At 37.5% G+C, this 128,796-nt stretch overlaps 1 protein-coding gene across 1 annotated transcript; it reads left to right on the top strand.

The window, feature by feature from the left end:
* Nucleotides 1–7,227: 7,227 nt before the first annotated feature.
* On the top strand, nt 7,228–75,555 carry LOC145984478 (uncharacterized). The gene is made up of 3 exons (XM_083118137.1): nt 7,228–7,391; nt 27,660–27,847; nt 75,261–75,555. Exons 1-3 carry the CDS (start codon nt 7,376–7,378, stop codon nt 75,417–75,419), a joined length of 363 nt encoding a protein of 120 aa, XP_082974263.1. The 5' UTR covers nt 7,228–7,375; the 3' UTR covers nt 75,420–75,555.
* Nucleotides 75,556–128,796: the final 53,241 nt, after the last annotated feature.

Raw genomic sequence — 128,796 nt, 5'->3', positions numbered from 1 at the left:
ATTCATTGCAAATCCACAATGCCAATAATAACACTCTACAGAATAATGCACAAAAAATCCAACAATTCTTTTGCATGTATTGAACATGGATATTTCAAATCTTGTCAGGGATTTCAGGGACAGGTAGTGAAAAGCAAAATCACTTGAAAGCACTCACTGCATCTCAGTTTCATTCTGCACAGAGAACAGGTCATGCTCAGAGAGTCCAGAGAACCTATGCCTGAAATCCCCAACAAGTGATTCTGATTTTATATATTTGTAAATAGATCTTCTGTCAAAAAATTCCATACCTTTGATTCAATTTTTTCTCCCACTGCTCTGCTTTCCCTGCTGTTTCTGCTCTCTCTCTGTTGTTCTGCTCTATCTGAAATTAAATTTTTAATCTAGATAATTGTTTCCCACAATTGCATGTTCCGCTGAGATTGCTCCCACCTAGAATCTTTGCAATGCAATCAGAGTCACAGTGTTTGAATTTTTCTCTTATGAAATACATAATAATCTCATTCAAGTATATATGCTTAGAGTACCACACACAATCAGGATCAAAATCATCCCCACTGTACAAGTGGCCACTGTCTGTTGTAACAAATTCAATATTATGATTTGTAGATATCCTGAATTTGTAATGCATCCAATTCAAGTTTGGGTATGAAACAATATTCATCCTATGCTCTGCAAACAAATTATAGCAATTACTCAACCAATGATTATTGAATATTTTAAGCATGAAATAATAACCATAATTATCTGTGTAAAAATTCACAAAAAATCCAGCAATTCTGCCACACTTGTTGTAAACAATTTTTTCAATCTTGCTTATATGTTTGAGGCACAGGTAGTGAAAGGGCAAGGCACTGTCAAGCACCCATTGCATCTCTGTTTCATTGCAAACTGCAAACAGGTCATACTCAGAGAATCCAGATAATCTGATTCTGATATTTTCCACCATTGTTCCTATATAAACGTTTCAACGTATGTTTCTGAGGCAAAAATTCAGAAATTGCAGCAGTAAGTGCCTTGCACTGTGCCTAGACAAAACCTCTTGGAATGAAACATGCAGGTGCGGGGAAACAATTATCTAAACTCCCAATAATACATACATAGGTTGGTACAGTGGGAATCAATCCCGCAATGCAAACAATCAAACATGTATCCCCGGCAGTGGGATTTGGAAATAAACAGAGATTATCAGCAGCAGAGGAACAATATCCTCAGGCATAGTGTTGAACATGCCCTTAAAAAATTACAGCATTGCATTTTTGAATGTGTGATTGTCCTAGAGGGATAACATACAGCACTGATTGCACTATGTTTTTTGACAGAAGGAACTTGTCACAATATGTAAAATCAGAATCACTTGTAGATAGGTTCAAGCTTGTATTTTCCAATTTATGTGAATATGATGTGTTTGCTGTTAGAAATGAGACAGAATTCAGGTGGGTGCTTGACTGTGGCCGTGAATTTGGATGCATGCATCTGGGATTGTTGGGAAGGAAGGAACAATACATATATCTGCTACACAGGAGAATTGTTGGGCTCTTTGTAGGTTTTTATGATTGTTACAGAAAAAATTACTGGTTCACAACAAAATATTTTGAAGCACTGTATTGTTTTAATATCCCATTTAACATATCTGAGAACTGTAAACATTTAAATTGTGATATTCATTTGAAATCTTATGATGATTTTGAATTTGTAATTACAGATACAGGTTTGGTGTTTTCTGGTGTGGATTTTGTTAGGGGAGGAAAATATATCACAAGTGTTATCAATGCAAATAAGATTATTCTGTATCTGCTGAGCCAGAAGATAAAATTTCATGATTTAAGATATTTTGAACCTTTGAGGTGCAATTTTCTGCAACCTTCAAATCTTAACATATCTATAGAGCAGTTAATGTAGGAATGTTTTTTGACAGGAGGAACCTCTCAAAATACATAAAATCAGATTCACTGCTGTGTGATTTCAGGCTTGTTTTTTTTTCTGACTTGTCGTGAATATGATCTGTTTGCAGTTAGGAATGAAACAGAGTTCAGGTGGTTGCTTGACAGTGGACATGAATTCAACCTACAAGCAACATGCAACAGGGTAGAAGATCCAAAAATCCCGGCCTGTACAATAAGCCCTGCACACCCGGCAGTTTCAATATAGAATTTGTTGAGATTTATCAACCTGCAAGCAACATGCAACATGATATGAAATTAAAGAATCCCGGCCTGTACAATAAGCCCTGCACACCCGGCAGTTTCAATATAGAATTTGTTGAGATCGATCAGCCCCCAAGCAACATGCAACAGGGTAAGAAATTCAAGGATCCAGGCCTTTACAATAAGCCCTGCACACCCGGCAATTTCAACATGGATGAGCAGAGTATATATGTAGATTATGATCAAATTCCAGATGCTATTAAAATTAAGAATATACAGTAGTCATGTTGATAAATCTATGATAATAGATATGCCAGAATTGTATGATTCCTGAATCTGGGATATTTGGGAAAAGTTGAATTCACACATAAGAGAATTGTTGGGTTTCAGGAACAATTACTTGGTTCACAAATGCATATACAATTTATATATGCCCTTTGATCAGACTTCAAACTCAATCATAATATTGTTATATGTTATTTTGACATATTTGAATTTATAACTACAAACACAGGATTCATATATTCTGGGTTGGATTTTGTTGTGAGTACCAATTTCCACAACAGGGATTGTTCAGTTTGGGTCTTGTGCACAGTTTTTTGGGTAGGAGCAATATTCACATATTCTTGGAGTAATAGCTACATGTCATTTTTTGATAGAAGAAATGTTGCAAAATATATTAGGTCTGAATCTCTTATTCCTGATTTCAAAATTAGATTCTCAATATTTTCAATCTGGTCTAGAAAATTACAAAATATGGCCTTGCAATCTAAGTTATACAGGGCAATCACACAAATATTTCCAATCAATTTTGTTTGGAAATGTTGATGACTGTGCAGAACAAGTATAAGAGAAATATTTCATGTTATATTTTCTATGGCATTTTGGGCATATTTTTGTGAGAATTCTGCTTTTATCTGGATTACAATTCTTTTGGTGCTTAACCCAATTGGGGCTGGATATATTCTCATTGCATTGATTACAATATTTTTGATTTGGCATTTTTGTTGTTGGTTTATTATATATATTTCTTGGGATTCAAATCAAAATTCTATGCTTAATAAAAAATATCAGTTGGGTTCAGCAGTGTGTTTTGTATACTTAGTGTGTGTGTGTGTGTATGTGTGTTAATATTTTTGGCTTTGGTATTTATATAAAATTTCTTGGGGTTCAAATCAAAACTCTATACTTAATAAAAAATATCAGTTAGGTTCAGCAGTGTGCTGTGTGTGTGTGTGTGTGTGTGTGTGTTAATACATTTGGCTTAGTTTTAGGTGTGGGCAAAAAAAATATCAAAAAGGGCATATTTTTAACAAATTTATGGACAACAATCTCACAGAAGTGCCTTTTATAAGTGTAGCCAAATCAATCTGAGGGGGGCTCATCATTTCACGGGAACTTCCCAAAAGCATTTTTTTTTACAAAAATCTTGGATTAGACAGAGTACCACACTTGAGCAAAAAAAACTCATATGGGCATGTTGAGCAAGTTTTAAGTGTAGGCAAATCTGCCTGAGGGGGGTTCATCATTTCTCATCCCAGTAATATCATCAATACAACAAATCAGTCAATACATCAAAATAAGTTTTTGAGGTTTTGGTGCTGTTTTCTTCGCTGTGAAACATCATCAGCGCAATAAATAAGATGGGGAACATGGAGAGAAAATATGAACCCCAATTGATGGCTTTGAACTGTCTGACCTGCACTACTCTTATAAACAACAATCTAACAAAAATGCTTTTTGTAAGTGTAAACAAAACAATCTGAGGGGGGTCATACTTTCTCAAGAAATTCCCGAGGGCATTTTTACAAACATCTTGGATTAGACGGAGTACCACACTTGAGCAAAAAGCTCATATGGGCATGTTGAGCAAGTTTTAAGTGTAGCCAAATCTGCCTGAGGGGGGTTCATACTTTCTCGCACTGGTTGTATCATCAATTACACTACTCACACATATATTTTGTGCATGTGGCAACCCTAAAGTTGAGTTTAACTCTTGAAGCACCCCACAAACGCTTAGTGTAAGTTTGGTTGCCTAGTGTAAAATGTTATTGTTCTAAGACTTTTGGTGAACTCCATACATTTTACACATAGCCTTGGAGTTAATCGTCCGAATTTTAAAAAAGGTTATGGATTTCGAAATCGAATGTATCATTGTTAAGAACGATATTGCCACGAGTAATTCAGCAGGAAAAAGCTGTTTATAACCATTTTTATTCACATTTCATCCATAAAATCATAAATAATCACATTGAATTTCCATTCTTCCTGTCACGGATCTGGATTTATTCGTCTCCTCAAATAAGTTACAACCGAGAAATCAACTGTTCCACCTCCAACGCAGTAGAACCAACGCACTGGAAATATCTCCAATTTGGAACATCTTTAAACCATTTAACGATATTACTAAAAGTGAAAACAGAGTGTACAATTTTCCCGACTTCAACGCTGAAAAGGATAATACTAGAACACAATATATTTCAGACTGATATCCAAGTTTGAGACAAAATTCCTTTGAGAAATATCCTTAAATGTTGAAATAAAGCCTTCGAAAATGAGAGCAGTAGAAAATACCTGCTTAAGTCTAGACTAAGGACCGATTTACAACGATACATTTCTTTTATTATTTTCTCCTTAAAGAACGGCCATGTAAATGTTCTAAAAAAATCTTATGACAAATTTTAGAGTATACACTACATTACACAAAAACATTTCATGCAGATTTGGTGATTGTGTAGAACAGGAAGAGAAAATATACATAATTTTTATTAACAAAGAAACAATTTTAAGGGAAGCATGGCGTTACAAGACAAGTGCAATTCTGGATAAGATAGCGGCCTGCGGTTAAACCAGCTAAAAGTGAAAAATATGTCGCTGACTAGGTAAGATATAGCAGTGGCATGGTTTGTTAATGACCGAGAAAAAAAATATCGATGTGATATTAAACCATTTCGGAAGCAGGAAATGAAGAACAACATGCTCATTGACAACTGTTACAAGAAGATATTTCAGAAACACCTCCGTATAAACACAGCATTCCCTGACATTCGCTACGAGACTCTGCGGCAAGCGGCCAGGCATCAGCGCTTGTCTTTCCCGGTAAACGGGGTCCGCGACAGTCGCTAGAGTCTCCTATTAAAATTACAGTTTTCATATTGTGTACTAACCTTGACTACAGAAGGTGTTGAAAATGATGTCCCTCTGCTGCAACACATTCCTGGCATCTCCAAAGGAAATTGGCATTTTGAAAGTCGAGGATTATATTGGGATCATACAATTTCCGATGACAGTTCCAAAGAAGATTTATGCAAGATCTGTCGTTTATTTATTTATTACTTACAATAATATGCATATGGTATTACCAGGAACTAAAATTTCCGTCAACTGGATCTAATATCCTATTTTGATATTTAATATTCAATCCTTTATCTATTTGACATTAATTTCCTTGCCAGGGTGGTTGTTTCTTTTTTACAATTTTTTCCAACCTTAGCTATACGTAAGCTAGGTAATGAATACGACCTGTTACATCAACATCCATAACACGCCTTTTTACCAATATAAATATAATATTAATAAATTTGAATATTTTACAATTGATAATATTATGTTATAATATGATTAGAACAATCACAGGGTTGTTAAAGGTCTAGGAATTGTAAATAAATTTAATCGACGCCCGGGAGAGAAAATCAGCAAGTGTAAAGGACTTCTAGACCGTAAAGAACATTTTTATGTTTAAAGTATTTCAATTTGGTTCAGGAACCTTTTTTCCGGCTGAATTTAAATTCGGTCCAGAAACCTTTTTTCCGGAACATTTTAAATACGATCCCAGAACATTTTTTCCCGGATAAATTTAAATACGGTCCAGGAACCCTTCTTTTCCGGATGAATTTAAATTCGGTCGAGGGACCTTTTTCAATGAAACATTTCGCAACTTTTACCGAATTTAAATTGTGCGAGAAAGAAGGTTCCGGTCCTGTAGCAGAACCCAATAGGACCCATTAGACTTTAAGGGTTCTTGCTTCTTGGACCTTTAACAACCTTGGCTGAAATCCCTAAAAGCTACTATGCGTATAAGTATTCTCGGAAACACACATTGCATACACTAAGAAGCACATGTTTAGGATGCATAGAGATTGTGTAAAATTGATATATGCATATTGATTACATAAATAGCCTCTCCGATGGCGTATTGGTAACGCTAGCCTTGTAACCAACGCGTCTCGGGTTCGATACCCGGTGGAGGCATATAGTGGTTCACATCTCACTTTAAACTATACCTACTCTTCCAATAACACCACTACTTGTTTGACAATAAAATTTATTTTTAAGCCTTCAAATGTACATGGATGGATTCCAAAAACGTGTCGATTAAAAAAAAGTAATTTCTTTTGACTCCTGTAACATAAATTGTCCACCTGTTATGCACTTCTGCTGTATCAAAGTAAGAGAACAAAATATTAAAATGGTGTTTTTTAACTTCAGTCTTGTTTGATGCACCCAAAAAAGCATCAGTTAAACAGATCAGACACGACCATTTCAAAGAAACCAAAATTACAGATTTAACTTTGCCAGTTTATAAAGTCCATCTTTTTCTATTATGAGTTCTGCGTGTAGAACAGCGATTGGATGCCAAAAGTGGGGGTAAGGACAGTATACTGTTTCTTGGTAGACAAGGTTTAGCACACCACAGTCCCAATAGTGTGTGGGATGGACTGGAAAAAAATGGGTGGCAATTGCCTGTCACCCCCTTTAAATCTGCCACTAGGTGTGTGTGTGTAGCTATACTTTCTCCAACATCTCAATTATGCATTGTTTTGACATCATCTAAAATTCGGGCTCCTTAGCACAACCTGCAGCGCAATCCTTGACTGCAACTCAGTTATTTTAAGAAATAAATTAAAACTATACTAATCAACGTAGCTCACATCCCCCTCCTTTTTCAAGACAGCATGAGAAGTGAAACATTTAGGATTTCAGTGAATACGTCAATCGCTACCTTTTGTTCTCCAGCAATCGGAATGGAATGAAAACAAGAGTGATTCATAACAGCAGTCTCTTTGTTCTGCATGGACTGCGTAGAGGTCGACTTAGTCAGTCCTTGAGTGCATGTGGACAGTGTGCAAGAGGTGTCGCTGCACGAAGATTATTTACTCGGTGTAGTTAAGAACTAGTTATAACAGTTTTGGGTGAAGGAAAACGCAATCAGGAAGAAAGCAGTCATAATGAATGGGATTAAAGGTAATTGGATAGTAATGCACCTCTAGTTTTCCTCCTCCTCTTCCTCTTTCTCTTGCTTTCTTTCTCCATACATTTCTTATTCCTTCCCCTGTTCTTCCTTTCATTTACTTAATATTTTCTTCCAGATTCTTATTTTTTCCTTCTATTTTCTTACGTTCGTTTCCCTTCTCCTCTATTTCCGTCTGTTGTCGTATCTTGCATTATTTCTTTTCTCTTCCATGGTTCGTTCCTTCCTTCATATTATCCATTTTCTTCTCTGCCCTTCTGCTCTCATCTCTCTCATTTAATTTTCCATCTTCCCTCTCCTTCTATTCCTTTCCTTTCTTTTCTCTTATCTTATCCTCTTCGCTGATCCTTTCATTCTCTCCTCCCCATTTCCCTTCCATTGTCCACCTGTTCTATTCTCCTGGATTTTCTACTATTATCGTTCTTTCCATAATATTATATTATCTTCCCTTCTCTTCTCTTCTCTTCCATAACGTTTCCTTTATCTGTTCGTATTACTTATTCTCAGCGGTTCTCTTCTCATTTCGTTATTATTTCCTTTCTTCCCTCCATTTTTCGTCATTTCTCGTATTTTGATTTTCTCTCTGCCATAATTTGAGGATATCAATTCACTTTTGATCTTCTCTTGTCTCACATATTCTCCTTCCTCGCTCTTTTTCTCTACTCTTACGAGCCTCCCCGATTGCTTAGTGGCTGCGTCGTCTCCTTGTAATCAAGGGGTCCCGGGTTCGAATCCGGTGGAGGCACATAATGGTTCGGATCCCACTTTAAACTGTAGATCCAATCCCGATTAGCCTTACAGTGCATAAAGTGGACTTAAAACACAAAATCAATCTACTCTTATTATTCAGCATCTAACTCTAATCCTGTTTTTCTTTTATTATAAAATTTTGTTTTGTGCTATTATTTGTACAATTGTTTCCTTTCCATATTCGTTTTCTATAATTCACTTTCATCTCATTTTATTTCTCCATTTTCTGATAATTATATTATCTTATTATTGACAGTAGGGGTGCCCACAGGGGGGATTTATGACGCGTCGGCATCATGTTTTTTTTTGGGGGGGGACCATCCTGATCATGTAAAAGAAATGGAAATTACAAATAAAGAATAAAGAACAAGGATAAAGGGGGGAATCCGGTAAATATTTCGTGCAGTTGACGTTCCGGTATAATTTAATGAACCGGGACAGTAGCGCATATCTCCGAATGTATGCCGTTGAAGGGCATTTTTCTGGGATTCCCCCTTTTGTATTTTTGGGGGGGGGGACGAAATTTTATAGTTTAGCTAATATTCTACATATTTTTACACAAAAACGGGGGTGATCGTGTCGTTTGACTTGTTATTGAAAATGGTTATTATGTACAGTCTTTCTACCTACCTGTGGGTGATCGCTGCGATGGTGTTAAAATGAAACACCACCTCTTATGTCTTTAGAATCGGTTTGAAAAATGGGGGGCGTGCTGTTCGCATTAATACAAGGTTAGTCAAGCAGACAAACTGTTAAGAATAAAGTTCAGTACAATAACAATGACGTGAACCTGAGGAAATTATCAATAAATTTGCTGCAACAACTTGGCAACGTCAGAAGTTATTATGATTTAAGTAAAATGTTATTTCAATCAATGTCAAAGTAATATGCAATATACATGACAATGTCTTTATTGTAAACAATACTTAAAGTAAACATATATTGCTTAATTATGTCTGTATTATATTGTTCAGCAAATTTTGTAGGACCAAAATAATTTGAGTAAATAATTCGTCAAAAAGTGGCATTGGAATAGTCTACCTTGGGGGGGGGGGGGAGTGCGTCATAGGCATTGGGAAGGATGGGCACCCCTGATTGACAGGCAATAATGTGGAGATGGAAAATGCGAATAAGTCGTTCGAAATGTTCTCAGCAACATATCCAACTTTAGCCAAATTAGTAATATGGACTTGAATATAGAATCAGTAATTTAGAATTAATAAATTTAGAGATTTCGAGTTGATGTTTGTAGCCACCTCAGAGCACTGGTTTGCTTCTATATTTTAATATAGTACAGAAAGGGATATAAACGCAAAATATTAGTAACTAATTGAATTTCATATTGTACAAAAGTTCCCACTAGTATTGGGCGATATATCGTCCAGACGATATATCGTGATATTGAAAAATATCGTCCAGGCAATATCAACTAAACAATATGTCGTCATGATATTTTGGCGATATATATCGTGTCGGCAATATATCGTCACGATATTTGGCGATATATATGGTGTCGGCGATATATCGTCACGATATTTGGCGATATATACCGTGTTGGCGATATATACCGTGTTGGCGATATATGTCATGGAGACAATATATCGGTGATATCACGATATCGTATCGTCTGTGACGATATTTTCTTCACGATATATCGCAATATCATTTCCGATATCGTCCATCCCTAGTTCCCGCACATCCCACATCATAATTGCATATCAGAAATTTGCTTAAAACCTCTGAATTAAAAGGTGTTTTGGAACAACCATTATATTTCTTGTGGTCAGTGACGGGGATTGGGTTCCAAAACTGGTGAGGGGGCAAGGGGCCAAAACTGGGTACGTATTTAGAAATATATAATTTGGGGAGCCAGTCCGAGCCAAGTGTCTCAGATATATAATAATATAATTGATTCTATTTAATACGTTCATATAATTATTTGTAATATTATGACAATTAATTAATTAGTACTTAATTTTTCCGATGTGTATGGAGCATTGTTGTATGTAACTACAGACTAAGAAGCGGAGGAAAGACAACGTTAATACTTATTTTGTTCTTTCTATCTTGACTAAATAATATTGTTATTACATAAATAGTTAAAGACGCTATAAAATCAAACATAAAACAGCAAGTATTCATCATCTAGCTTATGTGTAGTTAAGACCCCTAAAATTTGTGTAAAAACAACAGTCATGGCAAGAAGATTTATGTCAAAGAAATTAAAAATTGAATATTTGTTGAATAAGAGTAATAATGATAGTACGTCCATTTGATGAAAAGTATAGTTCCTGATAAATATTTTATGTACACCACTGCACATACATCTTTATAGGGACCTCTCCGATGGTGTCGCCGTCGCCTTGTAATCAATAGATCGATACTCAGTGGAGGCACATAGTGGTTCGGTTCCACTTTAAAATGTATGTCCAGTCCCGATTAACTTATCTTTCTTAGTACTGTCATTCAAAGCCGTATGTTCCCAATCTAATCTCGGCCGAAATTATAGATTGATTGATTGAATGATTGATTTGCTTTACTTTACTTCACTTTTGTGCCACTTTTGGCTAATTTGCGAAGATGGGGATGAGTGATGATGTGATGAAATTGATGAATGGGCATTTCCAAACATCCATGTCCAGACCGAGATTCGAACCCTGGCGTCGTAGCTCTACGGGGGCTGGCTTTAGGCGGAAATAAAGAGCCATCATTGGCCGATACCGGCAGTCACACGAAGGACAGAAGTAAAGATAAGTATAAATTGCTGATTCCCCTTCGCGCTTGAACGTAGATAAAACAAAGTTAATTTCACAGTGACCTTCATCCCTCTTTTCCAAGAACTCCGCAACTACCTGACCCGGCATTAGTGCGGCTGGGGGTTGAAAACTGCCACCTATCTTGCCACCACGATCTTCAAGCAAGAATTGGCAATGAATGGTTATTTCCCACAGAGTTAACTAAGCAGTTACATGCCTTCATGGACACGTTTGGTTTCAGCTTTCACTCACCCATGCATTTGATCTTGCCATCTGCTTCCCAGGAGGGTGAGTTTTTATCCAATATTTCTAGGAAAATCTATGGAACTTCCTGTGCTGATCTCCTAATCTGTCACAAGGAAGGGTGAACGAACTTTTAAAAAGGTCAAATGTTGAGACGGGCTGTTGCCTTTGCCAGCCAGCTCTTCTAGCCACTGAAAATCTTAGGTATCAGTAAAAGAAAATCAACTGATACTCACCGATGCCGATGCCGATACCGATACATCGGTATCGGTATCGGCTCAGCCCTTACTATAAGTGAGTTTGTTTGTTGGAGAGATTCGAAAATGAAATTAGAAAAGAAAGTTTTATAACTCTTTTAAAGAGGGATATTTTTGAATCGTTAGTAATTACAAAGATAAGTAAGTACTGACAAATTACAGTGACAAGATGTTCTCGTTTGATTGCAATGTCGAACAAGGGAATTCCTCATCCAATTTTGACAGTCGGACCTAAATTTACAGGCACTGGAATATGTAGCAGCCTATCATCACACTGTATTCGATTTCGTTCGAAAATTTATGCACTGACAGTCGAAAATGGCTGAACAAACGACATCATGTAAATCAATGTTATATCCCTTATATTGGCGCCGAGCTACTCTTCCGTGTTTCACCAATCATCTCATTGACTCTAAATCCATTGCCGTGCGCTAATTATGTTTGACTTGCTGCGTTGTTTCGGTCACGAAAGTGTACAATAAAAAGTTTATTGACTTAGTTTACGAACGTAATCCATTGTGAAATACATCAATCAAGAAATACCAAACTCTGGAGCCAGGTACCGAAGTCATATAGTTCTAGAGTAATTGCAAAGCACTCACTACGATTTTTTCGTTGTTATAAATACGCACGAATATTAAAAATGTAAGTTTTGGAGATTGCAATAGATACAGTGTGGGACCCATAAGCGTTGGTGCCTTTCAGCAATTCCTTTGTGGAGGGTTAGAGAAAGACATGCTATAGCTATAAAGTTCCAGGTGGTCAACATCGTATGGTGACTATGGAGAGGAGACCATGGGGAAGCGAACACTAACGAAATAAAATAGTTCAAATTTTCCAGGCTTGGGCCCAGCAGCGACACCTAAACTCTGGTGTTAGGTGAATTAGCATACGGCTGTTGAGGAGCCAGACAAGTAGTGTATCGTGGTCAGTGAGCTGCAAACGTTCCTCCAGGAGTCACCATTCTTCGTAAACGTGAAAGGGCGCAATACAGACAAACGGTACCGTTCGTACGGGGACGAATTATCAGCGTGAGTCAGGATGAATTTTTGTACTGCGCCATTGCTGCTTGTACAGGACATAACAGCACCACAGCGATGCGAGTGTGGATGCAGTGGACTGAAGAAACTGGACACATCGGAAATCCTGCAGTGGGCCATAAAATCTGACGACAGTGAGGGATTACAGGCATCTCCTTGGCATGGTAATGACGGATCGTACAGCATCATCACAAGTGTTAGCACAACGGCGAACGGTTCCAAAATTCGACGGCGTCTCCTTCGCAGAGGACTGACTGCACGTATTATTATTTGCGGCAGATTCCCTTGACCCTGAACCACAGGGCCGCCAAAACCGGGGGGTAGGGGGGCCGTGCTCCCACAAATTTCGCATGGGCCCCCTTATAAAGGACCCAATGTTAATTTTCAACATTATTTAATTTTGATGCAAAATATTATTTGTGTGATTAAAATTTCATGAATTCATTGATGATTCTGTGTGAGAATATTTTAGGCCTCTTTTTCCTCAAATTTGTAATTCGATTTATTTCATTTAAGATTACAAAACGTTTACACACAGGAACTTTGCTTACAAAGAGGCGTTAAATTACTCGGGATTCTCTTCTGAAATGGGCATATCAACAATGTGGAGTCCATCAGCTTGCCATAATAGTGTCCAGCACAAAGTCACTTTTGCGCCACCCTCCCCCAATTTCTAAAGAAGTATACACATTATACATAATGACATTATTGTTATCAATCTTGTACCCGCAATATTTGTGTAAAGTTAGCTGCTCTGGTTCAGCATACCTGTGCGTGTACTCATACCAGTATTCCATCTTTCGAACACACAGTTAAATAAGAATAATACATGGTATATTATTCATTAAACTTTCACTAAAAGATATAACATCCTCTTCTTGTAGTGGCCTTCCATCCAATTTAAACTTCTATCTCTTGTAATCAAGAGGTCCCAGGTTCGATACCCTGTGCTGGTACAAAGTGTTTCGGATCCTACTTTAAACTATAGGTCCAGCCCCGATTAGCGTTGCTGTGCATAAAGTGGACTTAAAACACCAAATCAACCAAACAAGACAGCTCGCTCTTGTCTCACTAATTTTGAGGACAATAGAGCCACATGGACTTTTTGCCTCTGCTCTTTCACTTACAAAGAAAAGGGCAACAGAACGGCTTCTGGCCTATGGAAATGTTTCACAAAATGAAACACTGTTCTTTGCCTGCAAAGTAAACAGCAAAGCATTTCAAGTGCACTTTCAGCTATTGAAGCTGTACAGTTATTGTCAAAGAAAATAAGATTTTGATTGATTGATTGAATTGGTGTTTAAGTCCACTTAATGCACTGTAAGGCCAATCGGGACTGGACCTACAGTTTAAAGTGCGATCCGAACCACTATGTGCCTCCACCTTTTATCGAACCCAGGAACTTAAAGAAAAGAAGAAAATGCCATAATATTTATTGATTTATTTATTTACTGCCCTCAACAGAGGTAAACCTCCAATTACAGACGGCAGGAAAAAAAAAACCAAAGAAAACAATACAATTAGCAAATATATAAACATACATCCACTGATAATACAAGTAATCAATAACATAATCAATAATGAAATTAAACAATCTGAGCCTTTCTCTTGTCTTTCACCATACAAGAACAAAGACTTGTGCAATAATTACATACATAAAATACCTATAGATATATAATTGTAGAATACAATGGAAAATAATGGGAAGAGTAGTGATACCGGAATGATTACAGTGTATTTTTGTCATAATTCTAATTCAATCATTTTTTTAATATAGTTTGAATGGCAATGATAAATCTAAGGCCTGGTTATTCATTGAAAGCGTATTATACAAATCGTACATTCTACTTAATGAGCTGCTTTTATATTTCTCAGTTTTGGGAATTTTTGGAATCAGTTAGTTTCGCCCACGTAAATTACTTTTTCTGGCATTGAATTGTAGTTGACTGAGGAAATAACTATTGTCTAATATACCGTTTACAGTTTTATGTAAGTATAAGTGATACAGAATTTTCCGCCTATTACAAAGGCTTTTAAACTTAAATTCATGCAGCAAATTTTGATATGGCACATTATATTGTACTGGCTTTTTATATTTTATATAATATAAATACCTCAAAAATTTCTTCTGTGTTCTCTCCACGGTATTTTCATGCGATTTGTAGATTGGTGACCAGATAATAGAAGCATATTCCAGTCTACTTCTTATAATACTGTTGTATATGGTTGTTATACAGTTTATACTTCTGAAATTCTTAGTATTTCTAATAACAAAGCCTAGTATTTTGTATGCGTTATTAACAGCATGTGAGATATGCTGTTTGAACGTCAAGGAAGAATCAATAAGAACACCAAGGTCTTTTACTACGTACACCTGAGGAAGCAATTGACTATTTACAGAGTATGTATAATGAATAGTATTTCTCTTATTTGTTAACTGCATAAAGCAACACTTCTTTATGTTAAAACTAAGATCATTTATACAACTCCACTCATATAATGCATTTAGATCTTCTTGAAGTTTTAATGTATCTTCTACACTAGTAATCTCTTTATATAATTTTACATCATCAGCGTAAATAAGGCATTTTGAATACTTAACATAAGTTGGCAAATCATTTATAAACAACATAAATAATAGAGGCCCGAGATTTGATCCTTGGAGCACACCAGAGTTCACATAATACTCACGAGATATTGATTGTTTATATGTTACATATTGCTTTCTTCCCTGAAGTTATGATTTGAATAAGTTTATTAAATTGATTGTGAACCCAAAACTTGATAACTTACGTAAAAGAAGATTATGTTTAATTCTATCAAATGCTTTAGCAAAATCAATATAAATTGAATGCACACTTGATCTATTATAAAAGGCATTGTGGACATCTTGGACAAAATTTACTAGGTTAGTTGTAGTGGATCGGCATGGATAAAAGCCATGTTGATTGCTACTTATATAGCTTCTAACATTTTTAAAAATCCTTGAATACAAAATTTGTTCCCACACTTTTGCTGGAGCACACAGAATGGCAATCGGTCTGTAGTTTTCAATTTTTGCATTTTCACCTGATTTAAAGATAGGACATATTCTTGTTAGCTTCCAGATTGTAGGAAAGGTTTGCGTCCTCATAATTAGATTAAATATTAAACACAGAGGCGTTTTAAGCACTTCAGCACACCCTTTAAGTAAATATGGAGAGATTCCATCAGGCCCACTAGATTTTTTGGGTTTTAATTTTTTTATTGCCTCCCAGTATTCCGGTTCAGTAATTTTGTTGTTTGAGAGTGAATTAGATACGCATAATTCCATTTGCTCTGTTACATCATACGTGCTTGGAAACTCAGAATAGACAGATATAAAGTAACAAGCAAAGTTATCCACTATACCTTGATTTGTTTCTATTACATTATCCATATATATCATACTTTGGTTTGAATAAGTATTTCTACCTTTTCTGGTTTTTACGTAACTCCAGAATAATTTACTAATATTCTCAATACTTTCTTCTGTTTCTCTTAGGTACATATTATATGCCTTATCTATGAGTGTTTTTTTTTTACGAGTATATTTATATATAATTCTACTTTCGCTGTCGTATTTCATGCGCCTTCTATGTCGTTCTTTAAGTTTAAGTGTTTCAATGATCTCTCGCGTAAACCAACAAGGATATTTATCATTTGCATAGATTTTCTTTGTTGGTACTGTAAGATTAAGTATTGAATTAATATTGTCATTAAAGAACTTTACAGAATCATCTACATTATCCATGCTAATAATAGGTGCCCAGTTTACATCACGTAACATTTCGTAAATTCCAAGAAAGTTTGCCTTTCTAAAATTCAACGATCTGACTGGGTTATTTTCTATAATATTTGTTGATTTCGCAAAATGTAGAATTATTACTAATGCTGGGTAGTGTGCATCTTCCTTAACAAGAGGGAGTTCTTCTCTGTTAATAGTAACATCATCATACACGTTAGCTAAGATTAAATCCAGGGTTCTATCATTATGATTTTGTATGTTGTTTAATGAGCGTAAGCCATATAGACTCAAAAAGTTATCTAGGGCTCTGTAACATGGTCCACCTAGTTGCAGATTATAACTCGTATCAGAGAATTTTGGCAGATTAAAAATCACCAACAATAATAATGTTGGCATTATGAAATTCATTATAATTCTCAAACAAATTATAAAAATGCATATAATTATCAATCGTTGAGGCAGGAGTAAAATACGCAGCTACTATATAGTATACCTTATTTCTTAAATTCATTCTCACACATAAGACATAGAAATTATCATCTAAAATAACATTCCTAGATGTTGTTTTGCCTCACTGCTATTATTACCCCACCTCCTCTATTTCGATTTTTCTTATCGTGACGATATATTTCATAATTATCACTAAACAACTCACTACTAAAGACACCTTCATGTAACCAGGTTTTTGTAATAATAACTATGTCGTAGCCATTTTCAATATTGTTTACATAGAATTCTTGAGTCTTTGTATTAAGCCCCCTTACATTTTGATAATAAACTGTTATGTTATCAATAGTCGTCATCTAGAAGTAATTAGTGGCAAGGACATCAATTTAAGTTAGATATATCTTCAAGTGTTCTCAATATAAATACAATTTTCTCTCCGTCATTCTTTCGCAGTTTAATAGTGCCTGAATTATCCACCCATAGGTAGGCGGAATTTATATCGCGTTTAAGTTTCCTAACTTCACTATAAATATTCCTTCTATATGGGTTAAGATTCTGATTAACATATACCATCTCATTGCTTTCATAACCTAAATGAATACAATTTAAATTTCTCTTCACCTTTCGCCTTTCCAGAAACCTATCCCTGTCTGCACGCCTTACAAATTTAACAATTATACCTCTGCTTTTTGAGTCGGTAGTTTTCTTAACCTATGACACACATCTATCATATCATTTGTCATCTCAATATCCAATGCCCTTCCCACACATTTTACAATTTCATACGAGTCTTCATTTTTCTTCTCCGGAATACCATAGATTTCAAGCGTGTTTCTTCTTCCATATTGATCGAAATCATCGAGTTGTTGCTGAGTTTCCTTCAGTTGTTTTTTCAAGAGAAGATTCTCCTCCTTCAGTTCCTGAATTTGTGCTAGACAAGCACTGATACTCTCAGATTGTTTCTTCATAAAATTCGCATTCTCGTCCAGTTTCTCATGTGCCAGGTTTAGGGATTTTCCCAGCTCACGCTCAGTTTCCTCATTACCCTTCCTCAAATTCTCTACTTCTGTCTTTAAATCCCGTAACATGTTGTAAACATCTGATATTAATGGAGTTGATGAATGCGAAGGTAGTGGCATGTTATTATCTTGCAAGCTAATCCTCCTCGTATTTGAGCATTTTTTGCACCGCCATGTTTGATTTACGGACTTCATATATTCTACATCAGTTTCCTTTAGACTAACACATTTTATGTGAAACCAATTGTAACAGTCACAACACTGTATTTTTGATGTAATGTCTTGGTACGGCTTTAGAACATTCCACGCACACACTCATACTCATGTCGATACTTATTAGTCTGTGCTCCTAGTACGCTGTATAAAAAGTTGGCTTTACAACACTTTAGACATCGCTTGCTTGTTTACATTTCATTAAACGCAGAAAAGTATCAAATATACCACTTCACTCATGATATTAATTCATGTTTTATACATAAATATATAGTTTAGTACTTACTGAAGCACGCTTGTAACACTGTTCAACACCATAGCCATATAAAACACTTTAAATTTAGTAAAACTAGCGGAGCACAAACTGACCGATCCTACTTCATCATTCTCTTATTGAGCACACCTTCCATGCAACTGATAAATTTGTTGAACAACATGCTCTTCAGCCGATGTCATTTCATAGACAGAAACGATTGCCAAAGTAATATATAGGTAATGGCGAGTTCTTTCAGGGTGCCCCAAAATACTATTTTAGAATTCATTATTTGAAATGTTGTTGGACACAGCAACCAGTGAGATTGAATGTTAATTCCGTAGAAAACAAAGAGGAATAAAGAGATGTTTCGAGATTGAAGCTATACTCCTAACTGGGGAAACAACTGAGACAATAATGGCCTATCCTGAAATGCATCTGCGTATTGAGCTTTCTACGTGCAAATCTCAATATGAATATTCAACACTCGCTCAGCCACTTAGACTAGTAAACAACATGTGCACTGAGGTAAGCTAAAATAATTTATATTTTTTTTTCTGGGATAAATTTCAATGTTATAATTTTATACATAAAATATTTTGAGTTAATGACAGTTTTCATTTATGTAATATTTCCCCACTTGCTGCTTCTTGAAAATTTTGCAATTGACAAAAAACATGTGTGTGAAGTTATTTACTTTTAATTTCTCATTTTATCGCTTTTCAACCTCTTTCGATTAATCAGGACGATGAAATTAAACTGATGCAACGAATACTCATGCCCTTGCAGGGTATGCAACAGAACATTCAGAGGAGAGAAGGTGAGTCGTTCACTCAATGCACTCGGTCATCAAGGTTGCTTTTCGCATATCAGTTTGGTACAAAACTTTATTACAACATAATACTTGTATATAACTTCAAAACTATCATTCTTAACTTTATAGTTTCGTGTAGAACAACTGATGAAAGTTTCAAGAGACTAGGGGAGGGGCAATGCATTTCTTGTTAATTGGTTTGATTTACGAGTATTTTATTTCGCTTTTCTGCAACTTTAGGCTAATTGCAATTTTCTAAGCTGAGGATGAATGTTGATAAGATGAAATGGATGGAAGGACAATCACACACATACTTAGACAACACTACACGAGTCCCAAGGAGGATTATACTAGCCGCGAGTCCTACGCCAGAGCCTTGCTAGGCTGTAAAAATGCATTCTAGGGTGTACCAGGTGGAAGGAAAGTTGACATTTGGGTGCCTCAAGAAAAGGGTCACCCCTTATTCTCTATTTCTTGTTATTAACACCCCCACATATGTTGCCCTTATGTGGCTGCAGAATAAATTGGTCATACATTACAAATGAATACAATATTTTGAGTAAATGAGTATTTAAAACTATACTGAGGAAAATTAAGGAGGCGGTGCCATGGAAACTGGAATTCTTCTGTTACTGCTGGTGGTTTAGCTCTTTTTCTAAACAACTCAGCAAGTGGAGATCGATTTTCTGAGTAAAAGCTCAGGTGCTTGAGTGATTCTGATACTACCTCAACTGCAACATATTCACATTTTTGGCAGTGCTCAATGTGTTTTCTATTTTCCTCTTCTATAAGATGCGATCAACAATATCAGATACCCGTTTAAATTATCAAATGTTGCCTTGTATTGAGCACGTTCTTGCCGCGCAAAGTATGTGTCAGTAACATTTGTTCATCTCAGTGACTGGAGGTGTTTAAATCTCTCGTACCAACTGAAATAAGACTAAAGGCCAATCACACGGACCTGGATTTCCTACTGGAATGTCCTTGTTGGCACTGGATTGGCTGCGAGGCTAGAAATGATAGTTGTCAGACTGGTTTTGGTGACTAGATCGCATTCAATTGAAACTTGCTTCTCTGCTCGATGCCGTGGTAACAACCGACCAGAGCGAACTTTTGGTCATGTGGTGATCACCTGCGAGTTTGACAAAGAAATTCAAGAAAATCAGTTCTTGTCTGTGAGTTTTGTCGCTTGATGAAGAAAGTAGCAGAGATGAGGTGCATTCGCGTTTATTAATATTAAAGAATTTATCCATAGCAATGAGATTTGTACACAACAGATGTGATTAGCTGATAACGAAAATCTTTATTATTAACATTATATTAAATGTTTTGACATATTTTTTGAACAATAGATTTTTTAAATGAATGAATTCTGCGAATCTCATGCACACTTTGATTCTTCTTTCGAGCCCCTACTTTCCTTTTTCTTCTTAAACCTTTTATTTTTGCAAATTGTAAGGTAAATTGTAACTTTTCTCCTACGATGTTCTTCAAGTTGCTCGTCCAGTGTTTTAGATTGTCTGCTCTGTGCAATACGTTGTGGGAACAAAACTCTACCAAGAATTATAAGTCAACAAGTATGGTGTGAGGCAAAGGTGGCAGAGTACTACAGCACTAGCCCAAGCCCATGCAGCAACTCAGCTCTAGCAAGATATGTAGCCTCGTATGATTCAGCTTTTACACTGTAGTAACTTACAGGATGTTTTCGTAAGACTACAGAGTTCATTCTAATGTTGATCGAACAGTGTTTCCCTGTCCAATATTTGTAAATTTATGTGTACATTTAATTTGCAAGCACTTGTATGTGTATATGAAAGTTTTTGTTTAAAAAGAAATGTGAATTTATGTTGGTTAGGCTTTCCTTTAGTTAGCAAGTAAATGTAAGTTTCATTTCTATATTAGGCCTCCCCAATGGCGCAGCGGTAGCGTCATCGCCTTGTAATCAAGGGGTCCCGGGTTCGATACCCGGTGGAGGCACATAGTGGTTCGGATTCCACTTTAAACTGTAGGTCCAGTCCCGATTAGCCTTACTGTGCACAAAGTGGACTTAAAACACCAACTCAAACCATTTCTATATTAGGGGTATGATACATATAAAATTAACGAACGAACTCTCGAGCCTTCTTAAACCCGAAGGATTATGGCTGTAGCAATACAAGTCTTCCATATGCCCCTATCCTGGGCAAGATTAATCCAATCTTTTCCATCCTTACCGATTTCCTTAGATCTATCTCAACGTTATCCCTCCATCTTCGTCTTTGCCTTCCTACTGGTCTCTTACCATCAGGTTTCCCAACAAGAATCCTATAGGGGCTATCTACGAGTAAACAAAAACATATCGAATGGCACAATCGATTGTGGAACTGTAGCACAGCAACTTCCGGTTCCCTGCCGCTCGGTAATTCAAGCGCGTACTTGGGGTGCGTGTTTCTGGCCTTTCTTCTGTTTTGTGTATTACATGAAATGGATCATGTAAAGGCACTTAACGACGAGGAGAAGAAGAGATATCTGGACAAAGCAGAGGGTTTTCCACGTTCATTGGATGAGCAACTAGAAAGTAATATGGGATTATTACAGAATGAGAACAGTTTGCTGACCGTCGTTACATTTGGCGATATTTGTGGCCTACATATAAAGTAATCTTCTTACACAGCGCAAGCGATTAAAGCTTATAAATCTTTATGTTTTAAGTGAAAAAGTACTGGATGTACGGACAAATAAAAAAGCGGATAAATAAGTTTTTCTTCTCCTATCTTCAGTATCGGCGAGTCAGAGGGATGCAGTAATGTACTTACACTTGCTTCTTTGTAGCTAATCAGTGGTGATTTATTCATTCTAGTTTTTGGACTTTTAACCACTGTCATTTTTAAAAAGAGATTTACCTACGTTTTGGAGGCTGAATCTGCCTCCGTCTTCAGGGTAGCGTGTAGTCTGTTAGATCATATAAATGGTCTATAAATGGTTGCCTTAGGGGATTACTCTTGGTGGCCTAGGCTCCACCTCGTCTGTCGGTCACAAGGACCTCTATATACATAAAGTTGCCCAGGCTCCACTCCGTCAGATGACCACGTCAAGGTCACGATCACCACGTCAAGGTCACGATGCTGCTTTCCTTCCCGTTTGAACGCAGGAATACGAAACGCTCATTGTTATTTTGAGTCAGATTTCTACTATTTGTGTTAATCATGATGATGAAGATGATTAATAACTGGAAAAATAAATAATGGTACAAACACAATGATACATCATTGCTGGCCAGTGTTCAAATCTAGGACCCCATCTCTATCAATGCTTGAGCGATTACATATGCAAAAAACAAAAATTAATAATAATATACCCACTTAGTTTTCTGGTTTCATAAAAATATATTTTTTCCGGTTACACATTTTTTTTTCTGGTTACAGAAAATTTAATACAGTTCATGTGCTCTTCAACAACGTAACGTATAGCCTAACTGACTATGACCGAACATCTTTTGAAATGAAGTCGTAAAGTTTTTGCTCATATCACTAAAACAGAAAAAGAAAATCGATATTAGAATGGTTTCACTTTTACCTTTAATGAAGTGGTTACTAGGGGGTGCGGGACGAAAAATTTTTGGTCGGAACGAGAAATTTTGACAATCCTGACATCGAAGACTGGAAAAAAAATTCCTATTAAATTGGGAGATTTTCGGGACGGAAAATATTCAAAATTACCCTAACCAAAGTTAGTAAAGAACACATTATTTAATCCAGGATACAGGAAAAAAGTTGAAACTTTCCCCTAGTGTAATCAAAATGTACCAATCAAAACTGATTTTTTTGTTCCGCTAATAAAGTTCCATGTACCCTGATAAATGGTACGCCCCCCAAACGGAAACAAATGAGTATTTATGTTTTACTTAACTTTGGTAACCCCCAAACATCGGAAGAAATCGGCGCCTATGCTGAACCATCGACGCCTTAAGCTACAATTGGCTCGCGAATACAGACAATAGCATGTGGATTGGCTACATGTTCTGTTCTCGGACGAGTCTCGCTTTAACTTATACTACAATGATGACCGCATACGCATTAGACGATATCGTGGTGAGCGTGCATTGTCCAGCGTCATACGAAAGGTGTGATGGTGTGGGGTGCTTTTGGGTATAATTAGAATTTCTTTAGAATTTCTTTAGAATTTCTTAGAATTAGAATTTCTTTATTCATGGGCGAAGTTCAGCCTGTGGCTGCTCTACCACTTAACCCGCGATCTTGACTGGCACGAATTGAGGGTACTCCGAAAAGCAACCATTTACGTTTGCGTTGAGTTGGTTTTTAAGTCTACTTTATTCACAGACAGGCTAGTCGGGAGTTCACCTACATTTTAAAGTGTGGTCTGAACCAGTATGTAGGCCTCCTCAATGGGGCAGTGGTAACGTAGTCGCCGTGTAATCAAGGGATCCCGGGTTCGATACCCAGTGGAGGCACATGGTGGTTCGGATCCCACTTTAAACTGTAGGCCCAGTCCCAATTAGCCTCCCTGTGCATAAAGTGGACCTAAAACACCGATTCAATCAATGAAATGCATGTGCTTCCAACCGGTATCCAAAACGGGAACCCTCGATTACAATGCAATAATGTTACCACTACACCATGGGAGGCTACTAAACAGCAACCCCTACACTAAGGAATTTGTAGAGGCAGAAGTCATACCCTTCTTCCAACACATTAATGACTACATTTTAGCAGAACAATGCCCTACAAGATATTGCAAGGAATGTTCAAGCCTTTTTTGCAGCACAACGGACCACTTCTTTCCTGGCTTTAACGGTCGCCAGACATGTCGCCTATTGAATAAGCCTGGGACATGGTCGCTAGGCAGCTAGTCACTCAAATCCTCCAACAGCCAGTACCAATGAACTGTGGACTTGTATACAAGCAGCCTAGCAGGCAATTTCCCAGGAATACACCCAAAGACTGTTTGATTCGATGTCATGGAGTATAGTAGCTCTTCATGCAGCTCGTGGAGGCTTCACAAGATACTGATTTTTTGCGCGTAATATCGTTGTATTGGTCTGAAACTTTAATCGCTTTTGAATGTCATTATTAGTAATATGTGGAATAACAAGATGTTGAAAAAATGGCCCAAATCACGCATTTTGCACACACGTAATTTCGGAAATACAAAAGATATGAATCTGTAACTTTGCATATTTTTCTTCTTCAGGTGACCCTTTCAGTATGCCAAATTTCAAATGAATAAAAATATGTGAGGTTTAAAAGTTCATTGGCTGATTTCACATGGAATGACCCAATTATACAGTTCATTGGTGAATTTTATTAATTTTCACAATTAATTGATTGAATTAGGTTCTTTTACGTTGCTTTTATGCCACTTTGATGCTAATCGTGACCATGAAGATGACTATGATGAAAATGATGAAGCAACGCCTACAAGGAACACCTATTCCCAGGCCGGGGTTCGAATTCGGAACCCATGGTGTCGTAGCTCGCTGTGCTATTCACTCCACCTCTGAAGTCGGCCAGCTTCATCAACACAGCGAATCCTGGGTTGAGAGTCATTATTCAGGAATCTCTGAAGACATTCATTCAACTTGTATTTTATTTTGCGAACATTATCATCCAACGTTTGTGTTCAATTTCATGGTAGAAAGCAGTATGCATACGTAAGAAAAGGACACGAATATGATCCACAAGTCACGTCATTGGAATCGTTACAATAAGTGGGATACTCTTCTTGTTTGTACTATTTATTTTCTGCCGTCCAAATCTTGAATTAATATTTTAAAAATACTTTATGTTAGGGGGAGGGGTAATACAACCATCATTGACTCCCTTCTACTTCTAAATAGAGATGAGTGAAGGAATTTAGTTTATTTTTTTGTTACTGTCGTTCTTTTTTTGCTTTAGTTTTTGGATATTGGGGTTTTCAAACAAACTTTTCAGGAATATTTCCATGTCGTTCGAATGTAAAATTGGATACTGTATTGCATTAATAATTACAATGCAAGGCTTTCCTTCACCGTTTTCTTTCATTTGGCAAGTCATAATTTTCACTTCATGTGGTAAAAATCTTTACAAGTAAGCAACACTGTGGGGTGCAGTTGTCCGAACACTTACTCGATCACCACCAAAGATGGACATCAAACTCATACGAGTGTGACACTTTATGTGAACAGAACTGTACATGTGCTAATCATACCTTTCGCATACCGGATCAATCGATTTCATACCATACATTTTCGCTTTTATTGAAGCAAATTATATGATGCGATTCGGTGCTTTGTTCTTATAAATTATCATTTGGTTCTCAGTGCTTCATAATCTATGCTACTGTGGGCATTACTAAAGTAAAAATAATGATTCATAATTTCTAGATAAACATAAAAATTCTTTTTTTTTTTTCTTATAGCCTACAAAGACACAGGATTTCGACTCCATGTATGCAACTTCGATTTACATATTTCACTTTCATTACCCTATAATGAAATTCGTACAGTCGCCTTCAATAAAAAAGTTGCATGCATTCTGACTAAGCCCAACGTCTCTCGTAGTTATGTTGGCAGCTCTGCAAGAAGGAAGTGCTGCGAAAAACTCGATCTACCGATCAGAGTAGTAACATTCGCTTGGTAGGAGGAGGAAGAAGAGTGACTCACATTCTCCTTCACAGGAAGATCGACCAATAAAAACGGATAGTTAAAAGTTTATTTTCTCGCTTTAATTGAGTCAGGTTTTCTTCAGTCCGCAATATATAGTGTCAGTGATCATTTACTAACTTAATATATATATATATATATATATGTCCTCCTCCGTAGTCGAGCGGGTTAAGGCGTTCACTCGTCTTGAGATCGTTCGCTGCGGGACGGCGTAGGTTCGAATCCGGCTCTGGTCGGAATTTATTCGGCCTACGTATAGGGCCGGTGGCAACCCACCATCGTGAGGAAATTGGGAAGCTCCGAGTGAGTGAGCGTAACCCGGTCGAGAAGACCTACAACAACGGCTGGGGGTTCGTCGGGCTGATCACCCGTCACCCCAATACTGGTCTGAGACCTCCACGCTCTAACAGGTGACGGAGGAACAGTGTGGGAGGGAGACCAGCAGTCGGTAGGTAAGCCAAGGCCCGCCATGGTGCTGTAGAGCTGTAGGGTTATGTTATATATATATATGTACCTATATTATGTAAGTGTGTTTGTGTATATATGTATATCATTATTAGAACAGTTTTCACATCATTTCGTCTACGTGAGGATATATTTCATTTATACTTAAGGGTAAATAGTGGTTTGGATGTAATAACAGAAACCGTTTTTCATTATGTTTTTTTACTATTTCTTGAATTAATGATCATACTAAGCCGTAAATTTCGGAAAAAGATATAACCGCAGCTGAAATAATATACAGATATTGCATTTTTACGGTCAGCAGTACGTTTTATTATTAATTTATACCCACATAGGGTAATTGTGACTGAGGATACGTTTACATGAAATTTGATATAATATGCGACCTGACTGCAAATCAGAGGAGGGAACACAACGCGTTGGTATTTTACCCCTGTTTTCTGGAGAACATCTATCATAATATGAGTGATTTTCAATACACCTTTCTCAAACGTTTTCGTTTCACCACTCTCGCATTGTGTTAACTGTAAATTTATATGTTAAATAAAATGAAATTACATGCAATGCCGATGAGGGAGAGAAGGAACGAAAGAAAATAAGTAGGCTAGCATTTTTTGGGTATTGAATTACATATTTTTACATACATAGAGTACTAAAATATTTATTTATGTGCATTTTTGAGAGATGGTTTATGAATGTGTGGGAAAGAGAGAGGAAGAGAGAGATAAGATATCGTAGCGCGAGATGCTAACCACTCCGCCACGAGGGCCGGCTGCTAATATTAAAAATGTGGCATGTGATTTCTTCTCTTGCAGTTTTTCAACGTGCAGTGCTGTCGATAAAATGCTCCAAGTGGCATTGAGTTTTACATGGTCTATACATTAAACGTTGCCTCTGCAAAGTGAAAGTTGCAATGTGGCTGCCAAGCGTAGGGCTACAGCGAGTTGCAGCGTGCATTTGTTGCGCCTTCCACCTCTTCCCTCCACTCCACCTGTGTTGCAGATACGGATGATGGTGGTAGTCGGTTTGCGCCGGTGGAATAGTGCTCTAGGCGACAGACTATTCGGAAGGGAACTTAAAGCTTAAAATTAGTTTTTTAAACGTGATTTGTTTGTACCTGGTACTATGTCATGTGCAGGGAATCAGAAATACACTGTATGTACGGTTCTTCATGAAATATCAACAATAGTCTCAGTTATAAAATAACACGCACGAACTTCATCTTGAAATTCTATTATATTAAAAACAAATGTATTAAAATATGTTACTAACGTTTTCGTGTATGCATTAATCATTAATAATTTTCTTTGTCGAATACACATTTCACACTTCTTGTCGTAGGATAGATTTATCTTGCAGTTAAGATGCGAAAGAGCTGCATAGTAATGCACGAACTTGAGACAAATTGAAATTTCTTTGCTACGAATTTCTATTTCAATCAGCGATACTATACATACATTTTCAAGGGTGCGCCTTATTATTTCCCTCTCTTTCTATATCTCAGGGTAGGAAAAATACTAAAATAAAAAACTGTAGATCTGCCGATACTGTTTCACTTTCACGAAATATTATTAATTCATTTCATTTTGTGGTTTCAGATAAAGGCAATTACGTCGATGGCAAGCCGCTCTTGGAACCAGAAGATGAACTCTTCACGAGTGCAACTGACACTGCTGTAATTTTCATCTTGAGCTTCGTGTTTGTCGTCTCCATGATGCTCCTGGGAGGCTTTTTACGCTCTGTGCGCAACAGGCTCTTTCCCAAGAAGAGAGCCGGTGAATTGCTGGTAAGTATTAGAATAATAAGTTAATATTTTATGATTTGTTTTTCATTGCTTATTCTTACATTCAATAAGTGAACAGTTGTTTAAAAAATAGGTAAAATTAAAGTTGAACGTTGATTAAGGAGATCCTTTGAAGAATTACAAATTTGGATAATCTTAACATCTGGAACCATTTAAATGGAAGTCGAGAGGTTTTTCAGACATGTAGCTACTCGTAAGAGCTTTCATCATCAACCGCTCCATCTTCTGACTCGATCTTCAAATTGTATTACCTTGTGTGTTCCAATCTTAGGCCTTCGTCGACGTTTTGTCACAATGTAGTTAACCTATTCCATTTCCTGTATCCAGTTTCTTCCTGCACATTTTTTTTTGGTTCGTTGTGTTCCGTAACTACTTCGAGGTTGGTGCCGTAAAATTTACACTAATTTAAATTTAATTATTTTTTTCGATAATTTTTCATGGTTATCGTAATTAATTCTTACCTCACAACCTACATAATTTTGTAAATATTCGATGAAAACCGGTAAAATGAACTGAGAACAAGTGTAACTGCCACTCATACACCTGAAACATACAGGGCCCTTTAACAATCTTCCTGAAGAAGAAGGTCATAATAAGTAACTGTTACCTTCGCAGACTGCGATATTCTTTCAGACGACAAGGTGGTGACATAGAGCTACTTCAAGAACTTAAAATGTACATACATAAAGTGGCGCAGGAACGTTTTTCATTTTGGAGGTACAAAATTCAGCCTTCCAAATATATGTACATTCATGCATGCATGCATGTATGTATGTATGTATATATATATGTATGTATGTATGTATTTATACATGTATACTACTTCACATGTATACCTAGGTACAATGTGAAGGCACCGGAAATATTCCATTTTAGAGCAGCACACAATTTTCTGTTGTTTTTTTAATGCAAAGTTTGCATAAAAAATTTTAATTTTCTTATGTTTTTTTTAGAATTCATGATAATTTTAAAAACAGATTTTTGAAAATTGCGAACAAAGATACATCTTTTCACTTTAATGCAGAGTGAAATTCATAGGGGTAAGGAGTAGTGGGAGATGATTATTCCTGGTTGGGATGGTTCAAGTCACCAGTTAAAGATTTTCGCATCTACAAAAAAAAATCAAAATCTACTCCCACCTCGCCGGCTTCCTTGGCGGGCGGAATGGTTAGCATATCTAGCTTCAACGCCAGATGTCCCGTGTTCGAATCCCGGCCTGGGTGTTATTTGTAAGTATCCCTTCATTAATTTCTTCATATCATCACTCATCCTCATCTTCGCGATTAGCCAAAAGTGACCGAAATGCGAAGTAAATTAAACCAAATCAATCAAACAAACATTCCCACCTCACTCAAGGACGTTGTGAATCCAATCCAAGTTTTAACAATATCTACCAATGAATGTGAAAGCGGATTCAATGCCATAAACCTAACGTTAACGGATTAGAAATCATGTAGAAGTTTTAAATCTACTTTCCTTTCAATACATAGAGCCCCAGTGCATTGCTTTGAAACAGAAACATTTGCAACATATTGGATAAAGTCTAAGTATCACAGTGCCCTTGACAAGCCAACTGGCAAACAATAGAACCTGCAGTGATTCTCATTTACCTCGTGCATTCATCTGACTAATGTAATTTTCTTACAGTTTGTTTTTAGGCTTTAACTTAAAATAGCGTTGCGTTTGTGTTGCATTAGATATCAAAATTAGATTTTAAGAAATTAATGTTCAATTCTAAGTGTACCTAATACATAGTTAAAAATAGGTCCTCCCACTGATAAAATCACAAACTGCACTCTGTTTTGATGTCTAGGAACAGTGACGTGCACTGAGGAGTAGCTAGTTTAGCAGAGATAGATCAACCAATCTCACATGTCTAATTATTTTCAAATCACAATATTTATTGTCTTGTTGAAGCCACAGTTCATATACAACACTTATTTTTTAACGCGCTTCTCGTCCCTCAATTGCGATCAGTGGGCAAAACTGGAAGGAGCTACTCTAGCTGGCTTTTCCCCCACCTCACCACTTCCAGGTAGAAACATCCGTCGGAAGGAAAAGAGAAGATTTCTGCCTTTGCCTCCCTTGCCTCCTCACCCTCCGATGCAATGGTTGAAATGTCGTGGTTTATGGTACCCCAGTCTATCTCCTATAGGAACAGATATGGAATTGGATTTCCCTCGATTCCTTTATGAATCCTCTGAAGAACTCAGGGGAGAAATTTCTGCAGTACTTATGTACTCTGTATTTACACTACAACTTTTTACACGTTGTGTAATATGTATGTATAATGTGGGATGTAAAAATATAGTTTTATTGTTTATGAAATGGAATATCTGTCTCTCTCTCTCTCTTTTATATAATAATAATAATCCTTTGCGCAACAGCCACTCTCTCTTTCTCTTATATATATATATATATATATATATATATATATATATATATATATATTTGGGTCTGGCCCCTCCCTCAAAGAAATCCTGCGTATGGGCCTGGTCTACGTCAATGACAGAAGTGCAAGCAATATTATTATTTATTTTTAACCCAATTAAAGGAATGTGGAAGAATTTAAAACATTTATAAGAAAGAGCAGAACGACTGTTACTCTACTTTAAAAATTGTTGATCTTCGAGGAATTAAAATAAGAAGTATTTACTCCAGCACAGTGTCACACGAGTCTCTCTTGACTAATACTGTCAAATGTGAAGTGATTTTATGAATAAAATTTTCCGCCTGTTTACGTCTAACGTTGCACAGATTTGGTAGTTCGCAAACGGTGTAATTATTTTGTGTTGCCTTACGCAACAGCAACTACATTTAATCAGACTGTTCTGAACACGACACTTGCGTCAGTAAACAAGCATTTCGTCTGTTGCAGTATCAAAGGAAAACAATATCGTCCTGCAATGTTCAAGTCTCTAGATATTTTCCATTAATAATGTATAATCACAATAATAAGAAGAAATAACTCGCATTTTCGCAACTACCAATATTCTCGTTTTTCTTCATCACTTCGAAAATTATTTCTCAAAGATATCTGCTATGCTACAAGAAAGCAATTCAAAATTAAAGTAAAAGTTCAACTACATGTACCCAACGACATTTACAATATTGGAGGGACAGAATACTTAAAAATTGTTGTCTCAATCGAAGGTAAGGGCGTGGTGTAGTGGTTAGAGTTCTCGATTGGACTGCTAGCGGTCCCAGGTTCGATCCTCCATACTAGGTGTGGACAGCATGGTAATATTATTTGTAATAGCAGTGTATAGTGGCTACATTGTTCTGCATATGGAATTTATAAAAAAGAATAAACAAATAAATGAATTGACACACATTCAAAGGGATATTTTCATGTATAAGATCGTGAATTATGATACTCTAACGATAATTGTGTACTGCTTCAAAGACATTGACAAATATTAATGAAATAACTATTTATATTTGTGGCAATTCAGGACATACTAATTTTACCCCTTTTCCCACTCGAGTTCAATGCAAGGATACCTCCGCAAATATCGAATGAAAAGTTTTCATCATGTGCAACTCTCCATTAAATGTTTTCGCCGAGTCGTACTACCTTCGTTTTCTTTGTTACAAACAAGTATTGTTTGCACATTATATGTAGGAGGAGAGTTTCATCTACATTTCACATTGGTCAGCTCCTTCTACTTACTTTCTGGAGCGAAATCTTGTAGGGTAGTGTTTACCGTTCAGAACTGCCAATCTGATGGTCGTAGGTTCAAACCCTTCCGGTGGCAGATAGTTTTCGTACGTTTTAGACCTATCCCATTGTGTTCATTGTCCACGCCGTGTTAAACGGAATGATTCAGATTGGAATTAACGATGGGGGGAGGGGAATATTAAATTACAAAATCTCCATTTCAACGAACCGAGAAGTGGACAAAAATTGGATAATTCTTATAAATATTCTAATTACATTCATGTTTTTAGTGTTATAATCGCAGGTAAAATCAAAGATCTTACATGGAAGATTTTACCTTGCTCTGAACTAAGCCAAAAGACATTTCGAACCGATCTAATACATTCTCCAATACATTTCAAAATATTATTGAATGTTTCATGTCGATGATTTGATCAATGCATCAATTCTTGACGTTGAGACGATATTTTCTGCAACTACCTGTTCTCTTCGGTCCCTTCTGTTCTTCTCTTTTCCTTCTCCTTCTTCTCTCCCCTCCTTCTGCTCTGCTTTTATCTCATATCGCCTTCCCTACTTTTCTCGCATCTTATCTCCATCCCACTCATCTCCACTCCTCGTATCACCTCTCCTGTCTTAGATTTCCGACTCCATTGCACTCTTCTCCTCTCCTCTTCTTTTCATTCTTCTCTTTTTCTCTCCTTTACTTTACTCTCCACTCCCCTCTTCTCGTCTCCTTTTCTCTTCTTCTCTCTTCTTTGCTACATTTTCCTCATCTCTCCTAGAATATTTTTCCATTCTCTTCACTACATCTCCTCTCCTCGTCTATCCTCTCTTTCTTCTCTCCTCTATTTTTCCTCTTCTCCTTTCTCTTTCTCTTTCTCCTCTCCTTTGTCACCTTTCGTTTTCTCTCACCTCTTTTCCTTTCTGTAGACTCATCAGCGATGAAATACAAGAAAACCTATTTTTTTCCTTTCAGCAAGGATTTTGTCACTTGAGATATAATAGTGATATTCTTAATAATTTTATACAATATTACTTGTTTTTATTCCTTTCGCGTATTTTATAAATATCTGTTGTGCATGTGGCAACCCTGAAATTGAGCCTAACTCTACACGCAACCCACCAACGCCTTGTGTAAATTGGGTTGCCTAGTTTAAAATGTCGTTGTCCTAAAACGTTTGAGAGACACTGTACCTCCCAAGTGGGTGTGTCGTGTAAGTATTTCGTTTCGGAAAATTCCATTTAAAAAATTCAAAAGAAAATGAGGTCGGTCATATAGGCTACTCTTCTCTTAAGATTTGTATCTTATCTTCGAATCGAGGCGACCACGTCTTCGGAAAAGTGCCCCCCTTATGAAAAGAGCATTCGTCTGGAGCGTGGTTTTCTGAGCGAAAACTTTACCTGATACCATCGTTCCACATGCATTTTAAACAATTTTCATCTCCTTAAAGAAGTTACCAAGAACACAGGTCAATGAACTAACTACTGTCGGATTAAAAATTAATTATAGATACTCGAGTTTGGACTCCAATTAAAAATTAAAAAGTAGACCTACATAAAACGAGTTACATCAAAATCGAGTAGGTCTTTAATATTTTATCGTCGTCAGAACAAAAAAGTGCCGCTTTTTTCGGATTTGTCGCTCTCTTTGAAATTCTATAAATAAAAAACTGGTGGTCCGATCGTGATGAAATATGGTGAACAACAGAAAGGTTTCAAACACAATTCGTAATTTTTTGATTTTTAAGATTTGTCAAGAAAACAGTTACTTTCAATTTTGCAAAACAACTTTTTCTTGGCATTGGGTAGTCCTACAAATACAATATTCGTCTTGTTTTGAAGTTCTTTGCATCTTTTGTTAAAATGCATTATCATTGTCATTTCACATTGCGTAACCGATTTCGTAGATTTTTATTCAACAGTGTGAAGATGTACGTGGAACGGGCAACACCGCGCGCATTGTCTCGCTGGGGCAGCCCGAATTTTCCGCTGTTGACGGACATCGCTGTGTGCAGTGTTGCCACGTTCCGATCTTTATTATCTGTGGTAGTAGCAAGCACAATGTAGTAGAATATGTTTACAATGGTTTGAATTTATGTGATAAGGACGATAATGCTTATAAGTTATAAACAATATAAACTTTTTCATTGAGCGAATGGAAAATAGGTTATTGTAACAGTAGAACCTTCTGTCTGTCAAATTATCTAAGGGAAGTACAAGGGGTACAATTGGATTTACGGATTTAGGGAGATACAGTTCCTCCTTCATAAATTTGGGGGTACAATGTACCCCGTACCCTCCCCCCAACGTTCGTGCGCCACTAAATGCATACAAAACACATTTCCTCCATTCTGCTAATGTAAGATCAAAACTTATATATTTAGATTTAAAATTATTTGAACAACAATCAAATGCTGGTACTGTACCTGATGATGATCAATTTGGGGCACATGCAGAATGTATAAATGTTTTGCTGTGTTGCCTACAGATGTACTTCAACTTCTTTCTATTTTATCAACTTAGGTTAGCTTTTGTTAGTAGTACAATTTGAAAAATTGTGTTTTCTTCCATATATGCAGACGATTACTTATACCGGTAAATACCATAAAGAATTATATCAGAAATGTACCACAGTGTACCACACTCACAAAGTAACTTACCGAAGGGTAAAATAAAGGTGATGTAGTTTGTTTTTGGAAAAGCGTGTTATTGCTCTTTGGGGGTAAAGACCAACGTCAAGATGAGTAGGCAAAGAGTCAATCCTCATAATCTTTCCGGACCCATCGCCGACTTTAGGCAAAATTTTAAACGCTCGCTAGCTGTCCCATTCTTCAACCAGTCCAGGGATCGTGACAACATCAGTGCTCGAAGTGGACATTTTTAGACCGGAGTATGCTTGGTTGGTTGAGCTTTGGTATAGGAGGGATTGGATTGGATTGGTTTGTTGTTTTAAGTCCACTTTATGCACAGTAAGGCTAATCGGGACTGGACCTACAGTTTAAAGTGGGATCCGAAGAACTATGTGCCTCCACCGGGAATCGAACCCGGGACACCTTGATTACAAGGCGACGACTCAACCACTGCGCCATTGGGGAGGCCAGGTATAGGAGGGAGAATGCCTGTATGGCTCAACATGGAGACAATGCAGTAGGTGCGGGAATAATCATGCAAATTATCATTGCTGCGAGCATGCTTTTCTCTACTGGTGATAGCATCTTTCTGCACTCCCTCCCCAACACACACACTTCGAGCACGGATGATAGGGTAAGCCACCAAGTTATTGCCACTTTAATAACACAGTTTACGAAAAATCCCATTTTCTTCCTTTATTTTTATTGAAAAAATATCATACCTTCCTAAAAATATTTCTCATGAAGCGAAGCTCGGAAACACACTTGAGTCCTTAGGAAAAAGAAATAAAAATATTATGAGTAAATCCCAATTATTGGTTCGTTTGCCCAAATTATTGGCATCATAAATTCCAGTTATTGGCAAAGTATAAAATTAAGTGTGTAATGTAGAGTTTGAGATGTATGACTCCTTTTAACTGTCCCCAAAGATAAGCAATAGTGAAATGTCGTTAATTACAAATAATAATAAGAAATAAAGCATTAATAATAATAATAATAATAATAATTACACACTCTCTACTGTGGAACTCAAAATTGGTTTAGTTTCAATAGTTATTGAGTGTTCAAAAACTTACTGCAGCAATTAAATCGTCAATGTCGTCATCAACCGAGAAACATTCATGACACATGATCTGAATCATCTGGAATGTTACTTTGTGTTGTTCCTCATTCATGCATTTTTCGTGGTACAATTTTTATCAGGTACTGCAAACGAATTCTTAATGTTGATATCGCACAATACAAATGCACTTAAAGAAAATTCCGTTGATTGGGTCCTTTCTGCTGGTGGAAGGTTCTGAAATATGAGTTGAGTTCCCTGGTGCAGCACAAAATTATCAGTCAAAGACTTCCTTGATGCCTTTGCGCATTTAGTAACAATTTGTACCCTAGAATTTTTCTGCTCTGATTTCATGATTTTTTCTGTTCTCCTTCTGCCTTCCTTTTCCCTTTCCCTCTGTTAGTATCTTCCTTTAGTTTTTGTCATGAAGCTTTCCTGACAGCTGCGGCGCCAGGATTAATCATCTAGGGGTGCTGAGGGGGTGCCGAAAGAAATTTAGGGGGTGCGATTCTGAAAATAAGGAAAAAATGAAACACGCATACAACCTTTCAAAACTGGGGGAGCAGGCTGCCTAAACTGGGGTGCGGCAAGGACAGTTTACTTTCCCTTGGTAGATAAGGTTTAGCATAGTAGAGGGGCAAAAATAGCAAAAAGTGTGTGGGGGCAACTGCATCCCTAATCGCCGTGACTGATTAACATAAATTACTGACTGAAATTAAAATATATGTGTGAAATATATAACTTTAGATTGACATTAATTTTCCAGGGTTGCTGCCTCCCCCTCTTACCCTTCCCCTCGACATCTATGATGATATGTATTAAGTCTTCTATTCCAAGAAAATGGTCATACAGTAAACATTCAGATACACGTTGCAGTCTTATTGAACTATGTAGTGAAATACAAAATAAAATAATCCTGTCCTTAAAAACACAATTTTAAAACCTTTTCAATGTAACCAATAAAAAAAGGTAAAGTGCTCCCCTGTGCTTAGCACCACGCCATGAAGGCGTATAAGGGGTGTGGGGGTAACGCACACTTTCTTGATCCGGTCATGAGTGGGGGTGATGTGATCAGCATCACGCCCCTGACCGCCTTTACCCCCCAGGGTTTCCCCCAGGTACCCATTTCATTCGACGCTGGGTGGGCGCCGGGGCCGCTTCCAACGTTAGAAAAGTTCCCGAATTTGAACCGGCCGGGGATCGAACCCGGGACCTTGAGCATGGTAGTCAATGGAGACACAAAATACAAAGTACATTATACCTTCCGTCTGCCACAAGACAAATCACAAAGAGCACAGCAACTGTGTCATCTTTAAATTCCATTCTGCCGCACTATCCCCAACAACGAACTGTAAAATTTATTCGTGAACATTGGGCCTTTTACTAACATTGGCACGTTTACTAGCCATGTTACGTGGAACAAATACATAGAACGTATTAAGAAGAACAGTACCCTTCGTGTTACAACTCGCATTAAATAATTTCCCGAGCACGGCCTGGTGATACCTTTAAAGCAGCTGAAATTTTTGCTCCATTGTAAGGAAGAACAAGTAGGCGGAAAATAAACCGTTTATGAACAATGCAAAAAAGAAAATAAAACATTACTCACATTAAGCTATAGGCAATTATCAGAAACCACGAACAGACCGCTTGAAGAAACAACAATGCTGACGAAAGGAAAAAAACGGCCGCTGATCTCTACAGAGGCTGCAGCCAGTAGCCCTACAGAAAAGTATCGGCTCGGCACCTCTTTCAGTGCTTGCCTGTTGCATACAATAATAACGGTCTTACTTCAGTACCTATCATTCGGCACTCAATATGACGACATGACATAATATTACATATTAATGTTAGTGTTTTCAGTTGAACGTAGGGGGTGCTGAAGGGGTGCGGAAGAAAATTAAGGGTCTCGCAAGCACCCCCTCGCGCCCACTGGCGCAGCCACTGTTTCCCGAAGTTAGAACAAATGGAACCCTGCCAATGACTGGTGTAAATTCATTATTCGATTCCAATGATTGCCATCCCTCAAACTACATGCAGGTTGGGGTTATAAACCAGGGGCGTAACTAGGCTGACCGACGTTTTTGTTAGACTGGCCCGCTGCAGGTACATTATAATAACGTTAGGCCCAAAGCTGGTGGTTTCGTATAGTTGCACGTCTACAGTAATTATGCTAAGCAAAGAATGCCAGCAAAATCAAGGAGGTTTGAACAAAATTAAGTTAGGATTGCAACCTGGGGTAGAAATCGGTGTAGGTACAAAAATTAACCAAACAACTTGCACCTCACAATTGCATTAGTCATACTTAATATAAATTTAGTTCTTAATTCTGTAGAAGATAATCAGGAAAGAGCCCGGTTTTCTTGTAACAGTTGTAACTTTTTTGTAACAGTATTCTGGGATGACAATAGTTAAAATCTTGAACAAGCATTTAGCCGAACCAAACTTTTCAAACACTTCATCCAACACGGCGGGTAGGAAGATAAGTTGTGCATGCTCTTAAGAAGAGACCTTTTGAAAGTTTTTTCTTATATAATATTTACAAACAGAAAGCCAAATGAAAGAGTGGGGCTATTGGCCTTAGGGGGAATATTGAATCTTTCAGTTTCATTTCAATATTGACGGTTCAATATACGGTAAAGTCTTGTAGCAGATGAACATCACTTCTAACTCATTACAAACAGACTCTCTCGATATTGTGGCTGCATATGATCTCTTAGGGAGAATTCACACCGAAATAACACGCGACGCGCGACACGAGAGTTTCGCACCGAAGAGACAAGATGCACGCGACACACGCTTCGTGACACACGCTTCGCGACACTTGTTTCTTTGCTCAGTTCGTATGATGGTACGGATATAATTGCATTAATCAGTTTATTTGTACCCAAAGAAACGTAACAAGAGACATTGTTACACGTAAATCGTGTTGTAAAATTTGTGCAAGTTAATGAAACTCGGAAGATGCATGTTGTGCATGAGAAACAGATAAATAATAAGCGTATGTACTGAACTCAAACTGTATACACTAGACTTTCCAGAATGAATATAGCGAATACCTAAATACTAGAGAAATGGTTCTCAACTTCGTGAAACCACGACCCGGTATTTTCTTTAAGTCAATGCCCTGAGCCCAAGAATTTTACTCTTAAATACCTTTACAGTAATAAAGATTTTATTCATGAATTAACATGTACCTATGAAATTAAATATTGATAAATAAATTCAGGTATAATCATAAATAGTAATAATACACTCTGTAAAAAAAAATTAGCATCACTTCATTATTTTTGGTCGTCAGCATTTCTCTCGTGAATTATCAGTTGTTTTATTGATTTAATTCGACTTGTCGATTTGTTTTCCTAACAATTATATAAAACACTATATCTGTACAATATATTTTTATTATTTAAGTCATAGTTACGTACATAATGCACTTTACAGAACTAATATCAAAATTACTGCAAATATAGCTTGTGGAACGTTTTCGCACAAAGACAATTTTTACAAGTAAAAAGATTGAACAAAGGTTTTAAATGCATCATGATATGTCAATTTGAAATGATAGTAAGTAAATACATTGACTAGTACTTAGTGTGGCCACCCCTGGCCTTCCTAAGTGCTTCCAACCTTCGAGGCATGCTATGAATGAGATTTTGACAATATTCAATCTTAATTTCATTCCAAACATGTACAATTGCTGCCATAAGTTCCTCTTTTGACCTGTACGTCTGATTACCAAGTTTTCTGCACATCATAGCCCACAGGTTTTCTATAGGATTCATGTCTGGAGAGTTGGGCGGCCACCAAAGTCTTTCAATATTCATATCATGAAACCAGTTATTCACCACCTGAGCACGGTGACAGGTTGCATTATCGTCTTGAAAAATAAAGTAGTCCAAATTCTGTCCAGAAAAATTATCTCCTGCAGTTTGTAGAACTTTCCGATTCAGGATTTCCAGATATTGATCAGCCTTAACAGTCCATGTGCAAATATGCATCCTGCCAATCAATTTTGCAGAGAAACATGCCCAAATCATAACACTGCCACAAAACGTTTGAGTTTCTAAAATACAAGATTTTGCAAGTTCTTCTCACTTCCGCATCCACAGTTTAACTGAGCTGTCATTCCCCAGCATTTTAAATCGTTTTTCATCAGAAAATATCACATGTTCCCAATCTGTATCGTTCCATGCGCCATAACGTGTGACAAACTCACGTCTAGCTTTTGCATGTGCGTCAGTTAGTCTGTGTTTTTTTTACGTGGGACATGTTTAGAAACACCCTGTTTCTTTAGTCGGGACACTACAGTAGCATGAGTAAGATTAACTTCCACCTTATTTTGAAGTTTATGTGCAATTTGGCGTGAACTCATTCCTCTGTTCTTCAGTGCCATGTCCTTTATCATACGATCCAGTCAAGGTGATGTCTTTTTCTTTCTGCCACAGTGACTTCTCAGTGATGATTTTCCATGTTCTTGTTAGTTTTGCAGGCAGCGGCTAACTGTGGATTGATGCATTTGAAGTTGTCGACCAATTTCTCTCTGAGAATGACCATCCATATGCAAAGCAAGAACCATTCCTTGCTTACGTGGTGAAATGTCACACTTTCTGCCCATTTTTCCGAGAAAACACGCTCAAATACACTAGACACCACCAGAACACTTCACAAATATGATAACGTATCCAAACTGTCAATAATGAACATGTAGTTGCAACATAAAACACGTCACAAGTTGCACTACTAACAATCGTTTTACAGATTCCTGACAATTGATTACAAAGCCTTGCAGCAGTAACTGATTGCAACACCCTCTAGCGGACACTCCAAACACTAAATCAACAAAAGAATAACACCACACTACGTAGTGATACCAGACCAATGCTTCAATCAATTGATTTCAAGTTGTGCAGGAAAGATGCATGCATGCGAAACTCAAAATTGTCAACATCCGTAATAAGAATACAGTGATGCTATTTTTTTTTTACAGAGTGTAGTTTGATTACGTGTATCATTATTGACAAATATATAAATATGGATGACGAAGTGGTAACGTCGTCTCCTTGTAATTGAATGATCCCGGGTTCGATAATCGGTGGAGACACATAGTGGCGAGGGTCCCACTTCAGACTGTAGGCCGAGTCCTTATAAGTATGGACTTAAAAAAAACGAAAACTCACAACTCAAACATGATACTGGGATTATGATAGTTGTCAATCATCATTTTCAGCAGAACCTTTCGCAGCTCAGTATAGTTGATACGAGTGCACGGTATCGGGTCGCGGCCCCGCGGTTGAGAAAAATACACTAGAGTACTTTAGACTATTGACTGATCTATTTTGAACTAAAGCAGGGTTGTTAAAAGTCTAGCAATATTAAATAAATTCAATTCCGGTCGAGACCTTTCTTTTCGGGTCAATTTAAATACTGTCCAGGAACCTTTTCTCAGACTGAATTTTAATTCGGTCACCTAAACTTTTTATCCGGCTCAATTTCAATACGGTCCAGGAACTTTTCTTTCCAAATAAATTTAAATATGGTCCAGGAACTTTTTCCCGGAATAAATTAAATACAGTCCAGAAATATTTTTTCAATGAAACAATACGCAACTTGGGCCGAATTTAAATTGTGCGAGGAAAAAGGTTTCGATCCTGCAGCGTAACCCAATAGAACCCATTAAAATGTATGGGTTCGTGGACCTTTAACAACCCTGCATCTATATGCGGGCTTTTTCAAATAAAAGCAGGCACGTCGTAAATGGCCAAAACACGGCCTCTCTACACGATGTTGAAGCCAAATTACAGCCGATAATTACATCAAAGAACTTAATAAAGCGAAAATAACGTTGTGTCTAAATCTTAAAACATTGTACATATCGATACTTTATTACATCAACAAATTAGAGGTTCAAACATGATATCGGTGGTGCTCTCTTCTAAAATCTAAATATAGCTAGTTGGAATGAAGCATTCGCTGCGCATATGCGAACAACAAACTGACTAGACACGATGCACACATCATATTCCCTAGGAAAAATTGTGATTATCAGTGCATAGTTAGAGATCGGTTTGTTCGTTGAACCCTCCAACCTAACTATTGCCTATTATTGAGGGAGCAGGAAAAGGTTTATAATCCATTTTGCCTTGACTAATCTCACCGAACAGTTTAATAGGTGCTGGGGCTTGCCCCGAGTTGATACTTTCATGCAGATGAGGCCTTGCTCGAAAAGGTTTATTATCCAGACACGATGAACGGAATTGAGAAAATGGCCCAGTTCGAGAGACACGTAAGCAACATGCGACACGTACATCTTGCTGTGTCTCTTCGGTTCGAAAGGATGCATTGATTACAAAGGGTTCGCTCCCAAGCGACACGTGTCGCGTGTCTCTTCGGTGTGAATTCTCCCTTGGGGAACGCTCTATGTTATGTGTTACGTGTATTGCACAATTTCAACAACGATCAGCCGACTTCAATAGATCTTTTGTCAGAACGTTCCGCGCCTAGAGTTATGAAACACACATAATGCATTGCAGGGAAGCCATGATTTAAGGATATATGTGTCCCATTTTTATTGCCGGTGACCAACTTACGATTCCTCTCACAGTAGCAAAGGCAGAGAGATCGTTTTGTATATTTAAAATTATATATATATATATATATGTGTGTGTGTGTGTGTGTGTGTGTGTACTGGGTGGGCCAGACTCAATTAGGAAGTTTTCGAACATTAGTAACCAATCAATCCAACAGCACATGGAAAAATGGGAAAGTACAATTTTTTGTCGATAGATGGCAGCATCATGCGCTATGCTGTGAACGAGGTCAAAACTCTGCCTACTTAGTGCGCAGTGAGGAAACATCATGGCCGGAAGATGGTTGTCTATCGAGCAGCGTATAAAATGGCCAGCCCGATCACCCGACATCACCCCACCAGACATTTTCCTTTGGGGTCACCTCAAACACAAGGTGTACGCTAATCCTATTGACAGTTAGCAACACCTGCGTGAGGTGATTGTTCAGGAGTTCAAGAATGATCCGGTAAACATGTGTAGGAAGGCGTGTGAAAATGTTGCTTTACGTCTACAAGCCTGTGTTGACTTAGATGGTGCCCATATCGACCACTATCTTGAAAGTCAATGACTTATGTGCGTGTGATCCCATTTTTGTAACCATTTTGAGCGAATTGTAGATAGAGACTTAACAGTGTGTACTTTATTTGGTGAAGCATTACGCGGTGATTTGTTTTTGCCAAGCGTGGACTACATAAAAATGGGCGGCTAAGAAAGATAGAGAAGGAAGGCCGCCGCATTCCCCGACGCCTGCAACAATGCACCACCACCATCCAGTGAAGCCAGCCAGCCAGCGCCAAAGCCGACATCGAAGCCAACCATTGCCCGACCCCCAGAAGGACGTTTGCAGGTTGACGTTCCAACCGAAGCCCGTTACCAGAGAGAGAGAGAGGGAGAGCGAGAGAGAGAGAGAGAGAGAGAGAGAAAAGGATGACTCCAGATCGACGTCCAACCGAAGCCCGTTACCAGAGAGAGATGATTCCAGGACGACACTTGATTGATGCCCGACACTAGAGAGATTCCGGACCGACGCGTGACCACGTACAGCCGACGCTAGTGAGGAGAGGAACACGCGGCGTTCTAAGGAAGTGAAAGTGCCCAATATCGCCGCAATCATCCTTCGCCGGGATCGACCTCGAAGAACAATTTCGCCGCAAAGGAACCGTGTGCAAGTCCCGCATCCATAAGAGATGAATGATCACACGATGTAGCAGAGTCCTGTAGAGTATTCTTCAGATGGTCTATGTCCATGTAAAGGTGCATTGTCTGTATCAACGCTGTACCGTTAACGCCGAAGTTTCACTTATTTGCGAAGTGACTCAGGAACCCCGAACCTAACTTCCGTGTCTGATTTTTTTAGTAATGTTATATAAAAGGTCATTTCATGTTCACATGTAATAATTTGATTGTCTGCATTGAGAGTTAGAAGCTCCTTTCCATTACGTCAATTTTTAGTGTAAATTGTCAAAGTGTGCTCCATTTTTGTGTAACCGAACGCCCCGTCGCGTCATTTAGCTTGTCAATAGTTGACTGATTAGTCCTTTTTAATTGTGGAAAGCGTATTTTATATTGCAAGGTCGTGCGAGTGTAGTATTATTTATTGCATAGTGGTTTTTGATGTAATTTTTGCTCGCGCCGACGATTGATTTGTGTATTCCGGCAGCTGGAGCCGATTAAGTTTAGCATCACTATGTAATGGTGTATTTGTTCTCAATGGACGAGAGTGGCTTGTGTGTATTACCCCCGTCCGAGAAACTTGGTAAATGTCGTGCTTACGACTTGATGCGTACGTTCATTCGAACGAAAGGTTTAACCACGCCGACCCAATTGTCTTAGATAACTGCTTTCCGAGGGCTGGCGCATATTTAATTTAAAAGAGTACGGGAGCTGGCAGACTAATGACCTATATTCACGTAAAGGTTCAAACAAGAAGGGAGTGGTATGTTGATCAGATCCATGATTTGTATGTATATTCACATGTAAAATACCTCAGGACTGCGAATGAAAGAGAGAGAGAATGAGTGAGCGATTGAGGAGGCGATGTAAACAGTTTGTTGATTCCAATATTTTTTTGTTGTTACAATATATTCACATTTTTTACCGTTCGTCAGTGTTATTATTTGATGTTTTTCAGGTATCTGATATTATGCTATTAGTGTGTTATTGTTGTTCGAGTCTACAAATCTAAGGAGAACAAAACAGTGTAACATTTCAAGGTATTTATCTCCGCCTCGCATTAGCACGACAATAAACGACCGTCTCAGTACCGAACTAAAAAACAGGTTTCCCGTACCTATAATGACGTCTGACCCCGTGCCGGGGTATGAATGATACGTCATTCCGGGGACCGTGAGTGCACTTATTACACCCTTCTTGACGAACAAATTTCATTCAGATCTTTTTTTTTTTTTGATCAGATGCATACTTTTCGAGATATTTCGTTGTGTCAAGCTAAAAAACTCACCCGGTATATTAGATTTGTTATTTTGTACGTATCCGTCTCTGTAGCATTTATGAAAAACAAACACATATTTAATCATAATAAAGATTTTGCTGATGATAAAATTACTCATTTTTTGAATTCGTAGATCCAGCCAATCATTGGCGAATTGTGATCTTAAGAAGAAACCAAGCAGTACAATACTCCGAAAATGAGGGGAGAAGTAAATTATACAGCCCATTGCCCAAGTTTTCCTAGGAAAGAAAGTACATTTCAAATAATAATAATAATAATAATAATAATAATAACAGTAATAATAATATCCCTAAACTCCTCTCTCAACGGCCATGCATCTTATTTCAAAATTCTTGATAATGTTATTGGTATAATAAAATACTATCCATTACTTACGGCTTCAAATATCGAGATTACTTTTGGCGCACTGATAAAAATAGTACGTCGAATTTGATCGCGTTTAGAACTTAACGTTTTTTGCAAATTTCAGGCCTCAGAAGAGAATTTCATTGCATTCTTCAAATCCAATTTTTATCCATAAACAATCAGTTTATTGAATGTGTTTACATAGAAACTTACGATAAATATCGTGTAAATTGTTTGGTATTTGTCAGCACTGGCATTGTAATTTGAGATGTGTCAGGCGGACAACAGCCAGCTGATCTGGAGTTCTGTAAATTCCAGTGCTCTGCAATTCCGCTGACATTCGTCTTAACCCCCGAACGTCCACAGCATTGACACGTTTTATAAATCGTTAATCTTAAAGGAACTCTTTGATGTTTGTCTACATGGAATTTGGAACAGTTAAAATAATTCATTTCAATAATTCTGTGTTTCTAATTAAGCAAATGTTCATCTTCAAGATCATGTTAACACTTACATGCTTTCTGCTAGTAGTCTTCTTTCGGTTGGGCTCGACAGAGGCCGAAAAGCACCTAAAAGCGGAACTTTTATTTGTGGGATGGGAACCATACCTTCTCCAGCATTCATCCTTCGCCATATGAGCCTTCGGGAGCATTTTTTTTTCTTGTGTAGGCGGTCGCAAGAAGGGGATCTGGATCTAGCGCTTGCCAACGGCTTTCTGAGAGAGTTTGCGGCCGTAAAATATTGCGAAATCGAGTGCAACCAACATTAGGTTCATTAAAAATATTTTAATAATGCAAGCAGTGCTTGCATTGCTTCTACTATATCTTTGCTACTGCAGCCAATAGGAGTAACTTGGGGGCCCCACTAATGTAGTCTGCCCTGCCCCTGGGGTCCACATGAGTCTCGTTACACCATGGTGACGAACTTCACGTTATAATACAGAACTCCAAATAGTGGCGTAGCAGAAGGCCCCGCGATGATCTCGCCCTGTGCTCCTGAAATTTTATATACTCCCAGTAATTGAACAGAGTGTGTCGCTTTGAAAAAAACTATCTATATACGAAACAGAAATCTGGTTCCAAGTCACGTATCACATGACGTCTGCCATAATAAGCAGTTTATTGTCCCACGCAGAGGGGCCCAGTCAACATGACATAGATATGGGTCCCCTCCGAAATGCAAAATTAACTTAGTTCCTCGCAGATGGCCATTGATAGGAAACATCCCTCATTTCATACCTTTATAGCTACGTAACGCTATCGTAAACTAGTGTAGTGTGTCATTTGTCTATGAATCCAGTATAAAGATTCAGTTGCTCAACCAGTCGATGCCTTAATTGCTGTACAGCACAATAACAATAATTTTCTACCACTAATATATTAGTTTTACTTAGTTTTATTTAAAATGTAACTTCGCACCAAATATTTTCAAGAGGGCCCCAATCCTTTTTATATGGAAATAAGTATTGAGAAAAATTTTTCCTCATTGTCCACACTTGTTACGTTTTACTTGAAAGGGGCTCAGAAACTGAGTATAGAAGGTAGAGTCCATGGACAATTATCCCTTTTTCCAAAGGGTTAGTTCACCCTATTCTGTCACGCAGCGTATACAGCGCATGAGATAAATGTCACCATTATTTTGGAGGGTTTTGTGAAGTTCATTTATCTGGACACTTCTTTTCCAATGTGTTACGATTCTGTGATCTGCAGAGTTCGAAGTGACAATTCGAAATTCCTAGATGTGAATTTCCTTGTTCCAATTTGGGATCAACTTGAATACACTGCAGTAGGTGAAGGAGGACGCTTATACAAATTAACCTTGCTGTGTGGGGATGCTTTATGATTTTTTTCTTAGCTGTTGGTGGTAGCATCCCCCTGCGTCCCACCCCTTCACATATACACTTCGGGCACTGAAAATCTATTAATAAAACGGTTATTGTTTCATGAAAACATATTAAAGAAATATTTTGTTCATTGGTCTATAGTAGTACAGTATTTGTACCTTCAAGCACAACCCTGATTTTTTGACCACACGACCGCCAAAACCTCAAAAACTCACTTTCTCTCCAAGTTCAGCGCCTCATTTATTGCGCTGACGATGTTTCACAGCGAAGAAAAGCAGTGATGAGTGAAATGCACTTTCTCATCCTCTCATCCTTGAAGGATGAATGCACCTTATCGTAATTTTCCAAGTCCGGGGTCATGTTTATATATCGTGACCTTTGTAAACCTCTCCGGGGAACGATGTGCCACACACGCGCACACACGCGCGCGCCTCTCATTATTTCTGTATTGTGACGCAAGAAAACAAATAATAATTGTTTTTTTTTAGGGTTCCTGGCCCCTATAACCCCGCCAGGAGTGCGTGGTGCCCAACCCAAAAAAAATTTCTAACGGCTGCGGTTAGATAACCACACCTCTGTAAAGTTTCACGTGTTTTTTTTCTCCATCAAACTCTACAGAGGACCTCCGTAATGCATGCAACGTGTACTAACGACTCTAGTGTTATTTGATGTTGTATTTTTGATATAGAGTTTATTGTGAGATAGATAAAAAAAATATGTTTATTATAATATTTTCTTGATGAAGATGGAGAATATGTGTGTGTGTGTGTTACAAATAAAGTTGCATGCTTTTTTTTCTAGTGTGTGTATGTGTATGTGTGTTTTGATGTTCGACAGCATTTGAAACGATAAAGTTAAAAAAAAGAATTTTATTGTTAATTTTCTCATGTAAAAAAAAACAACAACAAATTTTGTGCAAATTCTGATTGTCTCGTGCTATAGTGCAAAAAAAACTGATGAAAAAAAGACATTGTAACTGATGAAATTGACATTGTAACTGATCGGAACTAGTGAAATTCGTATTATTATTGTGCTAGTACAAAATTCTTATTGTAACTGATTGTGCAAGAAAACAAATGTTAAACCTGTTAAAACTGCTCTGCGACCCTCTCGTTCTTCACGTCGTACGCGAAAGACTTCTCTGCAATCAGGATGACGCTGCACACGGTGTCCTCGGGCAGCGCATCGTGGAACTCGCAGACGACCTTGATGTTGGTGCGATCGTTGACCACGACCTGCTTCCATTTTGTGGTATTGATGACGGACATGGGTCTGTGGGTTTTGAATTCGCTGGACGTGTAGTACATGTCCACGCTTCCTTCGGTCACGCGCTTGTAAGCAGAGAACGCTTCGTAAAGTTTGAGATAATCATCTTTGGTCATGTCGAGGTTGTAATTTTCGCGCGGGAACACTTCGTTCCTACCATTCTTGAGATAAACGTTCTTGATCTTACAGTCGTCGAACTTGCTGGAATCTTTTTCCTGATTCTTGTCCCTCCCGGTCTGAAAGAGCACTACGACGAAATCTGGCATGTCGAACTGTATGTTGTTGAATTGCGTCGTCACGTCGAATTCCATGTGACTTCCCGACGCTATCTTCTGCACGCACTGGTAAACGTGAAAGTGAATCGGCACCTGTGGACTTTTCAAGATCTCCGCTTTGTACTTGAGGGCGTAGTTCGTTTCGTATTCCACCACCGGCATTCTCAACTCCATGCTCCGGATGACGCATTTGGCAGCCTCGGGTAAAGTGTTGGGCAGTGGCGTGGTGCCGTCCGGACCCAAAGTAGCGTATCGCATCAGTGCGTCGTTGTCGTTGGCCGCTCTTCGAAATGTGATCCTCAGTCCTCCCTTCCACATGATCTCCTTGTAGTCCGAGAAGAATCCCGGCAGCAGACGCATGGGAAAGATCACCGTGTGACTTCTCGTCGATATTTTGGTCCCCGCTTCGAATCCTCCCGCCTGATAGTATGCTGCGTCCGTTTTGGATAATTTCAATGTTCCCACTGCCGTCGACGTGATGCCTGGATAATCGATTCTGTCGATGACGGTGTTGTGTTTCCTCACCTCCACCTGTGAGAACAGGTGAGGCACGAAGTTGTCCACGAGTATCAAATTTGCTGCTGCGGGGAACGCGTCTCCGTTTTCCTTATTCACCACGTCAAATTGAAGGTAAAGATCCGCTCTGTGAGGATGAACGAACCCGTCGCCTACGTCCACGTCGTATTCGATCTCCCGGTTCGCTTCGTTCAAATTGGCGAACGTGCGACGGTTGGGAGGAAAAGATTGCAATTCGTAACTTTCGATTTGCTCCATTTTTTTTTTCACTATGTGTGTTATTTATTATACGTTGATCTCCAGGACGGCCGTCGTCGTTGCACCTGCAAAATCCACCACCTCTCCTTTCTCGTTCGTTACCACCAACTCTATGTTGTCTATGCTGTTGCGACATACTGGAAAATAGATCGGCGAAGAGGGTGTGTAGATGATCGGTTCCATGAACTCGGAACTGGGTTTGAACGTGGCTATGATTCCCGCCTGCTTGTGACTTCCCAGCAACCCGTCCGAGGATTTCGTGATCATGCCTTCGGCTACGTTGCAGTGAACGTTCAGAGTCTCTATGGCTAAGAATTTAGGAATATTGGCTGCTACGTGCTTGATGCCAGCTTCGAGTTTTGTGTTGTTCTCGAAACCTAAAAGTTCTCCCATGGTGCCCAGGTCCACGGTCTCCGTCGCCGATACGATTTCCACTCTGTGCGTGACTGAATTTTGAGAAAGGTACGTGCCTTTGGGTAATTGAGCTTGCAAAGTAGAAAGATTGTATTGACCTGGCGTGACGACGACATGTTCGCTTCCTTCGCTAATTTTGTTGTTGTGATGCGTGACGTTAGGTATGAGGTACATGCTGTAGAATGCACGCAGAGCTACGGATTTAGGATAGACGTTGTCGTCGTGCAGCGTGAGTTTCAAGATCGAAGATTCGCTCGCGAGATGGAACACGCCCATCGTGATGCTGTTTCAGGTTCCACAATGCTTTCTGGAAATCTTCCACCTGTGGCAATTTATTTTAGAGAGAAACGCGAGCATGGAGAGGCAGAGATGACCGCAGTTCACGTCTCCGAAATTTTGAATGCGTTCGTCGTTGTAGTATATAGGATTGTTCGTTTTCAGATAACGAGCTAAATTTGTAGGTGGAACACCTCCGAAAGAATCGAAAACGAATGCTTTATCATTTTTGTGGTAACATATCCAATGCGTGCCTGGATTTTCTTGACTGTCCAAGTTGACTACTCCGCATTCTCTTCCTTTAACGGTTGAAGGTAACGAATCGGACATGAAAACGCCTCTGAAGTGTTTGATTTGTAACGGTTTGATCAGAGATTCAATGTCTCGGTTGGTGAGTGCTGTTTCTTTTTTTTAAACTTCCTCATGACCCCCTTCCCCTTCTTCTCCATGGCCAGGTTGTGACGTTTCTGTTCTTCCAATTCCGCCTTGTTCTTCTTCGAGTCGATGACGGTTTTCGCGATGGCGGCGCTACCCCCAGCCAAACTTCCAACGGCCCCCAATGCTGCCAGGATGGCCGGGATGCTGAATATGAAACCTCCGATCTTTTGCTGTTTCCGCGAACGCTGCAAGCGTCTCAATTGAGGTGTGCTGAGAAGTAATTTCATTCCGTGTCCTTTCGTCAATCAAGAACGTTTCTTCTCGCGTTGTTTCTTGGTGAGTAACCCATCCAGGGCACCCAGCGTTTTCAGATTGGAGTATGGTATCTGGTACACGACACCCTTGGGCTTCATTTTTTTTTCACGGTATGTTATTTATATATACTGCTGGACAATGAAAACCGGACACTTTAATATTTGACATCTGAATTGCAATAACAGCTCGCAGGTATATTACAGAATGTTCGGCAGATCATGTAGTACCATATGCACCATTCATAGGCTCGGACTTTGTTTATGCATTCGTACTTAATTCAGTTTCTGCAACATTTAGTTAGCCCTTGTACCAGAGCTTATATCGACCCATTGCGTTATCACAAAAAATGCAAGTGTCCGGTTTTTTTGTCCAGCAGTATATATGTTCTGAGATTTTTTTTTGTTTCCCTCTCTCGTGTAATTATTTTTTTCTTTTCAAGGTATGTTATTTTATATACTAAGCGAAGCCCGTTACACAAATTCTATTACGTGCTTCGTTTTCTTACCAAGAAGTTCCTTTGTCCCCTTGTACACGATTCGAGTTTTGTTCTCGATTACAATAGATAGCTTCTCGTCGGATAACATGTTAGCGTATCGATCTGGTAAAAATAGACTGTATTGTCCGTTGAGCAACAGACGCACCTTGGGACCATACTGGGTAGAAACAATTGAACCGGAAGTTATCGTGTAAGGTTTGTCGACTTCCAATTCCTGAATTTTTACATATTCGACTGACAAATTTAGCATTTGTTTTAATGCTTGGAGGTCACTCATTTTTTTCACTCATATCGAAGAGAAATTTCAGGGTGTTAGAGAAATTTAATTTTTTTTCACAATGTGTGTTATTTATATATACCGAAGATTATTTCTTTTTCACGATGTGTGTTATTTATATATCAAGTTTTGACATGTATATATTATTTTTTTTTCACAGAGGAAGAAAGTTCGTGGTTCCGAAAAAACGATGATGTGCGTGATGATTTCTTCGGTCTCCTGTTTAGACTTGCGCCAATCATCCGTGTATCGTCTTCTCCCCTGCCTCGCCTCGTGCAGTTCATCCATTCTCTCGTTTAATTTTTCCCCTGCGGCCGACAGAAGAGTGTCGAGATCACCGCACCTCATGCCACTGATCTCCCGAAGATAATCCTTGACAACCATTTCACAAGGGATACGAAATTCCGGCGCCGTTTTGCTATGATCAAAAGTTTCCCTACATCTCCGTTTACTGCGTGTTTGAATATTTTACATTGCAGTTCGTGCGGTAAGTCGGTTATACAAGTCATGTTGTTATTATTTTTTTTTACTGTATGTTATTTATACACCCCATCCAAATTCTTGTTTCGTGCTCATGGCTATGGTGGTGCCCAATGCTGCAACTCTTTCACCCAAAGAAGCGTCTCTGCTGACGAATCTTTCGAAAGCGGCATGCTCCAATTTCTTGTCTGCTTCGTGACGTGCATCCAGATCGGTGCGAGTGTTGTTGTAAGCGATGTCGTGATCTTTGCATGCAGCGTTCAACGGATTCACACCCTTGTCTCCTCTCTCCAATCTTTTCTCGAGTTTGGTACCCGGTCCGCAGTACTGGTAGCCAGGTAAATGCATCTCGAAAGGTAACTTGTTGATGATGTCGTTCACGAGTCCCTTTCCTTCGGCCACGTTCCAGAATCTCGGAGGCAGCGTGTTGATAATTTTAATGAAGTAACCTATACCCTTGTCGTCGTTCACGATGAAGTTGGAAAGTTTCGTGCTGATCATGTCCACGATGCCAACCTTCTCGTTGTAAAAATTACGATTGCCTGCATTCTCTTCGCCGGCTATCACCAACAATCGGTCCACGAGCTTCCTCACGTCGTCCACCCAAACGAATTCTTTGGGTAACGTGTTGTAGCGTTTGACGCCGCTTCCACTCTTCACCTCGTTCCAAATCGGTTTGATGAGATTCCTGTACTTCTCGCCGCTACTCGATTTCACCCTATTCTGCGAGGCATCGTTGTTCTGGTACATGGCATCCGTCATGATTAGAATTTCCCTGTAACTCTGGTAATCTTCGTCGGTGTAATCTTTCGGCTGCTTTTTTGCAACGAGTTCCCAAAGTCCCACCGTACCCGGATACCTGGTCCAACTGTTCTTCTCGCCTCAATTAACTTTAATGTCGTTGCCTTCGAAGGTGACTTTCGATTTCCCAATCTTCCGCACCACACCGCCTTCGTTGGTTTCCATGCTCGGATACAATCCGAACACTTCATCCTTGTCGAACTTCCCCGTGCTCATGTAGTCTCTTGCCAAAGGTCCCAACTCGATCTTATCCGAAGACGACGAGGTACTGCTTATGGCTTGACGTCGTGCCGGTACGTCCTTCAGTTCGAACGGTGTCGAAGGAATGCTCGAAATGGGCGTGGGTACAGCGTAACTTTTAGCTGCGAGTGATACGAGTTCGTTGATCAAATTTTTATTTTGTTCCGTGACACTTTTAATTTCTTTACCTAGACCGCTGATGGCGTCGATCACAGGTTGATCTTGACGCTTCTTCTCTTCGTAGGATCCGCGATTCTCGGATTTCCAACCTTTGAAGCGTTTCACGAGGTATTCACGCAACTTGAGATTTTCGTCTTCTTGAAATTGACGTTTTGACATTTTGCTATATACGTCGAAATGTTTCTGAAACGTCGAATTCTCAGCCTATACGTTCGGTTCTCCTAGTTTTCTTGCCGTCACCCTCTTGAAACTATTCACTTTTCTAACACTCACTTTTTGTTTGTAATGGTTATTTATATATGCTTGTCGGACGTTTGAAAAAAAAGAACTTTTTTTTCAAATTTTATTTTTTAGATTCTCACGACCTTTTGATTTTTTTGGGGGGGGATTTTCTTCTTGTTGCAAATCTGAAATTTTCCTCTTGTTAGCCTCTGAGACGTCTAGAAAAACGTTTATTTTATTCCTATATTTTCCATGGTTTGCTTTTCGAGTCATGTCAATGGTCACGAATCCGAAATCGTCACTGTTCCAACAGTGGGAGAAGAATTTAGAAAATAGATTGTAATTCATGTCGGCCCCTACGTAATCATCGTGTGCGTGTTTTAAATTGGTGTAGTCTTGTCGAAACAAACATATGAAATTAGCATTATCGCGTAGCAGTTGTTTCGGAACCTTTGAAAAAGTTTGTGCCACGTAGAAACAATCTAATCCTTTGTGACGACCTCGAGTGAAAAAATTACGAATCTCGTTTTGATTTTCCAGGATCATGTCGTCGAACACCACAACGGAATTCTCGAGACAATCGTCCAGTGGAATGATTTCAGATGCGAAAGTTGCAATGCCCAGTCCCTCGTACAGTTTCATAAGTTGCTGGAAAGTCGGTTGTTCGAGACTTTTCGAAAATACGTAGAGGTGTCTGTTTTCCCAGTCTAACCAATTGGGTGCAAGGATAAAATTATCAATGAGCAGTGTCGTCTTTCCGCACTCCGAAGGTCCTACGATCAGACATCGTATGCTGTCGGGGAGCAATTCGCCGTTTCTTTTTTTCGTTCGATTTTCCGAATCAGGTAAACGTTTCACAACATTCCACGTACTCATAGAATCACTTCGTTCGAATCGATCCAACTTGTTCCCGGAAGCCCCAGCCATTTCACCTAAAGTTTGTCACCTCTCTTACGCAAAACTTTTTCGATAAGGTACGTGTCAGGGTATTTAGTTTTAGAGAGTTCCTCCTCGTAGAAGCACCCCAATAAAATTTCACCGCCACTGTCCTTTATTATATACGTGTGACGGTTCCCGGGTAAAACTCGAACCACGGTAAAAAGTTCCGTGCTCCAGTTTCGTGTGAAACCCCTGTCGAACGTTCGCTTCAATTTACTGATCCTCACCTGGTCTCCAATATTGTATTTAGCTCTTTTTGTCGTGGGTGTGTACTTTGGACAGTAAACGCTAGAAATTAAACGCTGCTCGTCGGACTTGGTAACGTCAGCTGGCTTCATGCCTATCGTTCTGTGCACCGTGTGATTATAGTCGTTAATGAGTTCCGGAAGAATGATGACCCACTTGTAGCTTCCCTGAAGCGTGAAGCGTGACCACATGCGCGATTTCAGAGTCCGATTGAATCTTTCCACGATGCTGGCTTTGATGTGACTGAAAGTCGAATAATGTCGAATGTCGTGTTTCCGAATAAACTTTTGGAATACGGCGTTGTAGAATTCTTTCCCTTTGTCCGTGTGCAGAAACCGAGGTCGTCTGCCGCTTGCGCGAAAAATTAATTTGAATGCTTCCGTTACGCATGTTTCCGTTTTGGCTTTCAAAGGTAGAGCCCATGCGTGTGTCTATGACTGTGAGGAGGTACTTGTTGCCCTTGTTCAATTTATGTACATTTTTTAACTTGCCGCTACTCATCTCCACGAGGTCACTTTCCCAGAGATCATCGATGCCCTTGGTTATCACCGCTAAACGTTCGTAGTTGCGGCGTGCAGGTTTATGCAATTCTTCGACGATGGCTTGCCTAGACATTTTTTTTAGAGATTACGTTTGAAGAGAAGCACGAGCGTGATGGGATTCAAAGAGGGTGGCACCTCGCTCGTGTTTTGAATGATCAGCTTATCACCGGCACTCACGTCGAAAACGGTAAGATCTTCGTCTTCGTGTATTTCATATATGTTGTGCGTTTCGTTCCAACGTGCCAGAGGAATGTTTCCTGCTTTCTGGACACCACGATTCGATTTCAACGTCATGGTGGGGACGCTAGCTTTTCTGCCGTGAGACCAGTACGAAAATTCGTTTATCTGAATCGTGCCATCGAGGAGAAACTTGTAGTACGGATGATAAGGATGTAACATGTACAGTTTGTTACCTTCGACGAACGTGGAGACTCTCTGTTGATTGGGTACGCTGTTGATTTCGATGGCTTGCAAGGTGAACAATTTGGCGATTTTAGTGTCGACGCCGAGCAGATTACTGTGAACGTGTCCGAGTTTTTTTTCAATGGGCAACAAATGCTCGACTATGGTATCCGTTATGGCAGAAAAGGACGGTTTGATTTTCACTTCCACGTTCAACTGCTTGTAGTTTTCGTTCAGTTCTTGCAACTTGGCACCGAAAGAGGCCAGCGTCGATTCCTGCGTGGATTCCAGCACTCCAACTTGATCTCTGATGTTGACGACAATGTTCTGAAGGTTCTCAACTTGATTCAATTTCGAGCTTTTCTCGGTAAGATCGATCACGATGCTTCGCATCTCTGTAAACTGCGTGTGAAGATCCGTGACGCTCTGCGAAGTGGGCAACGTCGACACCAGCGAAGTAATTTCAACTCGAATCTGTTCCACGTTTGCCGTTTCCGTTTCCAGTCGTTTCAGCAATCGCGATATGTTCCTTTTCAAAACGTGTAATTCTTTGGAGGTGGGGAGATTGGCCACCGTACTTTCGAGATCGCTCAATTAACTTTTGATGTCGCTCGATTCGGATAATGCCGTCACCGCCGTTTTCAACTTTTCCAAATCTTCCTTCGAAGGCACGCTCGTTCGTAACGATTCCAAGTCACCCTGTATGTTGTCGAGTACGTGATGAAAATGAACAAGGTTCGATTCGACGTTCAAATTTTCTAAATATTCGATCTTCTGCTGAACCGTGCTTAACGTGTCTTGAATGCTCGTCAACGCGCTTCCTTGAGCGTGAATATTTTTAATTTCTTCTTTGATCAACTCCAAGGACGCCTGAAGCGTAGCGATGGTGGTTTGAATGTGTTCGAAATCTTGATAAGCCTCCAATTGAATTTTTATGTTCGCAACGCTTTTACCGATGACCTGCAGTTCGTCTGACGATGGTAGGTTCGTCATTGTATCTTCCAAAGTCTGTAACTTGGATTTAATTTCTTCCAACGTGCTGGTGAATTCTTTTTGTAATTTAGAAACAACGACATGCAAGCGTTCTACATCCATATCATTCACAACGGTTTGAAGTTCAGAGGAATTATTTTCGATTGCGGAAGTTCGTTCTTCGATTTCGAGTTTCAATTTTTCCAAATCTTCTTTTTTTGAAATTGCTGTAATTTGGCCAAATCATTTTGAAGCGAATCCACGCTCAACTGTATATTGTGAACGTTGTCGTAAGAAGATACGTCAACATAATTTTTTATGAGCGTTTTCAGTTCGGAATCGATTTTCAGAATAGGATCGAGACATTGCGTTTGGAGCGTAGCGATTTCCGACTCTAAACTTTTGTTTAAGGTCTCCTGCAAAGCGATCAAATCGCTCCTCAACTTTTTAATTCGAATATCCTACATGAGAATCTCTTCTGCGTGGTCTACACGCTTGGTGTGACCGAAAATGTCGTTAGGCATTTTGTTAACGGTTATTTATAATAGGATAGACGATTCGTAATTCTACGAAGAGAGGAATGAGTTTGTCGTAATCTCCGAGGAGTTCCACGTATAAACAATCTCCTGCTGAAACATCGTACGCCATGTTAGAAAGCACCTTGTCGTGCTTCATTCGAAAAATGTTCTTGCCGGTAGAAATTTTGAGTTTTCGCGCTTCGTTCTCCGGATTCACGGTGATTTGAAGTTTCCCGTCGATCGGAATTTCGTAAAAATGTAAATTGTTATTGAAGACGTAAAACATCTTGCCCACATCATCATCCAATTTCGTCCAAATACTGTTGAGGTGAACGATCAACAGACCGTTGAGTTTGGATAACATGGAAGGTAAGAGGTTATTGGAATTTGGTGGTGCAGTTTCCATGTTGATCTGTTTTCGGAAACCAAAGAGATTCATTGTCCTTGTTAGTTATTTAAATTAAATTTCTACGTGGTGTGCCCCTTTGTAGATCAAATAAAAAGAAAAGAGAAGAGAAGATTTTCCTCTGCAGCGATGCAATTCAAAAGGCTCGAACATGTAATTATGTCATTAGATCACGATGAAGGAAAAAAAAGTAAGAGTTGAATTTAATGAGCCTGGTTTAGAGCGAGCTTAACGACATAATAACGACTTCCAACTTTTCATCGCCTGAGGGCTTCCCTTTTCCTCTTTTCCTCCGTATGTTTTTGGAGAATGGCAAAAGACACAGCGGACTTCATAGCTATGTGGTTACAGTTAACACACGTGACATTGGTCGCTTCCATTGCAGTGGCCTCACTCTCTCGTGTGGATTTGACAATCAAGAACACGTAACTTGTTGTCTCTGGCATCCAATGCTACCTTGGTTACGCGCGTCGTATATAGTTCGTGTAATTTATTTGCAATGCGATGATCGGTGCTAAGTTTTCTTTTACCTTGAAACAGGCATTCTTTGTAGTCTTTCATGCTAAATTTACTGGTACTTATTTTTCCCACCCCTTTCGCTTTCTTGATCTCTTTTTCTTTTGCAATCTTGACGCAGTACATTTTGGCACGAAGCCCTGCAAATTCGCTGATGTAATTACTAGCCGCTTCGTCTTTGAACTTTCCTATGGTCATTTTATTTTCTGACGAATGCAAGTGATGGCCTGATGGTAAGTTGCTAAAATCAAAAAGATGTTTCATCGAACTCAGATCATGTTCGAGGCTTGGTGTTTGGATTAGAAAAACGAAGCTATCCGTGTCAATGTAACATATTTCAATGTTATCTCCATAAAAGTGTTGAAACTGATCGTAGTAGGATTGGTACATGTGCAATTTAGAGAGTTCAAGGACGGTGGCACCTATGGCAATCGGCTTGTTGAGCATCACTTGCTTCTTGTTCTTCTCGACGAATATCAGATTCTTGTCGAAAATGGTGAAGTTTTTGAAGTAGGGGGACGCGACGATCTTCTCGAATTTCTTTTCGTCCGTGACCAACGTTGCGTCGATGTAATTGCGCACGTTCTCCATCGTCTTGCCGTAGATGGTGTTGTTGAATAGTTTGTACAGATCCTTGTCTGCAGGCAATGTTGATTGCGCTCTGCGTTGCGTGTTCTCGGCTATGTAGGGTTCGAGCCACTTGCTCTGTCGGAACTTTAATCCTCTATGTACTTTCTTCAGCTGCAAGCCGTGACTCACGTAAAATTGGAGGAGTCGGTAGTGTAGAACATAATTCCTCTTGTTCTCCACGCTTAGTATTAGTTTTGGCTCCGATCCTCCTCCAGGTGGCTTCTCTTTGGTGGGGGCCAGGGCCAATCCGTGATGTTTCTCGTAAAGCGTTTCGGGATAATCGAGATCCACTTCCAAGAAACAGCCCCATTCGTTATTTTCGCTCCAGTTGAGAAAATCCTTGCAGGAGGGTTCCTCTTCGGTCATCCACACGTAGTCGCTGATGGGAAGACTCTGGGACATGGAATGGCCATACAAGTTGTTGACATCCCATTAGAAGATGTAGGTGTTGGGCTTCGATGCATCGTAACCAGGCGTATGAGGATTGTTTGCAAGAGCATGGCGTCGGGGACATTGGACGATGCCACCGCGTATCGCACTCTCCATGAAGGCATACTGTTCTTTCTCTGCGATGAGTCCCAGTTCCACGTTGGTGTATTTCATCATAGATTCCCAAGTCAATCCCGGCGTCGTGAAGAAATACGCAGGATCCAATTTGTAGATCGAGATGCATCTCTTGCGAAACGATTCGAAAATGTCCATGAGAAGTGTCACGTCCAATTTAAGATAGAGATCGTGATAATCGCGAAAAGTTTGGCAATTGAAGGCCGTCCACACACTACGAGCGTGTTCGTAGTCCTCTTTGGAACAGACGTCCTCCGTGAGATGAGAATAAAATGCCTCCCGGGGTGGAAGTTCCGTCTCGTCAAATTTGTCGAAATCGTTGATGTACTCGTACGGGTAGACGCCCTTGCGACGCAACAGATTCAAATGCTCATCTCCCGAAAACATTTGCTTGTGGCCACAAGATCTTCGTCGCCAAGTTGACTTGCAAGGGTGGCGAGGCTGGAGGACAGGAAATTGTAAGAGTCCAGGATTCTAACTTCCACACTTCCTCCTTCTTCGAGAGGGATCCACACTCTTACTGCAATATACTTCTCGCTCTTTCTAGGGATGATGCTGATTCGAGTCGTGATATTGTACAACTGTTTGATGAACAGATGCGTATCATATTTTTCCGTGTAATGCAGAAACACGGCAACAAAATGCGACTCCTTAATTTTAAGATTGCAGGAATTACAGATGGTGTTCAGAAATAATCCATTCTGATGGTCATGGTGTACGACCTTGTGATTTTCGGGGGTGAAAGCCTGGTTACACCCCGCGCATCTTGTCGCCGTGTCATGTCTTCGTTGTTGTTCCGTTGTTAGAGCAGGTGGAGAAACGTAAGGACCTTTCAGGCTGGGTGCAAGTTCTCTTGCGCATTCCGCTATCTTCTTAACAAAATGTTTTGCCGCATCAGGTCCACAATACAAGATGACATCATTTAATTTTTCTCCGTAGATGGAGAAACTGCAAGGCTCGTGGTGAAAAATTTGTATTGTGCTTGAGGTAGAGGGATCAGGGTTGCAAGACGTCATGGGAACTTGGAAGCTTTCAAAGTCGGCATAAAGGACAAGGGGATGGTGGAGAAGAGCCTGGTGTTTCTGAAATTTCATCTTGGTTCCGGGTTCCGGCATGACATCTTCGGGTTCTGCATTCACGGAGCCAAAACACTTGTGCTGTTCTTTCATCTTCTTTCCCACGCGAAAAATTCTCAAACATCGATCGCAAATTTCAATCTTATCGTGATGCTTGCTGATCTGTCTTCCGACTAGGCGAGAAAAATTGCGAATCAAACTGTAACGACCATCTACAAACAAGAGTCGAATTACATTATTCTGGCTTCTCGCAGGACTTAACACACGAATGTTGCCGCAATCATCAGCCCCAAAGACAGAAATATCGATATCTTCTCTTTTTTCCTCTCTATAGTTTTTTTAAAAATTGATTGATCTTATTCAGGGGCACAGGATAGGAAATTCCTTTCATCACATTCTCGTATCCCCCCTCGTGTCCTCTGTAATTGGACAGACGTTGGGGGTTATTATTAGCTGGGTGTAATGCGGCGATGACAGACCATAAGAAACTCTTCTGATCTTTACTTTCTATGTTTAACACTGCATTTTCTTTTTAATGTCTGGTGCAGCATTTTTTGTTTTTTGAGCGCTGCGTAATGGTTTGAACTTGCACACTCGAAGCTGTAACATGTGGCTGCGACCGCAAAGACTCCATCCACTTCCGCGACCTTCAAAGTCTTCTTGTTTTTGTCCCAGATGCTCAAATAGCAGTGTCACAATCTCGTCAAGATCGTCGTGATTGCCCTCATGTAAGTCTTCGCACCCTACGTAAAAGCTGAAAGTGCTTGTCTTGGACGAAACAACTTTCTCATACAGCAGAGTCAAGACGAGATGAATTTTAACTGCAACATTAATGAGGCAATCACGTAATTGATCAACTACCAGAGATTTCACATTGTCGAGGAAGGTGCTCGAGTCACATTTTTCGTCACGTTCAGATTTATACGTCATGATGCGTGCACTTTTATTCAAAGCACCGCCTTCATGCGCATCAGTGCGAGATTTCTTTGCCGGGGGGACGACATCATGTTCCGGTAGACGACATTTTTTCAAATGCCTAGCAATATTAGGTTTCGAAATTAATTTTCCACACTTGCGACATGCCACTTTCCCGCAAAGACCGGAGGGACCTGCTTGCGATTCCATATTTCTCTGTTATTTATATATACAGAGAAATTTTTTGGGGGTATGTGGTGGTAGGGGAAAGCGCACTGAAACAGAAGGAAAAAAAAGTTGAAAAATGCTAGACATTTTTTTCCTTCCACAAGTGCATATATATATTAGACGCGAAGAGTGTGTGCACTGTTGTAGGAGGTGAAAAGAAAAAAAATGTGTGTCAATTTTTTTTATGATTCCTCTGAATATGTGTGTGTGTGTCAGACGCAAAACAAAATAAATATATATATATCATGAAAAAGAACTTACCTTTTAAGAGAGAGACAGACTTCAAAAAAACTTGTAGCTCACTAAAACTTCCACGATGATATATATATGTATACTGTCAGACAAAACAATTAAGAATACTGAACTGCCACGATTGACGTTCACTATGATAATGATGTACAAAAGGAGAAACTGTTGTGTTATATAGGAACCCCACCCACGCGACCCCTTGGTTAAAACACAATGTCCTAGCAATGAACCCCCCGTTGACCGATTCACTCATGCATGTGGTACAAACGAACAATGCTATACTTTTTTTTCAACCAAAGACTTTTCGATGCGCACAATATCCTGTGGGGGACAAATAGCAATGAACGGGCGTTGACAGTTCCACCCATGCATGTTGTCGATCATTTCCTCGGCCTCTTCCACGCCCCGTCAGGGTGGTGTGTGAAACGGGCGACCCCGTTCTGCGAGAACCAGCACAAAACTCAACCATGCCTGAAACGAAACGGTGGACGCTTCGTTTCGTGCTTGTGATTCCATAAAAATAATACGCGAAAAGGTTTGAAAATTCCACGTGCAACAATGCAGCTTTTTGTTGGTCGAGCATAATATGGATAGGTACTCTTCCAAAGCGGAAGATGCTGCTGTGCTCGCTTCCGCCGCATCCTCCTCTTCCGATTCTATTGTTATCGGGGATTTGGTGGATTCTTCGTTCATGACCGTGGAGGCGGAAAAAATAGATTCTCTTCCGGTGGAAGAGGATGCGAGCTGAATGGGTTCGGGGAGTTGCCGTTGTTGTAGCGGCGGTGGGGTTGCCGAGGCGGGTCGTTTACCGCGGATGCGGGCGAAACTATTATTTCTTGCGCCCTCGAAAAAATAACATTGTTTCCCAATCGAGCACACACGCTTGCAAGAAAGACAAAAAGCTTGCGAGCGAAATTGCGAATCGTTCCAATATGCAGGCTCGGAGCAGAAAAAGCGAGTGAGGTTTTCGAAGCCACGAACGTTCGATTTCCGCATCACCCGCACATATCGCCTCCAAAATTGCGTCGTTAAACGACGATAGTTTCGGAAACGGTTGCAAGATACTTTGCACGTTGTGCGAAAACAATTCCATCTTGGACGAAATTTTTTGGGTTCTTGCCGTACAAGCTCCGGAATGGTTAATATTTGGGGTGATGCTCTCATCGAATCGAAAATCGATTTCAATTTTTCTCTCTCCCACTCTCGAACGACATTCGATATTTTGGAATTCTTTCTCGAACGTTTTGCAGAAAATTTGGATCATTCGAAAGCGTTTGGTCCGTGATGAAGACGTTGCGTTGAGCGATGGAACACAATTTCTCTATAGGGGTTGAAAGATTCGTTCGATCGAGCGTCGCTATCCACGCAAACATCAAAAACTGCGTGAATGCTTTTGGGGAGCTTCGCACAGGATTATCAGTTTGTTTTTCATGGAATAATCTACGTAAGATTCCAGCATCGAGAACGAACAACGTTGATTAAATTTCCGGCAGCATTCGCAAATGTTTTGGTGGGTTGGGCACCACGCACTCCTGGCGGGGTTATAGGGGCCAGGAATCCTAAAAAAACTATTATTATTTGTTTGCTTGCGTCACAATACAGAAATAATGAGAGGCGCGCGCGTGTGTGCGCGTGTGTGGCACATCGTTCCCCTGAGAGGTTTACAAAGGTCACGATATATAAACATGACCCCGGACTTGGAAAATTACGATAAGGTGCATTCATCCTTCAAGGATGAGAGGATGAGAAAGTGCATTTCACTCATCCCTGCTTTTCTTCGCTGTGAAACATCGTCAGCGCAATAAATGAGGCGCGGAACTTGGAGAGAAAGTGAGTTTTTGAGGTTTTGGCGGTCGTGGGGTCAAAAAATGAGGGTTGTGCTGGAAGGTACAAATACTGTACTACTGTCTATCTAAACGAAATGGCACGAAATGTTGAGGTCCACTAACACCAAAATTAAACACCGTGTCCGCGTGGCCAGTGGCCAGTCCTTCCAATCGGCATTTCATTGACTGAATTTTTTTTAGTGAATAGAACCCCATCGCCACTTTATTATCTATCTCTCAACACTGGATTAGATTTTATTTTTATTTTTATTTTTATTTGGTTCATTTTACTTCGCATTTCTGCACTTTTTGGCTAATTTCGAAGATAAGAGTGATGATAAGATTAAATTGATCAAGGGACACTCACAAATAACACCCATGCCCATGCTGAGGTTCTAACCCGAGACCCCTGGCATCGTGGCGCGCTATGCTAACCACTCCACCACAGAGGCCAACTCTTTCAAGACTGGAGTCTTGCTTTGTAGCAGATTGCAATTCACCTTATGATGTTAGGTCACCATCAACAATCTAGAGGTCCAGTTAAACCCCCATAACTGATATGATAAGTTTGCTTGAGTATATTATGGCGTATTAGTATGATTATTAGAAGGCTAATGTGAGCAACTCTTACTTTGAATTTTGGCCTGGAGCAGTCAGGGGATTGCTTTTGTGGCTGGAAGGTGCATCCACCTGAAAGTCCAAAAGAGGAGTGTTAACTATCCTTTAAACAGTATTATTTTTAATTGAATTGTTCGAATTGTTGTTTTAAGTCCACTTTATGCACAGATAGGCTAATCGGGACTGGACCTATAATTTAAACTGGGATACAAAATACTATGTGCGTCCACCGTCTTTCGAACCTGGGACCCCTTGGTTACAAGATTAAGCGTTATCACTATGCTATCGGGGAGGCCCAGTATTTTTTGAATATCTATGCATTACATCTAACCTATTGTTAAAAAAAAATGTTTCAAGCAAAAAATACAAAGAATCACAAACAAAATATTTGGCTTCGTGAAGCTTCTTCCCTCCTCCAAAAGAGAATCCTGGACGTACCACTGCGTTGAAAATATTTCCAATTTCTTCTTCCAGTTACTCTCAGAGATTCAGCCCATCGTGATTAAGTTTCTAGAAGCTACTACACTGATATATAAGTCGATAACAAGAAATGGGAAGGCAGGGTATTTGGGGTAACAATTAATTTCTTGTACAATCATGGACACTTCTGAGTTGCATTGGATGTTAATGGGATTTTTACAACCCAGAAGTTTCCGTGACTGTACAAGTGACGGGGATTAACTGACTATTGTACGTGGCATCATCGTGATATTTTTTTTTTACTAAAGGGGCCCCTAATATTTTAGTTGCAGAAGGGCATCTGAGAATTGCGGAACGCCACTGACTCCAACTAAGTACGTTGATAATCCGAATACATAGATCAATACTTTATATATATATATATATATCAGAAATTACTACAAAATGAAACAATTATTTGAATTTACTTTTAAGACAAAACCCCAGAATTTAACAACTTGCAAATAACTTCACAGTCTAGGAGCTAGTCATCAAAGTCTTAAGAGGTACCACATAGCACTGAACGGTGTTCCCAACCTCTTTCAAATTCTTAATATCGCTTCACGAATAAAAGAGTGCCAATAACTGGGTGGTTTACCCGTTATGAAAAAGAAACAGGTCTTGTGTCATGGAAAAGTCTAAGAAATGTATGCTTAGTGGTATATCGAAAATAAATAGCATCGTCAAAATTATTATTAATATTATCGAGGTTCACTAACATTAAAATTAAAGTCTGGGTTTGTTTGGGCTTTGAAATCAAGGGGTCCCTGGTTCGATATCCGGTGAAAGACCCGTTGGTTCAGTCCCGATTAGCCTATCTGTGCGTAAAGTAGGCTTAAAAAATAATTCAGCCGTGTCCGTATGGGAACTAAATTTTGGGGGTCAACTCGTTCTGATCGGATTTTCCATCAGTGACTTTTTAGTGAATTGAGTCCCGATGCTCTATTGTCTGTCCTTCAACATTTACGCCAGTCATATTTTTTCTAGTAGATTCAAATTGACCTTGTGATGCTAAGTTAACACACACAATGTAACTGCAATGTCATATTTCCTTGATTATATTAGTCGCTATTAGTATTAAATGGCAAATGGTAATGATTTTCCAGTTGAATCTTGACCTGGTGCAGCAAGGGGGTATGTTTTGGGGCTGAAACAGCCAGCCAGTATTTGCTGTCCTTGAAAACATTTCCCCTGAAGAGATTTTTGAATATCTGTGTATTTATGCGCGCAACCTTTATTTTTAAAAGCATTTTATCAAGAAAAAGTTACAAAGGATCATGAACTAAATATTTGGCCGAATGGAACAATCCTGGCGGCACCACTGCGATTTAGTAAAAGTAACTCCTCCTCCGCTTTTCCATCAGATAGACTAATATTATCCTGATTTCGTTTCCAGAAGCTAGTACAAGGGATGATAAGAAGAATGGTTTCAAGGAACACATTTCAATGTAGTTGCAGTAGATGGATACATTGATTTGCATTATTCTACTTCCCTTTTTTTGCCACTTTGGCTAATTTAAGAAGATGGGGAAGAGTGATGGTATGATGAAATTGATTAATGGACACAATGTAAAAATAAGTAACCTGCGACCAGAGGGAGTCTACCAATGAACGTGAGAAAGAGAGTGAGCGATTGATTTCGGGTAAACTCACGCTTTTCGATTGCAGAATTTGGGAGTTTTGACCCGCTTCGAAACAGTAAATGCTTAAAAGCCAAAAATGACACCATACGTATCGTACTCTTAACAACATGATAGTGCGTCGTATGCACAATGTGTGTGTTCACAAAAACAATTAGGTATTTATTTTTGTATCTAATTTATTTATTTATATTTATTTTGGCTTTATATACATGACGAAGTTAAGGCCATTATGTCTTTCCTTCCACTTAACCATCTGCTTCGACATTTTCTTACATAGCCTTTCTAATAAAATAGGAAATAAAAAAATAAAATGATTGAAAGGAATACAAAACGCAAACACAGACACATGGTCACCGTTTCAAGCACATAAACAAAAAGGAAGTACAGGTTACATTACACACACATACACGCGGACTTACGTACAAGCAAATGCATAACATCAAGTCCGTACCCAGGTTCTTTTGAGGGGGGAAGTGCAAAACTATGGTAATATATATATACAGGGTGTCTCAAAATTAATAGGGCAAACTGACACAGTTGAAAGTACGCGATAGTAGACGCAAATGAGTCTCAGTAAACATGGGTCTGCAAACGAACCGTTTTCGAGATAATCGCGAATGTGTGATTACAAAGCCGCCACTAACGTCATTGTTTGTAAACGTCGTCCTAGTTGGTAAAATACCAATAATACAGTATGAAAAATTAGGAGATCTCATTGCTTTTATTGAACATTCTAGTACTTACTTTAACAAAAATACAGCACACTTTAGTATGTTCTACGTTACAATTACTGTACACTCGTACCTGTTAAAAGAGGTGTTCAAAGTGTCGTCCTTCCATCTGGATGCAATACTGTACGCGATTACGCATTGAGTTTTGAATTCTTTCGAACACTCCCGGATCATTTCGGAATTGAGCACAAGCATGTAGTACAATTCTCTGTTCCAGTTCATCAGTCGTGTCAACGGGAGTGTTGTACACTACGCTTTTGAGGTGACCCCAGACACAAAAATCCAAAGGATTTAGATCCGGTGACCTTGGAGGCCACGGTACAAGCCCGCCTCGACCTATCCATCTTTGATGATATTTGCGTATTAGATGTCGTCTCACAGCAGCAGAAAAATGTGTCGGTGCTCCATCATGCATTTACCACATACTCTGACGTGGATCAAGAAGAACATCCTCAAGCAATCCTTGAAGATCATGCCTCAAAAACTGAAGGTTCCTCGGTCCATTGAGTCTTCTTGGAAAAATGTCTAGTCCAATGAGACGATCACCTAGTACCCCTAACCACACATTCGCACACATTATTAGGACGACGTTTACAAACCATGAGTCAGTGGCGGCTTGTAACCATACATTTGCAATTATCTCGAAATCGGCTGGTTTGCAGACCCATGTTTACTGAAACTGTTTTATTTCTATTATCGTATACTTTCACCTGTGTCAGTTTGCGCTATTAGGGCCTCCCCGATGGCGCAGTGGTATCGTCGTCGCCTTGTAATCAAATGGTCCCGGGTTCGATACCCGGTGGAGGCACAAGTGGTTCGGATCCCACTTTAAACTGTAGGTCCAGTCCCGATTAGCCTTACTGTGCATAAAATGGACTTAAAACACCAACTCAACAAGTTTGCCTATATTACTTATGAGACACCCTGTATATATATACGTGTGTATATATATACACACACAAACATAATTGTCATGACATATGTCAATTATTAAATAATTAATTAATATCATATAACCTTATAAATACGTAAATTAATTTGAAACAGTTACAAACTAGCAAATTAATTCCTTTAACAACTTATTCCAAATATCAAGAAATTAGACGATGGGTGAAATGCTCTAATAATTGTTAGATTTTATGTAATTGTTGCTCTCTATTAATAACTAGCTGATTGTCGTGCGTTCCAGGGTATTTATTTATACCAATCTTCTATTAGACAGGAAAATAATAAATTCTAACTATAGTGTAAAGCTATTCATCTTAGCGACCCCGTAAACTATGGATTCCACACTAATATCGGTCGTTTCATGTCACTCCCTTCCCACCCCCAACCCTATGGGTGCCAGGGGTGTCTTGGAGTTGAACGGCAATGGGAGTGTTACTATTCATCTTAGAGAGCTCGTAAACTATGGATTCTACACTTATATCGATCGTTTTCGATTATTTTTACATGTCACTCCCTTCCCACCCCCAACCTTAGGGGTACCAGGGGTGTCTTGGAGTTGAACGGCATTGGGCGTGTCATAATTCATCTTAGCGACCCCGAAAACTATGGATTCCACACTAATATCGGTTGTTTTTTTATTATTTTTACATGCCGACCCCTTCTCACTCACACCTCTAGGGGTGCCAGAGGTGTATTAGAGTTGAACGGCATTGGGAGTGTCACAATTAATCTTAGTGACCCCGTAAACTATGGATTCCACACTAATATCGGTCGTTTTTTTATTATTTTTACATATCAACTCCTTCCCACCCCGACCCCTAGGAGAGTCAGAGATGTATTGGAGTTCAATGGCATTGGAACTGTCACTATTCATCTTAGCGACACCGAAATCTATGGATTCCACACAAATATCGGTCGTTTCGGATTATTTTTACATAGGGGTGGCAGGGGTGTCTTACCCCAACAGTATTTATTTTCAGATTGTAAGTCATATGTGCATCTAGTTTGGTTGAAATTGCTCCAGGCGTTCGAGAGTTAGGTCATTTTTGACATTTTACTTTTCACCCCCTCTCACCCCCATGCCGATAGGTGGTGAACTTGGTGTTGAGCGGCATTGGGAGTGTCACTATTAATCTTGGTTACTCCGAAAACTATGGATTCCACACTAATATCGATAGTTTTATATGTCACCTACTTCTCAACGTCACCCCTAGGGGTGCCAAGGGGTGCCTTGGATTTGAACGGTATTGAGAGTGTCACTATTCATCTTAGCGACCCAGAAAACTATGGATTCCACACTAATATCTGTCGTTTTCGCAACACAAACTCATATCAGTCTGAATGTTAGACATCCCGAGAAACAGCATCGTTGTGCGGGATTGCATTGAGTCACGCGCGTCTGTTTGTGCGGAATTTAATATCGGTCGTTTTTTATAATTTTTACATGTCACCCTCTTCCCACCCACCCTACACTTATGGGTGCCAGGATTGTCTTACCCTCACAGTATTTCTTTAGAGATTGCAAGTGATACGTGTACTAAGTTTGGTTGCAATCGCTCCAGGCGTTCGTGAGTTATGCCGCAACAAACATACATACACACACACACACACACACACACACACACACACACATCCATTTATATATATATGATAATTATCATTTTATAAATTTATTGTGTTATGTTTCTACAAATAAAATGTATAATGTATAATAGTGTAAGTCTGTTAATGGTCTCTCGAAAGGAAATATTTTCTTATCAGAGTTGTAGCTAGAGATTTCAGCACGAGAATAGATATTTGCACCCCATGTACCGAATTTTCACCCTCCTACCTAGATGTAGTTGGCATACTTAGACATTGAAGAAATTTTATGTACCTACTCTTTTCCGTTGAATCCAACAAAAAGAAAATTTAGCATTCAAGAAATATGGCTAATAAAAGGGCAGTCGGTTGTGCATCCAACATCATCTTCTTTCAAGCAATGTGCGGTATTGTTCAAATCTTCAAATTCGATTGCAAATTAGCCTCCTCGATGGCGTATTGGTAACGTCGTCACCTTGTAATCAAGGTTTCCCGGGTTCGACACCCGATAGATGCACATGGCACAGTGGTTCAGATCCCAGTTTAAACTGTAGGTTCTGTCCCGATTACCCTTTCTGTGCATAAAGTGGACTTAAAACATCAATTCAATCGATTGCAAATTAAAGATAACTAGGTGAAGGCAGAAAAGATAAGACATTTTAAGAAATAACGTTTAAGTGCTATGTTTTATTTCTGAAGAAAGGAGGTGAGAAATGGAGGAGAAATAACAAGTCTGTCTAATTTCTGTGTTCAAGGGGACTAAGGTGACAATAGCAACTCCCATCGGAGCAACGGTTCCATTCCTTACTAGTCGAATTTCATATTATTGTCAAATCTTATTTATGACTACAGAAGTACTTTTTAACCCCATGTTGTTACCAGCCCTAAGGAAAGAGAGAGTGAGAACAAAAGATGTATGCAACATTCACACACAGACAGACATCATTCTTAGTGCTTCCTTCTTTGTATGTTTATATTATATTATTCTTAGTAAATATGTTTGAAGTCAAAACTAATTGCTTATCTTTGTTGCTATAACACAAACTCTTACCCTTGGAAAATTTTGATGCGGAAAAATGTTAATAGAACAAGATCTTTGGTGAGAAGGTGAGAGATTCCTCTCCGCCAGGGGAATTCGTACCTTGGATGTGACCACCAACACTATGATAGTATTGCAGCTGGAACTACAATTATAGTGTTGCAATAATGTGCATACGTAATGCAATAGAATCAGCAGCTAAAGAAAGTATAGGATACCATAAACCGAGAAAAAGTAAGCCATGGTTTGATAATGAATGTCATAATCTAATAGAAATAAGAAATCAGGCTAGACTTAGGTGGTTAAATAACTCTGATGATGCAAATCTAAACAATTATAATAGAATAAAGCGAGAAGTTAACCGCACGTTTAGAAGTAAAAAAAGAGATTACTTGAAAAGCAAAATTAACGAAATTGAAACAAACAGCAAAAATAAAAATATCAGAGATTTATATAAAGGTGTAAATGAGTTTAGAAAGGGGTGGCAACCTAAAGTAAACTTGATAAAAGATAAAGATGGTGATCTTCTAGCTGACCCAAACGATATTCTAAATAGATGGAAGAACTACTTTAATGACCTTTTAAATGTTCATATAGGAGATAAATCAGAAGTAAATGAAGTCCACACAGCAGAACCTTTAGTTCCAGAACCTAACTTGACTGAAGTTAAAGATGCAATTAAAGGGCTAAAGAATAACAAAGCACCTGGCATTGATTTAATACCAGCTGAGTTAATTAAATATGGTGGAAATTCATTAATATGTCAAATTCATAAATTAATTTGTTTAATATGGAATAAAGAAGAAATCCCTCAACAGTGGAAAGAATCCATAATTGTTCCTGTGTTTAAAAAAGGTGATAAAATGAACTGCAATAATTACCGTGGAATTTCTCTACTCTCAACAACATATAAAATATTGTCTAACATTATTTTAACAAGACTAACCCCATATGCTAATGAAATTATAGGTGATTATCAATGTGGATTTAAATGTAACAGATCAACTACAGATCAAATTTTTCACATCAGACAGACACTTGAAAAAAAATGGGAATATAATCAAAATGTCCATCAGCTATTCATTGATTTCAAAAAAGCATATGATTCGGTCAAGAGAGATAAATTATATAATATATTAGTAGAGTTTGGAATACCTAAGAAGCTTGTTAGTATGATAAAAATATGCACCAGTGAAACAGAAAGTAAAATTCGTGTGGGTATTAATATGTCTGACAAATTTACAATTCATGATGGGTTAAAACAAGGAGATGCATTATCTCCATTGCTCTTTAATTTTGCCCTGGAATATGCTGTTAGGAAGGTAAAAGAGACTAAAGAAGGACTAAAATTAAATGGTGTGGCTCAGTTGTTAGCATATGCAGATGATGTAGACTTACTAGGGGATGATGTGAATACAATTAAGAATAATGCTGAAATATTTTTCAAAACTGCTAAAGAGATAGGTTTGGAAGTTAACAAAGACAAAACTAAATATATGCTTACAGGCCGAAACCAAGTGTTATGTAATAATCAAAATCTAATTATTGATAACAACTCGTTTGAAACAGTCTCCAAATTCAAATACTTAGGCGTAATATTAACAAATGAAAATTATATTAAAGAGGAAATAAAAAGTAGGCTTAATTCAGGAAATGCATGTTACTACTCTCTTCATAAACTTTTGTCTTCTCGTTTAATATCTAAGAAACTAAAAGTTAAAATATATAAAACAGTAATTTTGCCTGTAGTATTATATGGATGTGAAACTTGGTCCCTTACATTGAAAGAGGAACAGAAATTGAGAGTATTTGAAAATAAGATCCTTAGGAAAATCTTTGGACCTAAAAGGGATGAGGAGACAGGTGAGTTGAGAAGGTTACATAATTTAGAACTACATAATTTGTATTCATGTCCAGATATTATTAGAATAATTAAATCAAGAAGACTTAGGTGGGCAGGCCATGTGGCACGAATGGGAGAGGAAAGAGGAGTTTACAGGATTCTTGTTGGGAAACCTGATGGTAAGAGACCTGTAGGAAGGCCAAGACGAAGATGGAGGGACAACATTGAGATGGACCTAAGAGAAATCGGTAGGGATGGAAAAGAGTATATAGATCTTGCTGAAGATAGGGAAAGATGGAAGGCCTATGTTGCTGCAGCCATGAACCTTCGGGTTTAAGAAGGCTAGGGAGTTAGTTAGTTAGTTAGCAATAATGTGGACCCAAATAACGGAAAAAAAATCAACTCAACAATAACGTCTCCCCCTCTCCCTGACCCGACTATCAGTTATACAGTCGCTTACAGATTGATTGATTGATTGATTGATTTGTTGTTTTAAGACCACTTTATGCACAGTAAGGCTAATCAGGACTAGGCCTACAGTTTAAAGTGGGATCCGAACCACTTGTGCCTAAACCGGGTAGTCGCTTACAGAGAAAGGCTATCAGACGACTTACAACTTGGTGCTTATTGTTTATATTCCATTCTCAAAAGTATTTGAATAATACAATATTCCCTAATCAACAGTGTTTTAAATTTTCTTACAATGTTACCACTGAACAGCCATGATTTGATTTGATTTATAATAAAGATATCGATGTTTACCAAAATATTAGGTCAGTCAAAATGTAAATGCAATCATTTTTTATTATTTTTCACAGCAACAATAGAAAACTTACAATGATATCATATTCCAACATAGTCCCCCTGCACTTCAATACACTTGGTCCAACGTTCCACAAGCTTTCCGATACCCTGAGAAAAAAAGGTTTTCGGTTGAGCAGCAAGACACGTATGCACCGCTTCCTTCACATGTTGATCTGTGTCGAATCGACGGCCTCTTAAAGCATCTTTAAGTGGACCGAACAGATGGTAATCCGACGGAGCGAGATCAGGACTGTATGCAGGATGCTCTAACACCTCGAAGTCCAGATTCTGAAGAGTTTGAGCGGTGTTGGCGGCGGTATGGGGACGCGCGTTGTCATGCAACAAAAGAATGCCTTCCGACAATCGACCTCGTCGTTTGCTTCGAATTGCAGGCTTCAACTTGTTCGAAAGCATATCACTGTATCGTTCACTGTTTATTGTTGTCCCCATTTCCACATAATGTTCCATAATTACCCCTTCTGAGTCCCAAAAAAGTGTGAGCATCACTTTTCCTGCAGAGTGTTGATGCTTGACTTTTTTTTCCGAACTTGTTCGACCGCTTTTGAACATTTCAATCCACTGGTAAACACTTCGCAGCGGTAAAACATTGTCACCGTATTGTGCTGAAAGTCTTCTATGGATATCAGCTCCTGGTACACCTTCAGACCACAAAAAACGGATTACAGAACGCTGTTCTTCTATGGTGCACACGGACAGTGGCGCAGCCATGTTTACTTGGCAACACTGCAGAGCGAACTGAAGTGATGACGCTGTAACCTGCCACAGGCGAAGACAACGATACTATCTATCGGCTTGCGAGCGCAGAAAGCTGTACAGCCAACCTACGGAAGAAAACAAAAACATTGCATTTACTTTTTGACTGACCTAATATATTTGTAAATTAAATTATAGGTATTAGGAATGATTCGTATTATGAAGAACATGTCTGCACGTGAATTAACAAAAGAATGACTTTTTTTTCAAGACTGCAGATCGAATAAAGTCAGAACAGAGATTTCAAATGACGAATTGTCCCGACCAAATTGGGACGTTTGGTAGTGGTAGCTTTTCATAAATGGTTATAAGACTAATATTATTAAACATAGTAGACTGCAGTCTTCTGGAGGTTTTTTATAGGTTCGCATTAAAATATTTCATGGCTCGAAGGGATACTATGGCCCCCTTCCCCCTCTTTGGTACGGGCTTGCATAACATTATGCTTAAAGATAGTCCTAAACGGTATATATGACGATAATTCATCTTAAATATTACATACATAAACTTCTCGTGTCTTACTTTCTTCTTTCATTCTCTGCACCTGCTAATTAGTGTGTGAAGTCAAATATTTAATTTTCATTATTTTATAGATGTAATTTTAACAGATTTTTATTTCAGTTCAAGAATAATGCTTTTAATTGCAGTTAGTGTGAAAACATTCAAATCAAAATAAATTCAAAGCGAAAATGGAAAAAGACTAACTAACTAAGTCTCTAGCCTTCTTAAACCCGAAGGTTCATGGCTGCACCAACACAGGCCTTCCATCTGTCCCTATCTTGAGCAAGATCTGTATACTCTTTTCCATCCCTATCAATTTCCTTTAGGTCCATCTCAACGTTGTCTCTCCATCTTCGTCTTGGTCTTCCTAGAGGTCTCTTACCATCAGGTTTCCCAACAAGAATCCTGTAAATTCCTCTTTCCTCTCCCATTCGTGCCACATGGCCTGCCCACCTAAGTCTTCTTGATTTAATTATTTTAATAATATCTGTACATAAATACAAATTATGTAGTTCTAATTTATGTAACCTTCTCCACTCACCTGTCTCACATTCCTTTTAGGTCCAAAGATTTTCCTAAGGATCTTATTTTCAAATACTCTCAATTTATGTTCCTCTTTCAATGTAAAGGACCAAGTTTCACACCCATATAATACTACAGACAAAATTACTGTTTTGTACATTTTAACTTTTAGTTTCTTAGATATTAAACGAGAAGACAAAAGTTTATGAAGAGAGAAGTAACATACATTTCCTTAATTAAGCCTACTTTTTATTTCCTCTTTAATATAATTTTCATTTGTTAATATTACTCCTAAGTATTTGAATTTGGAAACTGGTTCAAACGAGTTGTTATCAATAATTAGATTTTGATTATTACCTATCACTTGGTTTCGGCCTGTAAGCATATATTTAGTTTTCTTTTTGTTAACTTCCAAACCTATCTCTTTGGCAGTTTTGAAAAATATTTTAGCATTATTCTTGATTGTATTTATATCATCCCCTAATAAGTCTACATCATCTGCATATGCTAACAACTGAGTCACACCATTTAATTTTAGTCCTTCTTTAGTTTCTTTTACCTTCCTAACAGCATATCCTAAGACAAAATTAAAGATCAATGGAGATAATGCATCTCCTTGTTTTAACCCATCATGAATTGTAAATTTGTCAGACACATTAATACCCACACAAATTTTACTTTCTGTTTTACTGGTGTATACTTTTATCAAAGTAACAAGCTTCTTAGGTATTCCAAACTCTACTAATATATTATATAATTTATCTCTTTTAACCGAATCATATGTTTAATTCGGTCAAAAAATGAAAATGGAAAAAGAAAATAAGAAAAACAAAGAAACAATTGCGCCCATACTAAATATAGCACTGAAGGGTATGAGCAAGAAAACTTTTTTCTCACCACTAACACTGATGCTTCTTTTATTTTCTAGAAGAACGGACGTGTTCAGATCCAAGTGACTTGTGCACCCGCATACATTTCCCAGGTCGCCATTCAGGACATAATGCACATTCTTCGTACATGTCGTCAACATGGAATTGAAGTGAAGATGATGTTTCAACATCCCGATTCAAGTGAGGAGGATAACTAAATGTTGCCTATTGATGTGGTTGTATTCCCCTTTTACAGCAACCTAAATCAAATTTGCTGTAAATACCTGTATTTCATGTACATATATGTGCATTACACTTCACTGAGTATGCAGCACATGTTAAGTAATTAATAAAATTTGAAAAGGATACATTATTTGTATTTACAAAACCCAACTAATTATGGTTAGTTGGTGCGCCTAGTATCTAAATATATGCTTGCCCTCTAGGTCACTAGACGTATTAAGCATTGTCACATACAAAAAAAATATTTTCATAAAGTTCTTAGTATTCCATGATCAAAACTCAATACATGTAATTTAATGCTAGGTAATAACCATATAATAGAAGTTTCGTATGTGGGTGTAATGTGACTTCTGAGGGAGATTTCAGACCGAGGCGGCAGAATGGATTCACCAAAGAGACAAGAGGCCAGCTTGGGTTAGAAAGGTTGCACTGATTACCGTGGGTTCGCTTCCAAGCAACAAGTGTCGCTGGTCGCCTGTCGCTTGGAAAAGAGCCAATCAAAAACAATGTTCCACACCGTATAGCAGTATGACAGGCCGCACAAGCCTGTTTTCAATTGGTGAAATCCTCAAGTGAGACGAGGGTCTCTCCCCGATGGCGCAGTGGTATCTTCGCCGCCTTGTAATCAAGGGGTCCCGGTTTCGATACCCGGTAGAGGCATGTAGTGGTTCGGATCCCACTTTAAACTCTAGGTCAAGTCTCAATTAGTCCTACTGTGCATAAATTAAACTTAAAACACCAACTCAATTAATCAATCAAGTGAGACGTGTCACCTGTCGCTTCGGTGTGAATTCTCGTTAAGTTTAAGGTGTCTTCTGTTTATGTGAGCATTTCTTCACCGACCTATATTTTAAAATGATTTGAAGCAGAGATGTAAGCTACGCCTTTCAACACCGTGGATTTTTTTAGATTGAGTTGGTATTTTAAGTACACTTTGTGCACAGTAAGGCTAATCGAAGCTGGACCTACAGTTTAAAGTGGGATCCGAACCACTATGTGCCTCCACCGAGTATAGAACTCGAAACCCCTTTCAACACCGTGGAAAATGTCATTGGTGCTAACCTATTATATATTTCAAAAGGCATGTTTCTTCACTTTGTCTATGTTAAGCATTATTCTGAGATCAAGTAATAGATAGATTGGGTTTGTGTGCAAGGGGATACATAAATATTACCAGTCAACTTGTCCAACACTTTTTCATTCATTTTTACATTACTTTGTTTCGTAGTTGGGTTGCCTGGTGAAAAGGCACCCAACTGCTTGTTTAGTGTTTTGTTTCAACTCTGGAGCCGTCCGTTGCCTAAAACAAGCGAAAATTTGCTCGGTAATTTTTATGCACCCAACTTTATTAGAGCCCCGGAGTAGCATAATTCTAACGACACCAAAATGCCATCTGACTCGACAGTTTGGATCTGCAGAATGTATTTTAACGAGATTTATAATAGTCAGGCGTGCTGTAACCAATTCAATTATTTTCATTTGAAAGTAACAAACGATATTTGTATCATGAAAAATACATATAACACTCTAACAGAAATATTTGTGTTACACTATCACACGTGACTAGGATAATTTTGGAAGAAACAGGCAGTGTGCATGGTAGCGCACGCTACCTCTGGGTTGTCCTCCACTGCATGTGGTCATAGAGTCACCTCCTAAGAAATTTTAATGTACGTATATGTGTTGTCAATGTTGGCATCACTGCTTACTACACCCCTTTGTATAAGTTACAAATACGGATCCATTAAAATCCATAAGAAAATAAACAATCCAGCTTAGGAACAGGTAAGTAAGGTCTTCACTTCATAAGAATTACATGGAAAATTATGTATCCAAGAAAGGTGTAACATAGACATCTGTGTCCCCTCCATCGGCTACTACGCTTACTATACTGCGGGACACAGAAAGGTGCCTATTCTACATTTTATTCAAATCGAACGCTACTTAGGATTGAGATAAAGTTATTGAGTCACTGGTTCCAATACAAGGTAAATATGCTCTGCTTCTTGTAATTGTAAAACTCTCTACACCAAATCATACACAAACTCTGAAAATGTATGCATTCAGTTCAGAACAGGGCTGTAACTCAACATCGTCTGGAAACTGGATTTCATGTTCTAATTGGTCTTTCTGCTTTCTTGGTTTCTTGCCGTGAAAAGAGGCAATAATTCAAGCACTGACAATTATAAGAGACCTTAGCTGACGAGGGCGGAACCCAGCTGTGCAGAGTATTCGAATACCCTTTCGAACTCACCCTCCCCTTAACTTGAGGCAATTTTCAACAGAGGCATCTAGTGGCCATGTGGTGAACTATGCTGGATGAAATTCGGCTGCCGCGGCCGTATTTTTCGCCGACGATAATACATGATTTTTTGGGCTGTGGAAGTGACTTTTGAAAGAAACGCTCCGTCATAAAAGTATTGAGCATTACATTAGTATGCATCATAATGGCCGCTTTCGTTTATGCTGTCGTCAAATCGCAAAATAATTCTGTCTTTATTTATGTATTTCCTTATCTGAAATTGAAAATAAAAAAATGCAATGCACATGTATCAAACTGAAATTGCATAAATGTGTCATGCACTCAAGTTTCAAAGAGTAAGTCCACATCTATTTCGCGTTTTTCTGCAAATGTTTATCCTAAAACATTATATTCAACAAAATGCAAAAAAGCATGTGTTAAATTTAAGCGCTTTCCACGGCGCCCATCGCCAAATTCCACCCCCCCTCTTAAAGTCAACCATCTCTTTGTTCCCTTCTTCGCCCGAATCGGAACACGAGAGAGTGTAGTTTCTTTATTTCAGTGATATGGTAAAGTGGGCTGTTACTATTACCATGAGTGACGCTAATATTGATGACAATGAAAATATCCCTCGTCCTTGTACGAGGCAACGAGAGAAAAGATTCGGCAGACAAGACCTCATTATTGCATTAGCGCACAGATTTTTTTAACGTTAGCTGATAATACAGAAATGGCAAATATTTTGAAGGGACCCGCAGATCCTGTGGGGCGGGGATTTTGGTGGGTGGGAGCTCCCTAAATTTTTTGATTTCGTACCACAATTATTAAAGAATCTTTGTTCCACACTCTAAAGTGAATACTCAATTCCCATTTGTAAAACTTAACATTAAAAATTAATGACTCTCTAACTGAAGAAAGCATTAATTAATTAAGAGATTTCCATGTGTTTGGCAAGTATCAGACAAATGCTTTTGATTAATGAAATAATAATAATAATAATAATAATAATAATAATAATAATAATACAATTCTAACAGTGTCCGTAGCCAGTACAATGTCTGTGGTGGTGCAGGATCCGAGGTTGATTTAGCAAAGTACAAAAGAAAATAGTTTCTATGGTGATATTTAATTTTAGTTATGTTTAATTTGGTTTTGTTTTGGTTTGAGTTGGTGTTTTAAGTCCACTTTATGCACAGTAAGGCTAATTCGGACTGGACCTACAGTTTAAAGTGAGTTCCCATGTACCTCCACCGGATATCGAATCCGGAACACCTTGATTACAAGGTGACGATATTTAGATTTAATATGTGTCAAAATCGAAAGTACTAGCAACTGCAGGGAAAAGTTATGAAACTCGATTTATGCTATTCACCGGATGTTTATATTTTAATCCGTGTTCGGCGCAGAAGATAAAAATAACATGGATTTCAAAGGTGTAAGGGTAATGTATTACAGAAAAGGCGACAATCATTGCGTGGCTGTAGGTTACAACATGAGGTCGGGAACGAATATTTTTATCTTCCGTGAAACCCGATACGAAAAATCAGTGGAATCAGGTAGTAAAGACTGGGAACTTGGAGTGTGCAGGATCCCAAAAGTCAATCAAGGAAAAAAATTCCCGTCCCGATCCTGACTTCGGGAAATGACTTCCCGACTTTTCCGGATCCCGAGCAGTGTGGAAATACCGAATGGGTATTTTAAAAAGACAAATAAGAAAACCTCTTTTCGAATTACCCATAACAACAATAAGTTACATGTCATAATAATTTTCTTCAATATACTATAAACTCATTGTAAATTTTTAATTGGAATTAGGAATCTTATCGAGATAAGACAAGACTTAGCATAGTCTTGGTCTTGGCTCAAGTTGTAAGCACCAATCTCGATCTCGAGGGGCTAGTTCTTCCCCCTCATCTATCAACTAGCATGGGTTAAAAATCGGTGCAATTGAACGAATTACATTAACAATATGCATAATTCACGTAATAAACAACATTAAAATATGCTGCAATTTAACCAAATATATGACTACAAACATAAGAGATCAAAAAGCATCACACGAGCCTCCCTAATGTCGTAGTAGTATCATTATTCCTATTATCCCATATGTGCATACAGCAACAAACAATATTCATCCCATAATATTCGCAAACTGTCAAGGAATAGATTTTTGGAATATTCGTATGCAAAGAAATGAATGTGGATGGTCAAGGGAAGTAAGTATTTTTGTCATCAAAGTCACCAAAGCTATTTAATCTACAACTTATAATGCAAAGTATATTCCTCATTAATTTAATTCCGTGTATTAAAAGTTAGAATATCAACTACTTTTTAAAACGTGTCTTTTTCCTAATAAATGTAAAAAAAACAATATAAGATATAAGGGCATGCTTTCAATCTAATAATAATAAGAACAATTCATGAACATCAGCAGGACTTTTATTTTGGTGGGGGAGAGGGGTGTAAATGAGGCATATTCCTCCACAACAGTGTCGCCCCCTGAAAGAAACACTCTGTAAATATGAAGTTATCATGTCCCTGCAATACCCTTTTAATAATATACACAAACGACTGTGACTGAAAGAAAAGGATGTGTGTGAACTGATTTGATTGATTTGGTGTCTTAAGTCCACTTTATTCACAGTAAGGCTAATCGGGACTGGACCTACAGTTTAAAGTGGATATATGTACCTCCACAGGGTATCGAACCAGGGACCCCTTGAACAGAAGGCAACGACGCTACCACTGCGACATCGGAGAGGTCTGAATATGTGTGTGTGTGGTTGACCTTTATTTTCCAGGGATGGAGGCACGCCCCTTCCTCCCCCGTAACCAGCCCTCTGTGCATCCAGGAAAACATTATTTAAAGTTGTATGCTCTAAACATTTGCTTCAATGATATTTTGAATTAGAATCTTAGATTTTAAATTAATTTGAAAAATATAAAATCCGGTAGCCGTTTTTAAAAATTTTCAGAAATAAGTTGTCATATTTTCAGAAGGAATGAAAAAGCAATCAATTTTATCTCTGGGTAAGTTAGATCTTATAAGTTAATTACAAAAATACTTGTGTTGGTGTTGCACCTTTCCCTCTCGATGATAATTGAAATTTTAGTAAACCAAGTTTTCGGTTCCAAAAAATTAGATAATAATAGTACTATTTGATTAATTTAATAGTCTACTAAAATATAAGTGTGATATGTTGAAATATTTTTTTTCTGGAATCCTTATTACTTGGTTATCATTGTTGTGAAATTTCAAAAAGATTGAATAATTTGTAAGGGAGATAGAATTATTTTCCCAAGACAGTGTAGCTCACTTGGAGGCTTTGGGAATAGAAGAAAGGATGAATCACTGAACGTTTGAGAAACTATAGAAATGAAACCAGACAAAAAAAATGTAGTTTCTCACCAGCATGAAAGGATTAAATGTGCCAAGTTTCATCAAAATCTGAAAGCATAGGTTCCAAAACCTCCTTTTTTTTGGTTAAACTGACATGGAATGACATAACTTATATTATCATCAGTGGCGTAGCTTGGGCATTTCGGGTGGGAACGCCAAGTCCGAAGGAAGAGTCGGCCCTTTTTTGCTTAATAATTTACTTATGGAATTAGTCGCCAGAGGCATGGACGTCCGCAGTATTTTTTCCAGGGAGGAGCAAGGATGGTATTTTTTTTCCAGGGGGGCAAACAAGTCACATTTTCCCACAAAAGAGTGTAGATCCCTAAAAAAAACATTGCTTAAATTTGAATTTATGGTGTTAATGCAATAATTAACACATATTCTTGTGGCTAAAATGAAATTATATATGTGAAATACATAATTTTTGGTTGACTTTCATTTTCTAGGGGGGGGCACGGCCCCCCCCCCTTCCGGACGTCCATGGCCACAGGTATTATTTATTTGCCTGAAGTCAGCTGGGTTTTCAATAAAACATCATCTATGCATGTTTTAGCTAGAAAATGAGATGCCTCACTGTGCCACAAATGTTTTGAACTCTCTGGTGTTTTATACTTTTCGGTATGACGCAAGTCAATAGAAAACCTACCTAAATCACAAGCGCCTCTGCACAACAGTAGACGTCATTGTTGTGGGTGATCCAACTACTGATTGATTTGGTTTATTTTACTTCGCTTTTCTACCACTTTTGGTTAATCGCGAATACGAATATGAGTGATGATATTTATGAAGTTGATGAAGGGACACTCACAAAGAACACCCGTGCTAACGCCGGGATTCGAACCAGGGACCTCTGTCGTCTTGGCGCGCTGTGCAATACACTCTGACACGGAGGTGGGTGAATGATCCAACTATCGTACACTCTACTGACGTAACAGTGCCGATTAGTAATTCAGACCACTGTTTATTGCATCTTGGAATGGTGATAAACATTTTAAAATAATTTTTTCCACAGACCATTCGATGTTAAGAGTTTTCAAATGAATGCTAAACATTTTCATTGACACAATATTAAGCAGTTAGATACTAACGAAAAAATAATAATAATAATAAAAAAGAATAGTTTTGCGGGTTAAGTGGTAGAGCAGCCACAGGCAGAACTTCTTCCACGAGGACTTCACCAACTTATTTGATAAAAACTATGTTGATCTTTTAGTTTTTAATACACATCGCTTTTCGTGCTATAAACTATACAATGCAATGATCATTAAGAAATGGTATATTTGAGTTTGGTAAAGTTACATCAGTCAATATTGCGTATTGTAGCATTACATAGCACGAGTGGCATGAGCGCGAAGAACCGGGTAGGAATTCTTCCGCTGTCGTCTGCTTCAGAAGGCAGGAAGGGTCACATGAACCAATCACGTAGCCCTCTCTGCTCCATACGCTGGCGTACGAGAGAGCATTTGCGCGCGTGCTGTAGAGATCCAAGCTTTCCCTCCAGAAATACATCAAGGAATATAAAGTCATTCCGGCTAGAGTTTGGACTTGAGGAACTCTAAACTTTTCGTCTCCACTTGTTCTAGTGTGAAAGGGGGGAAAGCGGTGTTGCCAAACGTCTGAGAGTCTGATTTTTTTTGTCCAGTCGTACAGGACATCTCTTCGTGTCAACATGCACCCTTCGTTCGCTCGCATTTCAGGCAGAGGCAGGAGACCCACGCATTCGCTTGCTACACCGCGGCAACCGGCTTCGCCGTTCTTGGCCTTTTTGGGGGTGGACTCTCTCGAGGGTGGGAGGGGGGGACGATGAGCTGAAAACTCGGAATTATTACGGAGGGTTAGAATTCTTTCTAGGGTATTGTGGAGACTGTTCGTATGAACATCTCACTGCAATCAAGGTTTAGGGTCCAGTTACTTGTCGTGGCATATTTCGTTTTGCTCGCCAGTTAAAATTGTATGTCGAGTTCCGATTACTCAATATTAACCATCCTTTATATTTTATATTAATATAAAGGATGGATTTATATTAATTTCATTGTTGTCTACACAGCGATGTCAAATAGTGAATTGTAAATTGGTTGGAAGTGAACGAACATTAGGTGTTTTACTGATATCCTCACAAGAGTATCTACAGCATGTTTAGTAATATCCTGAAATTTAGGTTGAATTCAGAATTTATGCGATATAAAATGTGTGCTTGGGTCGAGGGGGGACTCGTGGGACTGCAGTTCCCTCCCGAAATTTTGAGAAATTCAAAAGTTTCATCTAAAAGTATAAAAAAAATCAGGAAAACCAAATTGTTAACTGACGAACCTCTTAAATGAACCTCCCAAGTATCATTTTTGTCTTTAAACCACTTTTAAGGGTGGTATCAGTATCGGAAGATATCGGTTGGATTATATATACCGACACCGGCCGATACTTTTCCAACATTTTTCGCGTGGCTTGCAAATATGCAGCAAGCACTTTCAGGGTGTCCTTGAATTTATGCATAATTCCAAGTTTCCGTTATTTTGAATCAATGTTGTATGGAAAAGTGTATTTTGTGATTAAGTAATAGTATTTTCAGATTTTGATGTAATTCTTACGTTTAAAGCACAACCCTAATAAACTGATACACACAATTGGAAGCATTTACTTACACACTAATATTAGTCAATATTTTGAACAGCTTTTAATTAATACGCGTCATTTTCAAACAAGGGTATCGGTGAGATAGGTAAGAAAACCAGCATGGGTGTGGATATCCGTTCAACTCTAATAATTATGAAATGTTTTATTACTTATTACACCCCACGGGGAAAAATGCAGCTTTGTATCATCCACATTTACAATTCCAACCCTCCGAAATAAAATTCTGCTTACTCCAGTGGTACTATAGCATGTTATGATGCGTCTGTCTCCATTAAGCGGGACCTTTCCTTCCCGATGGACATCACGGACGTTCTGATAATTCCCAGAGCTGTTCTCCCAATCACTTTTTTTAAACGGAATCAAAGGGCCATTATTATCTCTTTCATTTTCAAAATAATCTCGTACTGCACATACTTATTCACGAGTCTGGCCACGCAGAGGAATACCACGCCCGACAACTTTTTTTTTTCTTCCGATTTCGCCGGTGTATTCGCGTAAGGGTCATCATCTTTCAGTATAAAATCACAGATACGAAAAAATCACAAACAAACCGCACAATAACGCCGAACTTTTGCTGTCAGGCATACTATAATGGCATGGCATGCCATATTTATTCAATTTGTTCAGGTTTTCAAACGGGTGGTGACATCCCCCACATTGGAATATATATTTATGTATGTGTGTGTCGGGGGGGGGGGGGTCATCCCAAAAGAATGAACATTTGCAAGCTGAAAGAGAAATTCCCTTTTTAAGCTTCCTCCAAACAGGTATCACTAAGGCACGGACACACGCACAGGTTTACAAAGATAACGTATCACCAAATAATGCATTCTGCTACTGTTTCTGGCACCTAGAAATGTGACTCATTCTTTTAGATGTCCCTGGTTGATGTGATGTAGGAGGAGTTTTTCTTAATCTTAGCATAAACAGTAGTTTACAATAACTGGATGTTCTTGACCCATCCAACTAGAGCCCACAGGCCATATGGCACAGTTTAGACACACACACACAAAGAGGCAAAGTTGAATGAAATGAACGATTGCATGGAAATTACTGTCAATATGTATATGCAATAATAAGCACATGAAGCACAAATATACACTAACAACTTTGATAGAACTCTAAAACGTTGCCAGAGTATCCCAAATCATATATATATATATATATATATATATATATTGCAGAGATATGGAGATTATTAAACCGAGAAAACCTCGTCCTGGTAATATTCACGGTTGTTTATTTCCTGGAATTGTCCGACCAGCGGGCGATCCCAAGAATGAGCTAACTTTCTAACTTCCGTGAAAACAATGACTGAAAGGCAAACGCGTGGATCTTAACAAGATCTAGCGTGTTCGAAAGGTTTAACAACCTTTCGAAGCCTGAGATTATAAAAGGAAGCTCCCTCCCTGAGCTCGCTCTCATTTGATTTTGGCTCTCATTGGACACTCTACGACACATTACAACTACAGAACTACGACGACGGAACACGGAGTTACCGCTGTTTAGCATGCAACGAGTCGCGCGGGATCGCTCGGTTTGGTGAGCCAAGGGTCGCAGGATAGAACCTTGGCACCAGTCACAATTCGGTCTGCAAGAAGCATCTGGACAAGAACATCACTCGCCTACCAGGTATGGACAAGCGTAAATAACCCTTAAATTCAACATTCCATATCTCTACACTCTTAATCGGAGCAGGTTCAGCTAACAGGTACAATTAAGCTCTACCTAAATGTATTATTGAAACTTCCCCGTGACCTCAGATCCCAGGTAAGACGGGATTACAACATGGTCGAGGTGCTTCAGGCCATTTTTGCAATTGAGTACCCTTCTGTACGAATTGCTTTAAATTAAATTAGTCTTCCCCCCCTCCCACTTTGGGAGCATTATTGAAAATAATTTTTAATAATTCCAATTCATACTCCCACAGTACGCTTCAGATGCGTCAGAACTAGTGACAATTTTTGTGCATTACCATATGGAATACAACCCTTCTTTTTCTTTTTGTGCCGAGTCCCCCCCCCCCCAACAAAATCTAGTTCTTCTGCATAACATTCACTCTGGACGTATTTAAGCATCACACAGAAATGAGAACAATTGCTTATATTTATTTGACAGACGATATATTAATGACATAAATAACTGCATACCCATACTTTCATTTGTTCTTTGGTCAGCACGACGAACTTTAATCTATGAATACGACACAGATAGCATTGCACGATCACCTAGATTCCTCCCTCGACCAAATCATAGACTTAGCTACTGCAATTACGGCGAACCAAATAAATTCACGACCTTTATCCCCAGTCCCCTCCACTAACACGGTTAAGATCTGCTAACAGAAACTACCCTCAATTTGTCCTAGGACTAGAAACACCCAGCAGAAACCGCCACCAGCCCTTAGCAAGCACTCCAGCTAACGTCCCTACTGCCTCTAACAATACTAATAGCCCTGATAACGTTACTGTAGAAATTCCCACCACTAACATGGCCACCTCAATTCCAACTGCATTATATCCAACGCCATTTAGCGGGAATGAGCCAAAAGAGGTTGACCCCTTTCTCCTCAAATTTCAAAATATAGCACACGCCGCGGGATGGTCGGAAGCTAAGCGTAAAGAGATGTTGCCTTTATTTTTGACTGACACCGCTTTGACTTATTTTCATGATATACAGAAACGACCTAACTTTGTAGACCTGACATGTACACACATCAGAAACGAGCTAAGTACTTTATTTAGAGGCTCGTATTTATCAGCGGATCCCGTTCAAATCATTTTAGCGAGAAGACAATCAATCACAGAACCAATTCACACCTATGTTTTTGCTAAGAAGGCATTAGTCCAGCAATACTTCCCGAACGCCACTGAGGAACAAACTCTATCCTATATAATCACGGGACTGCGAGCCAAGTACATTGGTTGTTTAACTAATAAGCACTTTGCCAAAACAGAGGAATTAATAGCCCACCTACAAAATTTCGAGCGCCAGCAGTTATTGATTAATTCCCGTATGACGGAGGAGAAGTTTGAAATTGACCAGGCAATAGCACAAGCAAGCTTGCAGCATCAGTCATTGACCCAGACGCCACTTCACAGCTGTTCTCATGCACAGGTCTACTCCCCCTTACCAAGTAATCTGCAGAACCAGCATCAGCAGTTTGTAGCATATAACCAGAGTCCATCCTTTTTCCCCCCACCACCCGATCATCAAGTCCAAAGTCTGCAATCAACTCCCGCTCCCGTCATTCCCAGCCAGACAATATATCAAGGACACAGGTTCCCTTCTCAATTTTCCGCTTCAGAGCCTGTCCTGGTTTCCCGACTAAGTTCTGAAATTGCACACAGCATGGCACCACCAGCTGTGTCCAACGTGGAACACGCTCCCAATACTGCCCCTGGTGACGAGGTGAATAAGCTTTCGTCACAGATGGCCAACATAGCCCTCCATTCACAGGAACAAATGAACACAGCTTCCCTTTTTAATTTCTGCTCAAATGTTCTGGAATTCGAGAAAAATGCTAATCACAGCACACATGACAGAGGGAATACAGTTCACAACAAGGGGAATAATAACTCCCCTTCCAACAGGGGTAATTATAAGGCTAATCCAAGAGGAAACTTTAGGTCGAACTCTCGAGGCCAATTTAGGAGTAATAATAATAATAGGTTTCAACGTCGAGATCAGACTCGAAATATGGGTAATCGCGACGATGCAAATACATCGGCCTGTACGTTCTGTGGTCGCTATAATCACGTGAGCGACGACTGCTTTTACAAACCACAACGAGACAGTAGTTTAAACTAAAATCATCTTCGACTTGCAGGAACGAAATCGAAGATAATGGTAGACTAGACAAAGTTCCTATCATTGAGAGAAATGGCTTATATTATATCAATAGTAGCATACAAGGGAAAGAAGTAGATTTACTTATCGACGTGGGTTCCCAAATATCAATTTACCCCTCGCACCTCCTTCCTTCTGAAAGAAAAACCTACATGGTAAAGTCCACAATCCAAGGTGTGTCCGGATCAAAACTCAGTGTGTCTGAAATTGTAGTTCTTCCTATCATAATTATAAAGCATAAATATTCGCACCCGTTTAGAATTATAGATTCAACAAATGTTCCTCCCCTTTTAGGAAATGACTTTTTGCGAACGCAGAGGTGCGAAATGTCGTTAAAAGACAACACAATAACTCTTCATCATTTAGGACGTACTCCAAATTACAGTATTTTGAGGTCAAAGTACAAAACTCACCAGGTGTCGCATGACATATTCAACCAAATTGAAAATGCAAATGTGTATACGGGAAAAGCTACCCTTTCAAACACAATTCAGGTAAGTCGACGATCAAAAACTTATATCAATTTGGAACTTACCACTACGACACCTAACACCCCTAAGCCTGTACTTTTTACCCCATCTGCTTCCCTTATGACTCAGCATGCAGTAGTCCTTCCCAATGCTACAGTATACCCTCAATCACCTGTCATTCCCATACACAACCCTATTGAAAAGACTAATCCTGACAAGAAAAATGATGATGATGATGATGCCTTGTTCTTTCATCAAGTATTTCATGCACAAGCAGCAGATTTTGATATTAGCTCAGAACAACGTAAAGACTCCTGTTTAAGAGACATTATTGACGTTTTAGAAAACAAAGATGAAGCTAGTATTCCTAAGCTAGAAAAACTTTCGTATTCTTATGTACTCAAAAATGGCGTCTTATGCAGGACTAATAAAATCAAAACTGGTTATCGGGATAGACTTTGTATCCCCCATGCATTAAGAAATCAAGTTTTCGATCTTATTCATGCACATAAAATGAATGGAAGTCACCAAGGCGCACGAAAGTCATATAATTTAATGCTTATGCGCTACTTTTTCCCTAATATGAAGAAATTTGTGTACGATAAGGTTCGACATTGCATCCCTTGCCAGATCTCAAAGAAACCACAAGTTTCTAAACCACATACCCTACAAACATTTCAACCTGCCCAAATTCCTTTCCAACGAATTCATATTGACGTCTGTGAGCCTTTAGTCTCTTTTAAAACGCACAAATACAAATATCAGTAGTTGATAGTTGTACTAGATACGTCATTACAGCTCCTTTGGCTAATCATGATGCACAAAACATAGCAACAGTTTTAGTTGAGAAAGTCTTTCTAGTCCATGGCTTCCCGGAAACGATCTATTTAGATCGCTCAACACCCAATTCAAGTTTACTTTTACGGGAGTTAGCTAATATTGCAGGCGTACAACTAAAATATGTAGACACTTGTGCACATTTCACGAATGGGCTAGTTGAGAGTTCCTTTAGCTATTTAAAGAAAGTCATGAGAGTTTTTGTGTTGGAAAAGAAGGTTTCGTGGTGTGATTATTTAGCTAGCGCGGCGTTCAGCCACAACATTACAAACCATTCTGGGTCCCTCCAGAGCCCGTATTTTACTTTGTTTTGTGCTAACACTTGAAGGTACCTGGAAAACAGTGATACTACTTGAAAGGAAAAGTGTTGTGAAATTTTTATTTTGCAGAAATATTTTGCACCACCTCTTGGCCCTATATACGAACCACGGCCCAAGTTACTGGTGCCTAACGGTATGTTTGATATGATTTGGCCATCAGCTTTTAGTATGATTGGCTCAATGTTCCTTGGGAGATTTCAACATTATGCATTATTGATGGTAAAAAAGGCTGAGGACACAAAATAGAGATTGAAATGTACTGAAAACAAGGCTCGTAGCCCAGTTATCTTATCCGAATTAACAAATTATCGTAAATGTCTGCAGAGGCGAAAAATGCCAGAAGTCATAAAGAAAAAATAGAAGTAATTGTTATTAAACGAAGTCATATAAAATTAAAATAATGCTTTGTTTGAACTTTTGATCTTTGAAAATGAACCGTCAGCCAACCAATTATTTGTTTAGGACCATTTGATATTGATTAACACAGTAAGGTTCTATTGTATGCAATATCTTGTTTAGTATGTCATGAAACAAGATATATAATTTGAATTTCTAATCTTTTAAACAAAAAGTTCAGCACGTTGGTTGTCAAAAGAAGTCAATATCAAATTATGTGTTTTTATATATGTATTATTTCCATTCAGAATATACAATATCCAAATAAATTATACAATTTACAGTGCAAGTTAATAAATGCTTTCTGCTAGATAATAGCTAGTATATAAGTAATAGTGCAGTTGGAATCATACATTTCATGAATATAATATAAATGCACCAATAGCATGTTACAATTTTTATTAATATTCTCTTCATGGATGCAAACATTTTACAACATTGCATATATAACACAAATATATAATACAAAAAAATTGAAAAGTGACTTGACATTTTATAGAATTATTAATGGTGAAACAAATTGAAAAACTATTAATAAATATGAAGTACCTTTGTACTGCTTAATTGCTACTACTTCAATGAAAATCACGGTATTCTGAAAAACTATTTCCATTTACAATTATATAGATTTACGAATAGAGGCAGAAGAACGGATGTAAAGTTCCACATTAATATCCAATCACATTTCTTCTGCAAGTTGCTACATTTCGTAGTGTATATTGATGAATATATGTATCTGTTCATCCATATTCTCTACTTACAGGGGTTAAAATTTTACTAAACAAGAATTAGACACAATTTTAGTGTAACAATCTGCCAGTTTTCTACCTTAATGTTGTTTTATGGATTTCAACAAAAGTAAATTTCGGACAAATATTTCGGAGATTAATCATCAATTTGCCTTCAGAAATTCTTTACACGTTTATCTCTTTTGTATCTAAAGTGGAATCACAAAAATAATATTGTCACACACTTAAATTATTCGCTGTATCTGACAGGAAATATACAATAAGAAGTAAACATTACATTTCAGACGTGAAACATTTGGAATTATATTTCATATAATAGTATTTCTATTTTTTTAAAGGAGATGATGATGATTATATTTCATATAATAGTATTTCTATTTTTTTAAAGGAGATAATCCACCAATCGCTTCCCAAACAAATGTGCATTATCACAGAGGCAGGTGTTCCATGAATCATTATAAAACACGTGCTGTTCTTCGAAATATCACCTGGCTTCGTGATATCGCTTCTTTATACAGGTAATATAACTTCCTTTTCGTAACTTGGCTGAAAAATTAATGAAAGGCAAATTAGAGTGGGATAGAACTCTGGAGATAGAGCAAAATATGTTAAATAAAGAAAAGGCAATTTGAGTAAATTCAAATCTAATTATTGAAACACTTACTAAATCTTAATACAAATAATTTTGAACAAATGGTGGTCAATTTGTTGAGCTAAAATTGTATTGAAAATTTCACCTCGTGTGGGTGAACGTGTTTAGTGCTGAACTCACCGTCTCACCACTGATCGTCTCAGGTTCGAGCTGTGGCGTTGAGTGTAAGGAGTGACCTTTTCAGAGGCACTCAATTGTCAATCACAATTCCACGTAGTACACTCTCGACTGCATCTTGCATACTAACGAGGCCATGTCGTCTCGACTCAGAGCATGATCATCTGTGCGATTTGTGCCCCACGTGCATTAATTGAGGCAGTTTCCGCGATAATGCGTTGTCTGTTGTTCTTTGTCCTTAAGTGTAGCCTGTACGTTACCGTGTGTGAGATCTAGGTTGACGCGTCTTGTATTTAGCGAAATAATCGAGGCAAAAGTAAGTTCCATGGATTTGCTTCACATTTAAAATGCCTCATCTATCATATATAAATAACCGTTAACTAGAAAATAATTTTGTCCCATTGGTTTTATTAATATATTTATGAAGAACTCTACTACTTAACAGTAGTAACAGTAGGGCTGGAGGTGGTATTAGTAGTTACAGCAGCGGCATTAGTAGTGATAATATTAGTAAATAAACTATAGTAAAATACTGGTAATGTGAATTTTGATAAACAGTTTTTGAAGGAATCCTAGCCCTTGATGAAATCGGTGTACGCTACTGGTTTAGCTTTTCCAGTGGTCTGGAGAGGGGAGGGGGAATGCTCGTCACATGTTCATGTTTTTTACTTGTTTTCTTTGCCTTGAATTATCGTCATCAATTCTTATTTTACCCTTTACTGTGTGGTATTGCAACGACATACAATATTTCGAACCAAGCATGTAGCATTTTTGGTTACCAATTTTGGGTCGTGCAGTGTACATTCTGAACTGTGCATGCTACGTTGAAAAGTCAAGCACATTAGATTGAAACTCACCTTCTTTTACCAACTTTCCCCTCCTTTCATTTTTCGCTATGTGCACTCATAACGGACTTGCCTATGGAACCGGACTATTGAGTCACCCTGTATTTCAAATAAACGGCAATTTAAACATCATATTCAAGTACGTTAATTTAAACAATATTGTATTTTATTTCTGTTATACTTTTACTTTTGAATATTAGGAATTTGTCTATCAAAATCTGTTATCATCCATTGCCTATCCTCCCCTAACCTAACCTAAATATAATATAACTCCGGATCCCAGTGGGGTCAAAATTTTAAATTTTGTACAGTTATTGAGTGTACATAGTATGACATGTAATTGTTTGAAAAAAAATAATGATTAAAGACCCGTTTTTAAGAAAATGGCTACCAAAGTTTTCTTTACACCACTTTCAATTGCTTTTTACCCTGGCATAGGCATGCTGTATCTCATGTTGAAGAGCCCTTGAAGACATTTCCAATGCCGCCCGAATCACTTCTATAGGTGTCGAAGTATTGCAATTTAAAGTTAATATGGTGTTGGAAAAAATGTCAAAATCGCACAGTTTGCAACACTGTAGTTTCGGAAATACAAAATACACGTATCCGCAAAGTTGCATATTTTCCTACCTCAAGTGATCCTTCCTGTATGTCAAATTTCAAAATGAATCAAAATATGTGAGGTTGAAAAGTGCCTCTTCACTTGTTGATTTCACATTGAATAACCCACTAGCACACCCATGCTATTTTCCATACATTTTTCGTTCTGTGACATATGTATGTATCAATATTTCACTATAATGTAAGATTATTAAATAACTTTTGTCAATATTATTTTTTAGTTTCAAGATGAATTTCTATTGAGAACATAGGCACTGAAAGTAATACAAAAGTGATAGTACTTTATTAAATGTTAATACAATCAATGACAACGTTCACTTCACACTTAACATTTTGTTATCATAATTTTTATGGAGATAACATAAATATATTAAAATGTACCAAAGGGGTCACGGATTCAAATCCCGGGTTGAGCATGGATGTTCTTCGTGAGTGTTCCTTCATCAATTCCACACCCATCCGTCGGCCTACGACCCAGGGGTCCCGGGTTTGAATCCTGGCCTAGGCATGGGTGTTTGTGAGTGTCCAATCATCAATTTCATCATATCATCATTTATCCCCATCTTCGCAATTAGCTAAAGCTGGGAGAAAAGCGAAGTAAAATGAAACAAATCAAATTAAAATCAAATCATCACCCATCCTTATCGTCTCGATTAGCCAAATATGACAGAAAAACTACTCCTAATAACAAACGTCAAAATAAAAAAATGTACTGATAATAGTCCCAAGAGGTAGGCTCCCATAGACATTATTTCATACTTTCGTCTTGAAAACATTGAACACACTAATAAGAACAAAAATGCAGATTTTATCACAGACAGTTTCTAAGTTTAAATATTTAAACAAAATAGTGTGAATGTATGTGTACACCAACAATAAAGTGAATATTGTGGTAATTAAATTTTTAGTTACTTTCATGCTATACATGGCACTACATATATTGCTACTTAATGAGAAATTTAAATTTGTTGAACTTATGCTTACGAGAAATCTTTTGATGAATTTCCTGAACTTTCTCCTGCAAGCGCAAGCACAAATAGCTCCACACCATGTTATAAGGAAAGCACAGATGAAGAAAGTGATGAGAATTACTTGAAATAGATCCAACACTCCTCTTATCAAGTAATCGATGATTTCACTTGCTGGTGAAATATAATACAATAATAAAGAAACACAAATCGTTAAAGAAACAAAATCAACAAAGTATTGAAATAATATATTACATACATTTGTATTAAATATGATCTTAAGTGCAAACAGAAAGTTGAGAAAGCAGAAGTAAAAACATGACGTTTTGAAATCGAGTTATATTGGGTCTGAAATTTCCTAGATAACAGTTACCTTAAATATGTTACATATACATTTTTGTTACATTGAATGGATAACTATAGTAATCTTTTAGATAGGCACGCCCTCTCAAAAGGAAGTGGAAAGCAATGTTAATTTCTTTGCTCCATTATTGATGGTCTATTTAAAATAATACAGCGATTTTAGTGATTCATGTAAAATATCACAATATAAAAAACAACAACTTGGAAACAAATTAGCAAGATAAATCAAACAAACAAACAAAGATCAGTCATCCACAGGTATTATAGGTTCTGGAATTTTAAATAAATTCAATTCCGGTCCAGGAGAGAAATCAGCAATCGTAAATGGGTTCTGTACCGTAAATAACCTTTTTATTTGTAAAGTATTTCCATTCTGTCCAGAAACTTTTTTTTTTTCGGATGAATTTAAATACTGTCCAGGAACCTTTTCCCCGATGAATATAAATACAGTCCAGGAACCTTTTTTCCGAATGAGTTTAAATATGGTCCAAGGTCCGTATTCAATTGAAACAATACGCAACTTGGACCGAATTTAAATTGGGAGAGAAATTAAAGGTTCCGGCCCTGTTGCGGAACCCAATACAACCCCCAAGAATTTATGGGTTCCTGATCCTTTAACAACCCTGGTCATTGATACTGTAGTTATTGTTGGAATATCGCTCAGAGACTGAATCTACTGGACACACAATTTAAGTGATATCCGAACCACTGTACAAGATACCTCCACCAATGATCGAACCCGAACCCCTTCATTACAAGGCGAGAGCGTTACCTCTACGTCATTAGGAAAGCTGGGTCAGGTACGTATGTTGAAACTGTTCTTGAAGAGTACATGATCTTTATCGATGTCTTTATTAGCGGGTGGGAGCTCTCCGACGGCGCAGTGGTAGCGTCGTCGCCTTGTAATCAAGGGAGGTGGAGGCAGGCACATAGTGGATCGGATCCCACCTTAAACTTTAGGTCCAGTCCCGATTAGCCTTACTGTGCATAAAGTGGAATTAAAACACCAAATCAATCAATCAATCAATGGTTCGGAGGGAAAGTATCTAAGTGTAGTGTCAGGAGCAGTATAATGGAGTACGAGAGTTCTCCAGAAGAGACAACCTCTGCAGTTTGCTTGAAAGAGTAATTACAAACATAGGGGTTTCTCGATGGGTGTATTCATTACATACCACCAAATAATACCGAACGACAGTAACATATTTACCAAACAATGTAAATGTAATTTTAAGAGGGTGTAGAAATATTCACTGAAAATAAATCCAAACAAATTCAAATATCAAATCGTGTGAGCTTGTGATAAATTAAAATTCGTGAAGCAACTACATTAAAATAATCAATAAAATATCATGCGAGTATTGAAAAGCAAATTAGTAACCTTGGATTCGTAATGATTTGTAATCTAGACTGTGCTGATCTTGTATTTCTCATGTTCATCTTTAGCAAAAATTTGATGTTTTGTTTGATCTTTTCCATACGATATAATAAATTTTATTAATCAAATCAGCAACACAAGTCTCAGATTCCAAAACTTGATAAGCGAGAAACAGAAGCAGAACTTGTGCAAATTCGTGGTATTGTTAAAACTAGAGAACGGTTTAGTGGTTGCAGTGCCACAGCGTATGAACATCGACTGCTCTGTAACAGGACAATAGTAAGATTAATTTGAAAATTTTAAAAAAGTGAATATCTCTCATCACACTAAATCAGTATCAGAAGAATATCACTTGTCATTTTACTGAAATAAAAACAGCAATGTACAACAAATCTTTTAGGGTAATTGTTCTAGGAAATTGCTAACCTTGTCAAATGACAACTTAAAAGCAAATCTAAAAATATATCTCTTGGGGCAGTAGTGGAAAGGAAACTAATCAGGGTACCTGTTAGCGAACTCTTCCATGTTATTATATCTTTGTGTCATCATCATTATAAGGAAATTAAGGAAACTCTTATTAAATTACACAAGAGAACAAATTTCTTTTCATTTTCTGTTTCATTTGATTTTTCAACTCTGATTTAAAATATGAAACCGGGTTTTCCGTATATACTGTAATTATCATGTAATTTCAAGCTTTTACTTTTGCGAAAAAGGACGCATTGGAATTTACGTTTGGAATAGGTGGACAACGACGTTGAGATTTGCCCTAACCACGCACTAAAACAAATGTGATTGATTCATTGAGAGTGCGTAAGTCCACTTTGCTTGATTTTTGCAATTTTACCACCTGCAATTATTTTCCAACGTTCATGATATACTTTTGTCTTTAATTGAACCTTTGGATTTGTTCTCGTTGATTTAAGTGTAGTCTGATGTACGATATATCCGACAAGGAAGTGGTGAAGTGGGAGTCCACGTGACAGAGGTAAACTCAGAAACACACCTTTACAGACGTTAGTAAAATTTATTACTTTAAGTACTTTTACTCTGTATTATGTATTGTGCATTACTGAATTGCCAATTTTAATTATTCAATTATCATTATCTATCTCTTCATTTCTTTGACAGATGCAGATTGTAAGAGGCGAATACAAGCCAGCTTCAATGAAGACGATTATTATATATTACTATGCTGTACGTATCTTCCTTGCATACTGTATACAATTGTGAACATTCGAAAAATTGAAACAGATTTAGCAATTTTATATTGGAAAACACAAGTGAGATATCTACATTTCAACGATGTAGCGTATCACCGCATTTTTCAAAAAATTGTAAACTGTTTAGTGTGCCACAGACAAACAGTATCAGATGGACAAGTGGATAGATTATCCTGTTGATGTTAATCGGGCAAAACGGCGGAGTGGTTAGCACATCGCGCTACGACGCCAGGGTATCTCGGATTCGAATTCCGGCCTTGGCATGAATATTTGTAAGTGTCCAGTCATCAATTTCATCACATCATCACTAATCCTCATCTTCGCAATTTAGCTAAATGTGACACGAAAGCGAAGTAAAATAAAGAAAATCTATCAATCAATCGGGCAAGTAATTGACACGTAGGCTAAGGGACGAAATCCGACATGTATGAATATTCTTTTAAGTCCACTTTATGCACAGGAAGGCTAATCGGCACTGGACCTATAGTTTAAAGTTGGATGTGATGTACTGTGCTATGTGATTCCACCTGGTATTGAACCCCGGACTCCTTGATTACAAAACCAATAAATAAACGCCATCGGGCAGGCCCAGGAACGAAATCCGACATAACCACATATTTTTTTAATACCTTGTTTTCTTACTATTTCCTGTATCGTTGGTTTACTTCCGGTTGGTTTACTGAACGCGTTCCTCGTGCAAAACATGCCATACATGCGGCAAAACGGGCTTTTAGAACACCTGTAGGGCCAAAACTAGGCACCAACAACAAAAATGTTGTTGAGAAAAGTTGTTTGTTTTGATGTTTTCTACATGTTTCTGTGGTACGTGGGTGCGATTACAATTACACCTTGTATATACATACACTTATGTGAGATTGTGTTTGTGTCTATTTAACATTTACGTAGATTACATGTTTTATTGGAAATGTAGAACACTTAACAGTTGCACGGTATACAAGGTTGTTGCTGGCTTGTAAATAGAAAATTATACAAATACAGAATGAAAGATTTGCAGCCAGGCGAAATATGTCAAACCTGGTGATATTAATTTTTTATCAAGTTCCTGTGAATTACTCGACAAAACTCGGAATTTGTTCCTAGTAGTTAAACTAAATAACATTAATGATGGTAATATATTTTTAAAATCCTGCTTTTCGTGCATTAACCAGGTTGTCAGAAATGCTTAATATTAGCCCTACTTGCAATAAAATTAACATGGTTTAATAGCACAGGCTATTAGATACATTTTGCCACTTTATTGTCCATACATTATTATCTTGTAACCAATGTGCAGAATAAGTCAGCAATGCACACTCTTCCGGTGTTTACTTTCAAATTAGACACAAGATACATAAGATATGACATTTTTTTTTTGTTTTTGTTGCTTATTTAGACGCTCTTTGCTAATTTTGACAATGAGGATGAATGGTGATCCTGATATAAGTATTATTTTGTTCTGATCAATGTTACTCCTCTCCCAAATTAACATTAAAGTAATTGTGACTTACTCACGGCCGTCACCTATATTCAGAAAAATCTCTGTGCGTTTCTAGTACTGTCATCTAAGTTAATTCCACCGATATAATCAATATAAACCTCACTAAATGCAATTATATTATGAACGTTTATCAGATCAAAGCTCCAGGGGAGTCTTGACCTGAGAAATATATTCAAAATTAAGTAAAATCCTATTACAAACATTCACATCTCAACCAGGAATAAAACCCAGAATCATCAGTGGTAAGATTGTTTGTTCAGTCCTCAACGTGCTCTTTTACTTGAAAGGCAAGAGTGCGATTTGGCAATGTTTCTTCTCATATCATAATTTGATCTTATAAACTCATTGAGCAGGAAATCTTGTTCACTCTAACGCATATTTTCTCCATAAAATCTACAACCAAAAGTCGTAAATGTGATACTTCCGGAAGCAATTGAAAAGGTGAGACAAAGAAGGGAAAAAATCCACGTTTTGAGCAAAATGGGCTGAATACTTTGAATACATGTCAGAGCTAAAATAATGGTTTCAAAAACAAACCACTTATGGAATATTGTTACTATGGTTGTGATGAATAAGTTTGTAATTGTAAGTTTCTTCATCCTGATTTTAGTTTTGGTTGCTATGAGTTTTTTTTTTTTATTTCGAGTGGAATCTTTCTCTTCTTGGTCTCACCGATTTAATTATTCTGTTCTATTTTTGCACTTCCTTTCCTTCATTTGCCCTTTCAATGTGTATTTTACAGTTGCCATAGATAGCACAGTAAATGTACAGTGAAAAGTCAATAAGCCTCATAATGAATACATACCCTAAAACTAGGAATAGATCCAGTTCAATTTCCTTCCGAACACTTCCCTACATTCAAATATCTTACTACATTTTATGATGATGTATTAATTTGCTTGCGTGTGAGGTGAGATCGTTCAGTAGTCCACTAACGACTTCGTTAAAGAAGGTTCCGGGTTCTATTTCCTTCCCTTGGCTTAAATCTTTTACGAATTTCATGTTATAATCTTGTATGCGATTAACAAGAAGTGGCATAAAAAGCGACGTAAAATCAGAACAGTACAAAGCCTTATTATTGAGACAAACACACCAGTTACCTACTTGGTAAATTTTATTTGCAGTTCACGTTATGCTCAGATACACTAATCGGAAATGGACCTTAAGTTTAAAATGGGATTCGAACCTTTGTGCAACAAGATGAAACAGAGGATAGACGAGCTGTTCACTTGGTATGAGCGCTGTTAATTTTGTTTCCTTGAGATTACGACCCGATTAGCAATCGACTTATCACACACACTACACTTATACGGTGGTTTGATGTTATCGATGATGATTTTTGGTGGACGCATTGCTGCAAACCACGTACTTCTCGGAAACACCTATTTCGGGTTGAGATTGTGAACATATTCCACCCCACTAATAATATTGGTGGAGCTCTGGCCACCAGTTAAATAATCCTCCAAAGCGACTTACTAATTTAGTCTGGTCGGAAGGATAAGTTCTCATCTAAAATACCAGATGTTATGGTGGAACCTTGGCCACCGTCGAGTAGTAGGGAGAACGCTTCGTTCTAGATCACCCCCAAAATTTTGGTTTACTTTTATTGTGTACACCTATACAGTAATATACTCAAAATCAAACTTTGACTGTTACAAAAATGACACAATACAAGCGCAAAAAAAAAAGTCAAAGCTCAAATTCCAATTTTCATAGTGCAAAATTGCTAATTTTCGAAAATCCCTCTATAACTTTTGCTAAAATTTTATTTTTCAATAATTAAAGCGAAGTGCTAAGTTAAAAATATTATAAATTATTACAAATTTTAGCAAAATACCCCAGCATCTATTCGGTTCAGATCTGAACACCCACACCCACCCACCCACGCATACTTACCCACACATATTTACTTCCGGTCTACTTCCGGTCCACTTCCGGTTTACTTTTGGTCCACTTCCGGTCTACTTCCGGTCTACTTCCGGTTTACTTCCGGTCTACTTCAGATCTGAACCGAAGATTCTGTATTTGTATATCTCTATATCACCATATGTGTACTAATTTTTATTTCTTATACTGTTAGGAAGTTGAGAGAAGAGGTTTGTTAAAATAATTAATTATCTAAAATTTTATAGTTTTGAGAAGAATCCTAAACCTCAACATATTTCATGCAAATATATTAATAAAATAACCATACAAATATTTTCTAATTATGCCAATGAATGTGTTTGGGTTTAAGAAACAACATATTCAACAAATAGAGAAAATTCCAGTCAACATGGATATTATAAAAAATATTCTTAGTAAATTGAGAAGTTTGGTCATCATTCATCTAAATAGTATCTGGTACCAAATTGATGAAGACACAGGGAAACAATTACATGTATTCAATAATAACAAACCATCATATAAAATTCCTGTCAGTGGGAAAATGCAAATAAGTATCTCTCCATCCAATGCAGCACTTGTACACATAGGTCGGAATTTGTATAGAATTAAGCATAATGCAATTAGTCCCGACACAACATACGAAGTGCAAGCAGGTGAATTCCTGTATGCTGAAACAATTGGGGAGTATAATAAATTAATTCCTCTCTTCATCGAAATAAGAATAATCTATGAATCTATAAATTTATGAAATATATAAAATACCGAAAACAAAATAATAATAAATAAATAAAATAACAAATATATTATGGACATATTTGGGAACAGGAGAAGACAGGAAATACCGGATAATTCCAATGATATTGCTAGATTAGATGAACGTCTAAAAAAACTTAAATCAGATTTATTAATTTTACAAAATTCATTAAATGTGAATATACAAGCAGAAATCACAAATCTTCAAACTCAACTGATTGACCCCATAGTGAAAATTGATGGAGAATTCAAATCTCTACTGCAAAAATATACCAATTTAGCCTCAATAGACAATCTTCAAAACTTGGAGGAAAGTGTAGCCAAATTAAAAAATGAACTCGATAAATTTCGACAAATGCAGATAACCAATACCGAACAATTGAAACAGCAATTAAACGAGCAAGCGAATAGTATTCGCACCGAACTGCAAACCATTGTTCAGGGTATCAAAACTCAAGAGGAATTTGAACAAGTAAATGCGAGTATTACCAAATTACGAGAACAGTTTCAATCTTTCGAGATTCCTACACTGGAAAATATTAAAATAGAACTGCAGACAGATGAACTGCATTCAGCCATAACCGAAGTTCAAACCAAACTTCAAACATTGGAAGATTTTATTCATAATTTGCCTTCATCTACTGAACTCAATGCCATTGCTCGTAGTGTAACAAATATTAAATTGCAGCTGCAAACTTTTGAGGATTTTGGTAAGATACAAGCAACCATAGCTCACATCGAAGATACTCTTAAAACTATGAAAAATGAATTAATTACTGTACAGGAAACTCTGGAATCAAAATTGCCAGGAATCACCGAAACTTTAGCCCTAGTACAACAACAAGTTGCTAAATTAGAAAATCTCAATACCGAATCTGAATTATCTCATTTCCACCATCTCATAGATGACATACAGAATAAGTTAGAAACACTGCAGCAATCTACGCCTACTCAAGATGACATAACCCAACTGCAAGAAATTTTGAAAACTGTTGCAGATGCAACCGAACTGGATGCTGTAAAATTAACTCTGACCACACTTCAGAATACTGTAGCAGGGTTGCCTACTTCGCAGGAAATAAGAGCCATGAAGAGAGCAGTAAATCGAATACTCAAATCTGAAGATATTAAAAATATTCAAGGGGAAATTGCACAAATCAAAGAAACTGTTGCTAATCTTCCCACCAACCAAATAATCAATGAACTAAACTTATTATTTATGGACATCAGAAATCAAGTACACGATCTCGCTAGCCAGAGTTCGAAATTGAAACTAGTAGAAAGTTTACAGCAGATTATCTCGAATATTAAGGTGCAAATTAGCACCATTGAAGCAGCACAAGAATCGAACTTATCGAATTTCGCCAATCAATTGCATGATTTGAAAGAACAATTCAAACAGGTATATGTGGAAGTGAAAATTAAACCGGGTTACGATGAGTTGGTTCGTACTATCAGCGAACACCTGGAACCTGTATTAAGCAGATTAGACGATGCAGATTCTCGTCAGTTTTATTCTATGGAAATTGTTAGGTTGCAAAGTATTCCAAACACTCGAGGGCACTGGACATATGTTAATGCAGGTAATGTTTACAAATTATACCCGTACGCACAGGCACACGAATTTTTTGTTGATGGCCAACTTAGATTTTTGAAGTTTAGATTTCTAAATAATATAAAACATGTCGAAGTTCCCAAATTTACTATAATAAGAAAAGATGGTATACACAAAGCAGTTCAAATACCTATAGCATACTGGGATGAATCTGCCAACAAATATAAAATACATGAGGATGAACAATTATCGCTTTTTCATATTGAAACTGGTGATAAATTAATTTTTGACATAAAACAATTTACCCTGAGGTTAATCCATTTTATGTAATATTTTCTCTTCGCACTAGATGTCTAGACAAGGTATAGTTAATGAATTACACAGACCAGCACGTCGTAATTACAAACGATTATCTGTGGTAACAAAAAGCATAGATGATCTGTGGGAGGGTGATCTGATAGAAATGTCTACGGGGGTTTTAAAAAATTTACATAAAATAAATCATGGTTACAAATATTTACTTACCGTGATAGATACATTTAGCAAATATGCATGGGCAATTCCTATAAAATCTAAAACAGCAACTTGTGTCGCTGAAGCTTTCAAATTTATTTTCGAGCAAGGTAGGATACCGAATTATTTGCACACAGATAGAGGAAAAGAATTTTACAATTTCACATTTACCAAATTAATGAATCAACATAATATTAAACATTATTCTACATACAGTGATCTTAAATCAAGTATAGTAGAACGATTCAACAGAACATTAAAAAATCGCATGTGGAAACAATTTACTCTACAGGGTAACTATAAATGGGTAGAAATTTTACCTGACCTAGTACATAATTACAATAATTCCATGCATAGAACCATACATATGAAACCTGCCGAGGTAACTAAATCTGATGAACAACGATTGATTTCTACTGTTTACTGTCATAAGTATAAATACACAACAGAGAAACCCAGATTTAAAATAGTAGATAAGGTGCGAGTTAGTAAATTTAAGCATTTATTTGAGAAAAGTTACACAAAAAATTGGAGCACCGAATTGTTTACAGTGGTTCGAGTTTTACCAGGCAACAGGTATACTTATATATTAAAAGATAATTATAATAAAATACTGAAAGGAAGATTTTATGAAGAGGAACTCAGTAAAACAAAATATCCAGATACATATCTTATTGAAAAAATATTAAAGAAAAAGAATAACAAATTGTATGTAAAATGGCTAGGATTGCCAGAAAAAAGTTGGATAGAGGCAAACCAGGTGATTCTATGATACCAACTTGGAACGTTGTGCAACGTTTGCCAGAGTTAGTAGAAACTAGTAAAAAAATGGTGAGTTGTTACCAGACAATATTAGGTGTCTTATTGTAGGCCCATCCGGTTGTGGTAAAACTACACTGCTGGTAGATAATTTCTTGCTTGCGCCTAATTCGTTAGATTGGAAAAATAGGCACCTGTATGTATTTTCAAAAAGTTTAGAACAACCAAAATACCAGCAACTCATGAAATTGTATAAGGGACTGGGTATAGCCACATTTAGATCAGAAATTAAACCTCTCGACCACTGTTTAGAAAATTCTGTTGTGGTATTCGATGACGTGATTCTGGAAAATCAAAATTTAATTCGAAATTTCTTCACTCAAGGTCGACACAGAGGAACAGATTGTTTTTATTTGGCTCAAACATATTCTAAGATTCCCAAACAGTTACTGAGGGATAATTCAAATTTAATATGTTTGTTTCGTCAAGATCACACTAACCTTAAACATGTTCATGATGATTATGTGGGGGAGATTTAAATTACGACCAATTTTCCAAATTTTGTTCATCCTGTTGGAACGATTATGATTTTGGATTTGTTACAATCGACATGACTAGAAAACCTAACAATGGAAAATATAGAAACAAAATCAACGATTTTATGAACGTTAAATCGATATAAAAAACGTTAAAACTTTATAAAAATAACCTCTAATCAAAAAAATGACAAAACACAAAATAGAAGACAATTCTAAATTACGTGAGTACCTCACCAAACGATTCAAAGGTTGGAAATCAGAAAATCGAGGATTCTATGAACAACACAAACGTCAAGATCAACCAATTATAGATGCAATCAGTGGTCTTGGTAAAGAAATTAAAGGTGTCACAGAACAAAATAAAAATCTCATAAATGAATTGGTACCTCTTACTTCTAAAAATTATACAGATTTTCCTCCTACACCATTATCTAGTATCCATACTCCCCTAACACTACAACAGCCGCCTATTAAAACTATAGGTGAACCTGAGAAAATTGAGTTGGGTCCTCTGGCAAGAGATTACCTAAGTACTGGAAAATTTGAAAAAGATGAAGTGTTTGGATTGTATCCGACCATGGAACCAAATGAAGGTGTAGTATGGAAAATTGGGAAATCTAGAGTAACATTTCAAGGCGATGATGTGAAAATAAATTTGGGTGAAAGAAATAGTTGGTCGAGATACCCGGGGACTATAGGGTTGTGGGAACTGATTACCAAGAAACACCCTAAAGATTACACAGATGAAGAATACCAGAGTTACTCCGAAATTTTGATATTGTCCGTAGCTCTATACCAAAATAATGATGCCAGTCAGAATAGAGTTAAATCGAGCAGTGGCGACAAATACAAAAATCTAATTAAACCGATCTGGAACCAACTTAAAACCGGTAGTGGTATCAAACAATATAATACTCTACCTAAAGAGTTTGTCTGGGTGGATGATGTGAGACATAGATAGATTGCTGGTTATAGCCGGAGAAGAAAATGCTGGGAACAATAATTTCTATAATGAAAAAATAGGTATTGTAAACATGATCAGTGATAAATTAGCCAATTTTATTGTAAATGATCCAAAAGGTATAGGATACTTAATTAAAATTATCAATACTCTACCTCCTAAATTCTGGAATGTATCAGAAGGTCGAGGTTTGGTTAATGATATTATAAATAAACTTCCATTCGAATTACATGTACCTGGTTACCAGAACTGTGGTCCGGGCACCAAACTTGATAAACGATTAAAAAGAGGAGATAGGGGAATTAATCAACTTGATGCCGCTTGTAAAGATCATGATATTGCATACAATACACACACAGACCTCGACAATCGTCATGCAGCCGATCAAAAATTGGAGCATGCAGCATTTGGAAGATTAACCAGTAGAGATGCTTCTTTGGGTGAGAAAATAGCAGCATTGGGTACAACAATTGCTATGAACACAAAACAAAAATTAGGGTGGGGTTTGTAGAAAATTAGTTAATTTTAGTTAGTAATTTAGTTTGTTAATATATAAATAAATACCCTTAAAAATAATTTAAAAAAAATATGAAACCGAAAGGAGTAGTATATCAAATTCCATATCGGGATCTCAAAAATTTAAAAATTGTAAATTCAATTTTAACTAAAAAACAACAGGAGAAAAAAAACAATGTATATCCAAAGGAAATGGGATGAAGTTATTACTTAGTACACCACAATTAAAACGATTGCAAAATATAAGAAAAACAGCACATAGTGGTGGATTCATATTTAGCATTCCTGCTATCCTAGCTGCTTTGTGTGCCGTGGGAAGTTTAGCTGGTGGCAGTGCTGCTATTGCAAAAACTGTACTCGATTCAAAAAAAAATAAAGCCGAATTAGAGGAACAAAAACGCCATAATCTGGCTATGGAGAGCCCCCTACGAGGGGGCAGTGGTGTGAAATCCAGAGTACTCAGAAAATTAAAAAAAAAGAAAAGCCACTCACGAACCAAGACATTGAATCTTTAGTTAAAATATTTAAAATTCAACATTTCAGAGGAGTTTTCATGTCGGATTCTCTCCCTAAAAATAGTCACTCTCGAGAATGTGGTGTGGTCAATTTGGATAAGTCCGAAAATATTGGTACCCACTGGATCTGTTATTATAAACAAAACAACAATGTTTTTATTTTTGATTCTTTTGGAGGGAGACCACCTAGAGAATTAGTTAATTATTTAAAATATTGTAATATTTATTACAACGACCAGCGCATACAAGATTTTGATCAAATTATATGTGGCCATGTTTGCATTACGATGCTCAGAATTTTAAATAAAATACCAAACATCAAATTAAAAGATTTTCAAAAAGCAGTATTATACATAAAGTATGGGAATTTTTCATCTTTCTAGTGAAACTTCGATCTTGGAACTGCATCTCCACGATGATATTATATATCCAAAATCTATAGCTCTGAGAGCATTCTACAGCATGTATCTGATTCCGAATGTAACTTCATACAACAACAGTATATTTGTAGGTAACGAGAAAATTATTATTCCTCCTGGACAATATAATTTATCTACTCTACAATCAGAATTTCCTAATACTGTACTACTCTCTCAAAATTCTGTAACACACAGAGTAGAGATTGTATCCACCAATGAAACAGTAGATCTATCTAACATGGGTGAACTTCTAGGATTTGAGAACAATTCAAAATTAGAACCTGGTACTAGACACATAGGTAAATTTATACCGAAATTCCTAGCTATCGAGACGTTGAATGTTCACTGTAATATTGCTAAAGGAATGATTATCAAAGCCGAAAAAAATCAATTGGTACTCACAAGGAAACAGGTATCATAGCTACATTTAAACCGAATTCTGAATTTATGGAACCTATTTTTTATTCCCCAATCTCACCAATTTATTTTCCTGTTTTCTATGATAAAGTTAATTACATAGAGATAAGAATTACAAATGAGAAAAACGAGATAGTCGATTTTGCCGGTGCTAATACCACTGCAATAATAGAAATTAATATTTAAAATTATATATATAAATACCAATGGAAAATATCGAAAGTTATGAGTTACAGTCATTCCCTCCAAACAGGAGGACATTTGCTAATCTTAATCAACCGAATAAGGAAGTACAGTTTGATATTTCTGTCGGGGATGGATTTATTCATCCTCATAGATCCGATTTGTATATAAAATTTGATATTGTAAAACAAAGTAATGGTGAAGAATATCCCCTCCCTGGGGCTAATGTAAAACTTATAGACAATTTTGTTCCATTCTTGTTCTCACAAATTGAAGTCAGGAAACATGGTACAGTTATTGACAGAATTGATTATCCTGGAATTACATCCACTACTGTGGCAACATTAAAATTATCAAAATCAGAAAGTGTATATTATAAAATAGGTGGATTCGAAGCTGGAACAAAAATTATGACAAAATGTCACACAGTACTGTTCCCCATGAGATTGCTAATTGGTTTTTTCTCCGATTATAAAGAAATTATGTGGAAAGGTGGTTTGAGTGTCATATTTCGCAGATCACCCAATGATTATAATGCTATAATGAGATATAAAACTTTAAATGCAGATGGAACAGCCAATGAGGCTAGTTTACCCGAAGCTGCGAAATGTGTGATCCAGTCTATGGAGTTACGCATGCCTATAGTTGAATATGAATCGAATTATGCTCTGAAGTACAAATCCAACATTTTGAAAAATCCTCAAATTCCAATACAATTTTATACATATCAATGCATACAGAAACCTGTAGAGGGTAAATTTTTCGAGTACGACATTACTAATCAGTTCCAATCTCTACAATATGACATGCCAGAATTTGTAGCCGTATTGTTTCAGACAGGGAGAGATGACAATCAGGAAAAAGATAGCAGCAAATTTGATAACTGTAAAATTAAAAATATATATCTTAAGAATGGTAGGAATGAGGTATTCCCACGTGAAAATTAAAATTTAAATATTACAGAACAAGATTATTTAAAATTATATGAAGCATATTCTGCATTTAAAAGACTAACTGAAGGAAATATCGATATGTATTATAACCCAGACGAGTTCATAGTTCACAGACCTATGTTTTTAATAAATGCACCAAAAAGAAAATTGGTGGTTATCAATGATCGAACTAATATTAAGTTAATGTGTGAGTTTCATGAAACTTTACCTGAAAATACCATAAGTAGTGCAATTTTAATTGTGGAGAAATCATACATATATGATGTAAAAAATGAAAGAGTGATAGAACAATTTTAACAAAATAGAATAAAATAGAACAAAAACATAATAGAACAGTGTTAGGTTGCTGTATTATTTAAAAAAAATATTAAAAAATTTAAAATAAATTATGTAATATTTGCATTAATTTTTGAATTTATAGAATAATCTTAATAAAAATATAATAGAATAAAATAATTTTAAATTGTTGTAATATTTATGTTAATTTTTGAATTTATAACACTTAAAACAAATTTTTAATGTATTATAGTGTCCATATTCTCTAGTATGGATATTGCAATTTAATACTTGCAATTTATTATCATTCCCATCGAGAGCTATTTTATTTTCTATTGTAGTATAAACACCATCTAATTTACTAGTAAGATGGTAGGCAGGCATGTATATATTTTTTTTTTTATTTTTTAAACATTGTTAGAAATCATCTATTGCAAGTTTTCTTGTACATGCCTGTTTTACACCCTTAGCTTTTTTAATTTCTTTTTCTTCCCCATCCATTTTCATGCAATACATTTTCGATCTGAGTCCGGCAAATTCTGATATTATGAACCCTGCTGCCTCATCTTTCATTTTCCCACGGATCATCTGGTTTTCAATATTGTATAACGAATGATTTTCTGGATAATTGCTAAAATCAAAATATTTATTTATAGAGAACAAGTCATTGTATAAATTATTTGTTTCTATCTCATATACAAAACTATCAGTATCCATATAAGCTACTTTAATACTATTTTTGTATTTAGGTTTCATAACATCATAATGAAATTTATACATTTCCAATTTTGATAATTCTAAAACTGTAACACCGACAGCTATCGGTGCATCACACATTATATTGGTGTTGGATCTTTCAATAAGAATTAGATTATTAGTAATTTTTGTAAAACTTTTATATGTGGGGTCGGCAATAAATTTCAGAAGTTTTTTTCGGTCTGACATCAAATTACACCTCACTCGATGTCTTTTGTTCTCTAAACATTTTCCATATATGGAATTACTCATTAATTTATAAAGATTTTTTTCAACTTTAGAATTTGTTTGTATTCGATTATTTGTATTTTTCTCAATATATTGAGCTAACCATCTTTCTTGATCAAATTTTAACCCTTTATGGATTTTTGTTAATTTCATACCATGTTTCAAATAATACTGTAACAGTCGATAATGAAGTACATAATTATTTTTATTTTCAAATGATAATATCAATTTTGTTTCCTCTGTACCTGGTACTTTTTGAGAAACTGGTGCCCTAGCAAAACCATGGTGTCGGTCATGTAGATGTGATGGATATTCCAAATCAACTTCCAGTAGACAACCTTTTGCATGATCTTCAGACCACTTTAAGAAATCTTTGTCTTCAAGTTCTGTATCTGTCATCCATTCGTAATTGCCAATTGGTAGTGATTGATTCATGACATATAAATTGTTCATGTCAATATATAAAATATATTTAATTTTTTTATTAGCATTATAATTTCTAGATAAATATTTAGTATTTGCTTTTGCATATCTTAAAGGACACTGGACTATACCATCACGCTTACCAGATTCAACAAACATGAACTGTTCGATATCGGTAACGAGACCAATTTCAACCTCTGTATTTAAAAGCATAGCTTGCCAGGATAAACGAGGTGTTGTATACATAAAAACAGGATCCAAATTGTATTTCTTGAAACAACGATTTCGAAAAATCTCGAACACATCAGCTAACAAAAGACCATCCAGTTTTAAATAGATATCATGATAATCTCCCATTGTTTTACAATTTAATATATTCCAAATTGTCTGTGCATATTGATAATCTATTTCACTACATTCTTCATCCTGAAGATGGTTATAAAATGTATTTTTCGGTGGTTACTGTGTCTCATTAAATTTATCAAAACTATCCATGTATTGATAGGGGTAAACTCCTTTTCTTTTTAGCAATTCCATATTAACATTATTAAAATATTTTCTTGTGTGAATAAATTCATCATCGGATAATTGTTTCACCAGATTTGCCAAACTACTAGATAGAAACTGATATGAATCTAGAAACCTAAGTTTAATTATTTGTCCATTTTCTAATCTGATAGTTTTTTCTATGGTAATATATTTATCTTTACTGCGTGGTATAATATTAATATTTTCTGTATCATATCCTAATTCTTTGATAAATAAATGTGCTTCAAAATTTTGTAAATTATGAATAAATACTGGAATAAAATTTGGTTTCTTTAATTTCAAGTTACATGAATTGCAAATTGTTTCAATATATTCTCCATTAAAATGGTTATGGTGTTTAACTTTTGGATTAAATAAATTAAAATTATTTTTACAATATTTGCATTGTTTGGTATCATAATGTTTCTGATGTTGTTCTGGTGTAAGTTTATTCATCAATTTTGTATTATATAAAATTGGAGCAAAATCTTTTACACACTCTCTAAGTTTTTCAATAAATATTCGAGATGCATTTTTACCTCTATAAATAAATAATTGTTGTGGATTATTTTCTTCATAAGTTTTTACTAATTTTAGTACAAAACCACAAGATTCATGGTTAGCTATATTTGTTGTATATGATTCATTTGGATCGGGAAGACATGTTTACATCGGTATCTGTATTGTTTCAAAATCAGCATAGATTACAAATGGATGTTGTACCAGCGATTCATAATTAGAAAATTTTATACTTTTGGATGGAAATTTGTAAGTTGCATGAGGATAATAATAACATTTTTCAATATGTTCCTCTAATTGCTGTTCACATGATTTGTCACCTCTTCCATAAAATTTTACAAGCATCTATCACATAGAGTAATTTTATGATGATCTGATGTTATTTGATTATGCACCAATTTTGTTAGATTTTGTATGAGACAATAGTGTTTCTTATTTCTCTCTGTAACATATAATAATCTTATGATATGTGCACCAGCAGATGGTGGATAGTGTCTGAGTGGATAAATATTATTATTTATATCATAACCATAAACATGAACATTTATTGATTTTTTATTGTATTGTTGATATTGCTTTTCAAATTTCTCAATATCTGAGATTTGTACTGGATATTTTATTCCTGACATGGATTTTTTAAATTCTGTTTCAAATTTTTTATAATGGGAGACACGATATTTATTAATTTTAACTGGATGAAAATATGCTATGATGCACCAGAGGAAACATTTATTATCATTATTTTGAATATTTAATACAGCAAATTTGTTTTCAATCTCTTTAGGTAATTTAATATAACCAGATCCTCCAAGAGGGGCATTTTTTGCTATTTTCAATTCAAGTTCATGGTTTGTATCACAAAGAGACCAACCTGAATCTTGTTTTTCGAACTGTTGTTGTTGTAACTTAAGTTCTTCACAAATTCTATCATAAATATCATCTAAATTATTAGTATCATTATAGTATAATTTTAACACATGAGTCTGATGATATTTTTTTATATTTTATTACCAGGATTTATATAATTTGATGATAAAATACAATATAATTTGAGAGAATATTGTTTAAGTTTATCACAAATTAAATTTTTAAATTTAGGTTTAAGTTTAGCTAGAAAACTAAATATATCTAATATCTAATTCTTCATTATCTACATGTGTTGTATTATATACAACATGATATAAAATATCTTGGTTTGGATTTTTAATTTGATTATTCATTTTGTTATAATTGGGTTTCATATCTATATTTTATAATTGGGTTTTATATCTATATTTTTATAATTTGGGTTTTATATATATAAAATATTTTTTTAGGATTCTTCTAAAAACAATAAAATTTTAGGTAAATTAATTATTTAATAAATCTCTTCTCTCAACTTCTAATTCTCAAATAATAATTGAAAATAGCAAAATATTTGTATTTATAATCTCAATTTATTATTCAGTAAACTTTTGGTTTATATCTATATTTTTATAATTTGGGTTTTATATATACAAAATATTTTTTTAGGATTCTTCTTAAAACAATAAAATTTTAGGTAAATTAATTATTTAATAAATCTCTTCTCTCAAGTTCTAATTCTCAAATAATAACTGAAAATAGCAAAATATTTGTATTTATAATCAGTAAACTCTCCGTTTTATTTTTAATCAGGAAAAAATTTTGATTTATATCTATATTTTTATAATTTAGGTTTTATATATACAAAATTTTTTTTAGGATTCTTCTCAAAACAATAAAATTTTAGGTAATTAATTATTTTATATATATTTTTTTTTCAATTTTTAATTTGTAATTTTTTAATTTTTTAATTTTTAATTTTTAATTATTTTTTTTCGATTTCGGGGGTAGCCTAGACTGGAAGTAGACCGGAAGTAAACCGGAAGTAGACCGGAAGTAGACCGGAAGTAAACCGGAAGTGGACCGGAAGTAAACCGGAAGTAGAACGGAAGTAGACCGGAAGTGGACCGGAAGTGGACCGGAAGTAGACCGGTAGTAAATATGTGTGGGTAAGTATGTGTGGGTGGGTGGGTGTGGGTGTTCAGATCTGAACCGAATAGATGCTGGGGTATTTTGGTAAAATTTGTAATAATTTATAATATTTTTAACTTAGCACTTCGCTTTAATTATTGAAAAATAAAATTTTAGCAAAAGTTATAGAGGGATTTTCGAAAATTAGCAATTTTGCACTATGAAAATTGGAATTTGAGCTTTGACTTTTTTTTTGCACTTGTATTGTATCATTTTTGTAACAGTCAAAGTTTGATTTTGAGTATATTACTGTATAGGTGTACACAATAAAAGTAAACCAAAATTTTGGGGGTGATCCAGAACGAAGCGTTCTCCCTACTTCGAGTAAATAATCTTCTAAGACGTAGAGTGATTAAAGATTATTCCTTTTGGGTAGTTCCGCTTTGTTTCTTCTAGGTCGCAAAGTCTCTCACAGGCTGACTAGTAGGCACAGCCCTCCGCAGTGTCGTAACTGAAACCAATATATCTACTCTTAAGGGTCCTATATTTGCAACTTCCAGATGTGGAAAAATAAAAATGGCATCACCGTCAAGGAAACCAAATCCAACTAAACCAAATAGAGCGGAGGGCTTTCTCCTCCCTCTGGGAAGAAGAACTCAGCCAGATTCTACAAAAGCAACTAAACCACATAGACCGGAGGACTTTCTCCTCCCTCTGGGAAGAAGAACTCAGCCAGATTTTACCAAAGATAAGCAACAGACAACATAATCTTCTGCAAGTGCACGCAATCAACCATAACATGTAGATCTCTATATGAAATTCAGCAACTAAACACATCATCACTAACTATCCAAAGTAGCCACACTAGAACACATCTCACTTGTACGTACAGAGTTCTGAATCACAGCTCAAGTTAAGCTTATCAGAGCAACCTCCCAACGACCACATCCGCTGTTTATTTTTGGAGTGAACAACACCTGCAATTTCACTAGAACACTTACTACAACTCTAAAAAAACAAAAAAAAACGATTGTGCATCATAACAAAGAAACCCATAAAATACAAGCGTTGATCCAATCAGCTTACGACAAAACTAAAGCACATTGTCAACAAATTAATATTGAATATGCCTCTGGCAACATCGGAAGAGAACGAGCTCTGAAAGTAAAATAATGAGGAAACTCCCGATCGAAACAGATCTTAAAGATCTAGAAGAAGATAAGCTCCTCCATTACAACCCCCTAAAATTTCCACCAGCACACAAAAAATCCAAATAATTCCGAGCGTCAATCTATGCCACTATTCTTAGTCTCAATAAAACCAAAAAGAGGAAGTAACCAAATGTACAAAGAACCATATCCACTCACCTACAAGATCCAAATAGAACCTTACAAACCTCTGTCCGTACTTCAACGTTATCGGTGTCAAAGATTCGAACACTCCTAGGATTCATGAAAGGCACTCCCTCGTTGCCCGAAACCTGACGCCACAATGCCAGCAACTTGTGCCAATTGTGAAACGCAGTTCAAACCCAAAGGAAGCAAGATTCTTCTTCCTTCAAGAAAGTACCCTTGGCTAACATGAACCTAACAGTAAAGACTGGCAACACGCCCAAATCTTCTCTACGGGCGATATATAAGTCCATCAAACAGCCCAGCAAATTCAGGTAAAAAAAGAACCAGGTCGACAAGCATATATTCATCATAAGCACTGTGGCAATGCGTTTACAAAACATCCACATGGGTGAGAAACCCACAGTATCAAATATTACCACGAGTTCCGACAACAGACCTGAATAAAGTATTAAATTCACTGAAGAAATGAATTTACACAAGTTCATGCCACACCTTAGAAAATGCATAAATCGAATCAAAGCTGCAACATACTGCATCTAAAAGTACAGCAGTCGTTAAAACTTTGATGGAAATGTTTGGCCATGGCTGCTTCTAGTGCAACGAGAATACATCATACAGTTAATAACGTTGCTTTGAATGCAGATGGATTTAAAAAAAAAAACACTAAACGCTTTCTCATAGACAATGAGACTGACGTAGTACTAAACTCAGAAACTCAATTTACACCGAGTCTAGTAACATAGAGAATTTCAAACTACATGTTCTATGGGCTCGATCGCATGGCCCCTCCAAAATATGGCCTTGTGGTAATCGTAAAACGAGCTATTCCATCTCAATTAGTCCCAATTTCGCCATTTAACACACTCAAGGGATTGGCAATCTGTTTCCTCATCGCTGGAGTACCGTGCCGCTTGAACTGGTTGCAATACACCGTTTCCGAGAGTAGAACTATTTCCAGCTGACTTTCAAATCATCTCTAGCCTGGGCCCAAAAGTTTTCTTAGCAGACTACCTCAAAAGGAGTCATGCATCTTGGGCCTCCAAGTTTCTAAATCATGCTGGAGAAGTTCTGCGCCACTACATATTAGATTCCGATTTTTCCATTCAAAAACCACGTGATCTCACTCATTAACCAAAATTTGGATCCAGACCAGATGCACTTGAAGTTGTTTCAAGCAAAGACGTCCCATTAATGACACACCCGTATCTGATCTCCGCTCAGGACTAAGACCACTAACCAATCTTGTTCCAGTTATCCCATCACACCTTCACCCACTCAGTTCCATAAGGAACACAAAAAGAAATAAACTGGGACATTTTCCCCAGAGAACTTAATGCACTAATTGACTTGAAAGACCTCCCACACACAGAGGAAGAACCTGATCCAGCAGTGGCACACTTCACAGAAGTGCTACATTGAGCAGACGCACAGACCACCACCACCACTAGGCACGCATCTGCCTCCCACTACCGAAAGCATAAAACTTTGAGTGTACATGAAACTAACTAAACTGGGCACGGAGACGGTGGCAGCTAACAATCTATAATCCATAGCAGACCTTATGGAATCAGCTCTGCTCCAAAGTACGATCAACAGTTCAACGAGGAAGTGAGGCACATTGGTACGAAGCCTTCCAATATATCACAGCAAACGACGGCAAAATCTGGTCTTAACCAGAGGTTTCTTGCGTTCCAAAGACAAGTCCCTGACTGCAATGTGTATGAACCGGCAGAGCAAGTAGAAACTCTTGCTGACACTCTGGGGAACCAGTGCAAACCAAATGACGATATTACTGACGACCATGTGACTGCTCATGTAAATCTGTGTAATCATACCTTTTTTCAACCAAATCCCAGATGACGAGCCAAAACTCGTTACTTCCGAGAGCCAGACACAGAAGCTCCCGAACGACAAGGCTCTTGGAAAGGACGGAATTCGACCAATTCTACTTAAACATCTCACAAGTCTCTAGCATATTTGACTTAAATCTTCAACTCCATACTTAGTCTAGGATACTTTCCTAAAGCATGGAACAAGCAAAAATCATAACTGTGCCTAAAGTCGGAAAGAATCGGCATCATCCTCGCAATTTCCGTCCAATAAGACTCTTATCACACATGAATAGACTTTCTGAAATGTTACTATTGGCTCAATTACAACTAACTCCATGTGAACTAACTGAATTTACTACCACCGCACGAATTTTACATTCGACCACGACATGGCACTACTTTTCTACTAATCCGGGCTGTAGATTACCTTACGGAATATTTTAATCACCGGAATTTGCACTTGGAGCGTATATGGATATATCTGAAGGTTTCAACAAAGAGTCGGTTGAAAGTCCTGCTGTGCAAACTGGCTAACCTTGACTTCAAACACTGGTTGAAAGGCCTGCTTTATAAACTGCCTAACCTTTGCTTCAATGACTGTTAAATGCACCTATTACGATTATACCTCCTGCATCGAAGTTTGTTCGATTTGAATTTCCTGTCCCACATCAATGCCATTTCCAACAAAGCTTTAACAAGGTTTGCTGCCTTATTCCTGATCTTTAGAAGCTCCGCTCTGTCACTCAAGACCGAATCCACATATACGAGGGGCTATCGTAGAGTTTTAATTATCACCATAAACTAAATTAAACAAATCGTGCAGATGCACACATTTGTCACAGAATTTCTTGACCTTCTGCAGGCCGTCATTTAAGAAGTCCTCAGAATACGTCAAAACCAGTGCTCCACCTCTTGCATGACATTCGTCGTGTTGTCGAATCGCCGACTCTGTAGTGGATTTTTCATATCAGGGAAAAGGAAAAGTCACTTGGGGCGAGATCAGTAGAATAGGGCGGATGCGGCCTTGTTTCTACAGCAGCAACTTGAGATGAGTGAGCGGGTGCATTGTCGGTAAGGCGACGGATCAAGGAACCCAAGATGCTGACGCCTTAGACATGCAGAGTCCGTCGTTAACAATTTTCCACACACTGCTGTAGCAAAAACCAGTTGTATACATAACCATGTGGAGGTATACTCGTCAGTCTTCCATGAGAGATCCTCTACTGTAGCCGCATCGTCCGGGTGATGGTCGTCTACATCTTGACTCATCTGTGAGGGACATACGGCACTTTGGAAATTCATCTTTCACCTTACAACAAAGTCATGTGAAGTATAATCAGCATAGATAGACTTCATGAAACGTTCCGAGTGGTTGGTAGAATTCTAAGGTGCACGTTAAACTAGGATAGACACAATAAAATATTTCTGTACATAAACACACAAGTAGTACAGTTTACTGCATTCACCTCCGACCATGTAAACGGTCGATTAATATCAGAGCCTATTTTGACTAAAAGTAAGCTATATTTTCATTTCTTCTGGTGGATTTAGGTAATCTATAAGTGTAACAAATTGCCTAATCCTATGCTCATCATACTACGAGGTCCAAAATCCTAGTACAAGGATGATTAAATAACAGGATGATTATAATTAAGCTGGTAGATTTAGCTAATCTATAAGTGTAACAATCCTGCGCTCATCCTGTGCTTATACCGCGATTACAAGGTCATGTGACCCTGTTGATTGGTTGATTGTATATATATATATTGGTATGCCCCCTCCTTCCCTCTCGCAGACTTTGAGAACGGGAACTTACACTCGTAAGCGAAATTCAGGAATGTCGCGAGAGCTGAGCTGATTATTATTATTATTATTATTATTTGCTAGGGACATTCCAGAATTTCACTTATACTTTTACTTAGATATGCCACTTCCGGTTGCTATTTTGGCTGACTTAGATTTTTAAGCCTTACATATTTCTCAATACCAGAAATTCGATGATTTTAGATAACTCTATAGTACTCAGGGAACCCTTGGACGCCCAAAGTGAGGCGGGCGAGCCGAAGTCTTTTATACCCTTATTTCTGCAGTTTTTTTGTGCGTGTGTGCCTCAAAGCCTTTTACAAGCTCTTGAATTTCATACCCTGCCGGCCCTGGCAATACCCTTCTGTTAGTGTAAGAGTTTCACATGCTTTCATGGCCGTTTTTTTTCCCTAAGAGTTCACATACTATCATGGCGTTTACTGTTAGAGTAAGGGGGCATATGGTTTGGAGAAATAATCTGTGTAGAATCATAGAGTTTTTCATATAATTTTTAAAGCAATAGAGAGAGAGAGAGAGAGAGAGAGAGAGAGAGAGAGAGAGAGAGAGGGGGAGGGAGAGGGAGAGGGAGAGGGAGGGAGAGAGAGAGGAAGAGAGAGAGGGGGATAGAGAGAGGGGGATAGAGAGAGAGAGAGACATACATTACCTCTACTCTTGATATTAAATGGCAAGCTTGCGTGTTTATCCAGCTTTATTGACCGGGCGAGCTCGCGTGACTGTCCAGGTGTATTGCCCGATCGACCAGAGTTCACTGTTGAGCTGAAACTCGTGCTCTGTAATAATATCTATGGGGACAATAAATCCACTGGCTGGGTTCTCTTGTAATAATATCTACACGGTGTGGATTGATGGAGGACTGCACTAAACTAGTTGCACGGGTGAATCGCAATAATATGTACGGATACAATAAATCCACTGGCTAGGCCTCTCGTAATAATATCTACACGGACTCAACTAGTTGCACGGGTGACTCGTAATAATATGTACAGGGACAGTGTCGAGAGCAGCGGCAGTGGTACAGGTACTTCTAGACTAGACAGACTGTGTAGCAAAATACTCGCCCAAGACGAGGCTGTAAGGACTCCGTTGCCTAAGTGCATACAGAGTTTGTCAAAATTATTGGCTTAGGCGAGTTTTTCGTTCACGGTATTATGCCAGTGTTGTTTAGTAAATTAAGGGAGTTCCTAGTTTGATTCCTAAGAGAGGATATTTTGTCTGTATTAAAATTGTTCTCAGACAACAGCTTATTAATGTTGTGGCCTATTAAATTAAGAGATTCTTGGCAACTGGAGTATGTATTAAAATTGTTCAGTGACTCTCGTTTTTCAAATCATATACAAGAGTCTACTCTGCGATAAGAATAACGCTACACAAAGTGTTGTCGGGCAGAGGCTCATGGAATTCGCACACAATCTTGATATTAGTCCTATCATTGACCACCACCTGTTTTCTTTTCGATGTGTTGATGACAAATATAGGTCTGTGTGCCTTTAATTCACTTGGACTATAATATACATCTATGTTTCCCTCAGTAACTCTCTTGTATGCGGTGTATGCTTCATATAATTTGGGGTAATCGTCCTGTAGTATGAGAATGTGTAAGCTCCAGATTGGTCAGGGGAGCATAATAGTCGAGAAATAGTGTTTCCAGGAGTGTGGAGAGTCCTGGGACAGACAGTCGAAGTTGTAACAGTGAAGAAGTAAGGATGTGAAGTGGTCACTCACTAGAAGTTGTTTTTGCACATATATGTGTGCAGTGCTGATTGTAGTGGCTCGAGCCCGTGAAAGGGAAAGTTCTAAAACACCGTCCGGTACGAATAATTCGGTGACGCCGAGTTCAACGTTAAGGTGCTTGTGGAACAAATTAACAGTGATCAAACTTGCAGAAATGAACTGAACCGGAGAGACCAAGTAACCCACCAGTGGTTCTAGCTGTTAAACAGCGAGTAACTGGAGTACTTCAATCATTTCATCCTCACCTCCATTTCTCTTCAGACGTAAGTGCTGGGCCCCAACGATGAACTCAGTGTGCGCTTGTGTATTTTTATTCTCTAATGTGCATCATCGGCAAACAAGGTAATGTGCAAAACAGTAGTTTAGTGCGCGTACTGCATGCACTGATGTAACTGGCAAAATAATACATCTTCCATTATAATTCTTCAGTTCCAATTTTGCTTATGACATTTTATGTAAATTTATAAATACTCTGTTTTCGGTTCTTTATTCATGTATGAGGTTTTGTTCCATGTATCAGTGGAGAAAACAAATATATACTGTAAATTATTTTTTTTGTTTGTTTTGTTTTGTTGCCCAACTGGTTTCTGGAGGCACTGTTGCCTCTATAATTTGGTGACTATCTAGTTCTGTCGGTAGGCAATCATTACAGTATAGATAATTCAACATTCGATAACCTGACAAAATTACTAAAAACATAGAAACACCGATATGCATTATTCAATGTTATTGTCGATTTGCAAAATAGTTAGTAAAAATTTTCTCCCTTGCTCCACTGAATAGAAGAATAATTACATTTGCATTCATCAAACAAGCAAGGCAGGGCGATTACCCGGGGCGCCAAACCGAGCATCCTCCTTGGTTAGAGGCAAACCCTAAGCGTGGCTATTTCATTCTTTGTTTGAGTTTATTTTTTAGGCCACTTTATGCACAGTAAAGCAGATAGAGACGACCTACAATTTACCGTGGGATCTGAACTACTACGTGCCTCCACAGGGTGCGTGGCTATTTGGTTTTATAAGAGTTGGATTTATTGTTGACAAGAATTAATTGGAGTTATTGCTGAATAACTTAATACGTATATTGCAAAATCATATAGCAATTTAAACTGAGAGATTATTGTTATTTTGATGTCATTATGTAGGTATCAAATAAACACATACAATAAATGTTTTCTTTAACAGTATTAAAGTATTTAAAAAAAGCTGTTATTTTTCGTCACTAAACCGTAAATATAAAACATGGTTATGGTTTATATTGGAGGAGGGTGCCAAAATTCCAACTCGCCCGGGTGAAAATGTTATCTTGAGCCATTCCTGCAAACAAGGTAGCAGATCAATCAACCACAGGAAATCAGTTGTGTTCTACCTAGTAGTGTTTTCTAATGACAGACTGACCAATCAACAAAATCAAGAGAATAATAAATATTAAGGAAAGTAACAGTGTTCACTCAGTCCACACTGCTTGCTTCGTACTTCAAATTTTTTCTGTACCTTCTTCCGTATCCGTTATATTACTGCAGTAGCTGTACGCTTTGTAGCTAACGTTCCTCCAAATATTCAACAACTATGTACGTCTCTGCTTTCCTTATGTATAGTTTCCCCTTTCATTTTGAAAGGAAACACTTTGCACTGAAACAGGAACGAGTTTTTGACAGTGCAACAAATTTGCAACGCATGAACAGGCACAGAATGAAAACATCTGACTGATCGATGTTTCCCCCCGAGCGAGTTGATCGACTACAGTGCCACAAGGACAGTTTATGTTGTGCAAGCTGCACTAAGCAAAGGCAATGCAAGACGGTGTTTAAAACTCGCGTTTCGCTTTCAGTTGGCTCCCCCTCCACCCCTTCTTTTTTGCTCCTGCCGTTCTCGGAACAGGGTGGGCGAACATGCCATAGAAACGTCTCTTTAATAATAATAATAATAAAAAAAACTCGATTTACGATGATGTGTGGGCTGCTACTTCGACACACGATCTCGAATGGAATGGGACTGCAACACTGCATTGTGAACACAGCACTGCCAGTGTTCGTAAAGCCAATAGTACTGCAAGCTACAGGCGCCAATCACTTCTCTCTCCTTGCGTGCTGCAAATTGGGGCCACTGCGACTTTTGCGAACTGAACGCACCTAAGTCTGCACTCTCCAGAAAAACGAAGCAGATATGTTCGGTGATGGGGCGTGGTAAAGTTTGATATTTTGATGGAGACAGTGTTCAGTGGATAAGTAGTAATAAAAATTTATTCCATTGCAGATTTAGTATTTGGGTATGCACGTGCGAATGTGCAAACAGGTGGAAGCCACTACTGACTTAATCACGTTGTGAGTCTCACTCTTCTCCATCTTGCAGGTTACTGATATCTACCGCCACCTGTCAAAATGGAAAACTGCATACAATGAACATTTTTACACCATCATGCACACAAGGACTAGTGATCATGCTGGCGAAATTTCATTCACATAACTTCCGGATGATAATTATAATTTTACGATATCCCCTCGTACAGAATGATAATCCTCTAGACATTGACATTCAGGTATGCCACACCAGCCCGGCAACCCGCTGCCCATACTCAGATAGGACGACTAGAACGTGTACAAACGAGAGTAGCACGATCAATATCAGGACACGATATGTACACCAGAAATACCCAAGTTCTTGCAGACTTGATTTGGAAGCTGTCACTGCAGTAATAAAATGCATTCATCCTTATTTCTGGCACACTCTACACCGTCATATCAATCCAGCCATTGCAGAAATAGGCACGGCAAACCCGTACCGTCAGGTCCACAAAATTCCCCAACCATAACAACCCAACCAATCCTACACCAAGTTGCAGCATGTATTTCTACTTGCGGCAATTGCAAACAGGAATCACGATATCATTGCTCAAAACAAAGTGAACCAAGCATTCAGGAAGTCCCATACACAAATGACATAATTCAGGAATACAGAAATCAGAGTCAGAAGCAAAACATAATCTCACGACCACAAATTCAAAATATCCTAGTCCGTGTTTGAGTGCACCCAGGGCCACTATGTACAATCACTGTCTGATCTACACGCAATCTACAATCAAGGACATTTCTGATTTGTAACAATCCCATTGAAAATATAAACCAATTTTTCAAAAACTTCCATTACTGTTGGAATTTATAAAAATATATAATTATATAAAGCACCATATTGTAAAATTATTTACCTGTGTATAATTCAATAAATACATACGTGGCGTGACAATTTAATTCCGGAAACGGCCACAGCGTGTCACTGGGATGTTGAGCCAGACAAACTCATGAACCCAAACACGTTTGGATATTTTCCACAATAAGTTTACACCAGTTACATACAAAATGATTTGTTCGTTTAAGAGCAGAAGAGAAATCATTACGTGCCCGTGTTATATTGTTGATCTATAAGAAAAAAATCCGAAAAGTGGTACTTCGAGTCTTCAGAAATCATCAGAAGCAACTCTGGCTTCACATTTCATCGTATGCAAAGATGTTTGATATGGGTATTGCCTGTGATGAAATGTTGTGTTTGCAATACGACCACGAAACATGCAGTGGAAAATACAGAATTAACCTTGGGCTAGAAATCACGCATATTTCTCTCTCGCAGTTCAAGACCATGCTTGTATGTTTCTACAATTACCAAAGGGAAGTTCACAGTAAATCCATTGAAAATGGACACACTATGATTCAACAATGTCATTTGGAAGTGTTGAAAATGTTACAGTAATCTGTTTGGAGGAATATACACTAACTCTGGCCTTACAAGTGAATTCTCTTCCATGACAATGCCTCTGCGGATATATATATACACACACCTGGTTTTCCTTGAGTATGCCCCTCCCTGCCAAAATTCCTGGGGGTGCCCATGGCCCGCCCCTTCAGACATTATTTTTATTTTACAAACAAGAAATTTGTGATATGAAAGTTGCGAAATAACATGTATCTATTCGTTCTGGAGTTCCTGGCTAAAAACCTGACTTAGTCACTTGGAGATACATGTTAGTTCGCAACTTTCATATCACAAATTTCTGATTTTTGGTTCCATTAAATCTCAATGAGTCAAGAACAAGGTCTAGAGTTTCTTCATGTTTCAAAACTGATAAGGGTTTTATAAACTAGTTTTTAAAATCTACATCAATTCCAAGAAATAAAGAAATAAAAGTTATTTTTAGAATATTTCCAATAAAGAACAGCAAAAATATACGTGCTGTTCTAAACTAGAATTTCACATGCCCCACCCCACATTACATATATATTATATCTCGGAGCCAATAGCAGATGGCAAGCAACATTTGTATTCACAGGACCACTTCGAGAATAAAATAGCCACACCTCGCAAATACATAAAATATTAAAGGAGCTTCATCCACATTAACTGAAACATCACGTAGAAACAAATTTCTTGACTTTCTTGTGGAAAAGAGATTGATGACATCCTCTCAATTTATGCTGCTTAACCCCTCACCCCTCCACTTTAATACAATGCTGAGGGAAGAAACTTTGTTTGCGATCGCGACATCGTTTACCGGAAAGTTGAAACGATGGAACGTACTTTCATCCTCATCTTCACGATTAATCAAACGTGACACGAAAATCGGTTAAATAAGAGAGAACGAAAAAAAATGGAATCTTCGGAGTAGCGTTCTTTACCCGACCTGACCCCCGGAATGCTACATAAAATTTTCAAAAATTGTATCGGACGAAGATGACAACATCCATTCAATGATCGATATTTTGCTGAAATTTCTCCGGCGTTCGCTGGATGATCATGAAAAAACTACATTTATAAAATTGCAGGGGGAAGAATTGATAATCTAGAAGTCCCGATTGTGATAACGGAAGAGTAGGACGCGATTCTGGACGAATACGACTAAAAGAAGAAGAACATTATGAGATTAATCGCTGCGAACAAGATAAAGGATAATCTAATCAATAATATTACAGCATTAAGTGCCATGCATTCTTTCATCGTTCGTAATAAAATTAACAAGTTATAAAGAGAATAGCAATCCAATTGCGGAACTTGTCATTTGACCTTCTTAACGAAGCATGTTCTAAAAAATAAAATTATTGGAAGTTTCCTGTTCGTCTCCTTTCGCAAGCCACGATGAACTTAGGAGACACAGGCTTGTATATATTCCATCTTTCGTTCGGAGGGACAACGTAAACCGAGAACCTAACTAACCATTCAATGATAATAATGTTCATGAATTTGTTTGGATTCAGAAAGCAAAAATTATCATGGAAGAGCCACCTCCTTTTGAATATCACGTCTGCTCTGAAGCATTCATTCGCTGTTCATATTTTCCGTCCTTGAATTCTAATATGTTTAGAATAGACTCGTTAGAGTCAAGCGGTTTTTTTCTTTGTTTTTGAGTGCAGTTCTTTAATTCTCACTTCCATTTTTCTTGCGACGCACAAATTCATGTTATCAAGTCATGGAAATTCTTTTCCTTTTTGCATTGAATAATTGAAGATTTGAAGTAAAACAGGATGTAAGTGCTATTGGTAAACTTACGAGGAAAATGAGTTTTGTAGGAATTCCCTTGTCAATATGAATACCATGTTACTACCTTTGTTTCTTTTAAATATGTGAAACCATATTACATTGAATATTATCTAATTAATTAATTCTCTAGCCTTCTTGAACCCGAAAGTTCATGGTTGCAGTTCAATTTGTCCTTATCCAGAGCAAGATCTATATATATTTTTTAATTTTTAGTTTCTTAGACATGAAACGAGAAGACAGAGAAAAGTAACATGAATTAAGCCTTTCTTTCATTTACTCTTTAATATCATTTTAATTTGTTAGTATTACTCCTAAGTATTTGAATTTTCAAAATTGGTTCAAACAAGTTATCACTTGGTTTAGGCCTGTAAGCACATATGCTTAGATTTCTCATTGCTAACTTCCAAACATATCTCTTTAGCTGCTTTGAAAAAATATTTTAGCATTATTCTTAAATGTATTTATATCATTCCCCAGTAAGTCTACATCATCTGCATATGCTAACCGTTTAATGTTAGTACTTCGTTAGTTTATTTTACCTTCCTAACAGCATATTCTAAGGCAAAATTAAAGAGAAATGGAGATAATGCATTTTTTTTTTAATCCATCATGAATTGTACATTTGTCAGACATATTAACAAGATTCTTAGGTATTCCAAACTCGACTAATTTACCTCTTTAGCATCTTTAACTTCCATCAAGTTAGTTTCTGGCAATAATCAGAATGCTACATTTTAAAAGTAGCTTCGCTACAGCTACAGCTACATTTACCAAAAAGTAACTTGGTATGCTACTCGTGTTCGCTACTCGCTACTTCGCTACTTTTTGCGCTACTTCTGCATAAAGAAACTAAAAAAGAACCATGTGGATATTTAAAAATCCCCTACTACTGGTAAATAGATTCTGTTATTTATGTTTATGATTCCTGTCATTCGATAATTTTGATAGCAGTGTTACTTCAGTTACTTAATTTTTACTATAGTTTTTGAGAATAACATGCCTATGCAAGTGGCATTTCAATTCAAATTTGATATATGAATATTGCAATTAGGGTGTTACCCAAATTAATGATTACCACTATACACAAATGAAATTTGGTAGGATTACGTATTTATGTTCACATCAACATATTTTTCTTGAGAATAAATATTTCATTTTTTATAGACTGATATGTAGAGAGCATTTTGAATTAAAAGTACCTGGAGCCCTTTGACTACAAAAGGGCCCCACGTTTGATACCCAGCGGAGGCACATAGTGGTTCGGGTCCAGTCTCGATCAGCATATCTATGCATAAAATAGACGCAAAACAAAAACGAGGAAAGACGCCAAGTTGAGAATGGGATCGTACTGCTCCTCCATTCCCCATGCTACTCATCATTCATCATTCTTCCTCGTTCTCACAATTAGCCGAAAGTGGCAGAAAGCGATTATAGATAAGAGAATAATTAAATAAACCATTCATCCTCATTGTCATGATTGAGAAAAGTTGAAGAATAGACGAGGAGGTAAACAGAAGAGGACAAATGGGTGGTGGACTATATCAAAGCGTTCGAAGATTAATATGGAACAGGGCACATACTATGTGCCAATAATTACGTGACATAGGGAGACAAAAAGAAGATGCAGGCAGTGGAGATGAAATATTTAAGGAGTCTATGGGAGAAGACTAGAAGGGATAGAATACGGAATGAAGAGATCTGACAGACAGTGGGGGTGGTTAAGCTTCCGGACAGGATAGATCAGGCACAGATGAGATGGTTCGGGCACATGAAGAGGATGAATGCAGAAAGACTACCAGTAAGAGCTTACAATGCACAAGGAGTGGGAATAAGGCCAAGCGGGACACCAGGATGTCAGTGGAAAGAGCAGATAGTGGAGAGTGTTAGGAGAAGAGGACAAGATTGGTACACGGTGGAAAGAGAGGAGTGGTGGAAGACCAGGAAGAAATGGAGAGGCTTGACTTCTATGCCGACCCAGCCAGAGGCAGGAAACGGCGAAGAATGATGATGATGTTATGATTAGCAAAAGTTACAGAAAAGTGACGCAAAAGTAGGAAAAATACATAAATTTGAAAACTATGTATATTAACTAAAGAAAATTGTAGTTTCTGCAAGAATGTCAATAACTCGTACGTACTTTATACAATATTATACAATATAATGAGGAAACTGTCGTGTAAACCTGAGCGTTCTAAACGTATTGTAATTTTAAAATTTGTGAACAAATATTATGGCAAAAATAATTGTAATTCCAGAAACTCTATCATTCTTGTAACAATACTGACAATGATCAATGTTGTTAATGTACTGAGCCATTTATTGCTGGCACTATTCCTTTCTCAGTGCAGTGGAAAATCCATCGCTCATTTTTGCACTGCTAGTTGTGTTTTACACAGCAATTAATGACATTTTGGTGTCTCTTACACCGTGCATATCACAGGATTTATTCCGGGGGTGATGCAAAAGAGGCACTTTTTTCCTGCGGTGTAGATAATAAGGCATGTTTCTCCCCAAAATAGCTATTCAGCTAAAAAAAAAACAACGTAGATGTTAGCTGGAATATCATATATGTCAGTTAGTTATCTGGATATCTGAATGATTCAGATACTAATTAAATAACATGCAGATATCTATAATCTACAATCTAGATAATCTGTATTTCCATGTAATTGATTTTGTCTTTATGAACCTCCTGCAAAATTAAGGGTTATTTTCGATTTTTTCTGACGTTGTTGCCATATTCAAAATTCACCTCATAATGCATATAAAAATGTAGCTGTAGCGAAATTTTTGCTACAACTACAGGAATTTTGTAGCTTTGCTACCGCTACAACTACAATTTTCAAAATTTAGCGTCGCTACAGCTACAGCCCCAAATTTTGTAGGTAGCTACTGTAGCGACGCTACAAGTAGCACGCTACTTCTAACCACTGGTCTCTGGAACTATAGGTTCTGCTGTGCTTACTTAATTTATTTCTGATTTATCTCCTACATGAACATTTAAAAGGTCATTAAAGTAATTCATCCATCTATTTAAAATATCGTTTGAGTCAGACATTTTTTATCAAGTTTACTTTAGGTTGCCACCCCTTTCTAAATTCATTTGCACCTCTGATACTTTTATTTCAATTGCGTTAATTTTACGTTTCAAGTAATCTCTTTTTTGTTACTTCTAAACATGCTGTTCTTTAACCACCTAAGTCTATTTCTATTAGATTATGCGAACCATTGATTACTTTTTCCTGGTCTATACATTATTTAACTGTTGATTCTATTCTATTACGTACGTGCTCCCAATTCTTTTTTAAGTCAGTTTCATTTAAATCCTGTAGAATGAAAAAAAAATGTATAATTGTATAGGTTAGGTTCATTATTTGGAAATAAGTTTCATTAATTTCTTTAAAGTTCATTTTATGCCAGGGATTGTAATTTTTTATAGTTTTTATAGTGGCTTTTGCTTTCATTAGATATTGAATTTAGGATCTTTTTATTAAACGAAATAGGTTTGTTAAAAATAATAATCGTTAGTTATGATAATATTTCTTGTGATGCATGTTTGTTGTCCCTGTTGAAGTTTTTTTGATTTAACCGGATTCGAATTCTTGAGGGGGCGAAGGGGGTTGAGTACTTAGAGAATAACACGCATTCCATGTTTATAAGTAATTATATTTTCAATAGAATGCGCATCCTTTATCGATGTTTCATGTGATTTGGTCGCCAATTAATTTTGATGAGGGAGTAGGGTGTCTATGTTCGAGATCCGTATTTCTTTGATTTCTACCTATTTGTAAAAAGCGCCCAATTCATACGAAGCAACAGAAAAATAATGAATTTGTGTGTGTGCAAGGTGGAAGG

The sequence above is a fragment of the Lepisma saccharinum genome, chromosome 2, assembly GCF_977018435.1.
Source record: "Lepisma saccharinum chromosome 2, izLepSacc3.1, whole genome shotgun sequence".
Classification (NCBI taxonomy): domain Eukaryota; kingdom Metazoa; phylum Arthropoda; class Insecta; order Zygentoma; family Lepismatidae; genus Lepisma; species Lepisma saccharinum.
This window is presented reverse-complemented; position numbering and strand designations above follow the sequence as displayed.

Excerpts from the sequence above, each read along its gene's own strand:
- LOC145984478 (XM_083118137.1), top strand. Across the intron at positions 27,848-75,260 it reads AGAGAGCCGGTGAATTGCTG|AAGAACGGACGTGTTCAGAT; the intron begins GTAAGTATTAGA and ends TTTATTTTCTAG.